Source organism: Sminthopsis crassicaudata, chromosome 1, assembly GCF_048593235.1.
Source record: "Sminthopsis crassicaudata isolate SCR6 chromosome 1, ASM4859323v1, whole genome shotgun sequence".
Taxonomy (NCBI): Eukaryota; Metazoa; Chordata; class Mammalia; order Dasyuromorphia; family Dasyuridae; genus Sminthopsis; species Sminthopsis crassicaudata.
In genome coordinates this window covers 204418631-204562809 of record NC_133617.1, presented here as the reverse complement: position 1 = coordinate 204562809, position 144179 = coordinate 204418631, and positions in this window count along the sequence as shown.

Genomic DNA, 144179 nt, shown 5'->3' with positions numbered 1-144179 from the left:
AATCATAACACTTGAAGGAGTTGCAAAGCAGCCTTCACAGATGTTCCTTGTGGATTGAGAATGAAATCAAAGGGAAGAACAGAGAAATCCACTATCTCTCAGTGGAGAGGTCAGAGAACACACTGCCTCTCAGTCTTCTTGTACCATCATCATCATTTTATCACATGAAGAAATTCATTCTACATGTCTGAGTTAAACCTCCAGCAGCTACTGGCAGGTGGGTCCCATATTACAACATATGGCACCCGAACGTGGGACACAAGAAACATAAGAAATAAAGAAGAAGCAGCACTTGAGAGCTGTTCATGAGTAGGATCCTCCCAGAGTTCCTTCAGTAACCTGTGGGGAAAGAAAGGAAGAAGAAACCCAGTAAAGCTTTTTTAGTCAGGGTAATTAAATGGACCAACACATTGAAGGGCTGAGCCAAGAGACCATGAAAGACTTATGAAAAATGCCTGTTCTGACTATAGTCCTCTTCTCCATTGGAAAGTTTGCGTCCATGACATCTCACAAGCTTCAACACCTACTATATGCTGTTTGTACTCTCTAGCATTGTGGACTCAGATACCTTAGGCATTTGGATTTAGATAACAGCTAATGCGTAAAATTATTGACCAAGCTGTGGGGAGTGGGGCAGGAAATAATCACGTTTTCATAAAAACAAAAAATGCGGAATTGTTAAGGACCATGCCTAAGTGAAGAGGCAGGTTACACCAGTGCTGTGAATCAAAACATTTGAAGGAGTTGCAAAGCAGCCTTCACAGATGTTCCTTGTGAATTTGAAGTGAAATAAACTTGAGGGAAGAGGAGAGAGGTCAGACAATTACAATTGCCTCTCAGTGGAGAGGTCAAAGAATGCAATTGTCTCTCAGTCTTCTTATATCATCATCATCCTCTGACATGAAGAGATCCATTCTACAGGTCTGAGTGAGATCTCCTGCAGCCACTGGTAGATGGCTCCCATATCACAACAAAATGAAGAGCAGGATGGTCTCATAAAAATACAAAAAGACTAGCATGAATTGATACAAAGTAAAAGGTCTAGAAGCAAGAGGACATTGTACGTAACAACCACAATGATATATAATGATCTACTATGAAAACTTATCTATTCCCAGCAACACAAGGAACCAAGACAATTCTGTAGAACTTAAAAGGAAAGATGTTGTCAGTCTCTAGATAAAGAATTGGTAGAACCTGAATACAGAACAAAGATAGTTTTTCTTTGCATTCTTTATTGTTGTTTATTTTGTCTCTTTTCTTTTACAGAATGACTCACAGGTAAAGGTGTTTTTCATAGCTACACATGCATAACCTATGGCAAATTGCTTATCTAACCAACTAGAGAGAATTTGGGATTCACGATGGAAAAAAAAAAGAATAAACATGGTTTTACATATAACTGAGAAAAAATATATTTTTAAAAATGAAATTCTTCAACACTTTAAGGTTATATACTTATAGTCATGAAAAACATTTCCATAATAGTCACATTGTGAACAAAAACATATTCGGAATTTAAGAAAAATAAAATTTTAAAACGTATGTTTCAATCTGTATTTAGACACAATAAATTATTTTTCTGAGTATGGATAGCATTTTTCATTATAAGTCCCTCTGAACTGTCTTGAATGATTATATTGCTGAGAACAGCTTATTCAGAACCGATCATCTTGCAATTTTGCTGCTATTTTGTACATAGTGCATTTCATTTTGCATCAACTTATTAATGTCTTTCCAACTTGTTGGGTTTTATTTTGGAGGGGGAGGGGGTTTTTGAGAACATTTTGCTCATTGTTTCTTATAGTAAAAGAGTATTTCATCGAAATCAAATACCACAATTTGTTCTACCATTCCCCAATTGATGGACATCCTCACATATTCCAATTCCTTACTACCAGAAATATGATAAATATTTCAAACAGCTTATCACATCCTCTGACTTCTCAGGAAGGTTGAGATACGCCCAAGGGGAATAGAGAGTCAAACTAGATATTGTCATCAGGTTCCCTGGCTGTACTGGAGGATCTTACACCTCATCCCCAGAGTTCCTCCACTATCTGTGGCCTTCTGCATCTCCCACTTTCTTTTGTTTAATTGAAGTATATATATATATATATATATATATATATATATATATATATATATGTATATATAAAATCAGTGGTTAAATTCATGGGAGGGATAAACAGGATACTATAAAAGAGACTTCCATGAGGCCCAGAAAAAAGGGATTGAAAATGACTATTGTCTTGCATTTCTCATCCATTGAGCCATTTCATATAGGTAGTGTACATTTATGGTCACCTGTTGTGAGTTACTGATATACATACAATAGAAGAATAAATACACAACCACATATACACCTCCTTCAGCAGCCAAGAGATAGTCCAAAGCCAATCTATTGTCCATCATTTTATATAATTTTGAGATCCTGCATCATTCTCATTAAAAATTATTTTTTGGTCATGGTGATATTCATTAGTCAACTGCCATATACATAGGGCTAACTCCCATGCTCTTTCAGTGGTGGATGTACTCAAAGATGGAACCACCCAATGTTTCTTGAGTCTTCTCCTTTATTTCAGAGGTCTTCTCTTTTCCCATCTCTCTCTGATAGACAAGGCAGAGAGGACTCATTGATACCCATTGGATTCCTTCTCTATCTGTAAAGATACACAACCCAAGTAAAATCTCTGCCCCAAGTAATTGGTCTATCTCATTCCTTCCATTCACCTCTGGATCTCTCCACATCATCTGGCAATTAGCTAAAAATACTGAAGCTGCTTGCACTGGATATGGCCCTTCCAGCAGGTTATTAAGCCTTTCTGCTGGAGCCAGTACATTTTCATCAAAAATAAAAAAAAATAATAATATAAAGAGTTAAGTTTAGAAGTTCTCTAGGTTTACCTGGCTCTCCTCTCTTTTGTTTTTGGAAAAGTGTCTTGATATCTTTGTTCCTCCTCTCTACTATTGCCTGACCTTGAGTATTGAAGGGTATGCCAGTGGTGTTTGAAATCTGATACTGTGCACAAAAGTGTGCAAAATGTTTGAAAGTATATACAATTCCATTATTTGTTTTTATTACTTGTGGCACATCAATAACTGCAAAGGTCTGTGTAGGGAATTCAGTGACCACCCGGGTCTCCTCTTTTGCTGCTGGTATTGCAAAAGTAAATCCTGAGAAGGTGTCCACTACAACAAAGATTAAAGACAGAGAGTGCCAAAAGATTTATAATGGGTCACATCCATCTACCAAATTTCACTGGGCATCAAATCATGAGGATTCTTCTCTGAAAGTAGCATAGGAGTGTGGAAAGGAAGGCAAGCTATACAGACTTTTACTATGCTCCTAGCTTTCTATCTTGTTATCCCAAACTACAGACATATTGCTTGGGCAGTCTGATGATATTTAGAATGAAATTCTTAGGTGGCCTGAAATAGAGGAGTATTGGCTAACATGGTGAAAAAGCAATCTGCCTTTGAGTTTCATTAAAAAAAATAGGTCGTGCCTGTGGAAGAGGAATGAATTTATGTCCAAAGAAGAACTAGAGATCAGTATTGATCACAAAGTAGAAAACTTTTGTTATATCAAATTGAAAATTGAAATTGAAAAATGAAAATTAAAACGTTTTTATACAAACAAAACTAATGCAGATAATATTAGAAGGGAAACAATAAACTGGGAAAAAAAAATTTACAATCAAAGGTTCTGATAAAGGCCTCATTTCCAAAATATATAGAGAATTGACTCTAAGAAATTAAGCCATTTTCCAATTGATAAATGGTCAAAGGATATGAACAGACAATTCTCAGATGAAGAAATTGAAACTATTTCTAGTCATATGAAAAGATGCTCCAAGTCATTTTGATCAGAGAAATGCAAATTAAAACAACTCTGAGATACAACTACACACCTGTAGATTGGCTATAATGACAAGGAAAGATAATGCAGCATGTTGGAGGAGATATGGGAAAACAGGGACACTGATACGCTGTTGGTGGAATTGTGAATACATCCAGCCATTCTGGAGAGCAATTTGGAACTATGCTTAAAAAGTTATCAAATTGTGTATACCCTTTGACCCAGAAGTGTTACTACTGGGCTTATATCCCAAAAAGAGATTAAAAAAGGGAAAGGGACCTGTATGTGCAAGAATGTTTGTGGCAGCCATTTTTGTGATGGCCAGAAACTGGAAACTACATGGATGCCTATCAATTGGAGATTGGCTGAATAAATTGTGGTATATGAATATTATGGAATATTATTGTTCTGTAAAAGATGATCAACAGGATGATTTCAGAAAGGCCTGGCGATACTTACATGAACTAATGCTAAGTGAAATGAGTAGGACCAGGAGATTGTTGTATACTTCAACAACAGTACTATATGATGATCAATTCTGATGGATGTGGCCATTTTCAATAATGAGATGAACCAAATCAGTTCCAATAGAGCAGTTATAAACTGAACCAGCTACACCCAGTAAAAGAACTCTAGGAGATGACTATGATCCACTACATAGAATTACCAATCCCTCTAATTATGTCCGCCTGCATTTTGGATTTCCTTCACAGGCTAATTGTACACTATTTCAAAGTCCGATTCTTTTTGTATAGCAAAACAACTGTTTGGACATGTATACATATATTGTATTTAATTTATACTTTAACATATTTAACATGTATTAGTCAACCTGCCATCTTGGGGCAGGGGAAGGAGGGGAAAAATTAGAATAAAAGGTTTGGCAATTGTCAATGTTGTACAATTACCCATGTATATATCTGGTAAATAAGAACTATTAAAAAAAATAGGTCCTGGAAGTCTCGTATGAGAGGGGATGTACAAAAATATAATATTTACCTGGGCAGATTCTCACTTCCTCCTGAAGTTCTTTAAAAAGCTGAAATAAGTTTGAGACTTCAAAATTTATTTGGGTGGTGGCAATTCTTTGTATAACACCTACTGGATCAGCCAAATCAGATATTATATTTACATCTCCTGGGTAATGAGTAAGAGCTGGCTTTCTGCTGAATGGTCTGAAATGAAGTTCGGACTACTCTTTTTATAGGTAAGTAAGGAAAATATACAGTACTGATGGGGGTTGAAGTCCCTTTAAGATTCCTTTCTAATTGCCCAACCCATGACTGACCTTAATTCACAAATCCTGGTCAAAGGCACCCTTTGAATATCTGGGCTCAGCCCCCATTCTCAGCTCAGCTTCCCCCAGCCCTCACCTGATCTGGGCTAACTGAAAAGCCCATCAGAACTGGGCACCGCCCATCATCTTCTAGGTATAAAAGAAATGAGCTGGAATGCCCTGTTTGCAGAAGCCCTCCCAGCCAACACATGGTATCCTTCCAGCCATGTAGGGGTTCCTGCCCACCAGGGGCCACTTTTGGCCCTGGTGTCTTTCTAAATGAGCTTTAATTCCAAATTCCTACAATAAACCTTTTATTTATCAATCTAGGTTTTTGGGCCTGTAAATTCATTTTACAGGGGACACTGTTACTCATGGGATTATCTATGCACCGAGAAATGGGGTTCCCCCTTTCCTTTCCCTCATTAGTATCATGTAGATTTTAATTATTTGGTTCTTCAATTCATCATGAGATTCCCTTTCCAAGACTCACTGAGGTTTCCATGATACCTTTGTAGGAACAGCTGCTAGAAATCTCCCAAATTGAATCCCATTATCGATGATTCTAGTACAATATCTCCACAAGGAAACAAACAAAAAATAATCATGTTATTTTAAACTTCTATTAGGTGCACCGGGAGAAAGAAATCAATGTTTATCCAAACAAAAAGAATAAGGGATTTGAGGAAGGACATTTTCTCTTTCTGCTTGTTAGAAAGCATCAAGAAAAAGCTAAAATGGAATCTATAATACAATAGCTCAAGTACACTGAAGTGAATGTAGAAAAGCTCAAAGAAGAGATTATCAAAAGAATTGCAAATGTAAGACTGGTGAGACATTTCCTTTTGATCACATATTGTGGTAATGAGAAATTTTTCACAGATCTCAAAGTCTTAGTGGATATACTGTGACACTTCAATGAACATAAACTCTAAAAATAATATTCTATTTAATATAATGTGGGACATTGCTGTCCCTAAAACAGAGATGCTGAGAGTAAAACAAAACTAACCAAAACAAACCAAGACAAAATGAAATTGGTTATGATCTCTCAAGAAAGGGCATCTTCAAGGTTTTTGTCAGCATACAAGTACAAAACATAACTTCTAACCACAAGATTAAGTACCCTGAACACAAAAGCCCCCACCCCCAGTATGATATTTTTTCCCATTATTTGCAGGAGTCAGGCTTACATTCTAATCACAAAAGTTGAATGCAGAAACAAAGGACTACAAGTAATTAATAATAAACTCAATTTAAATTTCCCTAGAGAACTGCTATACAAACATATATAAAATTCAAAGCCATCATCACCTTTAAAAGTACTTAAATGGTGATTAAGAAGTAGTGGGAAATAGAAGGAGAAATAGAACACCTGCAAATTTAGCTATGGCTTTATTTGTTATTATAAAGTCTCAATTCACAATTAAAGTATAGTTTCAGTCTATATTCCCAAGAGAGTGTCTTCACTCAGTTAATTCCATACAATATAGAGGCATAGACACAGAAAATTTTCTGTCTCATCCACTTAATCAACAAACATTTGTTAAGCACCTAGTATGTGGCAGGCACTTTGTTACATGCACAATTAATTTTGCAATTATATCAATTTTATGCACTTTCAACATTTCAGTCGAGTTCAATACTAAGATAAGTTGCTGTACTGCTATTCTTTTATACTCAATTTTCTCAAGACTATGGGCAGGTATATAAAATAAGTGCTTTGAGCAACTGGATAAAATTATGGAATATGAGATTTATCTTTTGTAGACTCACTTATAGTATCTTTCAGATAATCTTACTAACATAATGAGGTGAATGAACATAATCCTTTTCATATGATATTGATTTCTTTTCTTATTTTTTGTATATGTCTATGCAGCATATCCTTTATTATATGAATAAAAATATGTATATTTTGAAGCTTTAATCTCTTCACATTTCACTAAGACATTTAGAATCTCCTGGATTTTGAAAGTCTTCCTTCCACGGTTTTGGAATTTAGAATATTTAGCAGTATTACATCTGTTAAAAAATATTGTTCTTCAACATAGCATTTTCACTCCTTTTGTTATTGTCCACTTGCATTTTTCTTTTCCTTCTCAGGTTATTTTTTCCTTATTTCTAAATCCGAATTTTCTTGTGCAGCAAGATGACTGTATAAATGTGTGTATATTAAAGTATTTAACATATACTTTTACATATTTAACATGTATGCGACTACCTGCCATCTAGGGAAGGGGGTGGGAGGAAGGAGGGGAAAAGTTGGAACAGAAGGTTTTTCAAGGGTAAATGCTGAAAAATTACCCATACATATATCTTGTAAATAAAAAGGTATAATAAAAAATAAATAAGTAAAAGTATTGTTCTTACATTTGAATGGGATTGATTAGATAACGTATTTCTTAGTATTGAGTCACATGATCCCTGTTCCCAGAGTTAGAGACCTATCTTGAATTTTCAGGAGGTTCTACAAAGCTGATGAGCACACCCATGAGCTGAGCTAATAAACATATGTCAAAACATTTACATGATTCAATGGCTGGTAGAAAGGTAGAGCCAGGACAGTCACCAGGGTTATTCCTTGACTACATGCTAATGGTCATTTCCACAGAGTGGGCAATAGAAGTTTGAGAAGGGATGAAAGGCAAGAAAATCAGGTGAGAAGCTTTCTGTGTAACCAAATCTTCTCTGCTATGATGAGTTTGGTCATCATAACAAGAAAAATAAAAACAAAAACAACACTGAATATTCTTTAGTTACCTTCCTATAATTAAGCAAATGGATTTATATTCTGCAATAAACAGCTGTGAGGTCTGCTATAAAAACTTATAATCAATAACCCTATATAATCATATCAAACCATTTAATAATAATTGGAATAAAATAGAGGGTCCTATAAAACAGGAGTCAGATTAATCATTTATCATACCTATAAACATATCTAAAAAATGTATAAGACTGAGAACTAAACAGAAAATCTAGGGGGGAAAATTTTCCCTAGAATTTTTTTTTTCTTTTTCCCCTCTTAAGTCAATAATGGGATGCAAATAGAGATCTGCAGACCCTGTATGCACAGGACTGGGCAAATGGAACATTCTGATGGAAGGAGAAGCTATGTATCAAGGTGATAAGAAGTCCCAAATTGAACATAAAGGGCTCTAAGCTTGAGTACAGTACACAGTAATTGGAAATTGTCCATTTTATTGTTCACTACCCCATTTTAGGTTGTAGATCTATGGTTGACTAAGAAAGTGACTTAAGCCTAATGATAGCCTTCCAGGGTGAGAAACATTTATCATCCATTGACTATGAACTAAAAAGTAATAATAAAAAAATAAGAGTAAGTAGTATAATCCAGGTTCAGTAATGCAAGGTTTCAGTTGTATCTTCTGTGTCAGTTTGGAGCTTTAAGAATAATTGCTGGCAAGAATCCTAAATCAAAAGGAATACTGCAGCATTTTCTGAAACAGTAGGGCAATTCTGTTTGGTAATAATGGCTGAATCAAGCATTACTCTACTGGAACTCCAAACAGGGAAAACAACAGATGTGTTGCTTTAACACAAAACAATGTTAGGACATTGTAGAGCTGAGAAGTTAGCATGGAGTGGGGTGGTGGCTAAATAAGTATTCTGCATCAGTTAATTTCAGAAGCAAGAAATAAAAGTTAGAAAATTCTCAGGTTCAGCTATTTCTAAGATCCTAAAATAATGCACTTCATACATGCATGCATGCATATATACCCTGCCACAAACACACACACACACCAACAAAAGGATTAGTCCAGGCATTGCCTTTTGAAGTCAGAAAAATCCACCTCAAGGCTAATGTCCAAAATCATAAAATAGGCTTCAATGAGCAAAACAAAAACAAACACATAAGATTCGAGCTATAAAAATAAACAAACTAACAAACATAAACAAAATAAAACAAAACAAAGAAATATATGATTCCAAGAAGTCTTGACAAGGAGAAATGAATGACTATGAAATATCTATAAGCAAAGTATTAAAGAAAAATATAGCATGACATAAGTTTAATTAGATATCTGGAAAATCATCCTTAGTTAAAAAAATTCTCATGTTTTCATTCACTATATGAGACTATTTGAGGTAAAAATAAAAGTAGTGAGAATTAGAGAGGAAAGAATTGGAAAGGGAATTCTCATGTTGGCCTAAAAAGTTCAAAATTCTCCCAAGCAACAAATTCCATTAAAAAAAAAAAAAAAACTAGAAAATTATAACTCGATTAGACAAGAAGATGGATTAAAATAGAATAAAAAGATTGAACATGCAGGAAAAATAAAATTCTCATAGGAAAAATAAAACCTGACTTGGAGAAAGGATTGAGAAAAACAATTTAAGAATCATTTCACTACACAGAATCAGTGACTTCCAAAAAGCCTGGACATAGTATTATATCAAGTTCTCAGGAAAGGGAACTACCCAGACTTTCTAGAATTAGAAACTAAAGCATAACTAGAAAGAAACCACTTCCTAAAAGATATCTTCGTATGAATACTCCCTAAACATTATAGCCAAAATGTAAAACTTCCAGATCAAAGGAAATATACCAAAAGGACCCTGTTAGAAATTTATCAATTACTGAAGATCCACATTAATTTTTGTTGTGGTGGTTATTCAGTCATTTCAATAATGCTCAATTGTTCATCCCCACTTGGGCTTTCTCGGCAAAGCTACAGTTTACAATTTCCTTTTCTAGATTTTATAGATTACAATAATGAGGCAAACAGGATTAGGTAACTTGGTCAGGTCACATAGCTAGTTAGTATCTGAGGCCAGGTTTGATTACTCATAATTAATCATTATTATAAAGAGGCTGAGAGATTGGGATAAAGTATTATAGAAGAAGAAGATACCAATCCAGAAAAACTGAATATAATCACCCAATAATGAACAATAGGAAAGAAATCTTGTCTAACAATGTGATATACTAAGTGATTATAAGAAGGCTTAGCTAATATAATAAAAATGACAATAGTGTATTACTTAATTTACCTTTTCATTGCCCTGCCAATGAAAATTAATATTTTATAGAGCTAGGAAAAATAAGAGTAAAATTCATCTATCAGAAGAAAAGGTCAAAATATCAAGGGGATAGATTAAAATAAAAGTAAAGGTGGCCTGGATATACAAGATCTTAAACTATTTCCACAAAGTTTCAATCCTCAAAATAATCTGGTACTAGATAAGAAATCATGACTTATCAGTGAAAGGGATGAAGTACATAATATTTAGAAATAAATGATCACAGTAGCCTATTATTTAATTAACAAAAAAAGATCCAAACTAGTAGATCAGAAATTCACTATTTAACAAAAATTGCAGGGGAAATTAGAGAGCAATCTAATAGAAAGTAGGCATAGACCACTATCCCATACTTTATACCAAGAGCATTTCAAAATAAGCATTTTATTTAGATATAAAGGGTAAAATCATAATCAAATTAGAGGAATAGAGCAAAAAGTGGATAATGAAAGAATTAATGTCCAATAAAGTGATAAAGAAGTAAAATGGATAATTTTGTTTACCTTGAATTAAATGTTTTTGCACAAATAAATAAAGACAAAACTGGAAAGAAAGAAGAAAACTGGGGCAAACAGTTACAACAAGTTTCTTTAATAAAAGTATCATTATTCAAATATATAAAGAATTGAGAGGCAGCTAGGTGACACAGTGGATAGAGCACTGCTCCTGGAATCAGAATAAGCTAAGCTTAAATCTGACCTCAGACACATTAGCTGTATGACCTTGGGCAAATCACTTAACTCAATGAATATCTATCTATCTATCTGTCTGTCTGTCTCTCTATCTATCCATATACATAAATACACACATCCAAAAATATATCATTTATACATATGTAAATTTGCATATATATAAAGAAATAAGATGAATTTACACTAATACTAGTTATTCCCTAATTGATAGTCAAAGGATGTGAATAGCTAGTTTTCAGAAAAAAAAATAAAACTATCAGAAAACATTTGAAAATCATTCTTTAAACCACTATTAATTAGCAATTTGTACATTAAAATTATTCTGAGATATCACTTCTTACCTTTCATATTGGATAACATGATAGAAAAAAGAATGAAAAATCCTGGAGAATTTGTGGAAGAATATGTACACTAAAACATCATTGGTGAGTTGAGAACTAGTCCAACCATTCTGGAAAAAAAAAATAAAACAATATTTGGAAATAATTCTAAAAGCCTATTAAACATTGCATACACTTTTATCCAACAACACCCCTATTGGGTCAATAAGCCAAAGGGATTTAAAAGAGGAAAAAAAAATTATAGCAGATCATTTTCAGTGGCAAAAATTTAGAAATTATAGTGAGGACAATCAATTGGGAAATGGTTAAATGAATTGTGGTAAATCATAGTAATGGAATACTACTCTTTTGTAAGAAATGACAAAGTGAATAGTTTCAGAAAAACCTAAGATGATATATATGAGTTGATGAAAAGTGAAGTGAAAAAAAAACTAGGAAAACATTGTACATAGGAAAAGCAATAATGAAACAATATTCAACTATGAAAGACTTAGCTACGCTGACCAGGAGAATGATTGTTTTTTGTCAATTCCAAAGGATTTATAATAAAAAAGAATATGCTATGCACTTCCAAAGAGAAAGAGAAATGAAACTCTGAGTAAAGTCTGAAGCATAATTCACCTTTTTTCATTTTTTTTAACTTCTTTGGCAACATACTAATATGGAAACATTTTTCATGATTTCAAATGTATGGTGGTAATTATATTTTTACCTTCTCAAAAGGTGGGCATATGGGAAAGAAAAGAGAAAATATGAATCTGTTTTTTTTTTAATTAAAATACATTTTCTATGATATTTTATTTATTTTGTTAAACATTTCCCAATTAAATTTTCATCTGGTTATGGATGCATGTCAGAAATTATTTTTCTGCTTATAGCTCACTATCAAAGGTATACCTTTGAAAACATAAAAAGGTAAACGTTAACAATAATAAGAGGGAAATACAAGCATAAGCTATTTATATTTTATTATAGCGAGTCATTACTCATTTATAATCTGATTAGCATTAGTGATTACAGAATATGTCAAATTAGGTAGAATGATTATAGTTATGTTATTTCTTGATGATCTTAAAAATAGGAAGAACAAATATGCTTAAAGGAAGGAAAGATGGAGAAAATTGATTGACATTTGAGTTGTACATGAAGAATTAAATACAATGAAGGAAAAATGTAAATGTACAGTGAATAACATTTGATTTTTCTTGTATTTTGAACTTATTAAAGGACCAAACTCAGGTGGAAAATTTACTACTTAAATCCATTATGTCCATAGAGAATTAGGAAATTAAGAGGAAAAAATAGAGGGAAGAAAGGAGAATAAAAGGGTAATAGGTTACCCATTACTTAGCAAAACAATTCTGACTAAAAATGTATAACAATATTTTTAAAAGCCATTCTACTACTGACAGAAAAATGGTCAAAGGATAAGAGCAGACAATTTTCAGATGAAGAAATGTAAACCATTTCTAGTCATATGAAAAGGTCCTCTAAATCAATATTTTATCAGAGAAATGCAAATTAAGACAACTCTGAGATACCACTACACACCTTTCAGATAGACTAAGATGACAGGAAAAGATAATGACGAATGTTGGAGGGTATGTGGGAAAACAGGGACATTATTACACTGTTGGTGGACTTGTGAACAAATCCAACCATTCTGGAAAGCAATTTGGAACTATACTCAAAAAGTTATCAAACTGTGCATACCTTTTGATACAACAGTGTTCCTACTGGATTTATATCCCAAAGACATCTTAAAGGAAAGAAGGGGACCCACGCATGCAGAAAAGTTTGTGGAAGTTGTTTTTGTAGTGGCAATATACTGGAAATTAAGTGGATGCCCATCAGTTGCAGAATGGCTGAATAAGTTATGGTATATGAATGTTATGGAATATTATTGTTCTTTAGGAAATTATCAAGAGGATGATTTTAGAGAGGCCTTAGAGAGACTTACACAAACTGATGCTAAGTGAAATGAGCAGAACCAGGAGATCATTATACATGGCAACAAAAAGTTTATACAAGGATCCATTCTGACAGACATGGCTCTTTTCAACAATGAGATGATTTGGGCCAGTTCTAATAAACCTGTGATGGAGAGAGTCATCTATACCCAGAGAGAGGACTGTGGTAACTGAGAGTGGATCACAATAGCATTTTCATTCTTTTTTTGTGGTTTGCTTGATTTTCTTTCTTTCTTTCTTTCTTTCTTTCTTTCTTTCTTTCTTTCTTTCTTTCTTTCTTTCTTTCTTTCTTTCTTTCTTTCTTTCTTTCTTTCTTTCTTTCTTTCTTTTCTTTCTTTCTTTCTTTCTTTCTTTCTTTCTTTCTTTCTTTCTTTCTTTCTTTCCTTCTTTCTTCCTTCCTTTCTTTCTTTCTTTCCTTCTTTCTTCCTTCCTTTCTTTCTTTCTTTCCTTCTTTCTTCCTTCCTTCTTTCCTTCCTTCCTTCCTTCCTTCCTTCCTTCCTTCCTTCCTTCCTTCCTTCCTTCCTTCCTTCCTTCCTTCCTTCCTTCCTTCCTTTCTTTCTTTCTTTCTTTCTTTCTTTCTTTCTTTCTTTCTTTCTTTCTTTCTTTCTTTCTTTTTCTTTTTACTTTTTGATCTGACTTTTCTCATGCAGCAAGATAATTATATAAATATGTATGCTTTCATTGGATTTTACATGTATTTTACCATGTTTCACATATATGGACTACTTGCCATTTAAGGGAGGGGTGGAGGGAAGGTGAGGAAAATGGGAACACAAGGTTTTTCAAGGGTCAATGCTGAAAAACTATACTTGCATATATTTTGAAAAAAAAACTTCAATTAAAAATGAAAAAAATATTAAAAGAATCTATCTTGAAATGGAAATCAATTGGAAAAATGTGCAGATTTTCTAGTTGAGAAACAGCTGAACAATTTAGAGCATAGAAATATGAGGGAATAGTACTATACTTCAGGAAATTATAAAGTTGATTGTTTCAGAGAAACTCTATAAACTAATTCACAGTGAAGGAGATAAACAGGAAAATAATTCATTAAGTGTTGTGAGAAATCATTCATTTGGATTTCTGCTCTATTCCAACCAGCACCAATCAATCTGATATGATTTCATAGGGATAGTGATTATATGTTCTTCATATTAGGCCCCAGAGCTGTGAATTGTAGATTCTAAACACATCTGCCTAATCATAGGAAGTTACCTAGATGCTGTCTACCCTTGTTTTTTCTTGTAGTGATAAACTAAGTCCAGTGTGACAAAGGTGAATTACCATTAAAAATTCTCCAATATATTGTTGTAATTCTGGATCATTCTCTTGCTAAACATGAGCCAGATGACCCATCTTGTGACCATATTATGATCACTAATCAGTGAAGATATTTGCTGATTCACCCAACTCATTAATCCTGCTGACACATCATTTTTGCTTATATGTCATATTAAATGACTGGAATTAATCTTTACATTTGTATAGATATTCTTGAATCTGAAGAATAGACCACGGAGAGAGAGCACAACTTAGACATGGGGAAGATCTGACTTTCTCTTCCTGAAAGGGGATCATCGACCCTCTAAAGTGTCATTGGCACAGAACTCTGATGCAATGTCCTTTATTGTAAGTGGTACAACTTTAATCCCCACAGTGTCAACAAGTGTCGACAAGGCTTAAGAACTCTGAAGGGCTTAAGAAGTCTTGAGTAGTTCAAGGTCCAACTATGGTTTCAAAACATTTGTGGTAAAATATGTTATCTGCCATGTGACTGAATGAGTGCTTATTCAAGTTCACACATACAGACATACACACAGACACATGTACACTATAGTTTACATGATATTTGCAAATATACAATCATGTAGAAATGCAATACATAGGTAAATATAAATGAAAATATAAATATGATGTGTATGCAAAATGTCCATGTATTTAGTGCATTACTAAATTAGTGGTATACATACATGGTTGTATTTGTATAAACATACACATACATAATGATTCTTAGTTTTTTATCCATTAAAATGGAGCTAATAATACCAGCAATACCGTTTCATATGATTAAATGATACCAGAAATATCTATTTCATATGATTATTTTAATAAAACACTTGTAAATGTAAAGGACTTCATGAAAATATATATTATTACTGACTTAAAGCCCTATATACGTTCAGAGAAAGGATAAATCAGTTACAATAATGGTTATTAGGTGAGCCTCCATTGAGAAAGTATTACTTGAACTGGTCTTTAAAGGATAGTTCTGATTTTAAAAGTCATATATGGAATTAAAGTGATGGGAATTTTTGATAAAAATAATGTCATGAGAAATAACAAAAGCATGGGGGAGAAAAGAAATATTTAGGGAATGGAGATAGGAAATGGACACATACTCTGAATATAACTTAGATTTCATTTCCAATAATAGTGGAAACCAAGCATAAAGCACTTTGTAGAAGGATTGTGAAGGGATATTGAACTTAATGAAATGGATGGAATTTGAACTTAATTTAATAAAGAACTGGCAAAAAATTTGAGATTTCCAAATAGAGAAGCATGACAAAAACTATGGTGTTTAAAAAAGCATCTCTCTGGAATCATTAAGAAGGCTAAAATGGAATGGATAGAGACTGAAGGCAGGAATATGGAATATCAAATAATTATAGCTGGTTTTGGAAAGGAGGGGATAGATATTAGAAATATTATAAAGAAAGATACTATATGGTTTAGATTTAAAAATAAAGTGTAAAGAAGAAATAAGGATAAGAGTTTTTGGAATTCTTCAGCAATGAGTCCAGCTAACTAGTCAGATATACTCTGTAGTGACACAGTTTAGCCCCCTAGAATTGGAAAGAAAATGACTGGACTGCAACCTTCTGTATTCTTTACCTTGCTAGGCAGAAGACTGTCTAAAGAGGAAAATGGTTCAGTGAAACAGGCCATGATGTCAACTTCTTGCCAAGATGTGTCCTTATTGCTTTAAGAACAAAGGACACATTTCTTAGCTTGATATTTAATGTATTCAACTGTACATTTTCCCCTAAAATATCAGGTAAAATTTTATTCTTTTAAGAGAATAAAATTTCTCTAAGACTTTTAAAACACTCATTATTGTCTCCAAACTATTTTTACACTTATTATTACTTTTCTCTTTTTCTAGATTTGAGACAAATTTGACTACAAACTATTCCCTCTTCCTGAATTCAATATGACATTTTCATCTATAGTGTTTCTTTATTTTTATTTTTCCACTACATGTAAAATTATATTTTGGTTATACATATATATATATATATTTTACATATTTCCTTATGACTTATGTTGGAGAGAAAAATCAGAACAAAAGAGAACAAAATGGAAAAAACATTAAAGAAAAATAAAACAGAAGAAAAAAAGTGAATATAGCATGTGCTGATTTACATTTGATCTCCTTAGTTCTCCCTCTAGATGTAGATGGCATATGCTATTTCTGGTTCTGCTTGTTTCATTCAGCATCAATTCATGTAAATCCTTCTAGGTGTTTATAAAATTGGCTTGTTCATTATTTTTTATAGAATAATAATGTTCCAATACTTTCTTATGTCATAGCTTATTCAGCCATTCTGTAATTGATGGGCATTTTCTCACTTTCCAATTCTTTTCCACCACAAAAATAGCAGGTACAAATATTTGTGTAATTATTAAGCATTTCCATTCCTGAATTCAACATGACATCTCTCTGCCTGTTTTCTTAAGGAAACCATTTTCCATTCATAAAATATAGTATAACTTTACTTAAACAAGTATATACTTATACTAAAGAAGGAAGGACATTTTCCTGCCTTACAGTAGATACTTAACATGTTTGTTGCCTGATTGTCCTCACTTCTACAAGATTTAAAATCTATCTTGTCCTAGAAAGTTTATTAACATTGGCTTATCCAACGTCATTCATATAATAAGGAACAGAAGCAGGATTTGTTGTACTCTGACATTTTCATGAGAATCATAGCACTGCACCCTATTTATTGCCTTTTGTGTGATATCTACTTTCTGGTATTCACACTGGAACATATGAAATTTTGATCTTAAGGAAAATAGATTTCTACTACTTCCTTTGGACCAAAATTCTATGTACTATATGTCAATGAGATAAGTATCATTTTAGAGCTCCCAAATTTTCAAGTTTTTCAAAATTATATTGTACATTTTTTGATCATAGTTTACACAACAGTTTATATAGCTTTCATTCTACATAAAGGCTATTTCCATTCACTTATATTAGTCAGTGTCTTTACAAACTCTTCTGTTTTAATTATTACTTAAATGTAAAAGAGTAGCTTTACAGTTGTCTTCCCTTTACATTTTATTCTTTTTGAATTCCCTCTTTAATCAGCCTTTTCACTAGAGCTACTTATTTAGTTCTGACTATTTAGTTGGCATGTTTCCAGTTTTCCTTCAAAAGATGCCAATAGCATTTCCCAAAGCATAGCCTTTTAAAGATTTTGTACATAGAGAAGGTAAAGCTAAATAATATATGGGTTTGTTCACACAAAAGACTTGACCAGGGGTGATTGTGGTTACCCCTTCTGTTTTCCTCAGGGTTCTGCTTGAGGCAAGGCTCCTGCCAGGTGTTCCATGTCCTGCCAGGAACACCAATCTGGCTTTTTGCTGTCTTTAATGCAGGAGAGATTTCAAAAGCTCCCTGTTAGAAAGTAACAGACCAAAGAGATCATAAAATCCAAAGAAAATATTTTGAAAAGTATGTTGGCAAAGAATACATGATGCTAATTATGACATCTAAGGGAAATAAGCGTTTTAAAATGAAAAATATTGATAAACAAAAAGAGAAATGAAGGAAGGCCTGGAGCTACATTTTTTTTTTCTTTTTTTAATTTTTTATTTTATTTTATAATTATAACATTTTTTGACAGTACATATGCATGGGTAATTTTTTACAACATTATCCCTTGCACTTACTTCTATTCAGATTTTTTCCCTTCCTCCCCCAACCCCCTCCCCCAGATGGCAAGCAGTCTTATATATGTTAAATATATTACAGTATAATTTAGATACAATATATGTGTGTAGAACCGAATTTTTTGTTGCACAGGAAGAATTGGATTCAGAAGGTAAAAATAACAGTTTACATTCATTTCCCAGTGTTCCTTTTCTGGATGTAGCTGCTTCTGTCCATCATTAATCAATTGGAATTGGATTAGTTCTTCTCTATGTTGAAGAAATCCACTTCCATCAGCATACATCCTCGTACAGTATCATTGTTGAAGTGTATAATGATCTTCTGGTTCTGCTCGTTTCACTCAGCATCAGTTGATGTAAGTCTCTCCAAGCCTCTCTGTATTTCTCCTGTTGGTCATTTCTTATAGAACAATAATATTCCATAACATTTATATACCATAGTTTACCCAACCATTCTCCAATTGATGGACATCCATTCATCTTCCAGCTTCTAGCCACTATGAAAAGGGCTGCCACAAACATTTTGGCACATACAGGACCCTTTCCCTTCTCTAGTAGTTCCTTGGGGTATAAGCCCAGTAGTAGTATGGCTGGGTCAAAGGGTATGCACATTTTGATAACTTTTTGGGCATAATTCCAGATTGCTCTCCAGAATGGTTGGATTCTTTCACAACTCCACCAACAATGCATCAGTGTCCCAGTTTTCCCACAGCCCCTCCAACATTCATCGTTATTTGTTCCTGTCATCTTAGCCAATCTGACAGGTGTGTAATGATACCTCAGAGTTGTCTTAATTTGCATTTCTCTGATCAATAGTGATTTGGAACACTCTTTCATATGAGTGGAAATAGTTTTAATTTCATCATCTGAAAATTGTCTGTTCATATCCTTTGACCATTTATCAATTGGAGAATGGCTTGATTTCTTATAAATTAAAGTCAATTCTCTGTATATTTTGGAGATGAGGCCTTTATCAGAACCTTTCACTGTAAAAATTTTTTCCCAATTTGTTACTTCCCTTCTAATCTTGTTTGCATTAGTTTTGTTTGTGCAGAAACTTTTTAGTTTGGTGTAATCAAAATGTTCTATTTTGTGATCAATAATGGTCTCTAGTTCTCCCTTGGACACAAACTCCTTCCTTCTCCACAAGTCTGAGAGGTAAACCATCCCATGTTCCTCCAATTTATTTATGATTTCGTTCTTTATGCCTAAATCTTGGACCCATTTTGATCTAATCTTAGTATGTGGTGTTAAATGTGGGTCCATGCCTAGTTTCTGCCATACTAATTTCCAGTTTTCCCAGCAGTTTTTGTCAAATAATGAATTCTTATCCCAAAATTTGGGATCTTTGGGTTTGTCAAAGATTAGATTGCTATTTTTATTCACTATCTTGTCCTGTGAACCTAACCTATGCCACTGATCAACTAGTCTATTTCTTAGCCAATACCAAATGGTTTTGGTGACTGTTGCTTTATAATATAGCTTTAAATCAGGTACACTTAGACCACCTTCCTCTGACTTTTTTTTCATTAGTTCCCTTGCAATTCTCGACCTTTTATTCTTCCATATGAATTTTGTTGTTATTTTTTCTAGGTCATTAAAATAGTTTCTTGGGAGTCTGATTGGTATAGCACTAAATAAATAGATTAGTTTGGGGAGTATTGTCATCTTTATTATATTCGCTCGGCCTATCCAAGAACATTGAATGTCTTTCCAATTATTTAAATCTGACTTTATTTTTGTGGCAAGTGTTTTGTAATTTTGCTCATATAATTCCTGACTCTCCTTTGGTAGATATATTCCCAAATATTTGATACTATCGACTGTTATTTTGAATGGAATTTCTCTTTGTATCTCTTGCTGTTGGATTGTGTTGGTAATGTATAAAAATCCTGAGGATTTATGTGGATTTATTTTGTATCCTGCGACTTTGCTAAAATTCTGAATTATTTCTAATAGCTTTTTAGCAGAGTCTTTGGGGTTCTCTAAGTATACCATCATGTCATCTGCAAAAAGTGACAATTTGATTTCTTCATTTCCTACTCTAATTCCTTGGATCTCTTTCTCAGCTCTTATTGCCAAGGCTAGAGTTTCTAGTACTATATTGAATAGTAATGGTGATAGTGGGCAACCTTGTTTCACTCCTGATCTTACAGGGAGAGGTTCTAGTTTATCACCATTACATATGATGTTTACTGAAGGTTTTAAATATATGCTCCTTATTATTTTAAGGAATAGTCCATTTATTCCTATACTCTCAAGCGTTTTTAGTAGGAATGGATGTTGGATTTTATCAAATGCCTTTTCTGCATCTATTGAGATGATCATATGGTTTTTATTAATTTGATTATTAATATGGTCAATTATACTAATAGTTTTCCTAATATTAAACCAGCCCTGCATTCCTGGTATAAATCCCACTTGGTCATAGTGTATTATCCTGGGGATGATTTTCTGAAGTCTATTTGCTAATATCTTATTTAAGATTTTAGCATCAATATTCATTAAGGAAATTGGTCTATAGTTTTCTTTCTCAGTTTTCGATCTACCTGGTTTAGGTATCAGTACCATGTCTGTGTCATAGAAGGAATTTGGTAGGACTCCTTCAATCCCTATTTTTTCAAATAGTTTACATAGCATTGGAGTTAGTTGTTCTTTAAATGTTTGGTAGAATTCACCTGTAAATCCATCTGGTCCTGGGGACTTTTTCTTAGGAAGTTGGTTAATAGCTTGGTCTATTTCTTTTTCTGAGATGGGACTATTTAGACTACTTACTTCTTCCTCTGTTAATCTGGGCAAGCTATATTTTTGAAGGTATTCTTCCATTTCTTTTAAGTTATCGAATTTATCGGCATAAAGTTGAGCAAAGTAGCTCCTAAGTATTGTTCTAATTTCCTCTTCATTAGTGGTGAGTTCACCCTTTTCATTTTCAAGACTATCAATTTGCTTTTTCTCTTTCCTTTTTTTAATCAGGTTTACTAAGGGTTTGTCTATTTTGTTGGTTTTTTCATAAAACCAACTCTTAGTTTTATTAATTAATTCAATAGTTTTTTTACTTTCAATTTTATTAATCTCACCTTTTATTTTTTGAATTTCAAGTTTTGTGTTTGTCTGGGGGTTTTTAATTTGTTCCTTTTCTAGCAATTTTAGTTGTAAACCCAATTCGTTGGCCCTCTCTTTCTCTATTTTATGCAGGTAGGCCTGTAGAGATATAAAACTTCCCCTAATTACTGCTTTGGCTGTATCCCACACATTTTGGTATGATGTCTCATTATTGTCATTTTCTTGGGTGAAGTTATTAATTATGTCTATGATTTGCTGTTTTACCCAATCATTCTTTAGTATAAGATTATTTAGTTTCCAATTATTTTTTGGTCTATTTTCCCCTGGCTTTTTATTAAATGTTATTTTGATTGCATTATGGTCTGAAAAGGATGCATTTACTATTTCTGCCTTACTGCATTTGATTTTGAGGTTTTTATGCCCTAGTATATGATCAAGTTTTGTATAGGTTCCATGAACTGCTGAGAAGAAAGTATATTCCTTTCTGTCTCCATTTAGCTTTCGCCAAAGATCTATCATATCAAACTTCTCTAGTATTCTATTTACCTCTTTGACTTCTTTCTTATTTATTTTGTGGTTTGATTTATCTAATTCTGAGAGTGCAAGGTTGAGATCTCCTGCTATTATAGTTTTGCTATCTATTTCCTCTTGCAGCTCTCTTAATTTCTCTTTTAAGAATTTAGATGCTGCACCACTTGGTGCATACATGTTTAATATTGATACTGCTTCACTATTGATGCTTCCCTTTAGCAGGATATAATGCCCTTCCTTATCTCTTTTAATTAGATCAATTTTTGTTTTTGCTTGATCTGAGATGAGGATGGCTACTCCTGCTTTTTTGGTTTTGCCTGAAGCATAATAGATTCTGCTCCACCCTTTTACTTTTAGTTTGAATGTCTCATCCTGTTTCAGGTGTGTTTCCTGTAAACAACATATAGTAGGATTCTGACTTTTAATCCAGTCTGCTAACTGCTTCCTCTTTATGAGGCAGTTTGCCCCATTCACATTTATGGTTAGAAGGACTAATTCTATATTGCTTGCCATCCTATTAACCCCTGCTTAAGCTTTTCCCCTTTCCTTCCCTTTTACCCTCCTATCCAGTATTAAACTGGTAAACACCACTTGCTTTTCACAGCCCTCCCTTTTTAGGATCCCTCCCCCACCTTAAAGATCCTCCCCTTATTTTACCCCTTTTCCTCGAAATTACTGTATTCCCTTCCCCTTAGCTTACTCCTTCCCTTTCACTTTTCAATGAAGTGGAAGAAGTTTCACCATAAATCGAATATGTCTATTGATACACGCTATGTTCATCTCCCTCCTTTCTTTCTCTCAGATATAATAGGTTACCTTTGCCTCTTCATGAGATGTAGTACCACCACTTTATACTTTTTTATGATATAATCTCCTTTCCACCTCTAGTTTCTAAGACAAATTGTACATATGTTCTTTACATATTTTTTTGACAGAAGTATAGTTCTCAAGATTTCTTTTTACCTTTTTTAGAAGTCTCTTGAGTTCTGTATTTGAAGATCAAACCTCTTATGTAGGTCTGGTTTTTTCATCAAAAATAGATGGAATTCATTTATTTCGTTAAATGTCCATCTTCTTCCCTGGAAAACGATGCTCATTCTTGCTGGGTAAGTTATTCTTGGCTGCATACCAAGTTCCTTAGCCTTTCGGAATATCATGTTCCAGGCCCTGCGTTCTTTTAATGTGGATGCTGCTAGATCCTGTGTTATCCTTATTGTGGATCCTCCATATCTGAATTGTTTTTTTCTAGCAGCTTCCAATATCTTTTCCTTTGTCTGATGGTTCTTGAACTTGGCCACTATATTTCTTGGCGTTTTGATTTTAGGGTCCCTTTCAGTAGGTGATCGATGAATTTTCTCAATGTCTATTTTACCCTCTGTTTCCAAAACATCTGGGCAGTTCTCTTTGATAATTTCCTCGAAAATGGTGTCCAAGCTCTTTTTTTCCTCCCATTTTTCAGGGAGTCCGATTATTCTCAAATTGTCTCTCCTGGATCTGTTTTCCAGGTCTGTTGTCTTTCTGGTAAGGTACTTGACAGTCTTTTCAATTGTTTCATTTCTCTGGTTTTGCTTGACTCCCTCTTGGTTTCTCCTTGAGTCATTCATTTCTACTTGTTCCAGTCTAATTTTCAATGATGTATTTTCTTCACTCACTTTTTTTATATCTCTTTGTAATTGTCCAATTGAGTTTTTATCTTCTATGGAATTTTTTTCCATTTTATCCATTTTATTTTTTAGAGAGCTGATTTCTTTTTCCAGCTCTCTAATCCTGTTTTCCTTGGAGTTGTTTACCTTTTCCAGCACACTAATCCTGTTTTCCTTGGAGTTGTTTACCTTTTCCAGCTCACTAATCTTGTTTCTCAATGATTTGATTTCTTTATCCATTCTGTCTTTGAATGCATGGGATGACTTCTCCAGGCTCTCTTGCCAAGCTTCCCTTTCCTTTTCCCATTTCTCTTCCAGCTCTCTTGTGAGAGCCTTTTTGATTTCCTCTATGAGGTTCTTTTGTATTGAGGAGCAGCTTATATCCCTCCCAGGGGATACATCTGGGGACAGTTTGTTCCTAGTCTCCTCAGCATTTGAAGTCTGGTCCCTCTCCACACAGAAGCTGTCAATGGTGAGAGCCCTTTTGAATTTTTTGTTCATTTTGTCAGAGTAGGAATCAAAGAAAACAAACTGACAAGAGAAACAATTGGTCTGTTTTGCGGGGGATAGGGCTGGATGGTATTAATGGGCTTCCTCTACAGACTGGGGGTAGGGCAGCAGAGAGCCACTAACAGAACAGCAATGACTGTACTGAGTCTGCGCTCTGAGGCTCCGAGAACGCACCAAGTCAGTCCAGGTGGGGGTTGGGGGTGGCCGGGCTCTGAGAGACGCTGGCTTTCTGGGGTTTTAATCTTCACCTCTGGTGTTTACACCCTCTCCGCTGCTCCTGGCTTGCTGCCAAGATGGAGCATCCACACTGGGGCAAAAGCCCTTTCGCAGAAACGGCCGAGATCACACCCCTCCCCCTCTGGTCTGAGCTGTGTGAGCTGCCTGTCTTGCTCTGGCTGTCTGCCCTCAGTCTGCACCCAGTCTGATTGACCCTCCCCCGAACAAACACAGACCTTTTCTGGCGACTTTCAAGGATGTCTTCTCTTGGTGATAATTTGTGGATTTCTTTCTGGGTCAAGCATTAAGTCAGAGGCTTGTCATGAAGTAAGTTCTGAGAGAAAACGAGGAGCTCAAGCAGCTGTCTGTCTCCACGCCGCCATCTTGGCCGGAAGTCCCATTTTTATATCTGGAGCTACATTTTTGTATGATATTGAAGATAAAATTAATTAATTTCATTCTTTATTTTTCCTCTTTTCATCAATGTAGGAGAAGAAAATTCTTTATATTTATGTTTCTTGTCTTTCAGTTCCTTTTCTTCTATTTCCTTTCCTTTTTATTTGTATTTATTTATTTTTTTTTTAGAAAGGAAGAATCTGCACCTGTGATTTCTTCAGGATAGGGAGCTCTTTCTACAGGTTAAAGCTAGATAACTCATTATTTTGGGGGATTGCCATGGGACATCATGAGGTTAATTGATTGATTACTCATATTCACAGCTAACAGGTATTATGTATCAGAAGCAGTTTTTGAATTTTTCTGTCTTCCAGGTGTCTTAGTTGGCATGTTCTTCATTCTAGCAAGATAATCCTTCTTTCTCATGTTTGAAAGCATCCATGTACTGTCATTTCTAAGTAATTATCCCTTCAAGTACAATATCACTTTCCTTTTGAGTAATCTGTGGTGCTTTTCTTTCAAATTATGAGGTCCCTCCAATTGAATTCTTCTCAAGTAGCTATCCTTCTCTAGATTTTCTATTACCAATTAAACAGTTAAGTTTTCTGGAAGATGTTTTGTCATTTTCTGAACTCTGTGATAGGTGCCTTTTTAAAAATTATTTGACATTATAGAAGAATCCCTAGTGAATTTCATAAAAATATAATGGATTGCACTTGAGAGCCTCATTTCTTACTCTTAATATATGAAATTATGGCAGGAATAAACTTTGGTTATCCAAATTATAGTAGGTTTGAATTCTCATTTTTTGCACAAAAATGCAAACAAAATCTATTAATACTTCTCTCTATGTGATAGATATGAGAATCTCATCAAGTCAACAAGATACAACAGGTATAATTAGATTGGGTCCTTATAGTCTTTCTGGTTTATTTTTTCCTAATGAGAAGATGGAGTTTCTATAAGGCTTTGATAATGCAAGATGTCCATTTCTTTCACTAAAGAGGGCAGAGACACTTTTTCATTCTTACTTTTAAGTGATCAACCTTTAGCAAAATACCTTTAATTCTTTATCCACTTGGTGATTTTTTTGGTTCATGATTTTAATTGTGTAGGAATCTTGTCAATGAGGAAACTCCCTATGACGAGAGAACAGTGCCTATTTTAAAATTTATAATCTTATTCAGATGCCTGGAAGCACTGAGAAATTAAATGACCACAGAGTAAATACGACAGTAGTAGGATTTCAAGAATGGTTCACCTGATTATGGGTTTTTAGTCTGAATGCAGTTTTGACTCTTGATTTGACATAGTAGGTGCTTCTATTAATGCAAGGTTCTTGGATTTGAAGCTAAAAAGAAACTCAGGCTATTTTGTCCAACATCTTCAGTTTATAAAAGAAATCAGCAAAGTAAATGATTGATTGCAAGAGTGAATTTAGTGTCACAGAACCCAAATAAATAAGTGCTTTTTTTAATAATCAATTGAATTGAAGATATTTATAATGTAATGTGAGTAATGATAAAACTTAGAATGAATTGAATTTTCTTCCTTCCTTATATGAAATCCAGTACAAAAAGTGAATAAGAACCAGATGCAATTCATTTGGTGTGACAATGAGTAATGCCCTTAAACTGATTGACCCTTAGTTTTCTCAAAATAAAATTGGAACAATAATTTATGTTGTGCCTGTCTCACAAGGTTCTTATAAAAATCACCTAAGACAATGTATATAAAAGTACTTTTTAATAATAGAGGTTTTATGAATCTGTATAATATTATTATTATTACTATTATATTATTACAATGCATATTGCATTTAATTCATGTCATCCTATTCCATTCCATTCACTTCCTTTGTTTGTCTCACTGAGGTTTCTTTGCTGACCATTAGATTTACTTAAATTTTATTGTAATAATAACATGTTTGACCTCAAGGTTTGATAACACCATTAAGGAAGGACTACCAGCCTTTCTAATACTCATGGATTATCAGTTCCCTTATTTTATGTATTTTTTTAACTTTCAAGTTTTTAACTACTTTTGAACATTTTTTCCCTCCATGACAAAGCCAAAAGCTATAACTTGTTGCCTCAATCCTGGCAATCAATTCCCCTGGCCATATAGATTTTTGCAGCTTTCCTTTTATTGGTCTCAATGCTAACTTTTATTTCTTTCACTTCACAACATACACAAACCACCAAATTGTCAGAAGAGGCTTCCTCATCCTTCATTGGATCTTTTCACATCATTCTTCCACAGTTGTTCCTAGGCTCCAATGCCCCCAAAGTTAACATTGGCTTTATATTCCTTTCCTTTTCTATACAGCACAGACTTGTCCACAAACTATGTTCTGAATTCAACTTTAAAACTCAAACCAGGTCATAAATAAATTGAACAAATTAATTTGCCTTTCCTGTTTTACTTTTTTAAAATTAAACTTCATTATTTTTGAAGCATATGTCTTAGGATGACTAGGTGCTAACTCGGTTGTCTAATTTAGTATGATACTTAACAATTCTCTAGCTCAGAGTTCACACCTTTATTCAAACCTTTGAAGGAGTTTAAAAATTTAAAAGGAGCTTGCTCATTGGTCAGCAAGGAGTTCCCACAAGCCCCTGGAGTACCCACAAGCCCATTCTTGTCAAGTCCAAGCTAGCTCCTCTAAAGGGCTCAGAATAAGACCTAGTCAGGATAAGCAAAAGTCTTTGCCACACGTTGTGGGTGACAAATGTAATGTTCTGATTGTCTCTCAATTATAATCCTTCTCTGGGAGGAGGTTTCTTTTCTGTAAAATCTTCTTCTATGAGCAGGTTTCTTGGGAGGCTTCTGGAGCCTTCTCCTCCAAAAGTGTGGGATTGCTGGACTTGCGAATCCACGGGAAGTCTTTTCTTTGACTCAATCCAGACTAAATCTTCCAGACTCTAACTTCTCCTTTTATCCTCCCAGAGAAGGGGCTTGTGGGTATTCCAAAGGTGTAAATTGCTTTAAAAGTGGAAACTCCTTTCAGAAGACTAAAGGTGTAAACTCCTTTTAAAGATGTGAACTAAAGGTGTGAATTCTGAGCTAGAGAATTGCCAAGTACCAACTTACCACCTAGTAAGAACCTAATACATTCTCTGGGATGATAAAAGAAGGAGGCAGTCTGGATTGGGTCAAGGACAAGACTTCCCAGGAGGATTCAATGAAGCTGGAGGAGATTCAGAGCCAAGATTCAAGAAGGGGATTCGAGATTCTACCTTCTCTCTGGCTGGAGGCTCCAGAAGCCTCTCAAGAAACCTGCTCACAGGGAAAAAGATTTACAGAAAAGAAACCTCCTCCCAGAGAAGGATTACAATTGAGAGACAACAGGATATTACACATATGCATAGATAATTTCCAAAATTCACTCTTGCAAAAATTTGTGTTCTAAATTTTTTCCATTCCTCCCCATCACCAACTCCCCCAGGTGATAAGCAGACCAATATATGTTAAGCATGTGTAATTCTTCTATACATATTTCCACATTTATCATGATGTACAAGAAAAATCAGATCATAAAGGGAAAAAAATGAAAGAAAACAAAATGCGAGCAAACAATAAAAAAGTGAAAATGTTATATTATGATCTACATGATGAAGGCACAAGAGTTACCACAAGGCAGGTCAAAGATGGAGTCCCCAATCTTCTCTGTGTCTGAGAGTCTTCTGTGGCTAAGAGGCTCATTCCCAGTCTTCCCAGCCCTTAAATACTTTAGTATGATTATATCACTATAGCAACTGAGCATGTGCAACCATTACATCATCATATCACATTAAGTATTTGTTTAGAGAACCATTATTTCACACTGAGTAGGCACTTAACTATAAGCACCCTGTTGTCCTTGATTCAAGTACACCTTTTCAGAGTTCAGGTCCTCTACACAACCTTGTTTCACTCCTGATCTTGGGAATACTTCTATTTTATCCCTATTACATATAATGGTTGCCAATGGTTTTAAATAGATGGTTCTGATCATTTTGAGGAAAACTCCCTTTATTATTATCCTCTCTATTTTTTTAAAAGGAATGGGTGTTGCATTTTGTCAAGTGTTTTTTCTTCATTTATTGAAATAATCATATGATTTTGTTAGTTTGGTTATTGGTGTAGTGAATTGTACTAATAGTTTTCCTAATATTGAACCAGCCTTGCATTCCTGGCATAAACCCTACTTGGTCATGGTGTATTATTTTGGTGATGATTTTTGCATCAATATTGATTAGGGAAATTGTTCTAGTTTTCTTTCTCTGTTTAGACTCTACTTGGTTTAGGTATTAGCACCATATTTGTGTTATAAAAGGAGTTTAGTAAGAGTTCTTTTCTTGTTTTTACAAATTGTTTACATATTGTAGAAATTGATTGTTCTTTAAATATTTGGCAAAATTCACATGTAAATCCATCTGGCCCTGCAGATTTTTTCTTCAGGAGTTGATTAATAGCTTGTTCAGTTTTTTTCTTTCCTTTTTTCTAAAATGGTACTAGTTAAGAAATTTATTTCATCATCTGTTAATCTGGGCAATCTATATTTTTGTAGGTGTTCATTCATTTCACTTAGATTACCATATTTATTGGCATACAGTTGGGCACAATAATTCCTAATTGTTATTCTAATTTCCCTTTCAGTGGTGAAATGTTTTCCCTTTTCATTTTTGATACTAATAGTTTGATATTCTTCTTTCCTTTTTCTAATCAAATTAATGAAAGGTTTATCTATTTTGTTGATTTTGACATGAAACTAGTTGTTAGATTAGTTCAATAGTTTGCTTCCAGTTTTATTAATCTCCTCTTTTATTTTCAGAATTTCAAATTTGGTATATAATTGGGAGGTTTTAAATTTGTTCTTTTTCTAGCTTTTTTTCAGTTTCATGCCCAATTCATTGATTTTTTTTTTCTTTTCTACTTCATGCAAGTAAACATCTAGAAAAACAAAACTTCTCCTGCTTTGTCTGTATCCTATAAATTTTGGTATGCTGTCTGATCATTGGCATTCTCTTGGATGAAATTATGGATTGTGTCTATGATTTGCTGTTTTACCCACTCATTCTTTAGGATTAGATTATTTAGATTTCAATTAATTTTTGGTCTATTTTTTACTGCCCCTTTAATACAAGTAGTTTTTGTTACATCATGATCTGAAAAAAGATGCATTTACTTTTTCAACATTTCTGCATTTGATTTGAAGGTTTTTATGCCCTGATTTATGGTCAGTTTTTGTGTAGGCTCCATGTACCACTGAACAAAAAAAAGTATATCCCTTTCTGTCTTCATTCATTTTTCTCCAAAAGTCTATCATCCCTAAGTTTTCTAGGTTTCTATTTGCCTCATTAACTTACTTCTTATTTATTTTGTGGTTCAATTTATGTAGTTCTGAGAAAGAAAGATTGAGGTTCCCTCACTAGTATAGTTTTGTTCTCTTTTTCCCCTTGCAAGTCTCAAAACATTTCCTCTAGGAATTTGGAAGCCTTACCACTTGGTGCATATATGTTTAGTATTGATATCACTTCAGTAGCTATGCTACCCTTTAGCAAAATGTAGTTTTATTTCTTATCAGGATTTTCACCTGTGTGTGTTGTTGTTGTTGTTCTTGTCCCACAACTGTGGAACTAGGTATTCATTTAGACTCTGGTATAGCCTCCACTCCTATGTCACAAATCTCTCCTGAATTCTGAAATTATCTTGGGTCTGATAAATCTTTTACCCTGATGTTTTGTTGATACTGCCATTCCAGAATTCAACTTGAGGTTTTATTTTAAAATGGTTTGGAATAAATATTGGAAGAGATTAAAAAAAAAAAAGAGAGAGAGAGAGAGAAACTTTAAAGAGAAAACTCTGTTTTAACTATGTTTCTTGTAAACAACATATGATAAGATTCCAGTCTGCTATCTGCTTCAGTTTCATGGGTTAATTGTCCCATTTATATTCACAGTTAAAATTACTTACTCTGTATTTTCTGTTATCTTATTTTCTCCAAGTTATACTTTTCTTTTTTCCTTTTCCCCTTTCCTTTTCCCCCATTGTTTTGCTTTCTTTTCCCTTTCCTCTTCCACTTCTGTTTTTCCTTTTATTAGCCTCTCTTCGATTTCCCCTTTCTTCTCCCACTTCCCTGTGGAGTTAGACAAATTTCTGTGTGACTTAAATAAGTCTGATATTCTCTCTTTAATCAAATCCAAGGAGAGTAAAGTTCACTCAATATTCATCCCCTTACTTTTCCCCCTCAATTATAATTAGTCTTTTTTGCCTTTTCACGTGATATAATTTATCCCATTTTACCTCAATTTTCATCTTCTTCCAGTACAACCACCTTTTCAATGCTACTTCCTTTTTATATCATTAAAATAAAATCAAATTTTATCTACCCCCTCTAAATATATCCATAACAGAGATACTGTGCTGAAGAGACATATCATCTTCCCTTCAAGGGAGGCAACTTTCAAATTTTAAAAGAAACATATATTCTTTTCTTTCCTTTTTATGTTGTATGCTTTTCTTGAGTTCTGTATTTGAAGATCATTTTTTTTTTTTCATCAGCTCTGCTCTTTTCACCAGAAATAAATATAATTCAATGTTTTCCTTGCATATCTACCTTTTTGCTTGAAAAATAATGCTTAATTTTGCTGGATAGCTGATTCTTGGCTGCTATCCAAATTTCTTTGTCCTTTGGAAGATCATATTTCAGGCTCTTTAATTCTTTACAATGGAAACTATTAGGAACTGGATAATACTGATTGTGGTTCTTCAACTCTTGAATTATTTCTATCTGCTAGCAATATTTTCTACTCAATCTAATAATCCTGAAATTTAGCTCAGATATTCCAAAGGAGTTTTCATTTTGGGGTCTCTTTTAGGAGATGACCAGTGAATTGTTTCAATGGTTATTTTACCTTCTGGATCTAGGACCTCAAGGCAGTTTTCCTTGATGATATTCTAAAATATGTTATCTAAGCTCTTTTTTTTCATCATGCCTTTCTGGAACTCAAATAATTCTTAAATTGTCTCCCTGAAATCTATTTTCCAGGTTAGTTGTTTTTCCAATGAGGTATTTTACATTTTGTTCTATTTTTTTGTTTGACTGATTTTTGATATCTCACTGAGTCATTCACTTCCATTTATTCAATTCCAATTTTTAGTAAATTATTTTCTTCAGTTGAAAAACAGAAGTTGTGAAATGGGGGAAAATGAACCTAATGAACAAAACAATTCATTTAAAAGTTCAACTGGTCAAATGCAAAAGGAAATAAAAAAAAGTTAATTGAAATTATTCTGAAGAATTTATACTTCTAAATTATTTGTGGTGTGTACATGTCTTTATTTATGCCCAGATTGTGAATATTGTATTAATAAAGGACACAGGGATTATTTTAATGTTACAACAGTATAATGTTCTGTTCTCTAAATTGTAATCATTCTCTGGGAGCAGGTTTCTTGGGGAGCTTCTGGTGGCAGCCTTAGTTTCAGTTCAGTTCAATAATCCCAAAATGCAGCCAGGAGTTAAAATCCAGATCCTTTATTGTGTCCTTCAAAATCCTGAATCTTTTCCTGCGCCCAGTTAGCTTTCTTAGAGGCCTATCTCTCTCTTTGGTTCCTGAGAGCTCTTGTCTGAGTGTCTCCAGCAGGAAGGTTAAAGTAAGAATGAAACTGACTCTGCCTCCAAGAGTGTGGGACTGTAGATTTCTGCCTTGTAAATCTCCCAGAAGTCAATCCTAGTTCTGAATCTCCTGGAAGTCCATGAGCAGGCTTTTCCTTTAGACTTGTGAATTTCCTGGATTTGCTAATCTCCCCATTGAATCCTGGCTGTCATTCTTCCCCCAGTGGGCTTGTCCTTTTATATGCTCTCTAAAGATGTGAAGTCTAATATGTAAACCAATGAATGAACTCCTTTAAAGGTATGAACTCCTTTAAAGGTGTGAACTAAGTACATAAGTACCTGGTAAGAATCCTAATACAACAGAAAAAATTCCATGATATTAGGTAATATTGCAGACTGAAAACCAGTAGGTGATTGAGCATGATTAAATACTATGTAATTAAAAAAAAAAAAAAAAGAAGTATTTCTTATAGCTATCTTGTGTAGTAATTATTTGGGTAAGTTTCAGAAAAATGTAGTTTATCCTATGAAGACAGTTTTTTTTTTTTTTTTTTTTACATCCTCTTTGGAAGTTTGGATGCATGTATGATGAGATTACAGGCTTGCTACATAACAATTACCTCTTGTACATTGGAAAAGTTGGCCTTAAGAATTAATCTAAGAAAGCACATTTTTTAATCCAATATTTTTATGAATTAAAAATTAATATAATTAGATTTATCAGAATGTTTATTTTTAAATCATCTTACAATTGTACTTATAGCTAATGGAAAATACGCAAAGAAACCGCCCTCTATCCCCAGGGCTCTGAGTTATTCCATAGGGTTGTCAGGGAGGGGTTTTGTGCATTCTGCAATTTTCCTGTTGAGCATAAAAATCATGTTTCTAATTAGCCAATTAAAAATGTGAGACACACCAAATCAAAGACATTTGTTTCTATATAGTATTCATTACATTAAAAGTAAACTAGTATTGGGGAAAAAAAGGTATTTGTACTTTTGTGTTCTTCAAAGCCTTTATACTCATTTTCTTTTTCCTCCTGTAATAAAACTTTCATTTTAAAGTTGATATGATACATTGAATAGATAGCTAGTTTAGATTCAGAAAGTCATGAGTTTATGTAACACCCTAATACAAACTGGGTATCTGATTACTGACAAGACTCTTAAATTCACATTAGCTCAAATAGCACTTTAGAGCTATTAATTGAAGATAGGATAGGTAGATGATATGTCTTTATCAGGTATTTCCTGTAACTACACAGTTATAGTTATTTCCCTTCCCTAACTCCCTAAAAGTCTGGGATAATTTTTTTTTTTTAAATTTGTAGTGTTGTCATGAATAGATAACCTTAACAGGTAAACCACAAGACTATATATATATATATATATATATATATATATATATATACATATATATATATATATATATATATATATATATACACATATATATATATATATATATATGCATATATATACATATATATGTACGTATTTGCATGAATTTACATATATATATATATATATATTTATATACACATGATAAGCATTTATTAAGTGTCTACCCTGTACTAAGCACTTAAAAAAAATCTCATTTTATCCTTACAATATTCTTGGGAGGTTATTACTTGTAGCGCGCTGTCGTCTCCAGAAGCTGCCGGATCGCTCTCTGGGAAGAGATCTGCTGTGTCTACTCAAATCTTTAAGACAGATTCTTCTTCCTGTAGTGAACCGTTGTCTCCAGGCAGTTGCTGTTAACTCTTGTCCTTAGAAGTGACTTCCCTTCCTGCAGAGAGCCCCGTCAGGCCTGATGTAATGCAGAGAGTCTTCTTCTATCTCTGAGAGTCCTCTCTTTTATTCTCCCAGAGAATGGGCGTGGGATAATGCAAGGGCTTCTGGGAAGAACCACCCCAGCCAATGGGCTTGCTCCTTCTATCAAGTCAACCTGAGTTCTCACCTTGTAATTGTCCAGAAAACCTGAATTCTCACCTTGTCACTGTCCAGACAACCTCAGTTCTCACTTAGTAATCCTAACATCTCCCCCTTTCTTTTGATTTAGAACATAGGACAGTCATGACCTTGAAACATAAATCCATCAATATGGGAAGTATTACAGATAATTACATAAATTACATAAGCATATAGTAACATAGTAACATAATGCATGCTAGAAGTATATAACATAATCAAATAATCATAAATTGAAAATTTATAAATGTCCATAAGTCCATTGTCCATTAGTCTCATCTTGTGTGAGGAAGTCCAATGATTCCTGCTGGTTTTAAAGTTCTTTAACAGTCTTCTTATTATCCATGCTCTTTCTGTGTCAGATGTTTCTTAGATCTTCTCCTTTATTTTGAGGTCTTTCTCTTTTTCTGTCTCTCTCTGATGGACAAGGCGAATATGACTTGTTGGCACCCATCTGATTCCTTCTCCTGCTGAAGAAATACAAGCAAACCCTCTCCCCCAGGCAGTTAACCTATCTGGTCCCTTCCATTCACCACTTTCTGGATCTCTCCACATCACCTGGTGATTATCTAAGGACAGTGGAGATGCTCTCACTGGACACTGCCCTTCTGGTGGGTTATAAAACCTGTCTGCTGGAGCCAGTGCATCTTTGTCAAAAATTAGAAAATTAATGGTATAGAGAACTAAATTTAGAAGTTCCCTAGGGCTACCTGTGGCTCCCCCTTTCTTTTGTTTTTGGAGGAGTGTCTTAATATCTCTGTTTCTTCTCTCTACTATTGCCTGCCCTTGAGGATTAAAGGGTATGCCCGTGGTATGTAAAATCTTATACTGTGCACAAAAGTGTGTAAAATGTTTGGACGTATATGCAGGTCCATTGTCTGTTTTTATTGCTTGTGGCACACCCATAATTGCAAAAGCTTGTATAAGGAATTCAGTGACCACTCGGGCTGTCTCTTTTGCTGCTGGCATTGCAAATGTGAATCCTGAAAAGGTGTCTACCACGACATGAATAAAAGAAAGATGACCAAAAGATTTATAATGGGTCACATCCATTTGCCAGATTTCATTGGGTCTCAAACCACGAGGATTCTTCCCTGGAGGGAGTGTAGGAGCATGGAAAGGAAGACAAGCTGTACAGCTTTTTACTATGCTCCTAGCTTCCTCTCTTGTGATTCCAAATTGTAAACGTAAAGCTCGAGCAGCCTGATGATATTTAGAATGAGATTCTTGTGCTTCCTGAAATAAAGGACTACTGGCTAACATGGTTAGAAGGCTATCTGCCTTTGAATTTCCATCAAAAATGGGACCTGGAAGTCCACTATGTGAGTGGACATGCAAGATATAAATCTTGCCTGGATGTTTTCTCACTTGCTCTTGAAGTTCCTTAAAGAGCTGATAAATATTGGAGGCTGCAAATTTTATTTGGGCTGTGGCAATTCTTTGTACTACACCTACTGAATAGGCTGAATCAGTAATTATATTTACGTCTCCTGGGTAATAAGTGAGAGCTAGCATGATAGCAAATAATTCATTCTGTTGAGTGGATTGAAAAGGAGTCCTGATTACTCTCTTTATGGTTAAATCATGAGAGTATATGGCACAAATATTTTCTTTGGAGGCATCTGTAAAGATTGTTGGTCCTTTAAGAGGAACCTTAGAAACGTTTTCTTCAAAAATCCATCGCCAATTATGTAGTAGCCGGGTAATCTTTAGTACAACTGCTGATGAGCTAACCTAAGAATTTTAGAAGATTTTGTGGTTTCACACACAGAGTTCACACACCAAAGTTCCGATTCAAGTACTAAATTTATTCTGAAGCCCTAGTCTGAATTCATTCTAACAAGGTTGATGATTTTGCTAATTTCAGGAATCCTAAGGATCTTAAAAACAAACAAAAATATGCTATCTTTTTAAACATCAATGGATGGTGATTCTTCAAAAATTCAATTCAATTCCTGGAATGGCTTAATTTAAATCCATTTAGATGACCTTGAAATTAAAAAAAAAAAAAAAAAGCAACAATCTCACAAACAAAGAAGTCAAATTTCATCTCATTCAATTGAGTTCTGGAGTAGTAATTTGCTTTGCAAAATCCCTAAATGATCTTTCTTTCATTTATTTAATCATGGAAAACGGAAAACTGTGTCCTCAATAATTGTGGCATTCTTTAAATTAGAATGGTGAAGAACTCTTGGACTTCAAGCACAAGTCTACTAAAGATGGGGAAATCACTTTCTTCCATGGGGGTTCATTTTATTTTTCTACAAGTTTAATTTAAAACTGCTCACTTTATTAGCTTATCTATATAATGATAAAAGGTAATAAGTCATAGTTAACTCAAAGGCTAGCTGCAGAGTCTTTACTCAACAGGAAAGATACTTTCACAAATGAATTTTCAATCCTGTAGCATACTACTGAGTTTGTAGACTTTATAAGAGGAAGAAGTTTCCACACTGGTAGGTCACCATATTGATATTATTGATAGATACTAACCTGGGCCAAGAATATGCTATTGCTAATTCAAGAATATAATGCCTATTTTAAAAATAAGATAAAATGATAATTTGAAGCACAAACATTATAGAAGGACATGGCACATCAGTGTATATCTTTAAAGGTAGCATTTGTTTCTGGAAATTAAAATTTCCTACACTAAAAGAATCAAATATATATATATGTATATTTTTTCTTCTGTGCTCCAGAAAAAAAAAATTGTCAAATGTTTTCTAGTTTTTCTTAACAGATAACAAAGAAAAACAGTCATTCTTGCTAAAAATAAGGATTTTAAAAAAGAAAACTTGACAAGAAAAATAGTATAGATTATGTATAACCTAACATGGAAATGAAAAGAAATAAGATTGCTTTAGGAGTTATTTGAATGGTGTGAGCTGACCACTACCACCTTGTACTGCAGTTGCTAGGAGCTATCAAGAGAAATGTCACTCCTCACAGCAAGTGATGAGATTTGACATATGGCATCAAAGCATCATTAAAACTCCACCTGCTGCAGAAGAGGTTGTGTCTTTCAGGAGATTTCCAAGCAGAAAAGGTTACTCTGAAAATGTGAGAGGGCAAGACTCATTTTTAAAAAAAATTTTCTATGGAGACAATTAAAATCCTACATAGAAGTAAATCAGCCACAGATATACATGATGATGGCACTCTCCTTTTAGAATACTGTTTTGTAGATCTCTGTTAATTTCATATTTTCTAAGTTTTAGATGGAAAATTTATGAGAAAAATATGTTACCTATTATTGATTGCTTTTAAGAAATATGCTTTATCTATTAAGAATCAGCAAAGAAGTACCTGAAAATGTCACCATTTTCCTTTGCAATTTGTAATTATGTTGATAAAACTAATCACAAATTTTCTCACTTGTCTCATTATAGAAATCCATATATTTATATAGTATACTGGCAATATTTCAGAGTATTATCATTATCATGATCACCATAATTAATAGCAACAATAATTTGTTGTACATGTACATGTGCAATATAATATTCTTAGGAAAAATGCAAGTATCATTCATTTTGGTGTAATTTATTAATTCATTATATTTTAAAACACTTTTCAAAACTTGTGAAATAATAAATAAGAAAAACATTACAGATGAGAAAGCAAGATTCACAGAGTTAGCTTGATTTCCTTGAGTTTACACAGAGAATAGTGGCAGAATTGAGATTAGGCTTCAAGTATATTTTGAATTTTACCATGTTTCTTCAAAGATTAGTACAATATAATTTCAGTTTTTATTTGTACATTGAAAAGGGAACAAAGTTATTTCTTTAAAGGAATGACAGGTTCAACGTTAAATGTGTTTAATGTCTTTTTACTTTTGTGAAATCTGATTTTGTTTTTTCAGAAGGTGAATGGAAAGAAGAGGAGGATAAATTTTAAAAAAAAACAAAGTTAAGTAAAAATACATTTATTGAACTAAGTTCCTAATAAATAACAGAGATTATAACAACACTGGTATGCAAATAAAGACAGAATTATTTTCAGTAGTTCAAGAAAGTGAAATCTAATGAGAGAAGCAATAAGCAAATAGCTGTATAAGTAAGACATATGCAACATAAAATGAATCTTATCTAAGAAGAAGGATGCTAATTTTAGAAGCAAGATAGAATTTTAACTGATACTTGATGAAGGCAGGAAAAGCTGGAAGTGGAGATAAGAAAAAAAGACAATTCAAAGCAAAAGAGGCAGCCATTGAAAATGTATGGATTTGGGATATGGACTGATGCATGCAATGTCATTTAATTATATAATGTGTGGTACATATTAAGGTTTAAGAAGTTGAAAAAGTTAGGAATGAAGTTAAAGAAGTTCTTAGCAGACAAATATCGTGGAATTAATTGAATGGAAGTGCTGGGTGACATGGTCAGACTTGCACTTTAGGAAGATGACTGATATTTGAATAGAGGATTGTTACCCATCACAAAGAGAAACATCAAGAGAGCTGAATTTGTTCTGGAAAATTTGAATATCATGTTGTATACTGAGAGAATATTGTTCTTTGATTAGGATCTTTTGGAGTAGATAAAGTCAATGAAAAACAAATCTCTATGAATTCAATTTTGGGGAATTGCTTAATTTTTTTTTTACAAATATAATTAAGAAAAAAGTAAAAAGAGAAAAAATGAACTGTTATTATATAATAGTTTCAAATTATTTCTGTTTCACAAATTAACTACTCTAAAGAAATGATCCACTAGCAGAACATACATTTTGACATGGGTGAAGATTTTCTTAATTTTATATTCTTTCACCTTGTCACCTTTATTTTCACTTCATTTTTTTCAGGTAAAGTGTTCCCCAATGTCTATTCCCCTGCACTCATGCTGTAAAAATGAATCAAAGGAGGCTGCCCCTTAAAAGGTATATCAGTTGCTCACAAACAGTCTTGGAATAACCTCCAGAAATTCCAATTTCTTACTGTGTTTCATTTCTGCTTCTTCTAAGATGAGTTGGATTTGCTTTTCTAGATATTTATCCCTGATTCTAGTTTTTCTTTTCACACAAATTCCTTCCTCCTTTACAGACCTGAGAGGTAAACTATCCTATGTTCATCTAATGTGTTTATAATATCACTCTTTATGTCTAAATCATGAACCTATTTTGATCTTATCTAGGTGGGGATCAAAGTCTAGTTTCTTCCACACTAGTTTCCAATTTTCCCAGCAGTTTTTGTCAAATAATGAGATTTTATCCCCAAAGCTGGGGTTATAGGGTTTTTCAAACACTAGATTACTATGGGAGTTGACTATTTTGTCTTGTGAACATAACCTATTCCACTGATAGACTACTCTATTTCTTAGCCACGATCAAATGGTTTGATGACCTCTGCTTGATAATATAGTTTTAGGTCTGACCCATCTAGACCACCTTCAATGGAATTATTATTTATGTATTTATTTATTATTATTATTATAGCTTTTTTTTAATTTTTATTTTATTTTATAATTATAACATTTTTTTGACAGTACATATGCATGGGTAATTTTTTACAACATTATCCCTTGCACTTACTTCTATTCAGATTTTTTCCCTTCCTCCCCCAACCCCCTCCCCCAGATGGCAAGCAGTCTTATATATGTTAAATATATTACAGTATATTCTAGATACAATATATGTGTGTAGAACCAAATTTTTTGTTGCACAGGAAGAATTGGATTCAGAAGGTAAAAATAACAGTTTACATTCATTTCCCAGTGTTCCTTTTCTGGATTTAGCTAGTTCTGTCCATCATTAATCAATTAGAATTGGATTATCTCTTCTCTATGTTGAAGAAATCCACTTCCATCAGCATACATCCTTGTACAGTACCATTGTTGAAGTGTATAATGATCTTCTGGTTCTGCTCATTTCACTTAGAATCAGTTGATGTAAGTCTCTCCAAGCCTCTCTGTATTTCTCCTGTTGGTCATTTCTTATAGAACAATAATATTCCATAACATTCATATACCATAGTTTACCCAACCATTCTCCAATTGATGGACATCCATTCATCTTCCAGCTTCTAGCCACTATGAAAAGGGCTGGCACAAACATTTTGGCACATTCAGGTCCCTTTCCCTTCTTTAGTAGTTCCTTGGGGTATAAGCCCAGTAGTAGTATGGCTGGGTCAAAGGGTATGCACATTTTGATAACTTTTTAGGCATAATTCCAGATTGCTCTCCAGAATGGTTGGATTCTTTCATAACTCCACAACAATGCATCAGTGTCCCAGTTTTCCCACAGCCCCTCCAACATTCATCGTTATTTGTTCCTGTCATCTTAGCCAATCTGACAGGTGTGTAATGAAACCTCAGAGTTATATTAATTTGCATTTCTCTGATCAATAGTGATTTGGAACACTTTAATATGAGTGGAAATAGTTTTAATTTCATCATCTGAAAATTGTCTGTTCATATCCTTTGACCATTTATCAATTGGAGAATGGCTTGATTTCTTATAAATTAAAGTCAATTCTCTATATATTTTGGAGATGAGGCCTTTATCAGAACCTTTAACTGTAAAAAATTTTTCCCAATTTGTTACTTCCCTTCTCATCTTGTTTGCATTAGTTTTGTTTGTGTAGAAACTTTTTAATTTGGTGTAATCAAAATGTTCTATTTTATGATCAATAATGGTCTCTAGTTCTCCCTTGGACACAAACTCCTTCCTCCTCCACATGTCTGAGAGGTAAACCATCCCATGTTCCTCCAATTTATTTATGATTTCGTTCTTTATGCCTAAATCTTGGACCCATTTTGATCTAATCTTAGTATGTGGTGTTAAATGTGGGTCCATGCCTAGTTTCTGCCATACTAATTTCCAGTTTTCCCAGGAGTTTTTGTCAAATAATGAATTCTTATCCCAAAATTTGGGATCTTTGCGTTTGTCAAAGATTAGATTGCTATTTTTATTCACTATCTTGCCCTGTGAACCTAACCTATGCCACTGATCAACTAGTCTATTTCTTAGCCAATACCAAATGGTTTTGGTGACTGTTGCTTTATCATATAGCTTTAAATCAGGTACACTTAGACCACCTTCCTCTGACTTTTTTTTCATTAGTTCCCTTGCAATTCTCGACCTTTTATTCTTCCATATGAATTCTGTTGTTATTTTTTCTAGGTCATTAACATAGTTTCTTGGGAGTGTGATTGGTATAGCATTAAATAAATAGATTAGTTTGGGGAGTATTGTCATCTTTATTATATTCGCTCGGCCTATCCAAGAACACTGAATGTCTTTCCAATTACTTAAATCTGACTTTATTTTTGTGGCAAGTGTTTTGTAATTTTGCTCATATAATTCCTGACTCTCCTTTGGTAGATATATTCCCATATATTTTATACTATTGACTGTTATTTTGAATGGAATTTCTCTTTGTATCTCTTGCTGTTGGATTGTGTTGGTAATGTATAAAACTCCTGAGGATTTATGTGGATTTATTTTGTATCCTGCGACTTTGCTAAAATTCTGAATTATTTCTAATAGCTTTTTAGCAGAGTCATTGGGGTTCTCTAAGTATACCATCATGTCATCTGCGAAAAGTGACAATTTGATTTCTTCATTTCCTACTCTAATTCCTTGAATCTCTTTCTCGGCTCTTATTGCCGAGGCTAGCGTTTCTAGTACTATATTGAATAGTAACGGTGATAGTGGGCAACCTTGTTTCACTCCTGATCTTACAGGGAAAGGTTCTAGTTTATCACCATTACATATGATGTTTACTGAAGGTTTTAAATATATGCTCCTTATTATTTTAAGGAATAGTCCATTTATTCCTATACTCTCAAGCGTTTTTAGTAGGAATGGATGTTGGATTTTATCAAATGCTTTTTCTGCATCTATTGAGATGATCATATGCTTTTTATTAATTTGATTATTAATATGGTCAATTATACTAATAGTTTTCCTAATATTAAACCAGCCCTGCATTCCTGGTATAAATCCCACTTGGTCATAGTGTATTATCCTGGGGATGATTTTCTGAAGTCTATTTGCTAATATCTTATTTAAGATTTTAGCATCAATATTCATTAAGGAAATTGGTCTATAGTTTTCTTTCTCAGTTTTCGATCTACCTGGTTTAGGTATCAGTACCATGTCTGTGTCATAGAAGGAATTTGGTAGGACTCCTTCAATCCCTATTTTTTCAAATAGTTTACATAGCATTGGAGTTAGTTGCTCTTTAAATGTTTGGTAGAATTCACCTGTAAATCCATCTGGTCCTGGGGACTTTTTCTTAGGAAGTTGGTTAATAGCTTGGTCTATTTCTTTTTCTGAGATGGGACTATTTAGACTACTTACTTCTTCCTCTGTTAATCTGGGCAAGCTATATTTTTGAAGGTATTCTTCCATTTCATTTAAGTTATCGAATTTATCGGCATAAAGTTGAGCAAAGTAGCTCCTAACTATTGTTCTAATTTCCTCTTCATTAGTGGTGAGTTCACCCTTTTCATTTTCAAGACTATCAATTTGCTTTTTCTCTTTCCTTTTTTTAATCAGGTTTACTAAGGGTTTGTCTATTTTGTTGGTTTTTTCATAAAACCAACTCTCAGTTTTATTAATTAATTCAATAGTTTTTTTACTTTCAATTTTATTAATCTCACCTTTTATTTTTTGAATTTCAAGTTTTGTGTTTGTCTGGGGTTTTTTAATTTGTTCCTTTTCTAGCAATTTTAGTTGTAAGCCCAATTCGTTGGCCCTCTCTTTCTCTATTTTATGCAAGTAGGCCTGTAGAGATATAAAACTTCCCCTTATTACTGCTTTGGCTGTATCCCACACATTTTGGTATGATGTCTCATTATTGTCATTTTCTTGGGTGAAGTTATTAATTATGTCTATGATTTGCTGTTTTACCCAATCATTCTTTAGTATAAGATTATTTAGTTTCCAATTATTTTTTGGTCTATTTTCCCCTGGCTTTTTATTAAATGTTATTTTGATTGCATTATGGTCTGAAAAGGATGCATTTACTATTTCTGCCTTACTGCATTTGATTTTGAGGTTTTTATGCCCTAGTATATGATCAAGTTTTGTATAGGTTCCATGAACTGCTGAGAAGAAAGTATATTCCTTTCTGTCTCCATTTAGCTTTCGCCAAAGATCTATCATATCAAACTTTTCTAGTATTCTATTTACCTCTTTGACTTCTTTGTTATTTATTTTGTGGTTTGATTTATCTAATTCTGAGAGTGCAAGGTTGAGATCTCCTGCTATTATAGTTTTGCTATCTATTTCCTCTTGCAGGTCTCTTAATTTCTCTTTTAAGAATTTAGATGCTGCACCACTTGGTGCATATATGTTTAATATTGATACTGCTTCATTATTGATGCTGCCCTTTAGCAGGATATAATGCCCTTCCTTATCTCTTTTAATTAGATCAATTTTTGTTTTTGCTTGATCTGAGATGAGGATGGCTACTCCTGCTTTTTTGGTTTTGCCTGAAGCATAGTAGATTCTGCTCCACCCTTTTACTTTTAGTTTGAATGTCTTACCCTGTTTCAGGTGTGTTTCCTGTAAACAACATATAGTAGGATTCTGACTTTTAATCCAGTCTGCTAACTGCTTCCTCTTTATGAGGCAGTTTGCCCCATTCACATTTATGGTTAGAAGGACTAATTCTATATTGCTTGCCATCCTATTAACCCCTGCTTATGCTTTTCCCCTTTCCTTCCCTTTTACCCTCCTATCCAGTATTAAACTGGTGAACACCACTTGCTTTTCACAGCCCTCCCTTTTTAGGATCCCTGCCCCACCTTAAAGATCCTCCCCTTATTTACCCCTTTTCCTCGAAATTACTGTATTCCCTTCCCCTTAGCTTACTCCTTCTCTTTCAATTTTCAATGAAGTGGAAGAAGTTTCCCCATAAATCGAATATGTCTATTGATACACGCTATGTTCATCTCCCTCCTTTCTTTCTCTCAGATATAATAGGTTACCTTTGCCTCTTCACGAGATGTAGTACCACCACTTTACACTTTTTTATGATATAATCTCCTTTCCACCTCTAGTTTCTAAGACAAATTGTACATATGTTCTTTACATATTTTTTTGACAGAAGTATAGTTCTCAAGATTTCTTTTTACCTTTTTAGAAATCTCTTGAGTTCTGTATTTTAAGATCAAACCTTTTATGTAGGTCTGGTTTTTTCATCAAAAATAGATGGAATTCATTTATTTCGTTAAATGTCCATCTTCTTCCCTGGAAAACAATGCTCATTCTTGTTGCGTAAGTTATTCTTGGCTGCATACCAAGTTCCTTAGCCTTTCAGAATATCTTGTTCCAGGACCTGCGTTCTTTTAATGTGGACGCTGCTAGATCCTGGTTTATCCTTATTGTGGAACCTCCATATCTGAATTGCTTTTTTCTAGCAGCTTCCAATATCTTTTCCTTTGTTTGATGGTTCTTGAACTTGGCCACTATATTTCTTGGCGTTTTGATTTTAGGGTCCCTTTCAGTAGGTGATCAATGAATTTTTTCAATGTCTATTTTACCCTCTGTTTCCAGAATGTCTGGGCAGTTCTCTTTGATAATTTCCTCGAAAATGGTGTCCAAGCTCTTTTTTTCTTCCCATTTTTCAGGGAGTCCGATTATTCTCAAATTGTCTCTCCTGGATCTGTTTTCCAGGTCTATTGTCTTTCTGGTAAGGTACTTGACATTCTTTTCAATTGTTTCATTTCTCTGGTTTTGCTTGACTACCTCTTGGTTTCTCCTTGAGTCATTCATTTCTACTTGTTCCAGTCTAATTTTCAATGATGCATTTTCTTCACTCACTTTTTTTATATCTCTTTGTAATTGTCCAATTGAGTTTTTATCTTCTATGGAATTTTTTTCCATATTATCCATTTTATTTTTTAGGGAGCTGATTTCTTTTTCCAGCTCACTAATCCTGTTTTCCTTGGAGTTGTTTACCTTTTCCAGCTCACTAATCCTGTTTTCCTTGGAGTTGTTTACCTTTTCCAGCTCACTAATCTTGTTTCTCAATGATTTGATTTCTTTATCCACTCTGTCTTTGAATGCATGGGATGACTTCTCCAGGCTCTCTTGCCAAGCTTCCCTTTCCTTTTCCCATTTCTCTTCCAGCTCTCTTGTGAGAGCCTTTTTGATTTCCTCTATGAGCTTCTTTTGTATTGAGGAGCAGCTTATATCCCTCCCAGGGGATACATCTGGGGACAGTCTGTTCCTAGTCTCCTCAGCATTTGAAGTCTGCTCCCTCTCCACACAGAAGCTGTCAATGGTTAGAGCCCTTTTGAATTTTTTGTTGATTTTGTCAGAGTAGGAATCAAAGAAAACAAACTGACAAGAGAAACAATTGGTCTGTTTTTTTGGGGATGGGGCTGGATGGTATTAATGGGCTTCCTCTACAGACTGGGGGTAGGGCAGCAGAGAGCCACTAACAGAACAGCAACAACTGTACTGAGTCTGTGCTCTGAGGCTCTGAGAACGCACCGATTCAGTCCAGGTGGGGGTTGGGGGTGGCCGGGTTCTGAGAGACGCTGGCTTTCCGGGGTTTTAATCTTCACCTCTGGTGTTTACACCCTCTCCTCTGCTCCTGGCTTGCTGCCAAGACGGAGCATCCACAGTGGGGCAAAAGCCCTTTCACAGAAATGGCAGAGATCACACCCCTCCCCCTCCGGTCTGAGCTGTGTGAGCTGCCTCTCTTGCTCTGGCTGCCTGCCCTCAGTCTGGGCCCAGTCTGATTGACCCTCCCCCGAGCAAACACAGACCTTTTCTGGCGACTTTCAAGGATATTGTCTCTTGGTGATTATTTGTGGATTTCTTTCTGGGTCAAGCATTAAGTCAGAGGCTTGTCATGAAGTAAGTTCTGAGAGAAAACGAGGAGCTCAAGCAGCTGTCTGCCTCCACGCCGCCATCTTGGCCGGAAGTCCATTATAGCTTTTTATTGACAGAACATATTCATGGGTAATTTTTACATTTTCCCTTGCACTCACTTCTGTTTCAATATTTCCCTTCCCTCCCTCCATTCCCTCATTTAGATAGCAGGAAGTCTCATACATGTTAAACATGTTAAAGTATATTTTAGATAAAATATATGTGTACAGATCTGTACAGTTCTCTTGTTTTACAAAAAAAAAAAAAAAAAAAAAAAAAAAAAAAAAAAAAAAAAAAAAAAAAAAAAAACTGGATTCAGAAGGTAAAAATAACTTGGGAAGAAAAACAAAAATGCAAGTAATCCACATTCATTTCCCCTTATTTCTGCTTTTGCTGCATTCCACAAATTTTGGTATGTTTTCCCATTATTTTCATTCTCTTGGATAAAGTTGTTGATTATGTCTATGATTTGCTGTTTCACCTAATCATTTTTTATGATTAAATTATTTAATTTCCAATTATTTTTTGGTCTATTTTTTCCTGATGTTATACTGCATGTGATTTTTATTGCATCATGATCTGAAAAAATGCTTTTATTATTTCTGACTTTGTGCATTTGATTTTGAGGTTTTTATGCCCTAATAAATGGTCAATTTTTGTATAGGTTCAATGAATCAATGAGCAAAAAACTCCTTTCTGTCTCAATTCAATTTTCTTTGACAATCTATCATACCTAAATTTTCTAACCTTAACTTGTTATTTATTTTATGGTTATATTTATCTAGTCTATTGTTATTTCTTCTTGCATCTCTAACTTCTCCTCAAGGAATTTGGAATATTGATATTGCTTCATTATCTGTGGTAAAACATAGTTTTCTTCTTTATTTCTTTTAATTTAATTGCTTTTACTTGGTCTGAGATCAGGCTTGCTATCTCTGCTTTTTTTTACCTCATCTGAAGCATAACAGATTCTGCTCCAGTCTTTTACCTTCACTCTGTATGTATCCCTCTTCTTTAAATGTATTTCTGATAAACAACATATTATAGGATTTTGGCTTTTATTCCACACTCTATCTGCTTCTGTTTTATGGGAGAGTTCATCCCATTTACATTCAAAGTTAAAATAAATAATTCTGTATTTCCTGTCATCTTATTTAGCCTAAGTTATGCTTTTCTCATTCCTTTCCACCTTACCTTTTCCCGAGTATCTTGCTTTTGATGACTACTTCCCTTAAGCAGTCCTGCTCCTTTAGAGCCCCTCCCCTATTTTTTACACCTTTTTCCTAATACTTCTCTTTTCCCTTGTATTAGTCTTACCCTTTCTTTTCCTCTTTCCTCTTCCACTTTCCTATAAGGTGAGTCAAATTTCACTGTAAAACCAAAAATCTCTGACATTTTCTCTTTGAACCAAATTTGATGGGTGCAAGATTCATACAATGCTCATCCTCCTGCCTTCTTTCCCTCAATTATAATAGATCTTATTTGTCTCTTACTTCAAAGTAATTTCCCTGATTTTACCTCTTTTTTCCCTTTTTTTCTGGTATGATCCCCTTCCCACCTCTAGTTTCTTTTTCATTTTATCACAATAAAATCAAATTATACCCACACTTTCTAAGTATATCCATAACAGAAATATATTTCCTAAGAGTTCTTTTGTTTTTACCTTTTTATTCTTCGCTTGAGTTCTGTGTTTAGAGGTCAAATTTTTTGTTTTGGTCTTTTCATCAGAAATATTTCCCTATATCATTGAATGTCCATCTTTTTGCTGAAAGATAATGCTCATCTAAGCTGGGTAGCTTATTTTTGGCTGTAATGCAAGTTCTTTGCCTTTTGCAATATCAGATTCTAGGTCCTTTGATTCTTTAAGGTGGAAGATGCTATGTCTTGGGTAATCCTAATTGTTGTATTTAAATTGTTTCTTTCTGGAGGCTTGCAATATCTTTTCCTTAGTGCCATAGTTCTGAAATTAGTCACAATATTAGTTGGGGTTTTAATTTTGGGATGTCTTTCAGGATGTGGTAGGTGATTTCTTTCAATTACTATTTACCTTCTGATTCTAAGACATCAGAACAGTTTTCCTTTATGATTTCCTATAAGATAATTTGCTGTAAGATAGGTTCTTTTTCTCATGGTTTCACAACATCCACTAATCCTTAGATTGTTTGTCCTAGATCTATTTTTCAGGTCAGTTGTTTTTCCTAGGTGGTATTTCATAGTTTCTTCTATTTTTTTTCTTTATTTTTTTTCATTTTTGTTTGACTGATTCTTGAAGTTTTATTGAGTTATTTTCTTCCATTTTTCAATTCTAATTTTTAGTGTATTATTTTTATCAATTATCTTTTTGACTTCCTTTTGTATTTGGACAATTGAATTCTTTTGTTCATTGCATTTTTTTTTCCATTTCACAAATTTTTTTTCAGTGAATTAGTATCTTTTTCATATCTATTTTGTAAGTTGTAATATGCTTTTTCAATTTCATTAAATCTATTTTGTAGGGAGTGATATGCTTTTCTCATCCCTTCTTGCAAAGAACTCATTTCCTTTCCCCATTTTCCTTCTAACTCTCTTTTAAGATTGTTCATGAAATCTTCCAAGAATGCCTTGTGAAATAGAGACCAGCTCATATCTCCTTTTGGGACTTTATGTGGTATTCATTTACCTTTAGGAACTTCAGGATTTGAGATCTATTTTTTTCTCTCTCTATAAAAGCTATTTATGGTGAGAGTTCTTTTTTTTTGTTGTTGTTGTTCATTTTTAAAGGCTTGAGATCTTCTCTTAGCAAAAAGGAAAGACACCTGCTTTAGTTTGCTCTGGGATAGTTTTGCTGATTAATTTCTGGTTCTGGATATTTACAGCTAGGTCCCTCATTCTTTTGGGGCTCAATGGTTTGTAATTTGCTTTTTGTAGCAAATCTGCCAAACCACCTGCTTGCAACCAGGACAGAGTAACCTAAGAGGCTCATAGAAGATTATCAGGTGCATGGAAGCTGCAACACTGAATCCCTGCCCCAGACTCCTTGCCCAGTCTCTCTGTGCTGCAGTCTGGCCTTGGCAGACTGTCCCTCTGCCCATTTGAAACAGACCTGTTCTGAAGTTCTTCTAATGTATCTTCTTCTGGAAATGTGTTGCATTCCAAATATTTGTGGGCGCTTTGAATCCAAACCCAATTTAGAGAGTCAATCTACTATTGCTATGAGAGACAGTCAGAGGAAAGTTGTGTCTGCTCTCCACTATCTTGGCTCTAAAAAAAATCATTTTTTAAAGAAGCAATCAGTAGTGATAATCCTACGTAATGGAGTTAAATTAGAAACTTTCCTGATAAGAAAGGACAGCCACTACCATAATAATTTTTAAATATTATCCTAGAAATTCTGGTTTTAGCAATCACAGAAGAATAAGAAATTGAAGCAATTAGAATAGGGAATTTGGAAACAGAATTCTTATTCTTTGCAGATTTGATTGTATATTTAGAGAATACCAAAGAATCAACTAAAACATTACTTGAAACAATTAACATTTAGCAAAGTTGTATTTAAAATAAATCCACATCATTAGCATTTTTATATATCACCAACAAAGCCCAGCAGCAAAAGACATAAAGAACAAGTCTAACTAAATTAACTGCAAATTAAAAAAAAAAAAAAAAAAAAAAAAAAACAACTGTTAATTACTATCACAAATCTTTCAGATTAGCTAAGGTGATAGGAAAAGATAATGATAAATTTTAGAGAAGATATAAGAAAATTGAATCATTAATACATTGGTTATGATCTTGTGAACTGATCTAACCATTCTGTTGAGACCTTTAGAGTGTCCTTGTAAGATTCTAACCATAAAATAATCTTTTGAGCATACATACATTTGGCATTGAAATGATGTGGCAAGCCCAACAAAGTTGTAGTCTTTACATCAGAGTTGGTATGTTTGGCAGTTTAGTTTGAAAAAGGATCCTAGTGTCTCATATCTTCTCCTGCCAGGTGATCTTCAGTATCTTCAAAAGACAATTTAAATGACAATGATTCAGTTTCCTGGCACTACACTAGCATACTATTCTAGTTTCCCAAGTATATAACAATTAGGCCAGTACAACTGCTCTGTACACCTTCAGTTTGGTAGTCAGATCATTCTGTAGTTACACACATACTTTTTTTAAAGATAATTAAGCTTGTGATGTGACACTATGTGCATACACATATATTTGTATCCACAAAATGACCTTAATTTAAATTTGATTGTAAATTTTAGTGCATTTTCCACCTGAAATGTTGAAAGGGAACATTTGTTAATTTTTTCTTTCCTTTCCATGAAGTTAAAGGAAGCAGAAAAATGCCCGTTTCAGTTTTAAATCTTCACAAGGCTATTATTTATGTAGGAATTATTTCATTGGTCACTTTTTTTTCCTTTAGGAACTACAAACAAACAAACAAACAAAAAAAAAGTGACAGGTGTTCCTCCTGTATTCTTCCCATACTTCTCTGCCACTCCAGCTGAGAGAGCTCATAAAAGTGTCAGCTTTCCTCTGGCAAAGCATGCTACATCTGTTCACCAGGTGCTTAGCAACTACCAACATTTATAGATTGCTGTAATACAGGGGAAATAAGTTGACAAAATGGTGCTCCAATATATGTTCATTGTGACATACTTATTTTTAGTGCTAATTTTCTGTGGAGGGGAATTATTTTCCTTTATTAAAACATATATGTCTTTGGATATTATCTTTTCACATTTTTTAGGAGCCAACTCATTCTGACTTTACTATTCAACTAAAACATTAAGGTTTTTGGGGAAAAAAAATCACTGAAAGAAGAAAAGTAAGATCGGAGCTAAACAAACTTAAGGATTTTTTTTTTATAATATTTGATAAAAGCTTTCCACTCTCTAAGGTTCCATCGATTATATTTTGTATTATACTTGACAAGAATTCATTGATTTTGAGTTAAAAAGAGATTCTACAGCTAGTTTAATCCAATCCTCAAGTTTATTGTTGTAAAAACAGGACAAGTGGTAATAGGTAATAGGTTCAAGTATGTATGGAAACTAAAATTGTACCCAGGTTTCAGGAGATGAAACCAGAATTGTGTCCACTATAATACATAGTGTCTCAGTGGCTGATAAAAACTATCATAAAAAATGTAGATGTAGTTATTGGTAAGTAGTCTATTACAGCGATATGAAATGATAATCTTTGTCGTGTTTTGTTTTCCTCTAACTTTGATCTTTGCCTTGTCTGAAACTATTTTACAATGTTAAAAGTGACATAAAGAAAAGCTTTTAACTTTATTTTTCTAATACTTTTCCACACATGAAAAAAAAATGAAAAAAAAATCTAAAAATAATAATGGATGTTAAAGTCAAATTTTCAAACACATTTTTTTTTTTCTTTTTTCCTGAGGCTGGGGTTAAGTGACTTGCCCAGGGTCACACAGCTAGGATGTGTTAAGTATCTGAGACCAGATTTGAACTAGGTCCTCCTGAATTCAAGGCTGGTGTTCTATCCACTGTGCCACCTAGCTGCCCCCCCAAACACATTTTTTTAACCTTTTCCTCAAATCATATTACCCTCTTCATAATGATCAAATATCTTCTGTTAAAAATTCCAGTGTAAAGAAGAGTTTTTGAGATTTTGTGTATATTTTTGCCAAATAAAACCATTTTTACAATTAACTTAGAAGTTGAAAAACTTTGCATTTAATGTCACTTTCACTTGGATCAATTTCACGATTCATTTTATGAAGCAATATTGATACAATGCTTACTTAGAGCAGCTACTTATTTATAGTGAAATCTAGTTTCTTTACAAAGTTGATTCAGCACTACTGAATTAGACTTGATAAAAGATAATACTCTCTTCATTGTATTTAAGACTTTTGACTGGAAAGTAGAGGCAAAATGGTGGAAAGAAGCCAGGAAGTTCTCTAAGCTCTCCTCACTTTTCCATGGAAATAACATTAAATCAAGTATCTAAATAATTTCTAGAGCAAGAGAATATATAAAAAGGTGGGATGAAACAATTTTCTAGCTTATGATAATTTAGAAGGACTTCAGGAAAGGCCTATTTAACTTTTAGTTAAAAAAAACAAAAACAAATAAAAAAACATTTTGTTTGTTTGTTTTGTTTTGTTTTTTGGCTTATTTTGGCAAGCTAGTGGGAAACTCTTTGCCACAGAACAGATAATCAGCTCAGATTCCTCAGTCCTGGCTCAGGAGGGCAATGAAACACAAAGCCAGGTATGAAACATTCAGCTCAAAAACAGAAGATAAGTTGTCAGTCCAAAACAAAACAAAACAAAACAAAACAAAACAAAACAAAAAAACAAACAAACAAAAAAAAAAACCTCAGTCAACAACAGAAGAAACTAAACTGAGTCACCCCAGTGCAGTGAGCAATACAACAGCACCTGAGGGCTCAGCACAAAAAGTCAGTGATTAGGCCCCTGGTTTCAAGCTCAAGAGACATAGGACAGTGCCTTCTATGTCCCAGGAGCATAGCTCTACTTTAAAAGTCACACAAAAGGCAAAAATCAGTAAGGAAACAAAAAAGAATCTTGACTCCAGAAATTTACTATGGTGACAGGGTAGATCAAAATACAAAGCCAGAAGAAGACAATATTGTCAAAATAACTCTATTGCAAAACTTCAAAAGAGAATATAAACTGATCTCAAAATAACCTTAGAATTCAAAAAGGATTTTAAAAATCAAATAAGAGATTTAGGAAAAAATTGCCAAAAAAAAAAAAAAATAAATAAAAAATAAAAAAAAAGAAGAGATGTACAAGAAGGAATCAATAGCTTGGAAAATAAAGAAAAGAAATTGATTGAAGAAAACATTTTTTAAAAAATTACAATTTTACTAAAGTGAAGAAAAAAATCCATTATGAAAAATAAATCTTTAAAAATGAGAATTGGCCAAGTGGAAGAAGATGTATAAAAGCTAATTAAAGAAAATTGTAGCGAGCTGTCGTCTCCAGAAGCTGCCAGATCGCTCTCTGGGAAGAGATCTGCTGTGTCTACCCAAATCTCTCAGACAGATTCTTCTTCCTGTAGTGAACTGTTGTCTCCAGGCAGTTGCTGTTAACTCTTGTCCAGAGAAGTGACTTCCCTTCCTGCAGAGAGCCCCGTCAGGCCTGATGTAATGCAGAGACTTCTCCTTGAATCCTGGCTCTGAATCTCCTCCAGCTCTTGTCCTTCCCCAGGCAGACTCCTCTCCAGGCCCAATGTTGCCTCTTTTATCCTCCCAGAGAATGGGCGTGGGATAATGCAAGGGCTTCTGGGAAGAACCACTTCAACAATGAGCTTGCTCCTTCTAGGATTCCTAAGGTGTAAACTCCCTTTACAGGTCTGAGCCAGAGAACTGTCAAGTCAACCTGAGTTCTCACCTTGTAATTGTCCAGACAACCTGAGTTCTCACCTAATAATCCTAACAGAAAATTATTTCTTAAGAATTAGAATTGGACAAATAAAAAAAATCATGACTCCATGAGATATCAAGAATCAGGAAAACAAAACCAAAAGAATGAAGAAATAGGAAAAAAAATATAAGATACCTCGCTAGAAAAACAATGCAGGAGAGAAACTTTAAGAATTATTAGACTACCTGGAAGCCATGATCAGCAAAAAAATAAATAAATAAATAAACAAACAAACAAACAAAAAAATAAATAAACAGACAATATTTCAAGAACGTATCAAGAAAAATTGTCCTTGATAATGGAGAGTGAAATAGGCATTGAGAGAATCCACTGATCACCTCCTGAAGAAGATTTCAAAATGAAAATTTCAAGGAATATTCTATTAAAATTCTACAATTATTAGCTCAAGGATAAAATGCTCCAAGGCATCTAGAAATAATTCAAATTTCGTGGAGTAACAGTAAAGATTGAAAAAGACTTAGAGGCTTCACATGGAATGATTGGAAGGTTTGGAATATGATATTCTGGAAGGAAAAAGAGTTTCAAGTATAGACCAGAATCAAATATTCAAGAAAATTAACTATAATCTTTCAGGGGAGAAAATAGATATTTAATGTAATATGGGGACTTTCCCCCCCTTTTAAAAATATTTAAGACTAAATACAAAATGAGAAAAAAAATAGAAAAAGAAAGAGAAAAAAGGAAAATTAACAAAAAAAATTAATAAAAAACAAAACATTATTTTTTGCCTAGCAGAACACCAGGCAGGATTCAAAATATGTAACAATACATTTCCATTTCAAAAAGGAAAATATCATAATAGAAGAGATTATATATTCATGATTATCTGTGAAGACCACGTTAACACCCTGAATACCTTAGAATCAGTTGGAGTCAGGATATGCAAAAGTCCTTGGTCTTTATTCTTGGTCTTTAGGGGTAGAAGGGAATTGGATGAAAGCAGGATCTCCATGACCTTCCTTCTCTTTCTTTACTGCCAAAAATGACTCTGACTCAATCCCCTAATCCTTCCCATAATTCTCTGTATACACCAAAAGAACAAACCAGAACAGAATAGTGGGAAGGGCCATTTTTCAAGCATATTCTAATAGAGTACTGTCCAATAAGTAATTAACCTTAAGTGCTCAGTTTGTCCAAGTGCATCTACTCAGGGTTTCAGTCTTTTACAATTATCCATCTTTGCTTTCTTTTGTTGACTTTTATTTATATTTTTTTTTTATCCCCCTTTCATTCTTCCCAACACTCTGCCAGGAGGACTCAGGTTAAGCATTGGTAAATCTGTATATAGATAAATATGAACAGACACATACATATCTATACACTCATATATCTACTTACCTACCTACCTACATATTCACTTATGCATTTGAAATATGTGGAGATGAATCTAAAACAATAAATATTAATATGGTTGAAATATATTTTCCTCTTGATTTAATCTTTAAGGTTTACTTTGAGAACAATGATTACTAGTTCTACTTTTTTTTCTAACGAATTATGCTCCCAATCCTTGTTATAGTATTTGTGTACTTCTCAACTCCTATCTCAGCTACTTTCTCTGCTTTAATTATTCTCCTTAAGTTGTCAACTGTTGTTTAACCTTTCTTCACCCATGGATCCCTCTCTTATCTTCTCCCTCACTTTGCTCCTTCCTCTTTATCCTATTCTTATTATTCTAAAGACCTTATCCCCAAATCCAACATCCATTCCTATTAAAAACACTTGAGCGTATAGGAATAAATGGACTTTTCCTTAAAATAATCAGTAGCATCTATTTAAAACCATCAGTAAGCATCATATGTAATGGGGATAAACTGGAACCATTCCCAATAAGATCAGGAGTGAAACAAGGTTGCCCACTATCACCATTGCTATTCAATATTGTATTAGAAATGCTAGCTTTGGCAATAAGAGTTGAGAAAGAAATTAAAGAATAGGTAATGAGGAAACCAAACTATCACTCTTTGCTGATGATATGATGGTATACTTAGAGAACCCCAGAGATACTACTAAAAAGCTATTAGAAATAATCCACAAAAAAAAAAAAAATAGAAAAAATATCTTATCCCACTCTTGTTTTTTTTTTTATTAATTTTATAATTATACATTTTGACAGTATATATGCATGAGTAATTTTTTTATAACATTATCCCTTGAATTCATTTTTCCAGATTTTCCCCTCCCTCCCTCTATTCCCTCCCCTAGATGATAGGCAATCTCATACATTTTACATGTGTTACAGTATAACCTAGATATAATATATGTGTGTAAATCCAATTTTCTTGTTGCACGTTAAGTGTTGGATTCTGGAGGTATAAGTAACCTGGGTAGATAGACAGTAGTGTTAATATTTTACATTCAATTCCCAGTGTTCCTTCTCTGGGTGTAGTTGTTTCTGTCCATCATTGATCAGCTGGAAGTGAGCTGGATCTTCTTTATGTTGAAGATATCCACTTCCATCAGAATACATCTTCATACAGTATTGTTGTTGAAGTGTATCTTCTGGTTCTGCTCATTTCATTGAGCATCAGTTCATGCAAGTCTCTCCAAGCCTTTCTGAATTCATCCTGCTGGTCATTTCTTACAGAGCAATAATATTCCATAGCCTTCATATACCATAATTTACTCAACTATTATCCAATTGATGAACATCCATTCATCTTCCAGTTTCCATCCACTACAAAAAGAGCTGCTACAAACATTTTTATCCCACTCTTGTTAATCTAAACATTTTTCTACGTCTCAATTTGTCTCATGCCACTCTTTCCCTCCTTCTTTATACCTTTCTCTTAAAGCCACACACAGTATCCCACTACCATAAATCTACACATATTCCTATACTTTACATTATCCCATTCCCTTTTCCCTCATTCCTTTATATCCATATTGTTCTTTGTTTAACCCATTACCCATGTGAGCAGATTTTTGGAATGCCTATGTGTCAGTTCTTACTCAGTTGTATAGCATAATTTCTGCTTTTTACCTTTTCCTAGACAGTTTTTCTTTTCAGTGTCAGGTCCTACTCAGCTGTCCCAATCTTTCTTTTGAACTACCCAGTTATTTTAACTTTATGATATGATATGATATCATATGATAATTTACAGTGGAGGGGAGGAGGAGAAGAAAGTAAACCCTACTCTCCTCAGAATTGTCTCAAATAGGACATAACATACATATACTATAATGGACTAGATACCTATCTTACCTTGCATAAAAATAGGGTAACTTTTTTTTTTTAACATATGATATACATTTTCACTTAAAACAAGACAATTTGTCCTTGTTAACAATTAATCCTTTGAAATTAATCTTTGATGTTAATTATTATATATTAATTTTTAAATTAAATTTTCTTTTGGTTGAGACAAAGTCCTGAAAATTTGCAAGTTCACTGAATGTTAGGTTTTTTCCAATCAATATTGCAGATAATTTTGCTGGATATGATTTTTTTTTTGGCTCCAGAATTAGTTCATTTGAATGCTAGTTTATATAATTCCAGATCCTATGCATGATCTTTTTATCATGGCAAGTGATAACTCATAAAATTTTAATTGTAGCTTCAACATATTTGAATTCTTTTTTTCTTATTATTTCTTGTAAAATTTTCTTTTTGACCTGGTAGTTTTAAAACTTGGTAATAATATTCCTATGTGTTTTCCATGTAGGATTTTTTTGAGGTAGTGATCTGTGGATTTTATTTATTTATTTTTATTTCTTCTTTACCCTCATGTTCTATCATTTCAGGACCTTTTTCTTTATTTCCTGTATTATGGGGTCAAGGTTATTTATTGAATCACAGCTTTTGGATAATCCTATTAGTATTGATTTTTTCTTTCTTCTTGATCTGTTCTCTAGATTTGTTGTTTTTCTTATGTTTAACATTCTGTTCTACTTTTATATATATATATATATATACATATTTGTTATTTCTTAGTCTCTTTTTTCTTAATAAATGTATTTTTAAAAATTTTATTAATTAATTGGAGACAGAGCAAAAATTAAGAGGAAGCAAGGAAAGCAACCCCATAAAATGCAACATATAGAGGAATACTGAAGTTAATTTGTTACTATTACTTCTTACATAATTTTATGTAAAAAATGATTTTAACATAAACATAATTTTATGTAAAAACATAAGTTTTATGTCAAAATAACTGATTACTGTGTTATGTAGGCATTTTGTGAGAAATTGAGCTACATTTGTTGCAGTGCCAGCTCATGTGGAGTGATGTATAATGAAATTTGAAACATATGTGGAAATTTAGTTTTGAAAATTCTTGTGAAGCACACGCACATTTTCCTAACTCTAGAGAGGCTGTGAAGAAGGGGTATATAGTATGTGTGTATGTGTGTGTGTTTGTGTGTGTGTGTGTGTGTGTGTGTGTGTGTGTAATCACACAAAAAAAATTGAACCTTATAAATTAAAATTTTCAGAAGTCTATTCCTAAAATAGTATTGCCTCTGAGGTTTGCCACTGTGCACACCCTAAGAGCTAATAAATGTCCATATCTTTCTCCAGTGTGATGTTTTCAAAAGCTCCCTTTTTTCCCTTTAATTAAGAAAGAAAACTTAGAAATCCCACCCTAATGAAAATAAAAACCCTCAAGATAAATCAAGTTTAAAATAAAGAGAGAGAGAGAGAGAGAGAGAGAGAGAGAGAGAGAGAGAGAGAGAGAGAGAGAGAGAGAGAGAGAGAGAGAGAAAGAATACTTTAATCTATATTTAGACGCAATAATTTTTTTCCTCTGGGTATGCATAGTCCTTCAGAGTAGTTGTGGATGATTATGTACTACTAAGAATAACAGTAATTTATAGTTAGTCATCCCACAACATTACTTTTACTTTGTATATAGTTTGTTTCATTTTGTTCATGGAGGATTTTTCAGATTTTTTTTTTTATTTTTTTATTTTTTTTATTTTCCCAAGACTGTCTGTTCATCATTTCGCAGAGAACAATAATATTCCATCAGAGAAACTTGCTTTGATTTCTTTTTACAATTATTATTTTAATTATATTTTACACCATTTTTTTCCTTTCAACCTGTCCCTACTCAAAAGGGTTTTACTACTGATCACTCCCATCCCCAATATGTCCTCTCATTTACCACTTTTTCCCACTTCCCACATCCCATTCTCCTCCTATTTTCAAGCCAGATAAGCTAGGTATCTAGACCTATATAGTTATATGTATGTTATTTCCTATTTGAGACAACTCTGATGAGAGTAGGGTTTACTTTCTTCTCCACTGTAAAAGCTTTTTCTTTCCTCTTTTTATGGCAGATAATTAGAATCATTCCACTTTTCCCTTTCCATTTTTTAAAATATTTCATCATTTTTTTAAAAAAAAGGATATTTGCTCTTCATATTCAACTCACACCTGTACCCTCCACCTGTATAGACTCATAACTGTCCTAATAATGAGAACATTCTAATGAATTACAAGTATCATGCTCTCATGTAGGAACGTAAACAGGTAAACCATAAGTCCTTTATGGTATCATTTTCCTGACTACCTCTTTATGCTTTTCTAGTGTCCTGTATTTGAAAATCAAATTTTTCATTCAGCTGTGGTCTTTTCATCATGAATTATTTAAAATCTCCTGTTTCATTGAATGACCACATTTTCCTCTGAAGGATTATACTAGTTTTTCTGAGTAGGTGATTTTTGGTTGCAATCTTAACTTCATTGCTCTCCTGGATATCATATCCCAAGATGTTCGGTCCTTTAATGTAGAAGCTGTTAGATTTTGTGTTATTCTGGTAGTGGCTCCATTATATTTCAATTGTTTCTTTTTGAATGCTTGTAATATTTTCTCCTTGACTTGAGAGTTCCAGAATTTGGCAATATTCCTAGGAGTTTTTATTTTGGAATCTCTTTCAGGAAATGATTTGTGGCTTTTTTTCAATTTGTATTTCGCCGTATGAATCTAAAATATCTGGACAGTTTTTTCTTAAAAAATTCTTGAAAGAAATATCCAGACTCCCCATAACTTTCAGGTAGACCAATAAATTTTAAATTATCTCTCCTGGATCTATTTTCCAGGTCAGTTGTTTTTCCAGTGATATATTTCACACTTTTTTTTCCTATTTGTTGGTTTAGCTTTATTCTATCTTGATTTCTCATAAAGTCATTAGCTTCTATTAGATAAATACTGTTCTATAAGGAATTATTTTCCTCAGTGAGCTTTTGTACCTCCTTTTGCAATTGGCCAATTTTATTTTTTAAGTCATTCTTCTCCTCATTAGCATTTTTTTGTATTTCCTTTTACACCTCTCTCAATTCTTTCCTTAACTTGACTGCTCTCTCTCTCTCTTACTTGATTTTCAAAGTCTCTTTTGAGTTCTTCCAGGGCCTGGGCCGAATTCTGATTTTTCTTGGAGGCTTTAGAATATGAGTAATTTTTTTTTATCATTCTCTGTGATTTTTGATCTTCCTTATCACCATAATAATTCTCAATGGTCAAAAATATTTCTTGTTTTCTGTTTATTTTCCTAACCTATTACTCAGCTTCTAACTTTTGTTAAAATAGGACTTTGTTTTCAGAGTGGAAGGAGCATTTAATACTATTTTTTGAGATAGAAGATGCTTTTTAAAAATTTTCACTGTTTTCCTTGTAAGATTGGTTTTTTATTTATTGTTTTATTTTGTTTTTATTTTTTATTTAGAATTTTCCCACAATATATATGCATGAGTAATATTTTTTTATGATATTATCCCTTGTATTCATTTTTCCAAGTTATCTCCCCTCCTTCCACTCCCTCCCCCCGATGACTGGCAATCCCATACATTTTACATGTGTTACAATATAACCTAGATACAATAAATGTGTGTAAATACCATTTTCTTGTTGCACATTAAGTATTAGCTTCCGAAGGTATAAGTAACCTGGGTAGATAGACAGTAGTGCTAACAATTTACATTCACTTCCCAGTGTTCCTTCTCTGGGTGTAGTTATTTCTGTCCATCATTGATCAACAGGAAATGAGTTGGATCTTCTTTATGTTGAAGATATCCACTTCTATCAGAATACATCTTCATACAGCATTGAAGGGTACAGTTATCTTCTGGTTCTATTCATTTCATTCTATTCATTTCACTCAGCATCAGTTGATGTAAGTCTCTCCAAGCCTCTCGGTATTCCCCCTGCTGGTCATTTCTTATAGATCAATAATATTCCATAACGTTCATATACCATAATTAACCCAACCATTCTCCAATTGATGGACATCCATTCATCTTCCAGTTTCTAGCTACAACAAAAAGGACTGCCACAAATATTTTGACACATAGATGCCCCTTTCCCTTCTTTAGTATTTCCTTGGGATATAAGCCCAATAGCAGCAATGCTGGGTCAAAGGGTATGCACAGTGTGATAACTTTTTGGGCATAGTTCCAAATTGCTTTCCAGAATGGCTGGATTCTTTCACAACTCCACCAACAATGTATCAGTGTCCCACCTTTCCCACATCCCCTCCAACATTCATCATTATTTGTTCCCCTCATCTTAGACAATCTGACAGATGTGTAGTGGTATCTCAGAGTTGTCTTAATTTGCATTTCTCTGATCAGTAGTAATTTGTTACAATCTTTCATATGAGTGGATATAGTTTTAATTTCATCATCTGAGAATTGTCTGTTCATATCCTTTGACCATTTATCAATTGGAGAATGGTTTGATTTCTTATAAATTAGGGTCAGTTCTCTATATATTTTGGAAATGACACCTTTGTCAGAACCTTTCCTTTTAAAAATATTTTTTCCAATTTGTTACTTCCTTCTAATCTTGTTTGCATTAGTATTGTTTGTACAGAAACTTTTTAGTTTGATGTAATCAAAATCTTCTATTTTGTGATCAATAATGATCTCTAGTTCTCCTCTGGTCATAAATTCCTTCCTCCTCCACAGGTCTGAGAGGTAGACTATTTTCTGTTTCTCTAATCTATTCATTATCTCATTCTTTATGCCTAAATCATGGACCCATTTTGATCTTGTCTTGGTATATGGTGTTAAGTATGGATCCATATCTAATTTCTGCCATACTAATTTCCACTTTTTCCCAACAGTTTTTTCCAAATAATGAATTTTTATCCCTAATGTTGGTATCTTTGGGTTTGTCAAAGATTAGATTGCTATAGATGTACCCTTTTTTGTCCTTTGTCTCTAATCTGTTCCACTGATCTACCGGTCTATTTCTTAGCCTATACCAAATGGTTTTGGTGACTGCTGCTATATAATATAGCTTTAGATCAGGTACACATAGACCACCTTCCTCTGACTTTTTTTTTTTTTTTCATTAGTTCTCTTGCAATTGTCAACCTTTTATTATTCCATATGAATTTTGTTGTTATTTTTTCTAGGTCATTAAAATAGTTTCTTGGGAGTCTGATTGGTATAGCACTAAATAAATAGATTAGTTTGGGGAGTATTGTCATCTTTATTATATTCGTTCAGCCTATCCAAGAGTGCTGAATGTCTTTTCAATTATTCAAATCTGACTTTATTTTTGTGGCAAGTATTTTGTAATTTTTCTCATATAATTCCTGACTATTCTTTGGTAGATGGATTCCCAAATATTTTATACTCTCAACATTTGTTTGAAATGGAATTTCTCTTTGTATCTCTTGCTGTTGCATTTTGTTGGTGATATATAAAAATGCTGAGGATTTATGTGGATTTATTTTGTATCCTGCCAATTTGCTGAAATTCTGAATTATTTCTAATAGCTTTTTAGCAGAGTCTTTGGGGTTCTCTAAGTATACCATCATTTCATCTGCAAAGAGTGATAGTTTGATTTCCTCATTTCCTACTCTAATTCCTTGAATCTCTTTCTCGGCTCTTATTGCCGAGGCTAGAGTTTCTAGTACTATATTGAATAGTAATGGTGATAGTGCACAACCTTGTTTCACTCCTGATCTTACTGGGAAAGGTTGCAGTTTACTTCGATTGCATATTATGCTTACTGACAATCGTAAATATATGCTCCTGATTATTCTAAGGAATAGTCCATTTATTCCTATACTCTCAAGAGTTTTTAGTAGGAATAGATGTTGGATTTTGTCAAATGCTTTTTCTGCATATATTGAGATGATCATATGGTTCTTATTAATTTCATTATTAATATGGTCAATTATACTAATAGTTTTCCTAATATTAAACCAGCCCTTCATTCCTGGTATAAATCCCACTTGATCATAGTGTATTATCCTGGGGATGATTTTCTGAAGTCTTTTTGCTAATATCTTATTTAAGATTTTAGCATCAATATTCATTAAGGAAATTGGTCTATAATTTTCTTTCTCAGTTTTCGATTGACCTGGTTTAGGTATCAGTACCATGTCTGTGCCATAAAACGAGTTTGGTAGGACTCCTTCATCCCCTATTTTTCAAATAGTTTATATAGCATTGGGGCTAATTGTTCTTTAAATGTTTGGTAAAATTCACATGTAAATCCATGTGGTCCTGGGGATTTTTTCCTGGGGAGTTAATTAATAGCTTGTTTTATTTCCTTTTCTGAAATGGGACGATTTAAGCAGCTTACTTCCTCCTTTGTTAATCAGGGAAGCCTATATTTTTGGAGGAAGTCATCCATTTCACTTAAGTTATCAAATTTATTGGCATAAAGTTGGGCAAAGTAACTCCTTATTATTTCTCTAATTTCCTCTTCATTGGTGGAAAGATCCCCCTTTTCATTTGTAAGACTAACAATTTGATTTTCCTCTTTCTTTTTTCTGATCAAATTTACCAAAGGTTTATCTATTTCATTGGCTTTTTCATAAAACCACCTCTTGGTTTTATTTATTGATTCAATATATTTTTTTTTACTTTCAATATTATTTATTTCTCTTTTTAATTTTTGTATTTCAAGTTTAATTTTTTGTTGGGGGTTTTTAATTTCCTCTTTTTCTAGCTTTTTAAGTTGCAGGCTCAATTCGTTATTCTTCTCTTTCTCTATTTACTTCAAATAATCCTCTAAAGATATGAAATTTCCCCTTATTACTACTTTAGCTGTATCCCACAGATTTTGGTATGATGTCTCATCATTGTCATTATCTTGGGTGAAATTATTAATTGTTTCTATAATTTGCTGTTTCACCCAGTCATTCTTTAAGATGAGACTATTCAGTTTCCAATTACTTTTTGGTCTATTTACCCCTAACTTCTTACTGAATGTAGCTTTTATTGCATTGTGATCTGAGAAGAAGGCATTTATTATTTCTGCCTTCCTACATTTAATTTTGAGATCTTTATGTCCTAATATATGGTCTCTTTTTGTATAGGTTCCATCAACTGCTGAAGAGAAAGTATATTCCTTTCAATCACCATTCAGTTTTCTCCAAAGGTCTATCATACCTAGTTTTTCTAATGTTCTATTTATTTTTTAAATTTCTTTATTTGTTTTGTGGTTTCATTTGTCTAAATCTGAGAGTACAAGGTTGAGATCTCCCACTATTATAGTTTTACTGTCTATTTCTTCTTGCAATTCTCCTAACTTTTCCTTTAGAAAGTTATATGCTATACCACTTGGTGCATATATGTTTAGTATTGATATGGCTTCATTATTTATGCTACCTTTCAGCAGGATATAGTTTCCTTCCTTATCCCTTTTAACTAGATCAACTTCTGCTTTTGCTTGATCTGAGATAAGGATAGCTACTCCTGCTTTTTTGGCTATACCTGAAGCATAATAGATTCTGCTCCTACCTTTTATCTTTACTCTGTATGTATTTCCCTGCTTTAAGTGTGTTTCCTGTAAACAATATATTGTAGGGTTCTGATTTTTGATCCAGTCTGCTATCTGTCTCCATTTGATGGGAGCGTTCATCCCATTCACATTTACAGTTAAAATTACTAATTCTGTATTTTCTTCCATCATATTATCTCCAGATTATGCTTTTTCCCTTGACCCCCTGAACTCGTTCCCCGATATTAAATTTATAGACCCACTTGTGATGTGCAGCACTCCTTTTTTTTAGTATCCCTCACCCCTCCCTCCAAGTCCCTTCCCTTATTCTCCTTTTCCTTTTACTTTTTCCTCTCCCACCTCTTAAGGAGGTGAGAGAGAATTCTCTGAAAAACAAATATGTCAATTATTTACTCTTTTAGCCTCTTTTGATGAGAGTAAGATTCACACAATGTTTCTCCCCCTCTCTAAATCCCCTGAAATATGGTGTATTTTCTATGCCTCTTCCTGGGATGTAGTTTCCCTCTTTTTTTCACTCCTTCCTCTTTTTCTGATACTACCCCCTTTCCTTTACTACACCCCCCTTTTTATATTAGTAAAATCAAATTATCCATGCATACTTTATATATATCCACAACAGAGATACAATTCTCAAGGGTTCTGTGTACCTTTTTCTGTTTTTCTTCAGTCTTGTGGATGTAGATCAAATTTTTTGTTCAAGTGTGGTTTTTTTCTTAGAAACATATGGAATTCCTCTATTTCATTGAATGACCATCTTCTTCCATGGAAAAAGATGCTAAACTTAGCTGGGTAGTTTATTCTTGGTTAGCAATCCTTGATTTTTTGCCTTTTGGAATATCAGGTTCCAGGCCCTTCTATCTTTTAATGTGGAGGCAGCCAGATCTTGAGTGACCCTTATTGTGATACCTTGGTATTTAAATTGTATTTTTCTAGCTGCTTGCAAGATTTTCTCCTTTGTGTGGCAATTTTGCAGCTTAGCTACAATATGCTGTGGTGTTCTTTATTTTAGGGTCTATTTCAGTAGGAGTTCAATGAATTCTTTCAACATCTATTTTCCCTTCTGTTTCTATTATTTCTAGACAGTTCTCTTTGATGATTTCTTGTAAAATAGAATCTAGGCTCTTTTTTTGGTCATAGTTTTCGGGAAGTCCAATGATCTGCAGATTATCTCTCCTAGATCTATCTTCCAGGTCTATAGATTTTCCCAGTAAGTATTTGACCTTATTCTCCAGCTTTTCATTTTTTTGTTTGTTTGTTTGTTTGTTTTGGTTTTTTTTTTTGTTTGACTGATTCTTGGGTTGTCAATGAGTCATTCATTCCATTTGTTCCATCCTGAATTTTAAGGAGTTATTTTCTTCTTTCACAGTTTTTAGTTCTTTTTGTAAATGCCCAATTTTGTTGTTAAATTAGTTATTTTGCTCTATTGAATTTTTTTTTCCATTTCCCTAATTTTTTTTTTGAGAATTATTTTCTTTTTCCAATTCAGAAATCCTATTTTCTTGAGACTTTTTTATCTTTTCCTATTCAGAAATCCTACTTTCCTGTGATTTTTTAACCTTTTCTAATTCACAAATTTTGTTTCCCTGAATCTCCTGTGAATTCTTTATTTTTTCCAACTCCAATTTCAGAACGTTGTTATTCTCTATCATAGCTTCTCTTTCTTTTCCCCATTTTTCTTGGGAGTCTGATTGGTATAGCACTAAATAAATAGATTAGTTTGGGGAGTATTGTCATCTTTATTATATTCGCTCAGCCTATCCAAGAGCACTGAATGTCTTTCCAATTATTTAAATCTGACTTTATTTTTGTGGCAAGTGTTTTGTAATTTTTCTCATATAATTCCTGACTTTTCTTTGGTAGATGGATTCCCAAATACTTTATACTCTCAACATTTGTTTGGAATGGAATTTCTCTTTGTATCTCTTGCTGTTGCATTTTGTTAGTGATATATAAAAATGCTGAGGATTTATGTGGATTTATTTTGTATCCTGACACTTTGCTGAAATTCTGAATTATTTCTAATAGCTTTTTAGCAGAGTCTTTGGGGTTCTCTAAGTATACCAACATGTCATCTGAAAAGAGTGATAGTTTGATTTTCTCATTTCCTACTCTAATTCCTTGAATCTCTTTCTCGGCTCTTATTGCCGAGGCTAGCATTTCTAGTACTATATTGAATAGTAATGGTGATAGTGGGCAACCTTGTTTCACTCCTGATCTTACTGGGAAAGGTTGAAGTTTATTTCTATTGCATATTATGCTTGCTGACAGTCTTAAATATATGCTCCTGATTATTCTAAGGAATAGTCCATTTATTCCTATACTCTCAAGAGTTTTTAGTAGGAATGGATGTTGGATTTTGTCAATGCTTTTTCTGCATCTATTGAGATGATCATATGGTTCTTATTAATTTCATTATTAATATGGTCAATTATACTAATAATTTTCCTAATATTAAACCAGCCCTGCATTCCTGGAATAAATCTTACTTGATCATAGTGTATTATCCTGGAGATGATTTTCTGAAGTCTTTTTGTTAATATCTTATTTAAGATTTTAGTATCAATATTCATTAAAGAAATTGGTCTATAATTTTCTTTCTCAGTTTTCAATCGACCTGGTTTAGGTATCAGTACCATGTCTGTGTCATAAAAGGAGTTTGGTAGGACTCCTTCATCCCCTATTTTTTCAAATAATTTATATAACATTGGGCCTAATTGTTCTTTAAATGTTTGGTAGAATTCACATGTGAATCCATGTGGTCCTGGGGATTTTTTCCTGAGGAGTTGATTAATAGCTTGTTCTATTTCTTTTTCTGAAATGGGACTATTTAAGCAATTTATCTCCTCCTCTGTTAATCTAGGGAGCCTATATTTTTGGAGGAAGTCATCCATTTCACTTAAGTTATCAAATTTATTGGCATAAAGTTGGGCAAAGTAACTCCTTATTATTTCTCTAATTTCCTCTTCATTGGTGGAAAGATCCCCCTTTTCATTTGTAAGACTAACAATTTGATTTTCCTCTTTCTTTTTTCTGATCAAATTTAGCAAAGGTTTATCTGTTTTATTGGCTTTTTCATAAAACCAACTCTTGGTTTTATTTATTAATTCAATATTTTTTTTTTACTTTCAATATTATTGATTTCTCATTTTAATTTTTGTATTTCAAGTTTAATTTTTGGTTGTGGGTTTATAATTTGGTCTTTTTCTAGCCTTTTAAGTTGTAAGCCCAATTCGTTAATCTTCTCTTTCTCTATTTTCTTCAAATAAGCCTCTAAAGATATAAATTTTCCCCTTATTACTGCTTTAGCTGCATCCCACAGATTTTGTTATGATGTCTCATCATTGTCATTATCTTGGGTGAAATTATTAATTGTTTCTATAATTTGCTGTTTCACCCAGTCATTCTTTAAGATGAGATTATTATAATTATTATATTTATAATAATTATTATAATTATTATTATATAGAACAAGCTATTAATCAACTGCCCAGGAAAAAATCCCCAGGACCAGATGGATTCACATGTGAATTCTACCAAACATTTAAAGAACAATTAGGCCCAATGTAATATAAATTATTTGAAAAAATTGGGGATGAAGGAGTCCTACCAAACTCCTTTTATGACACAGACATGGTACTGATACCTAAATCAGGTCGATCGAACACTGAGAAAGAAAATTATAGACCAATTTCCTTAATATATATTGATGCTAAAATCTTAAATAAGATATCAGCAAAAAAATTTCAGAAAATCATCTCCAGGATAATACACTATGATCAAGTAAGATTTATTCCAGGAATGCAGGGCTGGTTTAATATTAGGAAAACTATTAGTATAATTGACCATATTAATAATCAAATTAATAAGAACCATATGATCATCTCAATAGATGCAGAAAAAGCATTGACAAAATCCAACATCCATTCCTACTAAAAACTCTTGAGAGTATAGGAATAAATGGACTATTCCTTAGAATAATCAGGAGCATATATTTAAGACCGTCAGCAAGCATAATATGCAATAGAAATAAACTGCAACCTTTCCCAGTAAGATCAGGAGTGAAACAAGTTTGCCCACTATCACCATTACTATTCAATATAGTACTAGAAATACTAGCCTCGGCAATAAGAGCCGAGAAAGAGATTCAAGGAATTAGAGTAGGAAATGAGAAAATCAAACTATCACTCTTTTCAGATGACATGATGGTATACTTAGAGAACCCCAAAGACTCTGCTAAAAAGCTATTAGAAATAATTCAAAATTTCAGCAAAGTGTCAGGATACAAAATAAATCCACATAAATCCTCAGCATTTTTATATATCACTAACAAAATGCAACAGCAAGAGATACATAGAGAAATTCCATTCCAAACAAATGTTGAGAGTATAAAGTATTTGGGAATCCATCTACCAAAGAAAAGTCAGGAATTATATGAGAAAAATTACAAAACACTTTCCACAAAAATAAAGTCAGATTTAAATAATTGGAAAGACATTCAGTGCTCTTGGATAGGCCGAACGAATATAATACACATGACAATACTCCCCAAACTAATCTATTTATTTAGTGCTATACCAATCAGACTCCCAAGAAACTATTTCAATGACCTAGAAAAAATAACAACAAAATTCATATGGAAGAATAAAAGGTCGAGAATTGCAAGGGAACTAATGAAAAAAAAACTCAGAGGAAGGTGGTCTAAGTGTACCTGATCTAAAGCTATATTATATAGCAGCAGTCACCAAAACCATTTGGTACTGGCTAAGAAATAGATTGATAAATCAGTGGAACAGATTAGATACAAAGGACAAAAAAGGATACATTTATAGCAATCTAATCTTTGACAAACCCAAAGTTACCAACATTAGGGATAAAAATTCAATATTTGGAAAAAATCTGTTGGGAAAACTGGAAATTAATATGGCAGAAATTAGATATGGATCCACACTTAACACCATATACCAAGATAAGATCAAAATGGGTCCATGATTTAGGCATAAAGAGTGAGATAATAAATAGATTAGAGGAACAGAGGATAGTCTACCTCTCAGACCTGTGGAGGAAGAAGGAATTTATGACCAGAGGAGAATTAGAGATCCTTAATCACAAAATAGAAGATTTTGATTACATCAAACTAAAAAGTTTCTGTACAAACAATACTAGTGCAAACAAGATTAGAAGGGAAGTAACAAATTGGGAAAATATTTTTAAAAGCAAAGGTTCTGACAAAGGCCTCATTTCCAAAATATATAGAGAACTGACCCAAATTTATAAGAAACCGAACCATTCTCCAATTGATAAATGGTCAAAAGATATGAACAGACAATTCTCAGATGAAGAAATTGAAACTATATCCACTCATATAAAAGAGTGTTCCAAATCACTACTGATTAGAGAAATGCAAATTAAGACAACTCTGAGAAACCACGATACACCTCTCAGATTGGCTAAGATGACAGGAACAAATAATGATGAATGTTGGAGGGGATGTGGGAAAACTGGGACACTAATACATTGCTGGTGGAGTTGTGTATAAATCCAGCCATTCTGGAGAGCAATTTGGAACTATGCCCACAAAGTTATCAAAGTGTGCATACCCTTTGACCCAGCAGTACTACTACTGGGCTTATATCCCAAAGAAATACTAAAGAGCGGAAAGGGACCTGTATGTGCCAAAATGTTTGTGGCAGCTCTTTTTGTTGTAGCTAGAAACTGGAAGATGAATGGATGCCCATCAGTTGGAATATGGTTGGGTAAATTATGGTATATGAAGCTTATGGAATATTATTGCTCTGTAAGAAATGACCAGCAGGAGGAATACAGAGAGGCTTGGAGAGACTTACATCAACTGATGCTGAGTGAAATGAGCAGAACCAGAAGATCACTGTACACTTCAACAACAACACTGTATGAGGATGTATTCTGATGGAAGTGGAAATCTTCAACATAAAGAAGAGCCAACTCACTTCCAGTTGATCAATGATGGACTGAGGTAGCTACACCCAGAGAAGAAACAATGGGAAGTGAATGTAAATTGTTAGCACTAATATCTGTCTGCCCAGGTTACATGTACCTTCGGAATCTAATGCTTATTGTGCAACAATAAAATAGTATTTACACACATGTATTGTATCTAGGTTATATTGTAATACATATAAAATGTATGTGTCTGCCTGTCATCGGGGGGAGGGAGTAGAGGGAAGGGGGTATAATATGGAAAAATGAATACAAAGGATAATATTATTAAAAAGTATATAATAATAAAAAAATTAAAAAAAAATAAAACTGTTTCCACACAAATGAAGTCAAATCTAATAATTAGAAAAATATCAAATGTTCTTGGATAGATTGACCAGATATAATAAAGATGACAATATTACCTCAACTAATCTATTTATTTATTGCTATACCAATGAAACTCCCAAGAAACTATTTTACAGACATAGAATAAACACCAACAAAATTAATCTGGAAGCACAAAAGGTTAAGAATTTCAAGGGAATTAATGATAAAAAAAATGCAAATGCAAATGGCCTAGCTATACCAGATCTAAAACTACATTATAAAGCAGTGGTCATCAAAAGCTTTTGGTATTGGCTATGAAATAGAGTAGTTGATCAATGGAATTGGCTAAGTTCACAGGACAAAATAGTCAATAACTATAGTAGTCTAGTGTTTTACAAATTCAAATTCTCCAGCTTTTAGTATAAGAATTCACTATTTGACAAAAACTTATGGGAAAATTAGAAACTAGTATGGCAGAAGTTAGCCATTGACTCACACCTAACATTGTATACCAAGATAATGTCAAAATGCGTTCATGATCTAGACATAAAGAATGATATATTATAAACAAATTAGGAGAAACTTGTATAATTTATCTCTCAAATCTGTGGAAAAGGAAGGAATTTTTGATAAAAGGAAGAACTGGAGATCATTATTGGTCACATAAAAGCTCATTTTGATTATATTAAGTTAAAAAAAAAAAATTGTACAGGAGCACCTAGGTGGTACAGTGGATAGAGCATCAGTCCTGAATTCAGGAGGACCTGAGTTCAAATCTAATCTCATACACTTAACACTTTCCAGCTTTGGGATCCTAGGAAAGTTCCTTATCTCCAGTTGCCTCAGGGGAAAAAAAAAAAAAGTTTTTGTACAAAAACAAAAAAAAACAAGAGACAGATGAGAAAGGAAGTAATAAACTGTGAAAACATTTTTACATTCAAAAGTTCTGATAATAACTTCATTTTCAACATATAAAGAAAATTGACTCAAATTTACAAGAATTCAAGCCATTATCCATTTGATAAATCATCAAAGGATATGAACAGATAGATTTTCAGATTTAGAAGTTAAAACTATTTCTAGTCATGAAAAAGGTGCTTTAAATCACTATTGATTAGAGAAATTCAAACTAAGGCAACTACTACACACCTCTCAGATTGGCTAAATTGACAGGGAAAAATTATGATGAATGTTGAAGGAGATGTGGGAAAACCGGGACACTAATACATTGTTGGCATTGTTGTGAAGTGATCCAACCAACCATTCAGGAGAGCAATTTGGAACTATCCTCAAAGGACTATCAAACTATGCATACCCTTTAACCTAGCAGTGTTTTTACTGGGCTAATATCCCAAAGAGATCTTAAAGGAGGGAAAGGGTCCAACACACACAAAAAGGTTTATGGCAGTCTTTTTTGTAGTGGCAAGAAACTGGAAACTGAATGGATACTCATCAATTGGAGAATGGCTAAATTTAAGATCTCTTTGGGATATAAACCCAGTAATAACACTATTGGATCAATGGGTATGCACAGTTTGATAAATTTCTAAGCAAAGTTCCAAATTGCTCTCCAGAATGGTTGGATCCATTCACATTTCCATGAATAATGTATCAGTGTCACGGTTTTCCACATCCCCTTCAACATTTCTCATTATCTTTTCTTGTCATCTTAACCAATCTGACAGGTATGTATTTGTATCTCTGAGTTGTCTTAATTTGCATTTCTCTGATCAATAGTGATTTGGAGCACCTTTTCATGTGACTAGAAATAGTTTCAATTTCTTCATCTGAAAATTCTCCGTTCATATCCTTTGACCATTTGTCAATTCAAGAATGTCCAAATTTGAGACAATTCTCTATGTATTTTGGAAATGAGGCCTTTATCAGAACCTTTGAATGTAAGAATGTTTTCCCAATTTGTTGCTTGCCTTCTAATCTGGTTTGCATTAGTTTTGTTTGTACAAACACTTTTTAACTTAATATAATCAAAATTTTCTATTTTGTGATCAATAATGATCTCTAGTTCTTTCTTTGGTCACAAATTCCTTCCTCCTCCACAGATCTGAGAGATAAACTATCATATGTTCTTCAATTTATTTATAATCTCATACTTTATGTCTATATCATGAACCCATTTTGACCTTATCTTGGTATATGGTTTTAAGTTTGGGTCAGTGCTCCTTTTCTGCCATACTAGTTTCCAATTTTCCAAGCAGTTTTTGCAAATGGTGAATTCTTATCCAAAATTTGGGGTCTTTGGTTTTGTTAAACACTAGATTGATATAGTTATTGACTATTTTGTCCTGTGAAACTAACCTATTCTGTTGATCAACTAGTCTACTATTTCTTAGCCATTACCAAAAGATTTTGATGACCGCTGCTTTATAATATAGTTTTAGATCTGCTACAGCTAGGACACTTTCATTTGATTTTTTTTTCCATTAATTACTTTGAAATTCTTGACCTTTTTTTCTTCCAGATGAATTTTGTTGTTATTTCTTTTAGGTCTGCAAAATGGTTACTTCTGAGTTTGATTGGTATAGCACTAAATAAATAGATTGGTTTAGGTAGTATTATCATCTTTATTATATTTGTTTGATATTTTTCTAATTGTGTAGATCTGACTTTATTTGTGTGGAAAGTGTTTTGTAGTTTTGCTCATATAGTTTCTGACTTTCCTGTGGCAGATAGACTCCCCAATATTTTATCCTATCAACAGTTATTTTAAATGGAATTTCTCTTTATATATCTTGCTGTTGGATTTTTTTAGTGTTGTGTAAAAATGCTGTGATTTATGTAGCTTTATTTTGTATCCTGCAATTTTACTAAAGTTTTAGTTTATTTCTCATAGCTTTTTAGTAGAATTGAGGAAGTGCTCTAAGTCTACCATCATATCATCTGCAAAGAGGGATAATTTGGTTTCTTCATTACTTACTCTAATTCCTTTAATCTCTTTTTCATTTCTTATTGCCAAAGCTAGCATTTCTAATGCAATATTGAATAGTAATGGTGGTATTGGACAACCTTGTTTCACTCCTGATGTTATTGCAAATGGTTCTAGTTTATTCCCATTACATGTGATGCGTACTGATGGTTTTAAATAGATGCTGGCTATTTCAAGGAAAAGTCCATTTATTCCTATTCTCTCTAGCATTTTTAATGGGAATGGGTGTTGGATTTTGTCAAATGCTTTTTCTGCATCTATTGAGATGATCATATGGTTTTTGTTAATTTGGTTATTGATATAGTCAATTATGCTAATAGTTTTCCTAATATTGAACCAGCCCTGCATTCTTGGTATAAATTCTATTTGGTCATGGTATATTATGCTGGGGATGATTTTCTGAAATCTCTTTGCTCATATTTTATTTAAAAATTTTAGCAGGATGATTTTAGAGAGGCTTATATAAACTGATGCTACATATAATAAGCAAAAACAGAAGAACATTATGTAAGGCACCAACAAGATTATATGATGATCAGTTTTAATGGATATGGCTCTCTTCAACAATGAGGTGACTTGGACCAGTTCCAATTGTTTCATGATGAAGAGAGCCATCTACACCAAGAGAGAATGCTGTGGGAGCTGAATTTTATTCACAGCATAGTATTTTCACTCTTTTTGTTGTTTGCTTGCATTTTATTTTGCTTCTCATTTTTTCTTTCTTGTTTCATTTGATTTTTCTTGTGTGGCAAGATAATTGTGCAAATATATATGCCCATATTGAATTTTACCATATTTAACATACATTAGACTACTTGCCATCTAAGGGAGGAGGTAAATGAAGGGGCTAAAATAGGAACACAAGATTTTGCAAGGGCTAATGTTGAATAATTGTCCATGCATAGGTTTTGAAAAATAAAAAAGCTTTAATAAAGGGGGAAAAAGTATGGGAGACAAGAGGTATTCTGCTGACCTCATTCTTGTATGCCTATAAAACAAAGACTGTATAATAGTGCCATGCCAGGAAACTGATTCTATTCCATTTGAATTGTATTAGAAATATGAAGATCACCTGGCAGAATAAGATACCAGACATTGTGATCATTTTTTAAACAAAACAGAAAAGTATTTAAATCCTACTAGAGAGAGCACAACTCTTATTGCTTGAATGCCAAATGTGTGCTTGCCAAAAACACTTATTTTATTGAGTAAACCCAGGGTAAGAGGATCCAATGTTCATTAAAAAAAAAAAAAAATGATATAAGGACACTGTCAAAGTATGTCTTAAGGGTATTAGAATTGATTGTATGACATGGGAGAAACCAGCTCAACATGTTGTGCCCTCACTGGAGAAGGGCTGTGCTATATAATAAAGCAGAATTGATGTAGCTCAAAAAAAAAAAAAAAAAAAAAAAAAAAAAAAAAAAAAAAAAAGAGAGAGAGAGAGAGAGATACACAAATCAAAGGTTCATATGTAATATTTGTTCCCAATCTGTGATAAAGCATTCTTAGCTAATTTTGGTATGATCATCCACACTTGGACACACTGTAATTTGACTGTAACATTTTGGTTTTCTTCGAAAAAGAGAGATAACAACTAACCATATTGGATTTTGGCATGTGAATAGGATGAAAACTTAACCTTTGTACCACTGACCCCACCCTGCCCTGTTTGCTTTCTTTATCTCTTGGGAATGCTTAGATAATACCTAGTTAGGTTTGTTTAGGTATATTGATAAGTCTACAAGATAACTTAAAAGATCACTCCATTCTTTTGGATGATGTGATTAGAAGAATGCATTTAAATCATCATTGTGCCATTTAAAACCCTGGTGAATTCTTCCAGAGGAGCTTAATATTTATAGAAAATTACAAAATTAAAAATTACATTTTCTCTATTTTTATTAGTGCTTTGTGAAATGAAAATAATCTTCATCATTAAGAGTAGATGAATTTAATGTGTGCTGACTATAATGCAGGATCTATAGACTTGTTGGCACTATTAAAATTTAATGTAGAAATATGTGATTTCCTGTAATGCTTCTTTTTTTTTTTTTTTTTTTTTTTAATCTTAGATATCACAGGCCATGGCTCTGGGTGGTTTGCCACAATATATTCAAATAACTGCCCATTTAAAGATATTATTTTCCATGTGGGTTAGATCAATGTCATTTTGAAGCTGTTAATTTCAATTTATCAGGAAACCATACAATAATATCTAAAAGAAACAAAAGTAGCAAATAATGTGTTAAGATACAAGGTCTTTTGCACTGATTTATTTTATTTTGTTTTCTTCCTTACTTTCTGGTTATTATTTCTATAACTTTTATAGTTTACTACTTTGAAATGTTCAACAGGCAAGCATCTTCTTTTGAACTATTTAATTCAGCTATGTTGGCAAATGTTAACATAAGTGTTTCTATTACCAGATAATGATAATTGAAAATAGTTCTATTTTTAATCTAAGATATTCCCCAACTAGAAATCCATATTAGTCATATACATATGTTGAATGTCAAGAATTCTCTCCCATGAGAAGAAGACAACCATTCTATTAGTATAACTAGTTAATTGCTCTTGGAGAAAATGTATTTATTTATTTTTTTAATTTGAGTGTAAAATAAACTTTGTATGAAAACTCCATTTGAATGTATATATTTTTTTATGTCTTAGCTTAGTTTTAAAAGCAAAGGAAGAGTAGGAAATAATTAGATAGTCCAACAGCAGATGGTGCAAAAGTAGAAGAAAAATTATGTTAAATCATCGGAGGCCTAAATTCTATACCTCCTTCCTCAAAAACTGTTGACGTGACAGCTTATTGAATTTCATTTTTTTTTCACATTCAAAATGAGCACTCTAGATTGGAAATGTACATCTAAAAATTTGAATCTTGGTAATTATATTTTTAAGCATATTGTTTTTAAAAGAAAAGACATTCAAATAGTAAAAATACCAATTTGAGAGCCTCTCTGAGGTCTGTTTAATTTCAGGATTTTATATGCATATCTATGTTGTATGTATATTTATTTATTTCAGATTGACCTGATTTATTAAACTTTTCACAGATAAGCAAGGGAATATTTGCATGGAAGTTTTCTAGAATATTTGGTCGCATTGAAAAATAGACTATTAGTTAGATTTATAAAACTGGTTACAGATATAGTTGCTATTTGCCAAATAAACCACACTTTGGTTTTGCATAGAATAATACTTATGCTATATCAATCCATTCAGTCACATATATTTGTTCATGTGAATTTCTTTAAAGTGGAATGATTTTTTATTGAAATATTCCCTAATAATATTTTCCTTTTCTTTATAGGAATCATATCAGTATTTATCATTTAATAATAGACTTGCAAATTTGATATTTCTCTGACCCAAATTACTTGACAATTCTGTTATTAAAAATGAGGATATCTATAAATTAAAAAAAAAAAAAACTTTATAGATCTACATAAATACATATTATATTAAAAAATCCTTAAGAAAAAAAAAAGTAAAATAAAAAGTATGTTTCAATCTGTATTCAGGCACAAACTCTTTGGGGGGATGGATACCATTTATCATAATAAGTTCATCAGAATTGTCTAGAACCATTATATTGCTGACAATAGCTAAGCTGTTCATAGCTGATCATTTTACAATAATATGGTTGCTTTGTACACAGTACATTTCAATTTACATCAGCTCATGGACGTCTTTCTAGCTTTTTCTGAAAGCTTCTGTTAATCATTTCTTCTAGAAAAATGCAATTTGATCGTAACCATATGCTACAGTTTATTTAGTCATTTCTCAATTAATAAACAACAACTTTTAATTTTTTGCACAGTCAAAAGAGCTACAACAAATATTTTTTTTACATATAATTCCTTATCATTAAGAAAAAAAAAATCTTCTTAAGGTAACAGACCTAGTAATAGTATTTCTAGGTAAAGAGACATATATGGTTTTATAGAACAATGGATATAAATCCAAATTGCTCTACAAAATGGTTGAATCAGTTCATAACTACATTATCAGAGAATTGTCTCATTTTTACCATATCTGCTCCACTATTTTTTCCTGTCCTATTAGTCAATCTAATAGGTATCAAGTTGTACTTCAGAATTGTTGAATTTGCATTTCTTCAATCAATGGTGAGTTAGAACATTTTTTCCCTATATGACTTTTGCTAGCTTTGGTTACTTCATGTGAAAACTCTCCAGAAATTTTGGTAATTTATGAATTGGGAAATTGTTTTTATATTTTAAAGTTGACTTAATTCTATACATGGTAGATAAATGAGACCTTTATCAGAGAAATACGTTTCATTTAAAAAAAAATAATTACTTTTGTTCACTGTATTTCCCTTTATCCCAACCCCCTAGCTATTTTATTCTCTCTCTCTTCACTGTGTTCCTCCTCAAATGTGTGTTGTTTGTGACTAGTCCCTCTTCCAATCCATCCTGAGAGTAGGGTTCATTTACTTTCCTTTATTATCCTATTATCCCCTCTATAAAAGCTTTTCCTTGCTTCTTTTATGTGAGATAATATACCTGATCTTATATCTTCCTTTCTCTATCTCCCTCTATAGTCTTTTTTCAACCCTCCCTTTTTTAGATATTATGCTTCATATTCAACTCACACCTGTATCCTATAACTATCTTAATAATGAGAAAATTCTTATGAGTTGTGGATATTATCTTTCCATGTAGAAACAGTTTAACCCTATTAAGTCCCTTAAGAAATTTCTTTCCTTTTTTTTTTTTTTTTTTAATCTTTTTCTGCATTTCTTGAGTCTTGTATTTGAAAGTCAATGTTGTGTCAGCACTGATCTTTTTCATTAAAAATGCTTGAAAGTCCTCTATTTCATTGAATTTCCATGTTTTTTTCCTTTTGAAGATTATACACAGTTTCATTGAGTCGGTTATTCTTGAATATTTGAAGCCCTCTGGTCCTTTAATATAGAAACTCATAACTCTTATGTTATCCTGTGGATTCATGATGATTGTTTCTTTATTACTACTTGCAAAATGAACTACATAACTTAGGAGTTCTGAAATTTGATTATAATATTCTTGGAAACTTTCATTTTGGGACTCTTTCAGGAGATGATTGGTGGATTTTTTTCAGTTTCTATTTTACTCTTGGGCTCTAGAAAGACTATCAAAGCAATTTTCTTTGATAATTTACTGAATTAATGTCTAGCACCTCTCCCTTCCTTTTTTTTTTTTTTTTTTTTTTTTGATTGTGGCTTTCAGGCAATCCAATAAATTTAAAATTATCTCTCCTGGATCCATCTTCCTGGTTAGTTGTATTTTCAATAAAATATTTCACTTTGTTTTCTTTTTTTTTTTTCTTCTTTTATTTTTTTATTACTCACTCATTAACTTCCATTTGATCAAGTTCTAATTTCTTTTTACTTAATAGTATTTTTTTTCCTGATTACATGTAAAGATAGTTTTCAACATTCATAAAACTTCAAGATTTTTTCTCAGGATGCAGATGACATTTTCCATCCCAAGTTTATTGAAATTTTCTTGCTGAAAAGAGCTAGTCTGTCATAGCTCATAATCACACAGCCTTGCAGTTATAGTATACAATGATCTTCTGGTTCTGCTCCCTTCATTCAGCATCAGTTCAATCAGTTCATACAACTCTTTACAAACTTTTCTGAAATCAGCCTGCTCATCATTGCTTATACAATGTGGGTGTGCCACAAGCAATAAAAACAGACAATGGACCTGCATATACATCCAAACATTTTACACCCTTTTGTGCACAGTATAAGATTTTACATACCAGGGGCATACCCTTTAATCCTCAAAGGCAGGCAATAGTAGAGAAAAGAAACAGAGATATTAAGACACTCTCCAAAAACAAAAGAAAGGGGGAGCCACAGGTAGCCCTAGGGAACTTCTAAATTTAGTTCTCTATACCATTAATTTTCTAATTTTTGACAAAGATGCACTGGCTCAGGCAGACAGGTTTTATAACCCACCAGAAGGGCAGTGTCCAGTGCGAGCAGCTCCACTGTCCTTAGATAATCGCCAGGTGATGTGGAGAGATCCATAAAGTGGTGAATGGAAGGGACCATTACATTAATATACCATAACTTATTCTGCCATTCTCCAATTGATGGACATATATTTAATTTCTAATTCTTTGCCCACACAAAAAGTATTGCTACATTTTTGTGCAAGTGGGTTCTTTCTCTCTTTTTTGGTTATTTCTGTGGGACACAGACCCAGTAGTAGCATTGCTAGATCAAAAAAGTATGCTTAGTTTTATAGCTCATTGGTTAAAGTAGGAAATTGTTTTCTAAAATGGTTGAATGAATTCACAACTTCACTAACAATGTATCAATTTCCCAGTTTTTCCACATTTCTTCTAATATTTATTATTATTATTTCTAGTCATTTCAGCCAATCTGATAGGTATGAGGTGGTACTTCAAAGTTGTTTTAATTTTCATTTTCTAACCCACAGTAGTTTAAAGTATACTCTCCCATAAATAGTTTTAATTTAGTCATCAGAAAATTACCTGTTCATATCCCTTGACCGTTTATCAATTGGAGAGTGACTTGTGTTTTGATAATAAATTGGACTCAGTTATCTGTATATTTTAGAAATAAAACATTTATAAGAGACACTGGATGAAAAAATTTCTTTCCCAGATTTATGCTTCCCTTATAACTTTGGCTGGAATTGTTTTGTTTGTGCAAAATCTTTTTTAGTTTAATTTAATCATAATTATTCATTTTGAATTTCATGATGTTCTTTATTTATTGTTTGGTCATGTATTCTTCTCTTCTCCAAAAATCTGACAGGCCAATTATCCTTTGCTCTCTTTATTTACTTAGAGCATCACCCATTATGTGTAAATCATAAACTCATTTGAACCTTAATTTGGTATAGGATATGAGATGTTTGTCTATGGCTGGTTTCTGCTATACTATTTTCCAGTTTCCCCAGAAATTCTTTTCAAATAGTGCGGTCATTTCAAAACCTGGAATCTTTAGGTTCATCAAACAGTAGATAATTATATTGACTACTATGTCTTGTGTAACTAATGTATTATATTGATCCAATATGCAATTTCTTAGATGTAATGCTTTTTTTAGTAACTGCTACTTTATGATATAGTTTCATATCTAGCATTGTTAGGCCACATTCACTTGCAGTTTTTTGCCATTAGTTTTCTTGTTATTCTTGACCATTTGTTCTCCCAGATAAATTATTTTTTGTAGCTTTATAAAAAAAATGTTTTTGTCATTTTGTTTGGTATGGCACTAAATAAGTAAATTAATTTAGGTAGACTTGTCATTTTCATTATATTGACCCAGATTACTTATGAGCAATTGACATTTTCTTATTGTTTTGATTTCTCTTTATTCATGTGGAAAGTATTTTGTCATTATATTTATAAAATTTTGGAGTTTGTCTTGACATGAGACTCCCAAATATTTTATATTGTGTACAATTCTTCTAAATGGATTTTTTTCTTTCTAACTCTTCCTGCTGGTCTTTGTTGTTAATATGTAGAAATGCTAATTATTTATGTGGGTTTATTTTATATTGTGTAATTTTGGTAAAGTTGTTAATTGTTTTAAGTATTTTTAGTTCATCCTCTGAATATGCCATCACATCATCTGCAAAGAGTGATAGACTTGTTTCCTCATTGTCTATTCTAATTTCTTCAGTTGCTTTTACTTCTCTTATTGCTAAAGTTAACATTTTTTGTTCATTTCTGACTGATTTTTCATGATTTTTCTTGCATTACTCATATTTCTATTCCCAATTTTGCCTCTTCCTCTCTTATCTGATTTTCTAAATTATTTTTGAGTTGTTCTATAACCTGAGAAAAATTTGTATTTTTTCTTGAAGATTTGGATTTATCTCTCTGTTGCTCTCTATTTCTTTCTGAGTCTCTCTTTTTTGCTGACTTTCCATCTCTCTTTGTCCCTCTGTCTTATTCTCTGTCTCTCTGTTTCTCTCTCACCATAGTGAGTAACTTTCTATGGTCAACTTTTTTCCCCCTGTTGTTTACTTATTTCCACAGCTTATAACTTTTAGCTCTTTGTTAAAATAGAGCTTTGCTCCCCAGGGGCTGTCTCAAGCTATAGGTGTCTTCTATAGCTGTTTCCAGAATTCCTTTAAGGACCTGTAAATTTTCTGTTCATCTAAGGAGGTCTGATCTAAGGAGAGGTATTCATTATTTTCCTGGCCATTGCTCTCGTTTGTGAATGGTCACAAACACTACTTTTTGCCTTGCAACTGTGAGGAGTGTCCAGCTTCACTATGTCCATAAGCTCTGTTCTTCTAATGCTCTTTTTAGACCTAGGATCTGAATATGAACAAACAACAGAGTCCTGTTGTAATGCTGGCAAAGAAATAATTGTAATCTTCTTCTGACTAGTTGTTTGACCCCCTTATTTTCTGTGGCCAGAAATCTCATAAAGCAGTTACTGCCACTGCTCATTCAGTGACTCTCAAGGCTTGTTCTTATTTTACTAGGGTCTTTGCGGTGCTGATTCAATTTATGTTATTCTCACACAACTGTAATAGAACTTTCTTGATGACCTTTTAAAGTGCCTTTAGTATCTATTGCTGAGACCTCTGGAAACCCCTGCTGTTGCCACTAATTCAATTTTCCTGAGGCTTGCTACTAGCTTGCTGGGGCCAGCTCTGTCCTGGTGAGACCGGAGCTAGATAGACTGTGGTCCACTGTCATCCTGATACAACAGCCCTTTCCTTCTGAGTTTCCTTCTAACTTGTCATGGACTGGAAAAATTGTTTCACTGTCTTTTTGTGGGTTCTATCATTTTAGAATTTGTTTGGAATATTTGAAGGGCTTGTGGAACAGCTCAGGTAAGTCTCTGCCTTTTTTCAGTCACTTTGGCTCCATTTATTACTATTTATTTTTTATTCACATATGTTGCATCATAGGAAAATTCATTTTATTATGGTTATTAGTATGAAAAATATGATTTATATACACATATATGTGTGTGTATATATATGTGTATATATATATATATGTATATATATATATATTTCAGAATAAAGACAAACTATGACACTTTATTTTTTTCTGATTTTAATGTCTATTTATGGCTATGATACCTGAAGAGTACTCCAAATGGTATCACAACTAATGCAATTAATATTAACTCTTGGTACAAATAACATTTTCCCCTCACAATTAAATTCCTGTGCTCATTTTTGTAAATTAATTTTTTCCCTCATAAGTGATTTTGGCTCAATGAATTCAGTATCTCTATATTTGACAATAAGCTTAGTGAGGACAGAGACTGTGTATGCTTTTTCTTCATAGTTCCTATGGTCCCTCATCTGATGCTTTTACTAAGTCATTTAAAATCTATTTGCTGAATTGGTGCACTGAACAAATTGAATGCTATAACTTACTGGATATGTAGAATGATAAAGTTACATTATTCTACTCACATATCTCAAAAACAGTCATTCATTGCAAATGCTAAACACTACCCACAAATGTAACACTGTGAACAACAGCTGCAACATATTTTCCTTCCCTGGCCATTTGCCCCTTTTTTGTTATACAGTCATAACAACCTTTGGATATGATCTGAATAGACAGTAAAGCCATGTGGTCCATACATATGTATAAGAGTAAAGCTTCCCTAATGTTTCCCATTATTTTCCAATTACACAGCAAGTACCTGGCAGATAGGTTGTATTAATCATAACAATAAATAATCCTAACTTAATTAAGTGTTGGAAAGAATACAAAAGAAATACAGGTGGCTAATTATAGGTATTTCCATGATTTATGAAACAAAGAATCCATAGTCATCTGCTTCCTCTGACTTTACCATTCTGAATAACATGTGCAATGAGACATGAAACAGAATAACTTGGCTTTGATGTAACCATTTTATCATCTGGAAGCCTTCAAATAGTCGGTTGCTATATCACCTTCCACATCTGATCAACACAATAATCATTCAACAGGAAACAACTTAAAACCAATCTCCTTTCCAATTATTCATATAATCTAAGCCATTCCATTTCTGATCATATCTGTCTCTAATCTTCCCAGACAATGAAGAAGTTTTATTGCAACTCTTAAACACAACTGTACTTATTATACAATAGAAAATTTCTGTGCAAATATAAATATGCACTATTTTTTATCTGATGCAAACACAAGACTGTCAAAGGCTAACTTAAGAGAATATCCACTCTTAAGAACAGGGACTGATGTTTTCCCCCCAGTTTGCTTTGAATCCTTATACTATGTGGCATGAAATATGTATGTTTGTTGGATTAGTGTCAGTTAATATCTTGTGATATTGATGTTCCTTCCTGTTGAAGAAAATTTTTAAAAAGTCTGAATTCTAAAAAATCTCATCAAGCTTAAGACAAACTTTTATGCAGTATGTATACAAATTGGTATCATATATAACAATTATATGTGTAAATATTATGTATATATGTACATATATGAATATACACATGTGCATATGTACCTGTGTATAAATTTATATAAAGTAATGCATGATAAAATAAGGTGGGCATACACACCTATAAATATCAATAAATATGGATGCATAATAAAATATAGCCAATGCATAGGTCAACTATTAACAGTACTCAAAAGTGAAATAATCAACAAAGAGAAACAATAAATAATTTTTTATTGATACTACTTTATCCTCATATTTTTCAGATGCCAGAAAATAATTCATTAGAAAGTATATAGAAGTATAATATCTGTTTAGGAAGTCATACATTAACATTTTCCCCTCAAGAAGTATATAATTCATTAAAGCTTTTTTATTTATAAAATTTATGCATGGGTAATTTTTCAGCACTGACCCTTGTAAAACTTTATTTTGCAAATTTTACTCTTCTTTCCTTCACTCCATCCCCTGGATGGCAAGTAGTACAACACATGTTAAATATTTTAATATATATGTTAAATCCAATATATGTATCCATACTTATACAGTTATCTTCCTGCACAAGAAAAATCAAGTCTTAAAAAAAAAAAAAAAAAAAAAAAAAAACCTGAAAAAAAAAATGCAAGCAAACATCAACAGAAAGAGTGAAAATGCTATGTTGTGGTCCACATCAGTTCCCACACTCCTCTCTCTGGGTGTATATGGCCACTTCATCATTGAACAATTGCAACTGGTTTGAATCATCTCATTGTCAAAGATTATCCACTTCCATAAGAATACATCCTCATAGAGTATTGTTGTTGAAGTATATATCTCTTGGTTCTGTTTATTTCACTTAGCACCAGTTCATATAAGTCTCTCCAGGACACTCTGAAATCATCCTGTTGGTCATTTTTTATAGAACAATAATATTCTTTAATGTTCATATACCATAATCTATTCCGCCATTCTACAACTGATGGGCATCCATTAAGTTTCTAGTTTCTTGCCATTACAAAAAGAGCTGCCACATACATATATTTCATATGTTGGTCCATTTCCCTCCTTTAAGATATCTTTGGGATATAAGCCCAGTAAAAATACTGCTGGATCAAAGAGTATGCACAGTTTGATAACTTTTTGAGCATAGTTCCAAATTGCTGTCCAGAGTGGTTGGATCCATTCACAATTCCACCAACAATGTATCAGTGTCCCAGTTTTCCCACACCCCCTCCAACATTTGTCATTATGTTTTCCTGTCATCTTAGACAATCTGACAGGTATGTAGTGGCATCTCAGAGTTGACTTAATTTGCATTTCTCTGATCAATAGTGATTTGGAGCACCTTTTCATATGACTAGAAATAGTTTCAATTTCTTCAACTGAAAATTGTCTGTTCATATACTTTGACCATTTGTGAATTGGAGAATGGCCTGAATTCTTATTAATTTGAATTAATTCTCTATATATTTTAGAAATGAGGCCTTTATCAGAACCTTTGAATGTAAAAATGTTTTCCCAGTTTATTGCTTCCCTTCTAATCTTATCTGCATTAGTTTTGTTTGTATAAAAACTTTTTAATCTTAATAAAAATGGTTAATTCAGTGATCAATAATGATCTCCAGTTCTTCTTTGATCACAAAATCCTCCACAAATCTGAGAGATAAATATCCTATGTTCTTCTAATTTGTTTATAAATCTTATTCTTTATGCATAGATTATGAAACCATTATTACTTTATCTTGGTATATGGTGTTAGATGTGGGTCTATGCCTACTTTCTGCCATACTAGTTTTTCCCAGCAGTTTTGTCAAATAATGAATTCTTATCCCAAAAGTTGTGGCCTTTAGATTTGTCAAATATTAGATTGCTATAGTCATTGATTATTTTGTTATGTTTGCCTAACCCATTCCACTGATCAACTTCTCTATTTCTTAGCCTGTACCAAATAGTTTTGATGATCACTAATTTATAATATAGTTTTAGATCTGGTATAAAAAGGCCACATTAATTTAGCTTTCTCTTCATTAATTCCCTTGAAATTCTTTACTTTTTGTTCTTCCAGAAGAATTTTGTTATTTTGTTTTTTTAGGTCAGTAAAACAGTTACTTCTGAGTTTGAGTGGCATAGCACTAAATAAATAGATTAGTTAGGTAATATTGTCATCTTTATTATATTTGTTCTACTTAACCAAGAGCACTTAATATTTTTCCAGTTGTTTAGATGTGACTTTATTTGTACGGAAAATGCTTTGCAATTTTGCTTATGCAGCTCCTGACTTTCCTTTGGTAGGTAGATTCCCAAATATTTTATACTATCAATAGTTATTTTAAATGGAATTTCTCTTTGTATCTCTTGCTGTTGTATATTGTCAGTGATGTATAAAAATGTTGAATATTTATGTGGATTTATTTTGTATCCTTTAACTTTGTTAAATTTGTGGATTATATTTTAATAATTTTTAGTTGATTCTCTAGGGTTCTCTAATTATATACTATTATATCAACTTCAAAGCATGATAATTTGGTTTCTTCATTACCTATTATAATTCCTTTAATCTTTTTTCTTCTCTTTTTGTCAAAGCTAGCATTTTTAATACCATATTGAATAGCAATGGTGATACTTGGCAACCTTGTTGTACCCCTGATCTTACTGGGAATAGTTCCAGTTGATCACCGTTACATATGATGCTTGCTGATGGTTTTAAATATATGCTACTGACTATTTTAAGGAAAAGTTAATTTATTCCTATATTCTCTAGTGTTTTTAATAGAAATTGATGTTGGCATTTATCAAATGCTTTTTATGAGTTTATTGAGATAATCATACAAACATTAACTTTTAAAAATGTACCCCCCCAAAAGTGAGAAAAATAGAAAGATCATCCATTACTCAATGTAAATGTAAATGGAAAGAGAATGTAAATGTAAAGAGAATATTATTTCAAAATAAACACTCCCCATTATACATTTGTGTAGATATATAGATATGTAAATATATGTAGGTGCATAGATATATAAAGCAAACATTTATGTATATACACATGTGTATATACATTTATATATATGTACACATATTCCTCAGTTTCAAGTGTCCTCAATTTCAAGTGTAGATAGTGATTTTTGTGATCTTGGTAAAGACACTATTAGGCATAGAAATACTAAGAAACTAGGGAGTCTAGGACTTGAAGCCTAGGAGATTTTTAGATTTGGGACAGGGACAGTGCTTTTTAGATTGTGATCTAATCTATGAACTTAATGCTTCCCTCTTCACAGTCACTGAGGTGAAACAGGAATAAAAGGATTATTTCTCACATGTACGGGGGAAGTAAGATTATGTATTTGTCATTACACTTTAAAAATATATATTTAAATGCAAAAAAGATAATCTATCCATGATTATTTTTTTATGTAACAAAAACCACCCTGGGTTCTACTGATTAAAAATCAATTATGATACATTTTCCATCTTTCTCTCCCCCCAGGTTTTATTTCTTTGACAATTTCCACTTCCATTTTTAGTAGAGATAAAATATTCCCCACCAAAAAAAAACCAACAAAAACAAAAACAATTACACATCTTCTTCATTATTATGAAAGATATATATCGGATTCTTTTCTCATTTTCCATATTGTTATCTTTAATATTAAGCTCATGTTCCTTTTAAAGTATATTATGGAATTCAATGTAAGATATCATTCTAAGTCTAATGTATTCTAGATTATTATTTAAATATCTCAATGTTTTTTATAATATAAGAATTCTTTCCTAAATAATTTATATTTTCTATTGATTGAACATCAAGTAATTCAGTTCCACTTTTCCTCTGATTGTCCTATGTCTATATGTTTCTATTATTTTACTTTTATTTATTTAATTATATATATATATTTTTTAAACAACATTGGATGGTTTAAATGTCTCTGGTTTATAATATAGTTTAAATCTTTAAAAAATATAGTTTAAATATATAAATATAGTTAAATAAAACTAAATATTAGCTTGTTATTATGTATATATATTGTATATTAAAATATGTCCTTTTAAAAATGTTTTGACATGTAATTGGGAAAAATAAAGTACTAAATTTAATAAAAAAGGAATGAAATCTACAGCTTTTAAATTTGATCTATGTTTCTTGGATTAGGTATCTTCTTCCAAACACCCTTAATCATGCATGTATTCTTACCAGCTATTAAGGCAAAGAGATTTGGTTCAGTCCAACAAGGTTCATGTACATGCTATTAAGCTGTCTGATAGAATTTCTAAACACTCAGATATATTTTCCTTGGATTATGTCCCAATTCCTTGTTCATCATATGCAACTTCTATTTAGTCCTTTACTTTGGAATCACATGGTCTTTAGGACAAATCACCTGCATCCTCATTATCTTTCTTAGTCAGTGATGTATTGGGAAAATATAGCTGAGGAGTGCTGCTACCAATCTCTGGCAAGAAGCATGTTAACTTGGCTCTCATCAAAATGTGGCATATATTGTTTTGAGTTTACACTTGAAATATAATTCCATATACATAGGTTTTGATTTTTTTAGTGACTGCTCAATCTAAAGCTAAGAATTTCAGTTTATGTACTAGACAGAAAGACTCATTTTCACTAAGCAATGCAAGAAAGTAACAACATCCTGAAATTTGAATTGGAAAAGATAAAGAATTCACAAGAAGTGAAGGAAAACAAAATTTGTGAATTGGAAAAAGTAAAAAATCCATGGAAAGGAGGATTTGTGAATTGAAAAAAGAAAATAACTCAGTAAAAAAAAATAGTGAAATGGAAAAAAATTCTATAGACCAAAACAACTCATTTAAAATTTCAATCAAAAAGAAGCAAAAAAAGCGAATGAAGAAAATAACTCATTAAAAATCAGGACTGCACAAACAGAAATGAATTATTCATTGAGACACCAAGAATTAGTCAAGCAAAACCAAAAAAATGAAAAACTGGAGAAAAACATCAAATATTTACTTGAAAATCGACAGACCTAGAAAATAGATCTAAGAGAGAAAACTATCAGACTAAGGAAAAAAAAAATAACGCAAATCAAATATTGAGGTGCCACAATAAGGGTCACTCAAGATCTGACTGCCTCCACATTTAAGGAACAAAGGGCCCGAAATTTGATATTCTGAAGGGCAAAAGAACTTGGAATGCAGCCAAGAATATACTACCTAGCTAAGCTGAGGATTTTCAACCATGGAAAAAGATAAGCATTTAATGAAACAGAAGAATTTCATTTGTTTCTATAGAAAAAAACAAAAACAAAAACAAAAAAAAAAACAAAAAAAAAAAAAACAGATCTAAACAAACAATGTGATCTCCAACCAATGGACTCAAGAGAAGCAGAAGAAAGTAAAAGCAACTCTTGAGAACTATATTTCTTTTGTGGATATACAGAAAGTCCACATGTATAATTTGATTTTACTGATATAACATAAAAAAGGGAAGTAGAAATGGAAAGGAGATTGCATCAGATAATGGGAAAAGAGGAGATAAAAAGAGGGAAACAACATCCCAGGAAGAGGCAAAGAAAACTTAACACATCTGAGGGAATCTAGAGAGGAGGAAAACTGTGTGAATCATACTCTAATCAGAATTGGCTCAAAGAGAAAATAATTGACATATTTGTTTTACAGAGAATTCTCTCTCACCTCATTAAAAAGTGGGAGAGAAAAAGGGAAAAGAAAAAGAGTAATAAGGGAAGGGTACAAAAAAGAGGAAGGGATTTAAAGGGAGGGGGGAGGGATACTAAAAAGGGAGGGCTGTGTGACACAAGTGGGGCCCATAAGTTTAAAACTGGGGAAGGGGTTCGGGGGGGACAAGGAAAAAAAAGCATAATTTGGGGATAATATAATGGCAGGAACTATAGAATTAGTAATTTTAATTCTAAATGTGAATGGGATAAACTTTCCCATTAAGCAGAGGCAGATAGCAGACTGAATCAAAAGTCAGAATCCTACAATATGTTGTTTACAGGAAACACATTTAAAGCAGGGAGATACATATAGAGTAAAAGTAAAAGGCTGGAGCAGAATCTATTATGCTTCAAGTGAAGTAAAAAAAGCAGGTAGCCATCCTTATCTCAGATCAAGCAAAAGCAAAAATTGATCTAATTAAAAGAGATAAGGAAGGAAACTATATCCTGCTAAAGGGTAGCATAGAGAATGAAGCAATATCAATACTAAATATATATGCACCAAGTGGTATAGCATCTAACTTCCTAAAGGAGAAGTTAAGAGAGTTGCAAGAAGAAATAGACAACAAAACTATAATAGTGGGAGATCTAAACCTTGAACTCTCAGAATTAGATAAATCAAACCACAAAACAAATAAGAAAGAAATTAAAGAAGTAAATAGAATATTAAGAAAGTTATGATGATAGATCTTTGGAGAAAACAGAATGGTGATAGAAAGGAGTACACTTTCTTCTCAGCAGTTCATGGAACCTATACAAAAACTGACCATATATTAGGATGTAAAGATCTCAAAATTAAATGCAGGAAGGCAGTAATAGTAAATACTTTTTTTTTCAGATCATGATGCAACAAAAACTATATTCAACAAAAAGTTAGGGGTAAATAGACCAAAAAGTAATTGGAAACTAAATAATCTCATCTTAAAGAATGATTGGGTAAAACAGCAAATTATAGAAACAATTAATAATTTCACTCAAGATAATGGCAATGATGATACATCATGCCAAAATTTCTCTGATGCAGCTAAATCGGTAATAAGGGGAAATTTTATGTCTTTAGATGCCTATTTGAACAAAATAGAGAAAGAGAAGATTAATGAATTGGGCTTAAAACTTAAAAAGGTAGAAAAAGACCAAATTAAAAACCCTCAATCAAATACTAAACTTGAAATTTTAAAATTAAAAGGAGAAATTAATAATATTGAAAGTAAAAAAAAACTATCAAATTAATAAATGAAACTAAGAGTTGGTTTTATGAAAAAAACAATAAAATAGATAAAACTTTGGTAAATCTGATCAGAAAAAGAAAGAGGAAAATCAAATTGTTAGCCTTAAAAATGCAAAGGGGGAACTTTCCACCAACAGAGGAAATTAGAGCTATTATATGGAGTTACTTTGCCCAAAATTATGCCAATAAATTTGATAACCTTAGTGAAATGGATGACTACCTCCAAAAATATAGGCTTCCCATATTAACAGAGGAGTAAGTAAATTGTTTAAATAGTCACATTTAAGAAAAAGAAATAGAACAAGCTATTAATCAATTCCCTAAGAAAAAATCTCCAGGACCAGATGAACTTACATGTGAATTCTACCAAACATTTAAATAACAATTATGATATATAAATGATATATAACCTATTTGAAAAAATAGGGAATGAAGGAGTTCTACCAAATTCCTTTTATGACAAAGACATTCTACTGATATCCAAACTAGGTAGGTTGAAAATAGAGAAAGAAAACTACACACCAGTTTCTTTAATGAATATTGATGCTAAAATTTTTAATAAGATATTAGCAAAAAGACTACAGAAAATCATCTCCAGGATAATACACCATGACAAAGTAGGATTTATACTAGGAATGCAGAACTAGTTTAATATTAGGACAACTATTAGTATAATTGACCATATTAATAATCAAATTAACAAAAAAATTATGATCATCTCAATAGTTGCAGAAAAAGCATTTGATAAAATCCAAATTAATGCCTACTAAAAACACTTGAGAGTAAAGGAATAAATGGACTATTCCTTAAAATACTCAGGAGCATATATTTGAAACCATCAGTAAGCATCATATGTAATGAGGATAAACTGGAACCTTTCCCAGTAAGATCAGGAGTGAAACAAGGTTGCCCACTATTGTCATTACTATTCAATATTGTACTAGAAATGCTAGATTTGGCAATAAGAGATGAAAAAGAAATTAAAGATATTAGAGTTGGAAATGAGGAAATCAAACTATCACTCTTTGCAGATGATATGATGGTATTCTTAGAGAACCCCTGAGATTCTAATAAAAAGTTATTAGAAATAATCCACAACTTTAGTAAAGTTGCTGGATACAAAATAAATCCACATAAATTCTCAGCATTTTCATATACCACCAAGAAAATCCAACAGCAAGCGATACAAAGAGAAATTCTATTCAAAACAACTATTGAGAGTATAAAATATTTGGGAGTATATCTACCAAGGGAAAGTCATGAATTATATGAGCAAAATTACAAAACACTTCCCACAAAAAGAAAGTCAGATATAGATAATTGGAAAGACATTAAGTGCACTTGGATAGGCTGAGAGAATATAATAAACTAATCTAAACTAAACTAATCTATTTATTTAGTGCTATACCAATCAGCCTCCCAAAAAACTATTTCAATGACCTAGAAAAAAATAACAAAAAATTTCATATGGAAGAACAAAAGGTCAAGAATCTCAAGGGAATTAATGAAAAAAAAAAAAAAAGTCAAATGAATGTGGCCTAGCTGAGCCTGATCTAAAACGATATTATAAAGGATCAGTCACCAAAGCCATATTGAATTGGCTAAGAAATAGACTAATTGATCAGTGGAATAGGTTAGGTTAACAGGGCAAAATAGTGAATAACTACAGCAATCTAACATTTGACAAACCTAAAGTTCCCAACTTTTGGGATAACAATTCATTATTTGACAAAAACTGCTAGGAAAACCGGCAATTAGTATGGCAGAAATTAGGCATTTTCCCACACTTAACACCACATACCAAGATAAGATCAAAATGGGTTCATGATTTAGGCATAAAGAACGAGATCTTAAATATATTAAAGGATTATAGGATAGTTTACCTCTCAGACTTGTGGAGCAGGAAGGAATTTGTGAGCAAAGTAGAACTAGAGATCATTATTGATCACAAAATAGAAAATTTTGATTATATCAAATTAAAAAGCTTTTGTACAAACAAAACTAATGCAAACAAGATTAGAAGGGAAGTAACAAATTGGAAAAATATTTTTACAATTAAAGGTTCTGATAAAGGTCTCATTTCCAAAATATATAGAGAACTGACACTCTCTCCCTCTTTCTCTTTCTCTCTCTCTCTCTCTCTCTCTGTATATATATATATATATATATATATATATATATATATATATATATATATATATATATAAAAATTTATAAGAAATCAAGCCATTCTCCAGTTGATAAATGATAAAAAGGTATGAACAGACAAATTTTAGATGATGAAATTGAAACTATTTCCACTCATATGAAAGGGCTCCAAATCACTATTGATGAGAGTAATACAAATTAAGACAACTTTGAGATAACCACTATACACCTGTCAGATTGGCTAAGATGACAGGAAAAAATAATAATAAAGGATGGAGGGGCTGTGGGAAAACTGGGACACTGATACATTGTTGTTGGAGTTGTGTATGAATCAAACCATTCTGGAGAGCAATTTGGAATTATGCCCCAAAAGTTATGCATACCCTTTTATCCAGCAGTGCTACTATTGAACTTATATCCCAAAGAAATACTAAAGAAGGGAAAGGGACCTATATGTGCCAAAATGTTTGTAGCAGCACTTTTTGTAGTGGCTAGAAACTGGAAAAATTGATGGATGCCCATCAATTGGAGAATGGGTAAATCATGGTATGTGAATGTTATGAAATTTTATTGTTCTGTAAGAAATGACCAGCAGGATGAATACACAGAGGCTTGGAGAGGCTTACATGAACTGATGCTGAGTGAAATGAGCAGAACCAGGAGATCATTATACACTTCAACAACAATACTGTATGAAGATGTATTCTGATGTTGTGATGCACATAAAGTCCCCACAGTCCTTTTTATGGATACAGATAACTCTTTACATCATAAGTCTATTGGAATTGGCCAAAAATCACCTAATCACCTCATTATTTAAAAAGAGCCATATGTAGCAATTGATCATCACATAATGATGTGGTTGTGGTGTACAATGTTCTCTTGATTCTACTGACTTCACTTAGCAAAAGTTCATGCAGATCTCTCCAGGCCTTTCTGAAATCATCCTGCTGATAGATTTTTATAGAAAAATAATATTCCATAACATTCATATACCATAACTTATACAACCATTCTCTAGTTGATGGACATTCACTCAGTTTCCACCTCCTTGCCACTACAAAAATGGGTGCCACAAATATTTTTACACATGTGAGTTTTTTCCCCTTTTTAATGATGTGAATTTTTATTTTCAAGGAGCTTATGTTCTATGAAAAAAATAAAAATGTATATATACAAGTAGCAGAATGTATTAAAAACCAGAATCCTACAATATTACATTTATAAGAAATATAGTTTGAAAGAAACATATACAGAATATGGTTAAAAAGCTGGAGCAGAATTTATAATGCTTCAACTAAAGCAAAAAATCAGGATAGTTATTCTGATCTCAAATAAGGCAAAAGTAAAAATAGATCTCATTAAAGGAATTAAGGAAGAAAACTACATCTTATTAAAGGGAGCCATAGACAATGAAGTATTATCAATATAAATGTATATGCACCAAGTACTAGAGCATCCAAATGCTCAAGGATATTAAGGCAGTTACAAGAAGAAAGACAGTAAAATTATGTTACTAGGAGATCTCAATAATCCCCTCTCAGAATTAGACAAATCTAATGACAAAATAAACAAATCAACAAAAAAACAAAAAACAAACTAAGGAGGTTAATAGAATTCTAGAAAACTTAGATATGATAGAACTCTGGAGCAAAATGAATAGGAATAGTAAAGAATTCATCATTGTCTCAGTAGTACATTGCAGCTATATGAAAAGTATATTGGGGCATAAAAACCTCACAATCAAATTCAGAAAGGCAGAAATAGTAAATGTTTTCTTTTTAGACCATGATGCAATTAAAATTATACTCAACAAAGGGCCATGGAAAGATAGGCAAAAAAACAATTCATAAATTAAAAAAATATAATTTTAAAGAATGAGTGGTTCAAAACAACACATCTTACAAACAGTTGAATTCATTCAAGAGAATGAAAATAATGAGACAACATAGTATACTATAGGATGCAGCTGAAGTAGTTCTTTGAGGGGAGTTTATGTCACTAAATAGGTCTATTTATGAAACAGAGAGAGAGAAAATCAATGAATTGATCATGCCACTAAAAACAACAACAACAACAACAACAACAACAACAACAACAACAACAACAACAAAAAACTTTAAAAAGAACAAGGGTGATACCATAAGCAAATTCAGAGAGTAAAGGATAGTTTACTATAATGTCTTTGGAGAAGATAAGAATTAACATTATGAAATAGAAAATGAATAACTTTGATCGGATTATATTTTTAAAATCTCTACACCAACAAAAACAACCCAAACAAGATTAAAAGGGAAATACAAAGCGTAGCGGGGGGGAAATTCAGTCAGCATTTCTGATAAAAGCCTCATTTCTAAAATAAAGTCATTCCCCAATAGAAAAATGGGCAAAGGATATGAAAAGAAAATTGTCAGAAGATGAAATTAAAGCCATTTATAGTCACATGAAAAAATGCTCTTTATCACTATAGATTAGAGAAATGTAAATTAAAATAACTTTATGGTAACATCTCACACCTCTCAAATTTGCTAAGATGACAAGAAAAGATAATGATAGATTTTTGAGGGGTGTGGGAAAAGTGGGACACTAATGTATTGTTGGTGGAGTTGTAAAACAATCCAATCATTCCTTTTTATTTTATTTTAACCTTTTTTTTAAATTAATTTTATAATCATAACATTTTTTGACAATACATATGCATGGGTAATTTTTTACATTATCCCTTGCACTCACTTTTGTTCTGAATTTTCCCCTCCTTCCCTCCACCCCCTCCGCTAGATGGCAGGCAGTCCCATACATGTTAAATATGTTATAATATATTTTAGATACAATATCTTTTTGCAGAAATGAATTTTTTGTTGCACAAGAAGAATTGTATTCAGAAGGTAAAAATAACCTGAGAAGAAAGACAAAATTGCAAAAATTTACACTCATTTCCCAGTGGGTTTCTTCTCTGGGTATAGCTGATTCTGTCATCATTGATCAATTGGAACTGAATTAGATCTTCTCTTTGTTGAAGATATCTAATTTCATCTGAATATATCTTCATACAATATTGCTGTTGAAGTACATAATGAGCTCCTGGTTCTGCTCGTTTCACTCAGTGTCAGTTCATGTCAGTCACTCCAAGACTCTTTATATTCATCCTGCTGGTCATTTCTTAAAGAACAATAATATACCATAACATTCATATACCATAATTTACCCAACTATTTTCCAATTGATAGGTATCCATTCACTTTTCAGTTTCTAGCCACTTCAAAAAGGGTTGCCACAAACAGCTTAGGTTCACAGGCCAAAATAGTGTACCACTATAGCAATCTAGTGCTTGACAAACCCAAAGATCCCAACTTTTGGTATAAGAATTCATTATTTGACAACAACTGTTGGGAAAACTGGAAATTAGTATGGCAGAAATTAGATATGGACCCTAACTTAATACCATATACCACGATAAGATCAAAATGGGTCCATGATTTAGGCATAAAGAATGAAATCATAAATAAATTAAAGGAACATAGGACAGTCTACCTCTCAGACTTGCAGAGGAGGAAGGCATTTATGACCAAAGGAGAACTAGAGATCATTATTGATCACAAAATACAAGATTTTGATTACATTAAATTAAAAAGATTTTGTACAAAAAAAAAAAAAAAAAAAAAAGAAAAAGAAAAAAAAAACTAATGCAAACAAGTTTAGAAGGGAAGTAAACTGGGAAAACATTTTCACAGGAAAAGGTTCTGATAAAGGCCTCATTTCCAAAATATATAGACAACTTATAAATTAGATTAATTTATAAGAAATCAAACCATTCTCCAATTGATAAATGATCAAAGGATATGAACAGAAAATTTTCAGATGATGAAATTGAAAATATTTCCAGAAAGAGTGTTCGAAGTCTCTACTGATAAATGCAAATTAAGACAACTCTGAGATACCATTACACTCCTATCAGATTGGCTAAGATGACATGAAAAAATAATGATGAATGTTGGAGGGGATGTGGGAAAACTGGACACTGATGCATTGTTGGTGGAGTTGTGAAAGAATCCAGACATTCTGGAGAGGAATTTGGAACCATGCCCAAAAAGTTATCAAACTGTGCATACCCTTTGATCCAGCAGTGCTACTACTGGGCTTATATCCCAAAGAAATACTAAAGATGGGAAAGGGACCTCTATATGCCAAAATGTTTATGGTAGCTCTTTTAGTAGTGGCTAGAAACTGGAAAATGAATGGATGCCAATCAATTGGAGAATGCTTGGGTAAATTATTGTATATGAATGTTATGGAATATTATTGCCCTGTAAGAAATGACCAGCGGATGAATACAGAGAGGTTTGGAGAGACTTACATGAACTGATGCTGAGTGAAATGAGCAGAACCAGGAGATCACTATACACTTCAACAATGATACTGTATGAAGCTATATTCCAATTGAAGTGGATATCTTCAACATAAAGAAGATCTAATGCAATTCCAGTTGATCAATGATGGACAGAAACAGCTATACCCAGAGAAGGAACACTGGGAAAGGAGTATAAAACGTTTGCACTATTGTCTTTCTACCCAGGTTACTTATACCTTCAGATAACAATTCTTACCATGCAACAAGAAATTTGGTTTTACACACATATATTTTATCTAGGTTATACCGTAACACATTTAATATGTATAGGATTGCCTGTTATCTAGGGGAAGGAGTAGAGGGAGGGATGGGAAAATTTGGAAAAAATGAATACAAGTGATAATGTTGTAAAAAAATTACTCATGTATATGTACTGTCAAAAAATTATAATTATAAAATTAATAAAAACATTTTTAAAAGGGCTGCCATAAACCTTTTGGCACATACAGGTCCCTTTCCCTTCTTTAGTATTTTTTTGAGATATAAGCTCAGTATTAGCACTGCTGACTCAAAGGGTATATACAATTTGTTAACTTTTGGGCATAATTCCAGATTGCTTTCCAGAATGGTTGGATTCTTTCACAACTCCACCAACAATGCATCAGCATCCCAGTTTTCCCACATCCTCTCCAAAATTCATCATTAATTTTTCCTGTCATCTTATCCAATCTGACAGGTGTGTAGTGGTATCTCAGAGTTATCTTAATTTGCATTTCTCTCATCAATAGTGATTTGGAACACTCTTTCATATGAGTGGAAATAGTTTCAATTTCATCATCTGAGAACTGTCTGTTCATATCCCTTGACCATTTATCAATTGGAGAATGGCTTGATTTCTTATAAATTAGAGTCAATTCTCTATATATTTTGGAAATGAGGCCTTTATCAGAACCTTTACCTGTGAAAATGTTTTCCCAGTTTGTTACTTCCCTTCTAATCTTGTTTGCATTAGTTTTATTTGTACAAAAGCTTTTTAATTTGATGTAATCAAAATTTTCTCTTTTGTGATCAATAATGATCTCTAGTTCACCTTTGGTCACAAATTCCTTCCTACTCCACAGGTCTGAGAGGTAAACTATCCTATGTTCCTCTAATTTATTTATTGTTATTTATGCCTAAATCATGGAACCATTTTGATCTTATCTTGGTATGTGGTGTTAAATGTGGGTCCATAACTAATTTTCTTCTATACTAACTTCCAGTTTTCCCAACAGTTTTTGTCAAATAATGAATTCTTATCCCAAAAGTTGGGATCTTTGGGTTTGTCAAACATTACATTGCTATAGTTATTCACTATTTTGTCCTGTGAACCTACCATATTCCACTGATCAACTAGTCTATTTCTTAGTCAATACCAGATGGTTTTGGTGACTGGTCCTTTATAATATAGTTTTAGATCTGGCACAGGTAGGCCACCTTCATTTGATTTTTTTTTTCATTAGTTCCCTTGAAATTCTAGACCTTTTGTTCTTCCAAATGAATTTTGTTGTGATTTTTTTCTAAGTCATTAAAATAGTTTCTTGGGAGTCTGATTGGTATAGCACTAAATAAATGTATTAGTTTAGGGAGTATTGTCATCTTTATTATATTTGCTTGTCGTATCCAAGAGCAATTAATGTCTTTCCAATTATTTACATCTGACTTTCTTTTTGTGGCAAGTGTTTTGAAATTTTGCTCATATAATTCATAACTTTCCTTTGGTAGATATATTCCCAAATATTTTATACTATCAACAGTTATTTTGAATGGAATTTCCCTTTGTATCTCTTGTTTTTGGATTTTGTTGGTAATGTATAAAAATGCTGAGGATTTGTGTGGATTTAAAATAAATGTGACAAAACTAGGTGATTATATTCGCATAATGTAGATTTTCTGGGTTTCTTGACATTAAATTGATTAAAGGAGTGGTTTTAATGAATGTACAGAAGAAAATGGAAAGAAAACAAAAAAAGAAGGAAGTACTTTGAAGTTAGTAAAAAACAGGTCTTTTGAAACTGGTAAGAGGAAAACAAGAAAAATCCAGAGAGTTTATGGTAATTAATATAAAATGAAGTAATGAAATACATGTTCTAAAAAGTTATTACTTAAATTCATTTTCCTTCTCCATACTATAGATGAAATATAGTGTTATAGTTAAAATGTTACATTTCCCCCCCTAGAATTCAATAGCAGTGGAGGAAAGCCCAATATGGCTAAGTAAAGGCAGCAATTCACCCAAACTCTTTCTCCCAACCCTCCAAACACCTTTAAATAATGACAACAAATGTTAGAGCATAGGACTGCCCAAAAAGGAGTGAAACAATTTTCCAGGCAAAGATAACTTAGAAGTTTAGCAGGTGAGACTGTAACATAGTCCTGCCACAGGTCATTCCAGCAAGCCAGAGCCTCTGCAGATCAGGAGGAAGCCTTGGGGCCTCTGGATCAGAAATAGCAGAGGCAGTTTCCAGACCTTTCAGCCTATAGGCACCAAAGAAAATTTACAAAATTGGCAGGAAAAATTTGTCCAGCTAGGGTGAGAAAGCTTAGGAAACAACAACAAAACAACAACAAAAAAACCAAAAAAAAAAAAAAAAAAAGAGGATCTGGCCTTGGGAACCACTACATTGGTAGGGCCAACAGTCACAATAGGGGTATCAACAGCAAACATGGTCTCTTCCACAGAGTGATAACTGGGCAAAGCAGCTGGTTAGAGGAAGGTCTATTTAGTAGCAATGAGGAAGGAGTCTTTCTTTGAATAATAATCAGAGGAGAGAAACAGTCTTGGCTTAAATCCAAGGGTAAAGAGGAGCATAGCATAATAGAACTCACAACCTCAGTGGTTCTGAAACCCTCCTCACAGTTCCAAGGCAGAGTGGAGTATTTGTGGTCACTCACAAAGCAATGCATAGGCCAGGAGAGGAGTAAACCCATTTCTCCTTGGATCATTTCACCTTGGAAGAACAAAAAACTTACAGATCCTTAAAAAAAAAAAAAAAAAAAAAAACCTCTGATAACAGCTTCATAAAATCTCTGAAGCTTGGGAAAATGTACCTTTCACCCTGGAAACAGAGCTGTACTTTAACAAAGAGTTAAAAGCCTACTAGTAGAATGAGGAAAGAGAAAGCAGAGAAAGATTTTGACTCTAGAAAATTACCATGATGACAAGGAAGATCAAAACATATGCATTAAGAAAAAGATAACAAAGCCAATGTTTTTACACCCAAAGTCTCCAAGAAAAAATTAAGAATTTGTCTCAGGCCATGAAAGTTCAAAAGGGATTTTGAAAATCAAGGAAGAAAGGTAAAGGAAATATTGAGAAGAAAAATAAGAGTGATGGAAAATGATGTAGAAAAAGCTAATGAGAAGAATGCCTTACAAAGCAAAATTGGCAAACTGTGAAAGGAGGTACAAACAAATCACAGGAAAGTATGTTCTGTAAAATTAGATTTGAACAAATAGAAACTAATGACTTTATGAAGAATCTAGAAGCAGATTAAACCAGTAGAATGCAGAAAATACAGAATATTGTAAAATATCTCACTGGGGGAACAGTTCTCCTGGAAAATACATCCAGGAGAGATAATTTTAAAATTATTCGTCTACATGAAAGTCATGACCAAAAAAAGAGCATAGACATCTTCTTTTAAGAAATTGTGAAGGAAAACTCTTCTGTATTCCAGACCCAAAAGATAAAATAAAAATTGAAAGAATACTGAAAAAATGCCAATATGAAACCTCCCAGGAATATTATAATTATATTCCAGAAATTTTAGGTCCAGGAGAAAATATTGCAAATATCCAGAAAGAAACAATTCAAGTACTGTATAGCCAGAGTTAGGATAACACAAGATTCAGCAGATTCTCCATTAGAAGAGTGGGCTTGGAATCCAATGTTCCAAAAAGCAAAGGAGCTAGGATTGTAACCAATAATCAATTACCAAGCAAAACTAAATATAATCCTTCAGGAATAAAGGTGGAAACTTAATGAAATAGAGGACTCTCAAACATTGATGATGAAATAGAAATAGAAATATTTCTATTTCAAGAAATAGATAGAAAATTTAACTTGCAAATACAAGACTCAGGAGAAGCATAAGAAGGTAATCAGTAAAAGGAAATTATAAGGGAATTAATAAGGTGTATATTCCTATATATGAAGATGAACTTATAACTCTTCAGAACTTTCATTATTAAGGCAGTAAAAGGGAGCATATCTAGAAAGAAGATACACACATGAGTTGATTATGAAAAGATATTATTTAAACATAAAATTAAGGAGTGAAAGAGAAATGTACTGGAAGAAAAGGAAAGAAAGGGGTAGAATGATGGAAATTATCTTCTATAAAAGAGCAACAAAAAGCTTTTACAGTGGACAAGAATAGGGAAGGGCAAGAAAAGTGAATGAAACTTAACCTCATTAAAACTGGCTCAAAGAAGAATTGACATTCACACTCAAAATTAATATAAAAATCTATCTCCCCATAAGAAAGTAGGAATTAAAGGGGAAGCAAAGAGAATTATAGAAGAGAGGGAATATTGGGGAGGGAATGGTCAAAAGCAAAGCACTTTTGAGGAGGGACAGGGTAGAAAGAAAGAGGAAATAAAATAAACAGGAGGAAATAACAGTTGTCAATAGTAACTACGAAAAAAGATTTTGAAAGGAGTTTCTTTGATTAAGGCTTTTTTTTTTTTTTTTTTTCTGAGGCAATTGGAGTTAAGTGACTTGCCCAGGGTCACACAGCTAGGAAGTGTTAAGTGTCTGAGATCAGATTTGAACTCAGGTCCTTCTAATTTTAGGTCTGATGCTCTACTACTGCACCATCTAGCTGCCCCCAAAGGCCTCCTTTTTTAAATGTTTAGGGAACTGAGTTAATGTTGTAACAAAAAAAGAGCACTCCCCCAACTGATAAATGATCAGATGATGAAGTTTTGAGATTAATTAATCAAGCTATTTATTACCATATAAAAATGTCCTAACTCCATACAGATTGGATAAATAAAAATTAAAACAATTTTGAGATACTACCTCATACCTATTATAATGGCTAATAGAGCAGAGGGGGGAAATGAAAAAATATTGAGAGTATGTTTGAAAAATGATACATTATTGCATTGTTGAAATTATGAACTGATTGAACTATTCTGTAGAGCACTTTGGAACTATGTTAAAGGACTGCAATTATGCCTTCCCTTTGACCTAAGAATAAGAATATTGCTAAATATGTAAAACAAAAAAAGTTTTTTTTTTTTTTTTGTTTGTTTGTTTGTTTGTTTGTTTAGGGTTTGATAAGGGAAGGTAGAGGGAGATGTAGAAATGAATAGACTGGTGTCAGTTAAGGGAATTTTGGAATTTAGAAGTGCTACATTTGTGGGTGATGACAAAATCAAGAATATGACCATATTTGTATGTGGCTGAAGTAAATTGCAAAAGGAAATCATAGAAAGCAAATAGATTAAGGAACTTAGTATCTTAGGGTATTTCATATAGATAAATATATATATATATATATATATATATTTTTTTTTTATATATAAAATATCTCTTTATATATAATTTATGTATATGTGTATACGCATGTACACATATATATGCATATACACGTATCTGCCTATTTACCTACCCATCTATATTGAATGCACTTAGAGGAAATGCTTTTTTTAATATCTTTATTTTTAAAAGATTTATTTGAAAAAGGAAAAGTACATATATCTGTAAAAATATTTATAGCAGCTCTTTTCTCAGGACAAAGAGCTGGAAATTGAGGGGATGACTGCAGTGTGCTTTCTAGAGTTCCCAAATTGGGATACCAAAATATACTATGCTTTCTAGAGCCCCCATGATAGGGTTTCAACATATACTGTCTGTACTAGCTCTCTGGAAGAACTTGGGACCAGCCCGAGTCCTTGGTTTTAGTGGAGGAGTGATGAGGCTGGAAACACACAAGAATGGTCAAAGATGGATTCCCTTTATTTCAAGTCCTCTCAGCCCCTCAATACCTAAGTACAATTACATCACTATAGCACATTGAGCATATGCCAACTATAGAACTATTACATCACCAAGGCACACTGTGCAAGTGCTAACTAATAAGCACCCTGCTATTGATATGTCAATTTCTCTTTACTGTAAGTATCCCTTGCTTCAAGTAGAACACACTGGTCACACACTCCTTGACTTCTCAGGAAGGCACAAAGGGAGATGGGGAGCTGAACCAGACATTGTCAGCAAGTTCCCATTGGGAACTTATCCTTACCCAGAGTTTCTTCATTATCCGTAGCCCTCTAGAGATAACTATCCATTATTGATTAAAAAAAATGTAGTGTGTGAAATTTATGGAATACTACAGTTCTATGGGAGATAATGGATAGGATTCTCTCAGAATAACACAGAAAATCTACGATAGGTTCATTCAAAATGAAACGCACATGTACAAATAGCAATGTTGTAGAACGATCATCTGTGGATGATTTTGCTATTCTTACTATACAGTGATACAATATACAATTATGACCAAAAAAAAAAAAGGCTATCCATGTCCAAAAAAAGAAGTTACTATGTTGGAAAATAGACTGAAGTATACTTTTCTATTTATTTATTTTTATTTTTGCTGAGGGAATTGTGGTTTAGTGACTTGCCCAGGGTCATACAGCTAGGAAGTGTTAAGTGTCTGAGATCAGATTTGCACTGAGGTCCTCTTGACTTCAGGACTGGTGCTCTACCCACTGCACCATCTAGTTGCCCTTGAAGTACACTTCTTAAACTTTATTTTTCCTGAGATTTTTTTGAGGGTGGAGAATCTATATTTTCTTTCACAGTATGACTTATGGAAATATTTTGCAAAACTTCCCACGTGCCTTTTCAATGTGGAGGGTGTGGAAAAGATAGGGAGAAATTCTAGAACTCAAAGGTTTTTTTTTTTTTGTTTGTTTGTTTGTTTGTTTGTTTATTTGTGATATTGTATTATGAAGCCTTACATTTTCATAGGTGTTTTCTAAGAGCTCAATTATTTTGATTGTTCGTTTTATTTGATGGTAAGTTTTTATATTCTTTTTTTTTTATTCATTTTTCCAAATTATCCCCTCCCTCCCTCCACTCCCTCCCCCCAATGGCAGGTAATCCCATACATTTTACATGTGTTACAATATAACCTAGATACAATATATGTGTATAAATACCATTTTCTTGTTGCACATTAATTATTAGCTTCCGAAGGTATAAGTAACCTGGGTAGATAGACAGTAGTGCTAACAATTTACATTCGCTTCCCAGTGTTCCTTCTCTGGGTATAGTTATTTCTGTCCATCATTGATCAATTGGAAGTGAGTTGGATCTTCTTTATGTTGAAGATTTCCACTTCCATCAGAATATATCTTCATACAGTATTGTTGTTGAAGTGTACAGCAATCTTCTGGTTCTGCTCATTTCACTCAGCATCAGTTCATGCAAGTCTCTCCAGGCCTCTCTGTATTCCTCCTGCTGGTCATTTCTTAAAGAGCAATAATATTCCATAACCTTCATATACCACAATTTACCCAACCATTCTCCAATTGATGGACATCCATTCAACTTCCAGTTTCTAGCTACAACAAAAAGAGCTGCCACAAACATTTTGGCACATACAGGTCCCTTTCCACTCTTTAGTATTTCTTTGGGATATAAGCCCAATAACAGCAATGCTGGGTCAAAGGGTATGCACAGTTTTATAACTTTTTGAACATAGTTCCAAATTGCTCTCCAGAATGGCTGGATTCTTTCACAACTCCAACAACAATGTATCAGTGTCCCAGTTTTCCCACATCCCCTCCAACATTCATCATTATTTGTTCCTGTCATCTTAGCCAATCTGACAGGTGTGTAGTGGTATCTCAGAGTTGTCTTAATTTGCATTTCTCTGATAAGTAGTGATTTGGAACACTCTTTCATATGAGTGGAAATAGTTTCAATTTCATCATCTGAGAACTGTCTGTTCATATCTCTTGACCATTTATCAATTGGAGAATGGTTTGGTTTCCTATAAATCAGGGTCAGTTCTCTATATATTTTGGAAATGAGACCTTTGTCAGAACCTTTCCTTTTAAAAATATTTTCCCAATTTGTTACTTCCCTTCTAATCTTGTTTGCATTAGTATTGTTTGTACAGAAACTTTTTAGTTTGATGTAATCAAAATCTTCTATTTTGTGATCAATAATGATCTCTAGTTATCCTCTGGTCATAAATTCCTTCCTCCTCCACAGGTCTGAGAGGTAGACTATTCCCTGTTCCTCTAATCTATTTATGATCTCATTCTTTATGCCTAAATCATGGACCCATTTTGATCTTATCTTAGTATATGGTGTTAAGTATCGGTCCATATCTAATTTCTGCCATACTAATTTCCAGTTTTCCCAACAGTTTCTTCCGAATAATGAATTTTTGTCCCTAATGTTGGTATCTTTGGGTTTGTCAAAGATTAGATTGCTATAGATGTACCCTTTTTTGTCCTTTGTATCTAATCTGTTCCACTGATCTACCGTTCTATTTCTTAGCCAGTACCAAATGGTTTTGGTGACTGCTGCTATATAATATAGCTTTAGATCAGGTACACTTAGACCACCTTCCTCTGACTTTTTTTTTTCATTAGTAGAACTCAAAGTTTTAAAAGTAAATGTTAAAAGAGTATTTTATATGTAATTGGGAAATATAAAATATCAAAATAATAGAATGCAATAGGAGTCAGCATTTTGATCACTACCAATAAATGTGGATTATAACTGACAACCTGGTTTCTTGATTAAAGGATCTTAAAAATGTTATTATAAAAAAGGCATTAATTTAAACATCCACTCTTAAAAACTGTTTTTTTTTTTAACCAATTGTGAATCTGCTTTTCTTCTAAAAATCATATTCAAATTATAATTCTATAAAGTGATGAAGAGGCAGATTTTAGAAAAGCCTGAAAAGACTTACATGAACTGATGCTGAGTAAAGGAAGCAGAACCAAGAGAACACTGTACACAGTAACAACAATATTTTGTGAGGATCAATTTTTATTGACTTGATTTTTTTTAAATGAAGAGATTCAAGGAATTTCAAATATACTTAGGAGGGAAAATGTCATTCACATCCAGAGAGTAGACTATATAGACTGAATGTGGATCAACACATAATATTTTCACCTTTTATTTGTTTCTTTCTCATGTTTTTTTCTCCTTTTGGTCTGATTTTTCTTGCACACTATGACATTTACGGAAATATGTTTTAAAGGATTGCATATATTTAATCTATATCAGAATGCTTCTTTGTATTGGGAAGAAAAAAGGTAAAGGAGGGAAGGAGAAAAATTCAAACCATAAAGTCTTACAAATATCATTGTTGAAAACTATTTTTTTATGTATTTGGAAAAATAAAATACTACTGTGAAAAAATAATATTATTCTATAGACTTTTCACAGTTGCAAGTAATTTATCATATTCCTCTTAATTTACCATGATATAAACATGTTTATTTTTGTATCTATTTAATAGAAAAAAATAATGTACAGGATTATTTGAAAGCTTTACATTTAAGCAGGTAATTTTTTCTATACAGTAATGATTTATTAGCCAAATTACTATGCAGACCTTGTCAATGAGGTTAAATAGTGGTGACACAGCTTCAGAAACTATCAGACCACATAAAAGTATCATTTTCACAGTTCAAAGTTCTAGTTTACATCCTGCCCTTTGTTCCAATTAATTCAAATATATTCTAAAATGGGAATAAAAAAATAAAATTCTGGAGTGTGGTTGGACAAGGGCTTAGATTTCACTAATATTTGAAGACAGTAGCAATTTCAGTTCACTCTCTTTGATTTAGATTTAGTTCAAAGAGCTTCAAAACAGCTATTCTTTCCAGTATTAATTCTAAAATCTTGGTAGTTTCTGTACCATGGCTATTTTGTTGCTTTATATTTTTGTTCATTTAAGCAATTGTAAAAGAAAATTGTTCTAAAGTGTGAACTGGGTTTCTGGATATCAGTTTTTTTTTTAATCTTTTCCAATCCACTTTACTATACTGTGAGAAAAAAAAAATTCTTTCCCTTTAAAAAAAATAAAAGGGCTTTATTCTATCACTTGCTCAATTTAATAAATATGGAATAAATTTTTTCAATATTTAAAAATAACTGGTTAAACAAAAATATATAAAAATGAAATAGAAAAATTGATGCTCTCATTAACATCTAAAGAATTCTAGAAAAGGTAATGGTGGAAGTAAGACTGGCAACAATTAATGGATGTTAAAAGAATATATTGGTAACCAAGACAAAAAAGAGAGGCCTGAAAAGACTACCAGTAGATTATGTCTACTGCTTAGGGTTAAATTTGTTTTCTCAGAAGTCCTTGTTTTTTGTTTTGTTTTTTTTTACTTTTCTCTTCAAATCCTTCTCATTAATATTTTCTTTTCTACATAAATGTATCCATTATTAATCAGTCATTTCAATAGAGATTACTGTGAGAGTATTTGTGAGGATCTGTGGATTAATAAAAGTACAGTGAGAGTTGGGGAAAAACATTGGAAGATTGATGAAACTTCTCCAAATTCTGATCTTTATTTTTAACATCCCTAAGGGATTCTCTGGGTTATTTGTCTGGTGCCTCTTCAATCCTATTTCAATTTTAGAACTCAATCCAATCCAATGCAAACCAAACAAAACAGCATAAAAACAAATAAACAACCTCTCTTCAACACTACTGTACTAAATGTAAGGGTTACTCCTCTCATATTTGTATTTTTTTTAAAGGAGAATAAACCCAAATACTAAATTAATGAAACTGTATGATAAATTTTCATTGATTAGCATATGGTATTTTGGGAAAGGGTACAAAGGACCCCTGAAAGTACACCAACAATTCATACTGTATTTTTTTTTTATTTTGAATGTATGCACTTGGAATTAATCAAGGTATATGATGCAAATATAATGGCTTTAATTTTTAAAGAGAAGTAATGTGCTTATAATTATATTCTAAGTTGAAAAAGATTCTTCCTTATGTTTTTAGAATGGTACCATTGAAAAATATTTTACATACAAGAAAACTTTATCATGTCTTTATTACTTCAATGACCTAATGGAATTCATATTTTGTATAATAAAATAAAACAAAATAAAAGCATGAAGCACAAATATCATCATAACAAAAACAGAAATTATATAAACAGAAGTCAAAACTCACTGTATATATGTCAAACTATCACTTTTTGTTTTTTTTTTTTTTGTTTTTTCCCCTGAAGGCAAGACTGCTTGACACAGGTGACCTAAAAACTTAAAGCCTTGGATATTAGCTAAGCTGGTGAGATGCATACTACAACACTTTGCTTTGATTTGCAACTTTTAAATCTTTTATTACAGGTTACTCTGCAATAGAAACAATAGTTATTCAGTTATCTAATCAGTTACTTAATTATCATTTAATCCACATATATTCTAAAATGGTAAAAAAAATAAATAAAACTCTGTAATTTGGCTGGACAAGGGCTTAGTTTTCACTGATATTTGAAGATAGTGGCAATTTCAGTTCACTTTCATTAGATTTAATTCAAAGAGCTTCAAAACAGAATATTGCAATTTCAGTTAGCAGAAGCAATTGAAAAATAGCTTCTTTCTCACAGGTAAAGACAGCTGGATGATTGAAATCTCAAATATACTTGGATTTTCAGCTTTTCTCCCAGCTAATAAAATCGCATCCTCTATACAATCTACATATAAACCTTCTTTTCCATGCTGACCTGTTGCATCAAAATGTCAGAGTGAGATATTCAATATCTCTTCACAGCTAGTCTATTTCTAAACATGGTGATGATCATATTGAATAGTATGACATTGTTAGGAAGGCACTAGTGAAAGCAATGCAAAACAAACAAACAAACTCATTTCTACCCATAAGCTAGTAGTAGAGAAATCTAAAGAAATAGGCTTATTTTTGCTTTGTATTTCTAAGATTGTGCTCATATTTGAGTCAATACTGAGCATTTGATGAAATATTCATCTACAGAAGGTTCCAGATCATTTTTTGGTTGTAGCAGATCAAGAAGGTCAATCTTAAATGTCAGATGGAGGTGACATTATGCAAAACTATAGTCCCATACTAATGAGTTCATAGATCCACAATATTCTATAATATTTACAAAGTATAATTAATTTTTCCAATTGTTTGTTTTTTTCCCAGAGTTTTGAGGGAAATAGATTTACAAAATCTACAACATGCAAACACAATTATTAATCATGGCTAAATTTTTGTATTGCTTATATGTAATGTGCTCCTGTCTCTAGAGACTGCTGATCTCTCTCTGGTCTAGAGGAGAGATTTCTTCCTCCAGAGAGCCACCTCAACTCTGACCTAGAGCAGAGACTCTTCTTTCCTCCAGAGAGCTGCCTCAACTCTGGTCCAGACAAGAGACTCCCTATCTCTCAAGTGCCACCATCTTTTATCCTCCCAGAGAATGGGCATGGGATAATGCAAGGGCTTCTGGGAAAAATTACTTCAACCAATGAACTTGCTCCTCCTAAGCATGCAAGCTCCTCCCCAGGAGTTCAAAGGGGTTAAACTCCTAGTAAAGACCAAAACTAGAGAATTGTTAAGTATTGACTTAGCACTTAGTAAGAACCTAATATCTCATTATCTCATTAGCACTTAGTAAGAACCTAACATCTCCCCCTTTCTTTTGATTTAGAACATAGGGTGGTCATGACAATGAAACATAAATCCATCAATATGGGAGGCATTACACATAATTACATAGATTACATAAACACATAGAAACATAGTAACATAATACATGCTAGAAGTATGTAACAAATAACATGATCAAATAATCAAAAATTGAGAATTTATAAATGTCCATAAGTCCATTGTCCATTAGTCTTGTCTTGTGTTAGGAAATCCAATGATTCCTGCTGGTTTTAAAGTTCTTTAACAGTCTTATTAACCATGCTCTTTTAGTGTCAGATGTTTCTTAGATTTTCTCCTTTGTTTTGAGGTCTTTCTCTTTTTCTTTCTCTCTCCAGGTGCTTGTTGCTACCTATCTGTTTCCTTCTTCATCTATTTCCTTCTGTCTGTTAAAATACAAGCAAACCCTCTCTCCCAGGCAGTTAACCTATCTAGTTTCCTTCTATTTACCACTTTCTAAATCTCTTCTCATCATCTGACAATTACATTGGAGTTGTTTGCACTGGACAAATTTATATATTGATATCTATATGTTCCTTTTTAACCCATTCCAAATATTACTAGGATTCCAGAACTACTAATTCTTCTGTTTCAGTTCTTGTTCTTGCATCTCATTTGTATAATGTAATTACTCCTTTTGCCTTTTCCTCGAAGATTTTGCTTTTTGAATCACATAATACACTAATATTTCTTTTGATCCACCCACTCACTAGAAACAATCTTATATATTAGTTTTACATTTTCATATATAAAAGATAAACAGTTTGTCCTTAGTGAGTCATTTGAAATTAGTCTTTGATGTTTATCTTAAAATTTTCTTAAATCTTACATATCAAATTTTCAGTTAACTTCAGATCTTTTTGATACAAAATTCTGAAAGTCTAGCAATTCATTGAATATCTTTTTTGTTACTTTGAAAATTTTGCTTAGGGCAGAGCCAAGATGGTGGAGAGGATACACCCATCTATCTAAGTTCTTTCTTGCCCTCAAAATTAGTGCTTGACTGAAAAAATGCTTGAATATTACCAACAGAATATATCCTCTAAATTGTCAGAAAAGATCTGTTTTTGCTTGTGGGCGGGGACAATTAGCCTAAACACAGACCTCAGGCAGGCAGTGAGAGCCTAGAAGGCAGCTAATGCTGAACAGCCTGAAGGTGGAGAGGGGCAGCGTGTGGTCTCAGCCACTGGAAAATTTGTGGGGAGAACTTTACCACAGTGTGAGCTACTTTGCCCTAGCAGCAAGCCTGTTGATAAGCAGAGAATCTATAAACACAGCGGGTAAAGACTATAACCCCAAAATTCTAGAGTCTCTTGGGACCTGGCCATACAAATCCAGCACCCAGAGTGACTCAGCACGCTTTCAGAGCATAACCCCTGTGCAGACACATCATGGCTATTGCTGTTCCATTGCTGCTTCACAGCTATTTCCTGTTGTCTGTAGAGGAAGCTTGGTAATACCATACTGACCCCAAAGCAGGCCACACTTGTTTACTTTTTTGTTTGTTTGTTTGTTTTTTTTGTTTGTTTCTTTCTTGCCAAAATGAGTAAAAAGTTAAAGTGAACTCTAACTATAGAAAGCTTCTATACTGATAGAGAGCAGAATTCAAATCCTGAAGATACTAAAAACAGATTCTCTAGATGAAACCCCAAAGGGGGATATAATCTGGTCCCCATCACACAAGGCACTCACAGAAGAAATTAAAAAGGCTCTTACAATTGAGCTAGACGAAAAAGGGGGAAAGGGAAGCTTGGCAAGAGGGTCTGGATAAGTCATCCTTCTCATTAAAATATATAGTTAATAAGAAAATCAACTTCCTGAAAAACCAAATTTTGCAAAATTTTGAAACCCCCAGATTAAAAAGGAAATTTTGCAAAAGTAGAAAAAAATAAGTATACTGAGCTACAATTAGATTAGATCCATAATATTAAATGAACGAAAAATGTACATTTAATGAACTTGCACATTTTCAGGACTTTGCCTCAACCAAATTAGAATTTAATAAAACATTTCATGTATAAGAGACAATACCAAAGATTAATTTCAAAGAATTCAACATGGAAAAAATTTTTTCTTATATGGAAATGCATTAGAGTCAGGGGAAGATCTCAAGAGCAGAGTATAAGAGGCACTCAGAGGATTATTCTGTCTGAGCCTAATAAACTGGGCATTAAAGGTATTGAGTAAGCTTCATTAATGAGGAAAAGCCTCTTTGCTCTTGCTGATCATGTTCAAACTCCTGCACTCTTAGTCATGTGACCAGGGGACTATAAAAATGAGGTTGCAGAAGGCGGGGGAGGGAACTCGAGGGAACTTGAGGGAACTCCGAGAAAGAAAGATGGGAACTCCAGGAGAACTCTGGAGGGAAGGCTAGAGGGAATGTTAGGGAACACTATGTAAAGAGTTAGAATAAAGACCTGTTGCTGCATACTTGAGTGACTCGGGTGTTCTGTGGTGGAACCTCTAAAGAGGTAGCTCTCTGATTGAGATAATCAGAGCTAGATGTCCAAAGACCTGGTGAAGGTGAGAAAACAGTTGACTCCTGCTGAGGTAAGCATCTGAGAGGTAACGGAAATGTATACCATAAGTTAAAGATTGACATTAGTAATTGGGTATCACAAAAAAGAAAGACTGAGACAGAATTGGTATGATCAGATTCTAAAAAAATGAAAAACTGTCTAGGTAAAGGTAAAAATAGTAATTATGATATATAAATGAAGTACAGAAGAAGAACCTAGACAGAGGTATTAGAGGGGGTAAGAAGGTTTGTAATTTTGATAATTTATATATAATATATATCTGTATATATATTATATATTAATATAAGAAATGGATTAAATAGGGAACATACATAAATATACCATCAAAATATCTTTCCACAATTTACAAAGAATAAAGGGGGAGAGAATAGGATAAGATAGGATATGGAATGATATGTAAGGGTATAGCAATGGGACAAAGTGTATAGATTAATAGGAAAAAAAATAAAGGGGGGAAAGAATGACATAAGATAAGATGGGTTACTGAAGTGTGTTTAGATTAACCAGAATGGAATAAGGTATATAAATTAATTGGAATAGTGTAAAGAGGGAACAAAAAGGATGGTGGAAAAGATATGAGAGGGATCCATCTGTGGGGGAAATTAAGTAAGCAAGGCAAATTAAGAAGCAGAATTAAAGTAGAAGAGTTAGCAGGGATAGGGAATGGAGATGTATACAAACATTATAACAAGAATCTGGAATAGAATTTTTTTAGGAAAAAACAGTACAGCTAGTAGTCATTAATCCTTGACAGGGACAAGCTTGAAAATTCAATTGAGAGAAATCTACATTATTTGTTAGCCAAACTAATATTATTTTACATGCATGTTTCTATGTGAGTAAAAGTATGTGTGTGTGTGTGTGTGTGTGTGTGTGTGTGTGTGTGTGTGTGTGTGTGTGGCCTTCTGGAAAAAATGACGGTAGGGAAAGACATGAAAGGGGGGAAAAAGGTTAGAGTAAAAAGTGTGCAGTAGAAAATAAAAGAATAACCCACAAGGAAACAAACAAACAAACAAAAAAAGATGAACACTCATTAATATATTTTTCTATTATTACATATTCTTTATTGAAATGAAAATTTATTAATATATATTTTAAATCCTCACTAATATTCTGCTGCGCACATGACAATCTTTTCTGTTTTTTTTTTTCCTTTTTCTGTCTTTCTTTTCTGTTTTTTCTTATTTTGCCATTTAGTTCATTTAAAAAAAGAGAAATCGATAGCAGATAAGTTAAAGCAGTGAAGAATAATGATAGAGGTACCCAAGATTTGAATTTGGCAAGGTATTAAATATTAAAATATGATGACAATGGAACAAGTAATGCAAGCATGAAGATATTGTATAGTTCAACTGGTTCAAACAAAATTTCAAGGAGGGAAAAGGTGGGGTCAGTGTAAGTGTGATATAATAGGAAAGCAAGTGGTGAAGGAGTATCTCAAACTTTTGATGAAGGCAAAGCATACATTTTACATTAGTAAGAGAAAGATAGAAAAAAATAAAATGATATATGAAAGAGAAGAATTTTTTTTTTGTCTAGTATGTGAAATCATATAGAATAACCCATGTACCTAAGATTGACAAGAATTGTCATGGAAGAAGAATTTCTTGTAATACATAAGGTTTATGTGAGTATGAGATGATGTGAGACAAAGGGACTTAAATGAAAGGTAATCTTTTAATAACTGAACAACTATTCAATAGGGCACAGTGGAAGGGAAGAGAGGGTAGAATCACACATCAAAAAAGTAAGTTAAGGCAGATAGGAATGAGCGAATGGTAGTAAGCTTTTACCAAGAATTCAGTGACTGAATTGCCAGGATTAGGAGACAAGGGAATAGGCTTTTACTAGTCATAGAATTGAAAGAACCTTTTGATCTAAAGTATATCCTTCAGGGTCCTATGATGATAAGTAGTATGCTATGTTTTGTTTTTCTGTTTTTTTTTTTTTTTTTTATTATTCCCCTTTCTCACTAGGAATGAATGAACTTGTTGTAGGTATTTGTTCAGCATATATCTGCTGCTTAAGTCCCATAAAGTCTGAGGGAATTGACATTCAGGATCAGCTTCTGTAGTTCAGGGCCTAATGGCTGATGTTCTATGCATAGAAAGGCTGCTGGTGGTAAGATGTTTGGTTTTAGAGTGATTGAAGGATATAAGTGGATAAAATGTTATTGCTTTTCATGTATAATAACTTAACAGGGACAAAAGGAGGAGTCAGTATTGTCTGCAATGTGAGAAGAAGCTTGTTTCCAGGCTTCAAATCTTGTTTCTAGGCAGTATATGCTAAGAAAGGACTTCTGTATCATTAAAATAATGAAGGCCAATATAAATCCATATTTCATATGGTTCTGATATAATTGTCATCATTAGTAAGATTGTCACTATAATCATTAAAAAGATGACAATGTCAATAATTATTGACAGTGATTTCATTATTTATGAAATAATTTAAGTTATGTTTAACTATTAAGTAATGTATTTAAAGAAATGACAGCTCCAAACCATTGATAATATTATGTTAAAGAAAAACAATGATGCCTAATTAGTTTCCTGAAATTTATGGTGAAAAAGTTCAGTGGTTTTTGTCAAGAAAGTACAGAAGCAGCCTAAGTTAAACATATTAGTATTCCTTCAAAAAAACTGATATTATTTAATCAGGACATTTGTAAGTTCTGTTCACCTGAATAAAAATTATAATTAGTCTATTTTATAGTACATATTAATCATGTACCCAAAAAGCCATTTTAATTCTAATGGGCATGTACAGAGAAATATATTTTATGTTGCTATATTAGACTAGTTTCTTTTTCAGAAATATACTTACATGTCTGTTATACTTACATTTATAAATTGGACTTACTACTAATTTGGGCAGGGAGTCGTTGTTTAAAATGGGCATCTTTCATTTAATACTACTGAGTTCTGTAAAACTACAACATTTTTTCTCCTGTGCTAGTACTTATATGACAGTTATATATATATATCTATGTTTTGAAGTGGAATGATCCAAATTCTTTCTCAGAGGTTTTAAATTAGTCAAGATAATTAGGAAAAAAACAAACAAACAAACTGAGATTTAATTATATCTCTCTATTCACTTGGACCAGCAGAAAGCAAAATTCTGCTGACAAAACATTTCAATTTTTTAAAAAACATATTTATTGTCAAAATTAAAAACATTCATTGTTAAAATTGGTGGTTATGTCAACTATATTTATGATAATTGTTTCCTTGTTAGCTTAATCAAATAAAAGGTATAGCTTGGAGAATCTTTATAAATGTCTTACAATTATCTCAAAAATGTTATCTTGGTAAATGTTTATGTAACTATAATGCTTAGCTAGGTAGCTATCCTAGTAGTTCAGTGCTTTTCCCAGTTTACCCTGGTTTTAATAGCAGAGCCAGTACTCCAAATATAATGCAAGAGTTTTGAGATCATACTTTAGTTTTTTGTTTTTTTTTTCCCATTTTTGTGATGTTTGGAATCATAAATGGGTAACTCATAAGTGGTGATAGCCACAAAAATAAAGACATGGGATTTAGTATGTGGAAGAGTCGTGTATTTGTGTCCATATGGTTGGATGACCTATATATACCCACACACATATCTTTCTATCTATATTTATATATGTATTTCTTCATTGAAATACTCTCCTCCTAATGTTATTGAGAAAATAGCTATTAGACTAAACAGATATTATTAGAAACCAATATACTATATTTTCTAAAGCTCAATTTTCTGACAATTCTAACCAAACTGCTGAGTCAAATATTCCATCCCAGGCTTGAAGAAAAGAGGTTACAGATTTACCACAACATTAATAATTATTGAAAATCCTGCTCCAAATTATTATCTGCTCTCAAATGATCTCAAAGATAAAATCATTTCAACATTTTCTGGACACATTCAAAACATGCTATAGATAACACTTGTATTCTGCTCTTTGGTGTATAAAATGTTTCTTACATTGAAGATGTTGCAATAGAGGTCAACATGAGGAAAATAATATAAACAGAATACCTATTTATGTGACTGTGAGACAGCCATTAATCATGAAAAAAGATGATGTTTCCTTTAAAAACAGAAGTTCTGTCTCTAGAAGATCACATGTGCTTAACAGGCAGATACCCAAACTGGTAAATCATGGGTTGCTTTCTAAGGGACAAACTTTGAGATCAAAATTCCAGGGAAATTTTCATCAACGGGAAGGGAGTGGGCAATGGGTGAAAATAAGAGTGAGAGGAAGGACATTATTAAAGATCATTGGAGAAAGAAAACATAGATCTATATAGTATAGGGAAATAAATCAACAGGACAGATACATAGACATTGACAATTAAGGGAAACATCTAAAGATCTAGAAAAATAATTCAAGAATCTATGAAAGGGGGGGAGAAATGAAAATGATCTTTAAAGTGAAGAGTTAGAAGAGTCTATAAATGCTTAGAGAAAGTATGGAACAAAAACATTGTATTACTGAATGGTTGAAAAAGACATTTAAAATGGTGAAAATAGAATTTGAGGCTTGTGCAGGAAAAATAATTGATATAAAAGCATAACAAATCCATAGTGGCAAGTCTCACCAAGGTCAAACAAAAAGACAGAGAGGGTAATTGGGAAAAAAAAGAAGCAAAAAAATAACAATTCTAAAATAAAGTATGCCCTCAAAATAAATATATAAAATCTCGAGATAAGTAAGGGGACTATAAGTCACCAAGAAGAAAATAATACATCAAAAATCCTAAGCAGCATTCAAGAAATAATATAAGAAAAACATTTCCCCAAATTCTATATAGAGGGAAAAGAATCCAATTAAAATAATCTATAGGTCACCTCCAAATGCAAAGCAGCAACAACATTTCAAACCTAAATATCTATCATCTGCTTATCTATTTATCTATCAATTTGATCTAATCTATTTATCTATCAGTTGTGTTAAGAAATAAAAGATTCTTGAAGTAACCATGTGAAGACCTTTAAATATAAAAGGAAAAAAATAGTTACACAAGAATATTCTTAAACTACCAGAATCCAAATCTGACTGTAAAAATAATTGGAAAAGTATATATGTTCAATAATAAAGAGACCTTCAAACATTCTTTTTTTATTTTTCAAAACATATGCATGATTAATTCTGTGACAATAACCCTTGCAAAACCATGTGTTCCAATCCTCCCCCTTTTGCTCATCCCTTTCCCTAGAGAGCAAGTACTCCAATATTTGAACATGGGAGAAATTTATGTTAAATCCAATATATGCATACATACTTGTACAATTATTTTGCTGTACAATAAAAAATCAAATCAGGAAAAAAATGAGAAAGAAAAAGTGCAAGCAAACAACAACAAAAAGAATGAAAATGCTATCTTGTAAACCATACTCAAACTTGGTCAAGTACTAGTTGATAATTGGGGCTCTCTTCATTACAAAGATTATTGGAACTTGTCTGAATCATCTCATTTTGTAGAAAGCCATATCCATCAGAATCTTCAAACATTCATAAAATAGAAAATCAGACCTGAAGATATCATTTGCTTCTTCAACATTCCAGACAAAATGAATAAAAGACACAAACAAATAAAGAAACTATGGACACAAGTAAGAATGAAGTAACAGAGAGAACATTAAGACTTCTTTCAAAATGTAGTTGTGGTGACAAGACTAAAAGCAGAAGTCCTATACAAGTGATAGTGAATGTTTAAGTCTAAAAAAAATAATAAAAAATCTTGGATTAACTTCACTACCTATTAGTGTGTATGTGTGTGTGTGTGTGTGTGTGTGTGTGTGTGTGTGTGAGAGAGAGAGAGAGAGAGAGAGAGAGAGAGAGAGAGAGAGAGAGAGAGAGAGAGAGAGAGAGAGAGAGAGAGAGAGAGAGAAAGTTACAGAATGGGCTGGTGTGTAAAAGGAAGGGAGAAAGATAGTAAAGAATATATGATGTATTTTAAGTAAAAAGCTAATAATAAAAAATTAAAAATTAAATTTAAAAAAAGCTAATAATGAAGGGAAAATAATTCCTAGAGTCTCTCAGAAAGAAAAATGTCTATAGAAAATAGGATAAGAAGGTGAAAGGAGTGATTAAAAAGAAAACCAAGTAGAAAACTAGTTTTAATGACTGGTGGCATATCACTGATGAATGATTCTATGAGAAAAGAGAGAAATTCTATAAAGTGAAATGTGGATCTTACAATGAATGTTTTATTTCTTTAATTTAGTACTTGGGGTATACTCATTCTGTCTCAGGGGAAAAAAAAAGAGGAATCAGAGCTCTTGGAGGCAATTTGCATAAGTAATAGGTTGGACATGAACAAAGAAATATATCTGAGGTTAATGAGGGAAATATAATTAAAGGGAAGAAAACAGTAAATAACAAAACTGTAATCAAAGGACATAGGGAGAATTCTACCATAGACAAATATTCTCTATCTCACCTGAAAGAACTTTTATTTTTCTAAGAATGAGACATAATAAAAAAAGCAATTGGAGAGATAGAGGTAAGCTCTCAAGAGCAGTTATAGAAATTGGCTAAAAGAGAGAACCTGAAAAAGATGCCTCTAATTAGAGATAATAAGGACCAAAGGAGAGGATCAGAAAACCCAAAGCAAAAATAAAAATAGTCTAGAACAAAATAGAATAAAAAGAAAATGAAAATAAATGATGAATAGAGAAAGGGAAAGATATTTTGTTGTTGTTTTTCTAGAAGAAGGCAGAGAAAATGAAAAAATTAAAAGGAACACACACAAAAAATTAAAGTGAAAATAAAAACGATGCTTTACTTGATGAGTTACTAAGGGGAGAAGTAGGAAAGAATAAGTCAATTGTTTAAAAGTTAGATAAATAAAAACAACTTAGCAAAACTTCAATACTATAAAAAGTAGGAAATAAAAGGGGTTACTTGAGGGTAAAGAGAAAAGAACCAGTGGAAATAAGGTCACTTTATTCCTGAGTAAGTGAAAATATCTGAAGAGAAATACCCATGTATTTTTTAAATTTTTTTAAATTAATTTTTATAATTATAACATTTTCTTTGACAGTACATATTCATAGGTAATTTTTTTTTACATTATCCGTTGTACTCCCTTCTGTTCCAAATTTTTCCCCTCCTTCCCTCCACCCCCTTCCCTAGATGGCAGGCATTCCCATACATATTAAATATTTTATAGTATATCCTAGGTACAATATATATGTGCAGAACCGAATTTTGTTGTTGTTGTTGTTGCAAAGGAAGAATTGTATTTGGAAGCTAAAAATAATCTGGGAAGAAAAACAAAACAAAACAAAACAAAACAGTACTCACAGTTTACCTCATTTCCCAGTGTTCCTTTTCTGGATGTAGCTGATTCTGTCCATCATTGATCAATTGGAATTGGATTAGCTCTTCTCTATGTTGAAGATATCCACTTCCATCAGAATACATCCTCATACAGAATCATTGTTGAAGTGTATAGTGATCTTCTGGTTCTGCTCATTTCACTTAGCATCAGTTGATGTAAGTCTCTCCAAGCCTCTCTGTATTCCTCCTGTTGGTCATTTCTTACAGAACAATAATATTCCATAACACTCATTCCATAAAACTCATATGAAAGAGTGTTCCAATTCATATGAAAGAGTGTTCCAAATCACTATTGATCAGAGAAATGCAAATTAAGACAACTCTGAGATATCACTACACACCTGTCAGATTGGCTAAGATGACAGGAACAAATAATGATCAATGTTGGAAGGACTGTTTGAAAACTGGGACACTAATACATTGTTGGTGGAGTTGTGAAAGAATCCAACCATTCTGGAGAACAATCTGGAATTCTACCCAAAAAGTTATCAAAATGCACATACCCTTTGACCCAGCAGTGCTACTCCTGGGCTTATATCCCAAGGAAATACTAAAGAAGGGAAAGGGACCTGTATGTGCCAAAATGTTTGTGGCAGCCCTTTTCATAGTGGCTAGAAACTGGAAAATGAATGGATGTCCATCAATTGGAGAATGGTTGGGTAAATTATAGTATATGAATGTTTGTTCTGTAATATTATTGTTCTGTAAGAATACCCATGTATTTAAAGAGAAATGCTTTAAAAATTAATCTAAGAGAAAATTATGAGAGAAAAAGAGGAAAATATATAAAACTCGGATAACTTAAAATATAAATGTTAGAAACGATTTGATAAAACAAAATATTTTATACGTCAGAATTAATATGAAAAACCCACAAATATTACACTTTTCTTTTTTATTAAGTGAATCCACAAAAAGTAGTATTTAAGTACTTACCATGTTATGCTAAACATAATCATAGAAAACAAATATAATATAAAATTTTATGTGTTCTAAATTTCTTAGCCCTTACATTTATAAGGGAAACATTAACTGAATTAAATTATATACAGTAACACTGTAATGGCAGTATTCCCCCCCCCCCTTTGGCAAAAGATAAGTTTATTTAAGAGAAGAGGTTATTGAATCTGAGTTCAAGAGTTTGTGCTTCAGCCTCAAGCCACCACAAAGGTGGACTATAGAATGAATCTGTCTCTGCCTCTTTTGGCCGAATTTGTCTCAGCTTATATGCTCTAGATGGAGTATAAACCAATCACTATTGGTTTATATATCACTAGGAAACCATTATTTGTTGTAAGATTAAATCAATCATACCAAATTTAGAGAACTATTAAGCACCATGTTAAACTAGATAACCATTGTATTCCACTTGTAAGAATTCTTTTTTCAGAGTTCTTGTCCATAACAAGTAAATGTGAAATAGAATTGGGAGATCATATAGTTAGCAAGGAAAGGGGTTTTAACAATGAACAATGGAAAGGACAGTTGCTCAGTGGAAATCACTAAAGGAAAGGCAACACCACATGTGATAGGAGTATGCTCTTAGACACCTAAGACAAGGTGGGGGGATGAGAGGAGAGACACTGTGAAGCATAGTGGAGAGTAGGGGGAGAGAAAGAAAGAAATTTGTACATATTTATAGAGGATATTTAACCTTAGGAGTTTGATATAGCTCACAATTTCTGACTTGACACAGCAAAATGGAGCTACCCAAGAGACCCACAAAGGGTGGGACTATAAGATTGAATTTATACCTATCAGTGCTCTTAGCTTTCTCTCAGGGAGTAATTTTATCCATATTTAAGGCCTTCTCAATCAACCTCACCTAGTTATTTAGGACTCCTTTAGAGACTTTAGCTTTGAGTTTACCAGATTAGGGAGATAATTGAAAAGATTAATATTACAGATGATGTTTAGCTTTATTTTGGTCAGCCAGACCCCAGTTTAGATTAAATGACATAAATATGTTTTTCTTCTGGAGAATTCTTTCTACTATGTATGTCACATCAAGGAGCTGACAGAAGATGGAGTTGAGGGTTCAAAAATTTTTTATTTTCTAAGTTTCATTTTTTCCCCCTAGAAAAACTGTTTATAGGACAGGCCCTTAAGGTGTAATAGAAATTTGGTCAAGTACTAGATAAAGTGAGCCTAAAAAAAAATCTCTATATTAATAAATTAATAACTCACTGGTTCTATTAAAACTATACTTTTGTAAACAATGTTACAAAGCATAAACCTTATTTTTGTGAAAATTATAAATTATATGTGAAAATTATATAAAGCCTAATGGCTTACAATAAGAGAGTAACCTGCAGCTTAAAATTCCAGGTACAGATAATCTTTTTTTACTGCATTATTCAGGATTTTTAATTCAGAAATATGGATCTGCCTCAAGCCTGCCCTTCATTCCAATAGATCTAGGATTTGGAATAATTTTTGTGTCAGTATAATGAGGTCTAGTTTTTTGGGAGTTTCTGGTTAGGGAACCAAAATATGATGAAGTCTAGATTTAGGGTTGTCGGGAAACCAAATTATGAGATTAGTTTCAGGGAATCAAAATCAGATTAGGGTTCCTGGTGATCATCGAGTTAAATGATGAGATCTAGTGGCAGGTTTGGGCTTCAGGGAACCAAATGAAGAGGTTTGGCTCTCCTATACCCCCTTGTGATTCGGTGCACGGGTAGGGAGTTTTGGGGAACCCACTTCTGGCAGCGCAAAGATTCTTCATAAAGGAATTTACAAATCCAAAAATCTATATTGGTGAAAGAGGCTTATTATAGGCATTGGGATGTCAGCCTTTGCTATGCATGAATAGAAAGCCTGAATTCCTTAGTGGGAATGTCCTGGCAGAGAAGTAAAGTTTCTAGTAGAGAAATCCAAGCAGAGAGGCTTAAAGGCTCATTAGGAAAATAGGTGAGGGAGATAAAGAGAGTTCAGTGCTGGAATATTCTCTTCCATTGGACAGAATTTACTATGTTAGAAAGAAAGAGAGTTTCCTTGACATTTTAATTCCTCTGCAAAGAAAGGATTTAAGATTGACTCTTTTATATTAGAGGGTTTGGCTACTAGAGAAGCCTGCTTCATGGGGGCTGGGTTTTCAGTTTGAGCTGGAATTGAGTAGAAGATCTTCAATTGAATGGGATTGGAATTCTTTAGCTCAGGACTCAACCAGCCCCACCTAGATAACAGAATGAAGCTGTTCAGCCGGACAGGGTGTTTGTCCCAGTGAGTCATCCCATTTTCTCCAGGCTGAAGGGCTGTTGAAAATCCAAAACTTGAAGCCTAGAGAAAACAGATCTCGGGAGCATATTAAAAGTGGGGTATCATCCAGGGTTGAGATAGTGACATTTGGGAATGGGGTCTTTTGCAGGAAATGCATCAGTTCTCATCTATGGGCTGCCTTTAAAAATGCTGATAGCCCACCTAACAATACTGATTGCCCCCACTGCCCACAGAGCTCCCCAGCTGAAGGTAATTAAGGAGTTAATTGCTGGCATTGGTACAGAATGCCAAAGAAAAGTAGAAGAGAAAATGCTAGGAGCAGAAAGTTCTTGTTTCTAGTAAAAGTGATAAGTAGCTTAGAGTCTAAGGTGTAAACCACCTTTTCACTCCAATTTCCAGGAAAGCTAATTTCTCCTGGGGAAGGGTCAGGGTGGTAGGGATTAAAGGTGTGATAGACTCAGAAAGTCAGGCCAGGTTTGAGGCCTTGATATTAATAAGGTTTACTAAGCCTCTGATGTCAATTGGCTTTTTTTTTTTTTTTTTTTTTTTTTTTAATGCTCTGAACCCCAGGAGTTAATGGCTATTCCTGGGTTAATTTTTAGGCCTCTTCAATTAAGAGCCTTTTCAATTATTAAAAGCAACCACTGCTCTAAGGCGGGATGGCCAACCTAGCAAAGTAAACAGCTGCTGTGAGGCAAAGTCTGGAGGATGGGTGTGGCCCTGCCCTTTGGGGTGCAGATCAAGATAAGAATGCAGTCAAGCTTGTCCAAATTTCTTAACTGTCAATCTAAAAGTTTGTGCTCTTAAAAACAAAACAAAACAAAACAACAAAAAAACAAAACCTCCTCTTGGGGGGTCTGAGAAGAGAGAGTTGGCTTTTCAATCTCACCATAGAATCACTAAGGCAGAATGATTTAGGCAGAGTAGGCAGAGGTCCTGAGCCTCCCCCTTGCTATTCCCACTCTTATGGGGGAGGATTGGAAGAGACCAGAGGGCCAGATTAAGAGCAAAGTAGAAGTCCTACCTATCTTATCAGCTGCTAGGTGTCCAGGCTGTACTGACAGAGCAAGGTGAAACTGGACCAAGCCCAAATTCCTAACAGAGGGCAGGACGTTGGGAGGCAGCTTGACCCTGGTGCCAGCCTCCAGGTGTTGGCTGTCTGTTGGAAAGCTAGTTTCTTCAATGCTTCTCCTGCTTGAACTCAGGACAGGGACTGAGGTCTCCTCAGACAGCTTCCTTGACACCTATAGCACAAATCTCTGAAGTTCCCAGCATAAGTCTGGTGGGGGGGAAGGGGAATTTGTATTAAAAGGCACTTCTGCTCTGAATGTTTTTCTCAGGAGGCAGAAGTTTGCTCTGAGGAGAAGAAAAAAGCTGGGAATCTCAGGTTTTAGTTCAGGTGAGAGAGTTAAAAAAAAATCAACAGCTGTTTGTAACAGCAGAGTGGGAGAAACATTGATTGAGGGAAATTGTTATATTGGGTATCTTGGTAGGGGTGGGACAGCTCAGATCAGGATTCCTCAACTGAATGAGAATTTAGAGAATGAGAAGTTTCTATGAGAATTGATTCTTTCATCCTGAAAGATTTGGGCTGTGTCTCAACTCCTTGGAGCCTGGGAGATCCTGATCAAAGGGGACAAAAATCTCTAAGTGTGATAATCTTAAAGGGAACAATACCCCTCTTCCTTCAATATAGACCTGCTTTGATGGACTTGGTAATGCAATGGACTCTCCAGAATCATGCTATTTTAAACAGATGCAATGAAATCATAGGACTGCAAATTAATTCTATTGAAAGTTATCAAAATATTTTCAATCTGTTCTCATATTCCTATGGGGGATAAAGAAGTGCTTCAGCCACAATTCTAGGTCCCAACTTACCTCACCCATATCCCCTGGGCACCCTGTGCCCTTAGGAGGAGACTAAATCTGAGGTTGGCAAGGCCAAAACCCAGCTTCCTTGGCCAAAACCCTTGGCCAAAGAGTGCAAGTCCTGGGTCTACTCTCCACGAAGAAAGGCATTTCCCAGGCTGGGCCCCCATCACCAAGATCATAGTAGGTGGGGGAACCTGCCAAGGGTCTTTGATTCCAGGCTTCTGCAAGAGATGATAGTAAATTTCAATAATCCTCTCTAAGTTTTAGATGTTTAATAGAATTATGATGAATATGGAAAACAGAAATAAACAAACTACTAGAGAAATAAAAGTTAAAATACTGCTGTATGGAACTAAATAAAAATGCAAAAGAAAATGCATATTCATCAAATAGTACATTTAAAATGAAATAAGTATGTTTTACAGCACAGGGCTGTTTCAAACAAATGCAAAATGTCAAAAGTAGTGAATAGATTCTTTCAAGACTTTAAAATTATAGAAAGAATCATTGGTTTAAGGAAAACAAAAAAGATACTGACTTCAAAGGAGAATTAACACTGAAAACTTAAACAATATGAGTCAAAGAACAAATTAAATTTAAAAAAATAATACCTGGAGGAAGATGATAATGATGAAATAACCTATCAGAATTTCTGATGATCCAAGTCCTTTAAGGAAAAAATATTGCTATATAAACACAATATCCAAAAAAAAAAAAAAAAAAAAAAAAAGAAGAAAGAAAAAGAAAGACTTAATAAACAAAGAAGGAATTTCTAAGAAAGTCAAAAAACCTAAAATTAGGACAAAAGAAGACACATTTAAAAATTGGAGGAAAAATGCATACACTGGAAACAAAAAAAAATAAGAATTATAATTAAATTTAAAGTTGTTTCTTTGAAAATACAAAACAAAAAGCAATCAATCTAATTATACAGAAGAGAACAAAATATCAACATGATGAGGTGTGAGGAAATATCAATTCTTGAGAAACTTTAAGGTTACTTGACCAATACTGGCTTCCACAGAAAGCCTAAGGTTATCTGGCCTACAGTATGCCACAAACAATGCTAACCAAAAGCAAGAATTTAATACTGATTCTGTTGGTCAGAAAGCTGTAGAAATAAATGATAAGAACTACCCCACCTATCTCTACCTTACTGTAATTACACATATAAGTCATGATGTCAACATATCAGTCAAATCTTTTTGACTCTTAACCACGAAATTATTTCCTTGATTCTGCCTCATTGCTAGAATTAGCCTTCAAGCATCATAATTTCTTGCTTGTCTCTCTTTACTAAAAATCCTTTAGAACTTTAACCTGCTGTCAAGAAGAGTAATAAATTTTTGCTCCTTAATTTGGAGACAAACTTAATGTGCAAATTATTTTGCCAAACTCAAGAAACCAACCAGGTGGACCCTAATCTTGTTGGGGTGTTTTTCTTCTCAACATTCACAATGTAATAGAAAATGAGCAAATTCAAAAAAACAGCAAAATAAGAAAAAGTAAAATACAAAGAATAACCAAACTTACTATGCACAATTTTATGTTGACAAATTGTGAACATGAACTATATATATTCCTGTATTTATATGTCTATATATTTGTATGTCTATTTATCTATATATTTAAAATTCCAAATATCACAGAAGAGTAAATAGAAATATAAAACCAGTCTTAGAAAAGGACACACACACACACATACAAAACCAAAAAAGCTGCTCTTTGTAATGGATTTCATCAGAATTCAATAAAACTGAAGTTGTTCTCCACAAATGAGAAAGCCTATTACAGATTTTTTAATGTCACAAGGAATGTCATAATATATAAACTAGGGAAGGATAAGACACAAAAACACACAAATCTGTAAACATAATTAGTAAATATTGATTCAATTTTTAAATAAAGTTCTGTTAAATAATAAAACAATTTGTTCACAAATTCATTATGGCCAAGTTGGATTTTATCAGTAGGAGAATATGATTCATCATTAGGAAAATAATCAGTGTTATTATATTAAAAACTAAAACATCTAATATATGAGTAACTCAAGAATAAGGCAGGGGAAAGTATTACATTTTCAAAAAGTATAACATTTATCTATGCAATAGATATGGATATATCTACTATGTAAATACTACAAAATATAGACACAGAGAGACTACTAATATTAAAAAAAAATAATTGTCCCAAAACAAAAATAAGCATCATATGCAATGAGGATATTTTAGACTAATCCAAATAAATATAGGAGAAAATAACAAGAGTGTCCACTCTCATCTAATTAATGTATTTGCTAGAAATAATAGTAAGACAAAGAAAATAAACTAAAGACAGATGTGGGTAAACAAATGATAAAACTTTACACTTTTGTTTATGATATATTGGTATATATGGAAATTCTTAAGGAGGATGCAAAGATGAAGAACAATGATTGTTGTCCTTTGTGCTTTACGAGGACCAAAATAGCATCACTATGTTGGGGTCGAGGTACAATTTGTCTAACGGTAGCTAATCAGTCCAATACAAGATCTGAAATCTCTATTATAGGACAAGCACAAATAATCCATATAAACATTAAGGCATGTACATGTCTTTAAAAATTCACACATGTCATAAGTCTTTTGAGCTACTGTAATTCTGCTTTGTTCACAGAACATAAGCCTTATTTGATGCAGTGATACTATGCTGGGCAGTCTTATGCCAGGGTGTCTCATATCTCACAATCAGTTGCAATATTAAAAAAAGAAATGCTGATAGTATCCTTGTAACATTTCTCAAACCTATGCAAGAGCTTGCCTTGAATGAGTTCATCATAAAATAGTCTTTCAGGAAAATGTTAAGTTTGGCATTTGAACAAATTGCCCACTCTATTGGAGTTCTCTTCAGAAGACTTTGAATACTTGGCAGTTCAGCTCAAGAGAGGATCTCAGTGTCTTGTGCTTTTTCTTACCAGTGTCGTGTTCAAAATCTTGCTAAGACATTTGAAATTGAAGTGATTCAAATCCCTGTTATGGTGCCATTAGACTTCATGTTATACACATATATAACAATGAAGTCAGTACAACAATCTTATAGACTTTCAGTATGAGAAGTAGCTTAACACCTTTTCTCCCCTATACTTTTCTTTGGAATCTCTCAGACACTTAGTTAACTCAGAAACTATAGGCATTAACCTCATCATCTACATGTATATTCCTGAAACATATACTGGCAAGGTAACTTAACTTATCCACAATATTTAACATCTCTTTGATGGGATTATAGCTTCTAGAAGAATCAGCAGGAAGGAGGTACTCCCCGACTAACCCAATCCTAGAGTACTTCTGTTCTAACAATCTGTCAATAATTCTAAAATTTTCTGGCTTTAGAAGCAGTAATCCTTAGGTCCTCCTGAACCTTAGAGTGCTATTGTTCTAACAATTTGTCCATAAATGGTTGTAAAAGTCTTATGGCCTAAGAATAATATTTCTTCCTTAGATTTTAGGGAAGACATATTACTGATCTCCCTGTTCATTATTTCTTATAGAATAATAATAATCCATTACTTTCATATCCTCATAACATATTTAGCTATTCTCCAATTGATGGACATCCATTAATTTTCCAGTTTCTTGCTCCTACAAATAAGTTGCTATAAACACTTTTGCATGGGGTGACTCTTTCCTCTCCTTTATGATCTATTTAATATAGAGATGTAGTAGTGGCTGGATCAATAGGGATGCACAGTTTTATGGCCCTTTAGTTGTCATTCCAATTTCTCTTCAGCATGGCTAAATCAGTTCACAATTCCACCAACAATGAATTATTGTACCAGATTTCCCAAATTTTCTTCCTGATTTAAACTGTCACAGCATTAATAATATTGTAATATGTTTAAAATTATTTTACATATCTAACCAAAATAAGATCGCTTTCTATCTTGGGAAGAGAAGAGGTAAGGGAAGGAGTTAAAAAAAATCAAATTCAAAATTTTGCCAATACATGAATGTTGAAAACTATCTTTACATTTAATTGGAAAAAAATACTATTAAGGTCAAGAAAAGCAAAAAGAAAAAAAAAAGATTTTGAAGTATTACTTTTTTTAATTTGTGGTATTTACCAATTAATAACTATCAATAGCAATACAAATTACAATCAGTTAAGATTCATCTAATTAATATATTAAACTCCCATTCATTTACAAATAACACAATTTATTGGGTATGCATGTTTGTATGTGTATATTTATATGTATATTCATTTGTACACATTTATTACATACATGCAAATTTGCCACATTACTTTGAGTTTGTTGTTGTTTTTTTAAAAACTCTTTTACTTAGTTTTAAAAATGTAAGCATCATATAGAGTTAGTATTTATTGAATGCTTTCTGAATTGTGTTTAGATCTTCCCTATAGACTACAAAGTTCTGCTAAAACAAAACATGCAACATAAAATAAAAAAAAATAATGTGATTGGTTTTAAATTCAAAATCCACACAAAATTCAGAAAAATAAAATTCCTAGTTACCTTTCAGTTGTGTATTGGCAAATCTAACCATTATACCAATGAAATTTTGCTTTCAAGCATAATTCATCAGAACAATACAATATTCCTGAGATCCTCTCTTTCATGATATTAAATGATCAAAGCTTACACAATAAGAAAATAAATCATAAAACCTATTATTATTTATATTTTACATAATATAAATATTAAATCTAAAACTTTGTTTCTAAATGTGTATATATTTTACAATAAAGATAAATGTTTCACTTTGTCTTAAATTGCTATTTCAAAGTTATGATGGGAGGTTGAGTTGGAACTCCTCTGAGTTTTCCCCCAAGTCCACCAAATACTTTTAAATAATGACTCAAAAAAAAAATTCTAAAGTAGCATGGCTCACAAAAAGATGGAATGAAATAATTTTCCAGCTCAAGACAACTTAAAAGGTTGATGATAAAGATCTCTTGCATCATGCTGTGAGTGGAGCAAATACAGAGGCCATTTAAAAGGTAAGTAGGAAAGATCTGTTTCTCCTGGTGAGAGTGAAGCATAAGCAAGCTCAGAAGATGCCAGCATAAATTTGGTTCAAGCAAACAAAAGGCAGGCATTTGAAGGCACTGAAAAAGTATCAGCATCATCAGCTACTTCTAGTCACCCCACAGACAGTGAGCTTTTTATACAAGTACTGAGAAGGAGAAGTTGAGGTTTCATTGCTAGTACTGAGGCAGGACTGTTGTTTTGACTATATTTGACCCTGTTGGAGTCCTTACTGGTAGCCTCAGGGAAAAGAAGGGCATAAGTGGCCTAAAGCTTAAGTTTAATGGAGCAGGAACCTTCTTCCCATTATCAGGGCAGAAAAAAATGTGTTTCGTCATTTACATAACAGAGCACAGGCTAGAAGAATAAGAAACACAACTGTCTACACATCATACCACTTTGGAAGAATTGAAATATTCCAGGTCCCTAGAAGAATCTCTAAAAACAAGTACACAAAACAATTGAAATTTGGTACAATGCCCAATCCACCCAGGTTGCAGAACCCAATTTAACAAAGTGTTAAAAGTCAAGTAGGAGGCTGGGAACATTAACAAAAAAAAGTCTGAACATATACAATTAATATGCTAACAAGGAAGATAAAAACATACACTGAGAAGAATAATGCAGTTAAAGATCTTACATCCAAAGATTTCAAGAAAAAAATGAATTGTTACCAGAGCATGGAAGAGCTCAAAATAATTTTTTTAAAAATCAAGTAAAAGAGAGGGAGGGAAAATTGGGAAGAGAAATGAGAGCAATGCAAGAAAATCATGAAAAAACTAACTAACTAACGAACAGCTTGGTAAAGGACACACAAAAAAGTACTAAAAATAATAACACCTTAAAAAACAGAGTAAACCAAATGGTAAAGGAGATACACAAACTAATGAAGGTAAGCATGTTCTCAAAAATAGAAGTGGCCAAGTGGAAAGAGAGGAACAAAAATTCACTGAAAAAATATAAAACTTACAAATTTTCCAAATAGAAGGGGGATACAAAAGTTGAATGAGGAAAATACTTTCTTAAAAATTAGAGTTGAGCAAAAAAAAAAAAAGGCTAATTATTTTATGTAATTATTTAGACACAAAGAAGATATAAAGCAAAACTCAAAGATTGAACAAATAGAAGACAGTGTGAAATATTTCATTTGAAAAACAAATTGGTCTGGAAAACATACTGAAGAGTGATATTTTTAAATTATTGGCCTAGCTGAAAGCCATGATCAAAAAGAGAGATTCCACATTATATTTCAATAAATTATCCTGAAATTCTATCCTCATATTCTAGAATCATAGGATAGAATAGAAAACAGGATAAAATAGAAATTGAAACAATGCACTAATTACCTCCTGAAAGAGATCCCAAAATGAAAACTCCCAGGAATATCGTAGTCAAATTCCAGAACTTTCAAGTCAAAGGAAAAATTTGCAAGTATTCAGAAGGAAACAGAAAGAAAATGGAGCCATTAGCAAAATAGCACAAGATTACATACCTTCTACATAAAAGGATGAGAAGATTTAGAAGATGCTTTTCTGTATGGCAAAAGAGCAAAGATTGGAACAAAAAATCATGTATCCACCAACATTGAGTATAATTCTTCAGGGGCCAAAATGAATATTCAACAAAACAGAGGATTTTCAAGGATTCTTGATGAAAAAGCCAGAGGTGAAAAAAAAATACTACTTTAAAATACAAGAATTAAGAGAAGAATAAAAAGATAAAGTCAAAAGGGAAATTATTAAGAATTTAATAAGGTTAAGGTCTACATTCTAACATGGCAAGATGATACTTTTAACTCATAAGAACTTTCTCATTATTAGAAGGAATATAAATGGATGATGGGTACAGGTATTAATTGAATGTGAAAGAATTATACATAAACACATAAAAAAATAAAATTAAAGAATGAGAGAAATGTACTGGAAGAAAGGAAGAAGTAGAATCAGGTAAATTATCTCACATTAAAGGGACAAGACAAAGCTTTTATGGGGAAATGGAAGAGAGGGATGATAAAGCGAAATGAGTGAACCTTACTCTTATCACAATTACATCAAGTCATACTTATAAAATTTTTCTTTCTCCAATTGATAAATTATCAAAATATATGCATAGTGAATCAGAGCACTATCTTATATCTATTATATTGTGTAATAAGACAGAAAAGGAAAACTACAAAATGAGACAATCATGCATAATGTTTGACCTAATAATATTACTAGTCTGTATTTCAAAATAAATAAAATATAAAAAGAAAAAGGACAATTATGTATAAAAGTATTTTTAGTAGTTCTTGTCTGGTGGCAAAGAATTGGGTATTGAGGGTATGCCTTCAATTAGGAAGTGGTTGAATAAACTGTAGTATGGGTTTGTAATGAATACTACCAAGATAGAAGAAATGATGAGCATTGTTCTCTAAGACTCAGAAAGATTTACAAGTGATGCAAAGTGAAATGTATTGTATACAAAGTAACTGCATATTATAAGAGTATCTGTTGTGAATGACTTTGCTATTCATAGCAATGCAACAATCTGAGACAATTCTAAAGAACATGCAATGAAAAAATTATGTATCATTAGAAACAGAACAAATGCTGTTTGGATACAGATTGAATTATTTCCCCATTTATTATATTCTCTCTCCTTTCACCCTACTCCTTCTCAAAACTGTTTTATTACTGACTACATACTTTCCCAATATGGCCTCTCTTCTACCAACTGCTCCCTTCCTATATGTCCTTTGCTTCCTATTTTCCTAAAAGGAAAGATAGATTTCTGCATGTGTATGTTATTTTCTTTTTTATCCAATTCTAATGACTTGACTCATCCTCCTTTTCCTCTCTCCCTCTTCGCCTCCACCATAAAAGGTTTTTGTCTGTTTCAAGGCAGACAACTTACACCATTCTAATTCTTTCCATACATTCCTCTCTCCTTTTAATTTTATTTTAAAGACATTATGCTTTCATATGCAACTCCATTTATATTCTATATATACTCCTTCTAATTGTCCTAATGAGAAAGTTCTTATGTTACAAATATTATCATCTCATGTAGGAATGTAAACAGATAAAATTTATGTTTTTTATGATATCCCACTTCTGATTACATCTCTATGCTTTTCTAGAGTTCTGTATTTAAAAGAAATTTTTTCTATTCAGCTCTGCTTTTTATATCAAAAATGCTTGAAAGTTCTCTATTTCATTGAATATCCACTGTTTTACCTGAAAAATTACATTAAGTTTTACTGGGTAAATGACTCTTGTTAATAGTCCTATCTCCCTCACTCTCAAGAATATCATATTCAATGCTCTCTAATACTTTCATGTAGAAGCTGATAAAACTTGTGTTATCTTGATTTGGCTCTACTATACTATACTAGTTTCTTTTTGGAAGATATTTTCCAGATTTTCTTCTTGACTTGGGAGTTCTGGAATGTGGTTATAATATTCCCAAAATACTATTTTGGCAACTCTTTCAGGAAATGATCCATGAATTCTTTCCATTTCTATTTTACTCTTGGATTCTATAATATAAAAAGAGTTATCCTTGAAAATTTATTGACAGATGATGTTGAAGCTCTTTATTTGATGATGACTTTCAAGTAAACCAGTGTTTTTTTAAATTATCTATCCTGGATCTATTTTAAGGGTCAGAGGTTTTCCCAATGAAATATTTTACATTTATTTCTATTTTTTAAAGGTTTTGTTTTATTGTTTCTTGATTTATTATAATTTCCTTTGGTTCCATTTATTTAATTAAAATTTTTAAGGAATTATTTACCTCAATGAACTTTTGTAGTTCCTTTCCCAGTTGACCAGTTTTGCTTTTTAAGGCATTCTTTTTCTCATTAGATTTTTGTACTTTTTTTGCACTCCTCTCAGTTCTCTTCCTAATTTTTCCTCTATCTCTCTGATTTCATTTTCAAAATCCCTTTTGAGCTCTTCCATGATCTGATACCAATTTTTATTTTTCTTGGAGACTTTTGATGTAGAACCTTTTAATTTGTTATCTTTTTCTGAGTGTATGTTTTGATCTTCCTTGTCACCATAGTAACTTCTTATGGGCAGAATCCTTTTCTATTGTTTGCTTATTATACCAGCCTATTGCTTGGTTTTTAAGTCTTTGTTAAAATAGGGCTCTGTTTCTAGGGTGAAGGGTTCACTGTCCCAAGCTTCAAGTATTTTGTGGAGTTGTTTTATGAGATTCTTCTAGGGTCCTGACCACAAGCAATCTTTTCTGTCCTGGAATTGTAAAAAGTATCCCTGCTTCACAATTATTGTAAGTTTTAGTGTGATAAAGGAACAGACTCCTTCTTTAGTGCTAGTAAAGAGACATTCTGTGAGCTGAAGACTCCATGAAACTGTTGTTATTATTGCAGTAGAAGCCCACTTTTTATTTTATGGCTTCTCAAGGCTTCTCCTCCTACTGACATATTTTTCCTGCTAATGTTTCAAGTTCTCTTTGGTATTAGTAGAAGTCTAGAAAAAACATGTACTGCTATTGATTCTAAAACTTCTGCTTTCCTGGGACCTGGGTCTGACTGGGATGGGGGCAGACAAGATGGGCTTGAGATGTGCTGGCATGAACTGCATGGATACTGTGTTCTGCTCTCCCATCTTGGTGCCCAAAACAAACAAACAAAAAACAAAACAAAAAAACAAAAACAAAAAAAAAAACTTTTCTGCTCATCTTTTGTCTTTGGCTGGAAAAATTTTACTCCATTTTTTTGTAGGTTCTGATGCTCTAAAATTTGAATAGAATCTATTTATAGTGATATAGGGGACAGTTGTGTGAATCCCTGCCTTTATTCCACCATCTTGGCTCTGCCTCCCACTTAAAATTATTTTTAAGTGTATCTCTGGGAAAAAAAAATATTAAATAATTTTTAACATAAAAACTTTTTTTTTTAAATCATGGAGCAAGTGTGTTTGAGAAAAAAATAATGCACATTTTCCATAATGTTACTTTAAGTATTTATTTTACTTCATAATTTATATGGAACTCATTGTTAATGATCATGAATTATAAATATTTAAATGCATTTCTTATACTCTCTAATAAATGGTGAGTTCTATGACATCTATACCATCATGACAGCATATTTTAACAATCAGATCTTAGCTTATCTTAATTTTCTTCTCTTTTAATATCCCACATAGTACTCTTCAGACTTCTTGAAAAGGTATCTTGATTTAAATATCAAAAAAGTTAAAATCAATGTAATTAGCTAAATGATATAAATATATATCATCACAATAATATATTATGATATTCTAATGATATAGAAAATATTCTAAAATAACAATTTACAATATTTTTTATTTTATTCAGTAAGTCCCAGAGTTGGATTGGGGAGTAGTCAACATATAACAATATTAAAGACTGGATCTCATAGTATATTGGTATAATTCTGACTATATCCCAGTTTTCTTTCAAATCTAGCTCCTGACAACTAAAGCACCATTGTTTTTCCCAGATGCTTACCTTAGAAGCCTAAAAAAAGAGTTCTATTTGAAATAAAATTGTGGAATCAAGTGCACTGAACACATTTGCTACTAAGGAAACTGCATGTGACATCTCTTAGAGGCAGAAAATAAAGGGAAGAAGATGGAACATTGTGAAATGAATTAGCTATTATGTAACTTTAATAATACTGTAGGCCATTAACTGTAGCATAGTTTCAGAAATGTATTAAATATAAAAGTTTGCTACTTTGAGAATAGGACTACATTTTGATAATTTTATGAAGTTTTATGCCTCTATTGCAGCAAACAGAATATGTATAATAAAAAAATGAGTAAGTGTTGACTACCCATGAAATTTAATAAAAAGGTGTTTTGAATCATTTCCAAAGCCATTTAAAGTTACAGTTTATACATATATCTCTATCTCTATCTATATATACATATATTCAATGTATATCTTATTTTACATAAGAGATTAATAATGCAAATTGAATTCATAATAGAAACTCTAAAATATCTCTATGGCTTTGTTCCTGGTGCCCAGTGGTTACAGTCTAGAGACAAAGAAGTTTTTCAAAGCAGTGAATGTAAAATAATATTAATCAAGTTAAATAATAACTCATGAATACAGAATACACATATATGTTCATTAATTCAAATAGTATTTCAGCTTGTAAATAATTACCAGGTTTATCAAGTTCATGTATAAAAATCATAGACACAGTTTGATTTCTTGGTGAGCATTTTATTTTTCTTTTAGAAAATTAAAATTAAAATTAATAATTACTTGATTACAATATTTTCTACCCTTTTTATTAGATATGTTTTATGGATATTAGATTTACATATTATGTTTCTAGATTTATGTCATAGTAAATTAATCATTTGGATTTTCAAGTATACTTTTAAATCCTTAAGTACGTTATTCTTATGATTTTTAATTTTAGAGAAATATATTCTACTTAAATGCTATAGCAATTGATGATATTTATATTGCATTTATTAACCTATTTATATCTAGCAATAGTTAAGATCATTTACTGATTTGGGTTATATAGGATAATTTTATTTTTCATTTATTTTCTGGTCATTCAGTTGAAAAATTAAAAGTAACAGGTTGTTAAATAGTGGATGGTATAATTCTCTTTTTTTTTCCTTTGTAGGTCAGACAAGACAAGAATTCTTTATTTAAAATTCTTTAGTCCTTTAATTTAAGAAGGTGGAATAAGCTACAAAAGTATTTTGCATTTAATAGGAAAAGTCTAGTAAATTTAAGGATAAGAATGAATATCATAATTTAGTTCATTAGTAAAAAAATAGTATTGAAAAGATATGTTTGAATAAATATATAACATAAGCTTCTTCACTTTAAGATTATCATTGGAAGTAATATTAAGGGGGGCGGGCCCAAGATGGCAGAGAAGATACACGCGAATTTGTAAGCTCCCTTTTTCCCTCATTACCAATTAGTTAAATCAGCCTCAAAAATAATGATTGGACTGAAAAAAAACCACAAGGATTAGAAGCACAACTTACCAGCTGAAGAGAATCTGGAATTTCAACAGAAAAGGTCGGTTCCGAGGGGAGGAAAAAAAAAAAAAGACCAGCCCAGACAAGGTTAGGTGCTAGCACACTGTGCTGATCGGGCTGTGGAGAACTCTAGGCTCAGAGAATCCATTGAGATAGAGGAATCTGACACAGGCTGTTAGCTCTTCTGTCCTTATAAAACAGGAGTTCAGAAGAGAAATCAAGTCACTTTAAAATATAAAGCCAGATCCTAGAACCACACCAATCTGGAAATGACCTAATAGATCTCAGGCAAGGCTGTGCAGAAGCCTTCTGCTGCCCAGGGCTTCTCCTTGGGGTAGTTGAGAGCCTGAACAGCTGGAACACAGCCTAAGGCAGCCTCTAATCCACATAGTGGCTCATTTGAACAAAATAGAGAAAGAGAAGATTAATGAATTGGGCCCTGCAACTTAAAAAGCTAGAAAAAGAACAAATTAAAAACCCCCAATGAAAAACTAAACTTGAAATACTAAAATTAAAAGGAGAAATAAATAATATTGAAAGTAAAAAAAAAACTATTGAATTAATAAGAGTTGGTTTTATGAAAAAGAAATTTTTTTTCAAAAACAGTCACTTTATTATAAAACTTTTTTGACAGTATATATGCATGAGTAATTTTTTGTATAACATTATCCCTTGTAATCATTTTTCCAAATTACTCCCTCCCTATACTCCCTCCCCTAGATGACAGGCAATCCCATACATTTTACATGTGTTACATTATAACCTAGATACAATATATGTGTGTAAATCCAATTTTTTTGTTTCACGTTAAGTATTAGATTCCGAAGGTATAAGTAACCTGGGTAGATAGAAAGTAGTGTTAACAATTTACATTCACTTCCCAGTGTTCTTTCTCTGGGTGTAGTTGTTTCTGTCCATCATTGATCAGCTGGAAGTGAAGTGGGTCTTCTTTATGTTGAAGATATCCACTTCCATCAGAATACATCTTCATACAGCATTGAAGTGCACAGCAATCTTCTGGTTCTATTTATTTCACTCAGCATCAGTTTCTGTAAGTCTTTCAAAACTTCTCTATATTCGTAATGCTGGTCATTTCTTACAGAGCATTAATATTCCATAAACTTCATATTTCATAATTTACCAAACCGTTCTCCAATTGATGGTCATCCATTCATATTCCAGTTTCTAGGCACTACGAAAAGAGCTGCCACAAATATTTTGGCACATACAGGTCCCTTTCCACTCTTTAGTATTTCTTTGGGATATAAGCGCTATTGGGCAGCACTGATGGATCAAAGGGTATGCACAGTTTGAAAAGTTTTGTGCATAGTTCCAAATTGCTCTCCAGAATGGTTGAATTCTTTCACAACTCCACCAACAATGTATTAGTGTCCCAGTTTTCCCACATCCCATTCTAATAGTCATCATTATTTCTTCCTGTCATCTTAGCCAATCTGACAGGTGTGTAGTGGTATCTCAGAGTTGTCTGAATTTGCATTTCTCTAATTAGCAGTGATTTGGAACACTCTTTCATATGAGTGGATATAATTTCAATTTCATCATCTAAGAATTGTCTGTTCATATCCTTTGACCACTTATCAATTGGAGAATGGTTTGATTTCTCTTAAATTAGGGTCAGTTTTATATATATTTTGGAAATGAGACCTTTATCAAAATCTTTAACTGTAAAAATATTTTCCCAATTTGTTACTTCCCTTCTAATCTTGTTTGCATTAGTATTGTTTGTACATATACTTTTTAGTTTGATGTAATCAAAAGTTTCTATTTTGTGATCAATAATGATCTCTAGCTCACCTCTGGTCATAAATTCCTGCCTCCTCTACTTATCTGAGAGGTAGACTATTCTCTGTTCCTCCTTTAAAGCAGGGAGATACATACAGAGTAAAGGTAAAAGGTTGGAACAGAGCCTATTATGCTTCAGGTAAAGCCAAAAAAGCAGGGGTAGCTATCCTTATCTCAGATCAAGCAAAAGCAGAAGTTGATCTAGTTAAAAAAGATAAGGAAGGAAACTATATCCTGCTGAAAGGTAGCATAAATAATGAAGCCATATCAATACTAAACATTTATGCACCAAGTGGTATAGCATCTAACTTTGTAAAGGAAAAGTTAAGGGAATTGCAAGAAGAAATAGACAGTAAAACTATAATAGTGGGAGATCTCAACCTTGCACTCTCAGATTTATACAAATCAAACCACAAAACAAATAAGAAAGAAATTAAAAAAGTAAATAGAACATTAGAAAAACTAGGTATGATAGACCTTTGGAGAAAACTGAATGGCAATAGAAAGGAATATACTTTCTTCTCAGCAGTTCATGGATGATATACAAAAATAGACCATATATTAGGAGATAAAGATCTCAAAATTAAATGTAGGAAGGCAGAAATAATAAATGCCTTCTTCTCAGATCACAATGCAATAAAAGCTACATTCAGTAAAAAGTTAGGGGTAAATAGACCAAAAAGTAATTGGAAAATGAACAATCTCATCTTAAAGAATGACTGGGTGAAAGAGCAAATTATAGAAACAATTAATAATTTCACCCAAGATAATGACAATGATGAGACATCATACAAAATCTGTGGGATACAGCTAAAGCGGTAATAAGGGGAAATTTTATATCTTTAGAGGCTTATTTGAATAAAATAAAGAAAGAGAAGATTAACGAATAGGGCTTACAACTTAAAAGGCTAGAAAAATACCAAATTATAAACCCCTAAACAAAAATCAAACTTGAAATACAAAAATAAAAAGAGAAATCAATAGTATTGAAAGTAAAAAAACAACAACAACAACAAAAAAAAAAAAAAAAAAAAAAAAAAACTATTGAATTAATAAATAAAACCAAGAGTTGGTTTTATGAAAAAGCCAATAAAATAGATAAACCTTTGGTAAATATGATAAGAAAAAAGAAAGAGGAAAATCAAATTGTTAGTCTTACAAATGAAAAGGGGTATCTTTCCACCAATGAAGAGGAAATTAGAGAAATAATAAGGAGTTACTTTGCCCAACTTTATGACAATAAATTTGATAACTTAAGTGAAATGGATGACTTCCTCCAAAAATATAGGCTCCCTAGATTAACAGAGGAGGAGATAAATTGCTTAAATAGTCCCATTTCAGAAAAAGAAATAGAACAAGCTATTAATCAACTCCCCAGGAAAAAATCCCCAGGACCAGATGAATTCACATGTGAATTCTATCAAACATTTAAAGAACAATTAGCCCCAATGTTATATAAATTATTTGAAAAAATAGGGGATGAAGAAGTCCTACCAAACTCCTTTTATAACACAGACATGGTACTGATACCTAAACCAGGTCGATTGTAAACTGAGAAAGAAAATTATAGACCAATTTCCTTAATGAATATTGATGCTAAAATCTTAAATAAGATATTAGAAAAAAGACTTCAGAAAATCATCTCCAGGATAATACACTATGATCAAGTAGGATTTATACCAGGAATGCAGGGCTGGTTTAATATTAGGAAAACTATTAATATAATTGACCATATTAATAATCAAATTAGTAAAAATCATATGATCATCTCAATAGATGCATAAAAAGCATTCGACAAAATCCAACATCCATTCCTACTAAAAACTCTTGAGAGTATAGGAATAAATGGACTATTCCTTAGAATAATCAGGAGCATATATTTAAGACCGTCAGTAAGCATAATATGCAATAGAAACAAACTGCAACCTTTCCCAGTAAGATCAGGAGTGAAACAAGGTTGCCTACTATCACCATTACTATTCAGTATAGTACTAGAAACTCTAGCCTCGGCAATAAGAGCCCAGAAAGAGATTTAAGGAATTAGAGTAGGAAATGAGGAAATCAAATTATCACTTTTCGCAGATGACATGATGGTATACTTAGAGAACCCCAAAGATTCTGCTAAAAAGCTACTAGAAATAATTCAGAATTTTAGCAAAGTTGCAGGATACAAAATAAATCCACATAAATCCTCAGCATTTTTATATATCACTAACAAAATGCAACAGCAAGATATACAAAAAGAAATTCCATTCCAAACAAATGTTGAGAGTATAAAGTATTTGGGAATCCATCTACCAAAGAAAAGTCAGGAATTATATGAGAAAAATTACAAAACACTTGCCACAAAAATAAAGTCATATTTAAATAATTGGAAAGACATTCAGTGCTCTTGGATAGGCCGAGCGAATATAATAAAGATGACAGTACTCCCCAAACTAATCTATTTATTTAGTGCTATACCAATCAGACTCCCAAGAAACTATTTCAATGACCTAGAAAATATAACAACAAAATTCGTATGGAAGAATAAAAGGTCGAGAATTTCAAGGGAACTAATGAAAAAAACCTCAGAGGAAGCTGGTCTAAGTGTACCTGATCTAAAGCTATATTATATAGCAGCAGTCACCAAAACCATTTGGTATTGGCTAAGAAATAGACCGGTAGATCAGTGGAACAGATTAGATACCAAGGACAAAAAAGAGTACATCTATAGCAATCTAATCTTTGACAAACCCAAAGATACCAACATTAGAGACAAAAATTCATTATTTGGAAAAAACTGTTGGGAAAACTGGAAATTAATATGGCAGAAATTAGATATGGATCCACACTTAACACCATATACCAAGATAGGATCAAAATGGGTCCATGATTTAGGCATAAAGAATGAAATCATAAACAGATTAGAGGAACAGAGGATACTCTACCTCTCAGAGCTGTGGAGGAGGAAGGAATTTCTGACCAGAGGATAACTAGAGATCATTATTGATCACAAAATAGAAGATTTTGATTACATAAAACTAAAAAGTTTCTGTACAAACAATACTAATGCAAACAAGATTAGAAAGGAAGTAACAAATTGGGAAAATATTTTTAAAATCAAAGGTTCTGACAAAGGTCTCATTTCCAAAATATATAGAGAACTGACCCAAATTTATAAGAAACCGAACCATTCTCCAATTGATAAATGGTCAAGGGATATGAACAGACAATTCTCAGATGAAGAAATTGAAACCATATCCACTCACATGAAAGAGTGTTCCAAATCACTACTGATCAGAGAAATGCAAATTAAGACAACTCTGAGATACCACTATACACCTGTCAGATTGGCTAAGATGACAGGAACAAATAATGATGAATGTTGGAGGGGATGTCGGAAAACTGGGACACTGATACATTGCTGGTGGAGTTTTGAAAGAATCCAGCCATTCTGGAGAGCAATTTGGAACTATTCCCAAAAAGTTATCAAACTGTGCATACCCTTTGACCCAGCAGTGCTACTACTGGGCTTATATCCCAAAGAAATACTAAAGAGCGGAAAGAGACCTATATATGCCAAAATGTTTGTGGCAGCTCTTTTTGTTGTAGCTAGGAACTGGTAGATGAATGGATGTCCATCAGTTGGAGAATGGTTGGGTAAATTATGGTATATGAATGTTATGAAATTTTATTGTTCTGTAAGAAATGACCAGCAGGAGGAATACAGAGAGGCCTGGAGAGACTTACATCAACTGATGCTGAGTGAAATGAGCAGAACCAGAAGATCACTGTACACTTCAACAACAATACTGTATGAGGATATATTCTGATGGAAGTGGAAATCTTCAACATAAAGAAGAGCCAACTCACTTCCAGTTGATCAATGATGGACAGAGGTAGCTACACCCAGAGAAGAAACACTGGGAAGTGAATGTAAATTGTTAGCACTAATATCTGTCTCCCCAGGTTACATGTACCTTCAGAATCTAATGCTTATTGTGCAACAAGAAAATGGTATTTACACACATGTATTGTATCTAGGTTATATTGTAACACATGTAAAATGTATGGGTTTGCCTGTCATCGGGGGGAGGGAGTAGAGGGAGGGTGGGGATAATTTGGAAAAATGTACAGAAGGGATAATATTACAAATATACATATATATATATATGTATATATATATAACAAAAATTATTTAAAAAAAAGAAAAGAAAACTTTTGCTGATATAATTCCTGACTTTTCTTTGGTAGATGGATTCCCAAATATTTTATACTCTCAACATTTGTTTGGAATGGAATTTCTCTTTGGATCTCTTGCTATTGAATTTTGTTGGTGATACATAAAAATGCTGAGGATTTATGTGCATTTATTTTGTATCCTGTAACTTTGCTAAAATTCTGAATTATTTCTAATAGCTTTTTAGCAGAGTATTTGGGGTTCTCTAAGTATACCATCATGTCATCTGCGAAAAGTGATAGTTTGATTTCCTCATTTCCTACTCTAATTTCTTAAAACTCTTTCTCGGCTCTTATTGCTGAGGCTAGCGTTTCTAGTACTATATTGAATTGTAATGGTGATAGTGGGCAACCTTGTTTCACTCCTGATCTTACTGGAAAAGGTTGCAGTTTATTTCTGTTGCATATTACGCTTACTGACTCTCACATATATGCTCCTGATTATTCTAAGGAATGTTAGAAGCTATACCACTTGGTGCCTATATGTTTAGTATTGATATGGCTTCATTGATTATGCTACCTTTTAGCAGGATATAGTTTATTTCCTTATCTCTTTTAATTAGATCAACCTCTGCTTTTGCTTGATCTGAGATAAAGATGGCTATCCCTGCTTTTTTGGCTTTACCCGAAGCATAATAGATTCTGCTCCAAGCTTTTACCTTTACTCTGTATGTATCTCCATGCTTTAAGTGTGTTTCCTGTAAACAACATATTGTAGGGTTCTGACTTTTGATCCAATCTGCTAACTGAGTACATGTGATGGCAGAATTCATCCCATTCACATTTACAGTTAAAATTACAATTCTGTATTTCATGCCATTATATTATCCCCAGATTATGCTTTTTCCCTTTACCCACCTAAACCCCTTCCACAATATTTAATTTATAGACCCCACTTGTGATTCACAGCCCTCCCTTTATAGTATCCCTCCACCCTCCTTCCAAGTCCCTTCCCTTATTCTCTTTTCCCTTTTCCCTTTTCCTCTCCTCCCTTTTAATGAGGTGAGAGAGAATTCTCTGAAAAAACAAATATGTCAGTTATTTACTCTTTGAGCCTCTTCTGATGAGAGTAAGAGATGTTTCTCCCCCTCTCTAAATTCCCTCAGATATGGTATATTTTCTATGCCTCTTCCTGGGATGTACTTTCCCTCTTTTTTCACTCCTTCCCCTTTTTCTGATACTACCCCTTTCCCTTTACTACTCATCCTTTTTATATCAATAAAATCAAATTATCCATGTGGACTTTCTATATATCCACAACAGATACAGTTCTCAAGAGTTCTTTTTACCTTTTTCTTTTTCTCTTCAGTTTT